We start from the raw sequence: 144179 nt of genomic DNA, 5'->3' as shown, positions 1-144179 counted from the left end.
GGCAAATGCAGTCAACTGAACGTTAGCTTAGCAAGGCTTTTTTTTTTGCACAGTTCTTTAGAGGTGGACAAGATTGTGGTGGGTTCCGCCCAGATTGTTGAGATAGTATTATCGACAGCAACTGTAAGCTAAGATCGAGGGCATCAGATCTGCAATACAGCCAGTTGCTATTTGCTATCCAATGTTGATTTGCAACCAGATGGAGTTGGAAACATTGGCTAAAGATATCAACCCCAAGTCGGGGCTGACATATTCCCTGCTCATGTCAGCTGGTCAGGTCGGCCTGCACTCTCCATTCTACCTGGGCGGGAAGCCAAGCAAGGTCAGGAATAACCAGAGCTGGTCACCCTGGAGATCTGGGAATGTGAAGCAAAGGAAAGTTTGAGAATGTATTAATTATTAATTTATTAAGTTATTTTTGATATTTATATGAAATGTTTCTGTCTAAAGAGCCTCACCTGTACAATTTAGTTTTAAAATAAAGATTATGTGTTGAGCATTTGCGGCTTCAGTTTGACTATCTTTTCTGGTTTCAAAGGCGCACACACACTATCAGAGCAACTCTCTGGGGAAAGATGGTACACAGAAGTACAATCCTATCACTGGTCCTTCCAGCTAACAGTTCAAAATTCAGACTGCAGGGAACTGAAGGATTCCTGTCATGTGCATTACAATTTAAGCATCTGATACAAATCTCAAGGGAAATGTCCCAAAGGGAGGCCATTCAGCTTATAGAAGTATATGTTGGCTCCAGCAGGGCTGTCCAATATACCTGCAAGGAATTCTTGCATCAATTCACAAGAAAATTTCACACCGTCTTCCTGGAAGTGTGCATACTCTTTATCTCAGTTGGTTATTCCATGATTGCACTTTAATATTTTTTGCACTACTTCACATTGAACATTAAAAAGTACAGCACAGGAACAGGCCCTTCGGCCCACAAAGTCTATGCTGAACATGATGCCCAGCTAAACGAATCTCATCTGCCTGAACATGATCCATGGTTTTTCTCTCTCCGTTCATACGGTTTGACCATCTGGCTTGCCAGACATCCCTCCATTTCACAACTACAGGCAGCACGTGGGCGCAGCGGTAGAGTTGCTGCCTTACAGCACAAGGGACCCGGGTTCGATCCTGACTACGGGTGCTATTTGAATGCAGTTTGTGCGTTCTCCCTGTGACCACGTGATCTTCTCTCCAGAGATGCTGCCTGTCCAGAGAGGCTGAGTTACTCCAGCATTTTCTGTCTACCTTCGATTTAAACCAGCATCTGCAGTTCTTTCCAACACTCACTGGGTACCTTTGTATATCCACACTTCCCAATCATTCACCATTTAATTAATAGTAATAGTTAAATGAACCGGCCTAAGGGCCGTTTTTGTGCCGTGTAGCGCCAGGCGATGATAACTTTTTTTTTCCTGCCAGTGTATATCTTCACATTTATCGATTTGTCATGGTTTTGCCCATTCGCACAATTTCTTTTTTTTTGTTATTATAATTTTATTGGAAGCAATTGTACAAAAAAGAATGACTTAACAGTTCTACAACTCTAGCTTCATTTTTAACATTTTACATTAACATATTAAATTGAAATAAGAAAAAAGAGAGAAGAAAGGAAAGAGAAAGATGAAAAGAAAGAAAAAGAAAAGGTGATATATCCATCGACCGACACATGCGCCCGCTGACCCAGCCTTACAATCAGTTTTGAGTTTGTGTTCAACCATTGTATTGTTTAAGAAATTCAATAAAAGGAGATAATATTTAGTCAGAGGGCGGTGAATCTGTGGAATTCTTTGCCACAGAAGGCTGTTAGTGGATATTTTTAAGGCAGAAATAGATAGATTCTTAATTAGTACAGGTGTCAGAGGTTATGGGGAGAGGGCAGGAGAATGGGGTTAGGAGGGAGTGATAGATCAGCCATGATTGAATGGCGGGGACTTAATTCCATTCCTATTCCGTATGACCTTGTGTTCTATTCCTATTCCTTATAAAACCAGAGCTCCTGGAGAAAATCTATGCAGGTCATGGGGAGATCGTACAAACTACGTACAGACAGCACCCGTAGTCAAGATTGAACCCGGGTCTCTGGTGCTGTAAGGCAGGAACTCTACCACTGTGCCACCGTGCCGCACAAAGATACTAGATACCGAATATATTGTGTTTGGATGCGCGAGTACTGGGCTTTGCAGTGCATGTAGGAGGTGGACTAGACTCATACAGTCATAGACATGGAAACAGGCCGTTCGGCCCAACTAGTCCATGCCCAACAGGATCCCCATCTAAGTTAGAAACATTTGTCTGAGTTTGACCCATATCCTTTTCATATGGGACTAGCTTAGATGTGGTAGAATAGACTATGCGAAGACAACAAGGAAATCAGTTCTGGTCACGGAGATGTACAATACAGATTGGGATGTGAGAGAAAACCCAGATGAAATCCACCCGTTCACAGGGAGAATATACAAACTCCACACAGACAGCGCCAGAGGTCGGGATTGAACCTAGCTCACTGGAGGCTGTGGTCTATCAATTAAGCCACTGTCCCATAAGTAAATAAATATTACAAATAATAAATATCAGTATCTGATATGGATAAGTTTCGATTTACTGACATTGTGAAAACCTTTAGGAATTTGCAAGAGATATTGTGAATGCCCTACAAAGCCCACACAGTGAAACAGCAGTGGGAAGTAGTGGGCAGCAAGGAACCTTTGCTTTAAAGATACAGCGCAGGAACAGGCCCATTGTCCCACCGAGTCCGCACCAACCAGCGATCACCCCATACACCACTAACCCACACACTAGGGACAATTCTTTTTTTTTTTTGCCAAAGCCAATTAACTTACAATCCTGCACGTCTTTGGCATGCGGGGGGAAACCAGGGCACCCGGAGGAAACCCACGCGTTCAAAGCGCGAACGTGCAAACTCCATGGAGGCAGCACCCATAGTCGGGATCGAACCTGAGACCCTGGCATGGTAACGCAGCAAAACTACCACTGCGCCACCGTGCCGTCTGGCCGGGTAGCAACAGAGAGACCACCAAGCATTTCTGACTCACCACCCCACTTCCACTCATGCAACAAGTTCTTAAGATTATGTTTATTTCCTTTCTTTAATCGGTTAATGTAAAAAAGAATCCAGTTACGCAGTTAAGACCACTGATCTACTTAATCTCTCACTCTGCCACAAGTGTGCTCCACCTACAGTTCTGTCGGATGGAAGTACTTCTGAATTGGTCTACTTTCTGTATGTTGCAACCTGCCTCAATCTCGCTGATGCAGCTCTCTAAATGCAGCAGCAATTTAGCCTGAGCTGCCTTCCTTTTGCGGAGGCAGGGCTCACAGCAACAGCACACAGCAATGCTTCTATAACCACTGTGAGAGGCTTGAACAGAAGAGAGGTTAAATGAGAATAATGTTGACCAACGGAACGTGTAAAGAGATTGAAGAAGGATCTCCACCCCGAATGTCACCTATCCATGTTCTCCAGAGATGCTGCCTGACCCACTGAGTTACTTCAGCACTTTGGGTCTTTTTGTGTGAAGGAACAAGGTTGGATGGTCTCTGTAAATGATAGCTGCAGAATCTGGTCCAGCACACACTATCTAATAAAATCAAGGTTATCACCTGGAATTGTTGAACTTAATGGAGAAATAAGTTGCTGTACCTCATGTTTATGCTGATTTTCATTGTGTGGGAGGCTGAGGGCAGGTGAAGAAAATGAGACGAAAATCTATAGGAGAGCATGAAGTCTTACCGTAATTCATCATCAACCAACGATGTCAATTAAAGATTAAAGCCCCCTGCCTAGTGTAACATAGTGTTCCTAGAAAAATCCCCTAAACATTCCTCCTCTGAGTGAATCTTGATACCAGGCAGGGAGCAATGGAAGGACACAAGTGGCCACCAGACTAACGTTCGGGTCTTGGGGTAATTGGCTGACCATCCTCATGTCAGGAGGCATGGGGCAAATCAAACACAACTAGTTCACAAGCAGGGGAGCAGGTCATTCTGCTTCTTACACTTGTCCTGCCAATAAAAAATTGACTGCAGGTTAGATAGCTAGAGAATACCAGGAGATGATCCATGTTCTTCTTGTAACGTCAGGAAATCTATCATGTTGGACAAATGAGAACAGAGGGTCCTCAGTTTCCAATCTCATTCAAAAGTTTGCCCCCAGTTGGTGCAACGTTGAAGGAGCTCTGCATCATTAGGAGTGTCTGACATGATTTAGTCCGAGTACTCAGAATGGGCTTTGAACTCCTGGTTCAGAGGCAGGAGTGAGAGCACTGAGCTGAGTTTGACACTGTCACCAATCCACTATTGGTAACACCCTACACAGACGTCCATTCAGTAGCTGTGTCATCAGCCTCATAATCATCATCAATCAGTTGAGTATCATGGATGGAATTCAACATTTGTCTGCAACGAACAGGATTAATTGTCTCAGCAATTCTTGGAAATCTCCCTCCCATATCTAATCTTTGTTCTGTGCACCGAACCTCAGTGGATCTCAATGTTTAACATGGTTCAATGGTGCCTTATTTGTCACATGTTCTGAGGTCCAGTGAAATTCATTTTTGTATACAGTTCAGGCAAGTATCACCTTATATCAGCAATTTTGATACATCTTAGATAAGCATCTCAGACACAGTACAAGTTTATCGCAGTAGTACACCGAGACAGTATACAATCGCCAGTTTGTTGCCATTTTCAAATCGCAGTTGTAAGTGCAGGGTTCTTGACCTGACCGTTAAGGCCCGTGGTCCTGGCGGAGTTGCAGGGTTGGTATGGTGTTCTCTGCCGCTGCTCCACCACAGTAGGCCGTGTGTGCTCCATGCCCTCGACCTTTAGGAGCAGCGCCTAGTCCAGCTAGGCCTCCAGCGGCCCACTCTACCATCGGGACCGTGCACTCTCTCCCACGGCGAACTGGGTCATGGAATAGCTAACGTATTGTAGCCACAAAAAAAAAGGTCTACAATGGTCACGGGTTGCGATGCCTGCTTTGCCAGCAGCTAGGACACCAAAGCAAAAACATGCTCTTTCATCAAGTGTTCCTTTGAGCACTGCTCATAGTGGCATGCTTTTCCTTCTGAGCCACTTGATCCTTAACAAACAGCCTAAAAATGTGACTGCAAAGTGATCAGTTGGTCAACTCTTTTAATTACAGGCAGGGTGACACAGTGGTAGAGTTGCTGCCTTACAGCACCTGAGACTTGGGTTTCATCCTGTCTATGGAGTTTGCATGTTCTCCTTGTGACCGAGTGGGTTTTCTCCAGGTATTCCGGTTTCCTCCCACATTCCAAAGACATGCGGGTTCGTAGGTAAATTGGCTTCTGTAAATTGTCCCTAGTATCAGGGATAGAATTAGCCATGCTGGACTAGCAGTCGCAACTTTTAGCTCCGCTGCTGTAAAATCGCAATTTTTCGCGTTAAAATCGGGTCTGGAGGTCGGGACTAATTCAAAAAACTCACCGGAGCCCCGGGACGTCGCGCTGATGACGTCATCAGTAAGCGCTGCGATTTAAACGGAGGATAAAGGATTTTAAATGAAAAAACCGTCTCCAGCTCAGAACCCTCAGAGAACAATCTCAAAACAACTGCTGAAAGCACAGAAAACTGAAGAACAGACCTCTGAAGTGGATTCTGGAATGGCTACAAGGGCCAAGACTGAGATGGCTACTAAGGAGAAAAATGAAATGGAGGAGAAAAAGAACTCGGTAAGAGAACTGAGAAAGGATATTGAGGCTGGAAACTCAAAAATGATGGAAAATATTAATGTTAAATTGATGGAAAATATGTCGAACATCAATGCTGGTAATCAAAAAGTTATTGACTGCATTGGCATTATACAAAAACGAATTGAGGATGTGCAAGAAGGTCTAACGGGGAGAATTAATAAAGGGGAAGAAGAATCTAAGAAGAAGTTTGAGGCTGTGCATGTAATTGTTTCTTCACATGTAACTGCAATGAACGACATGGAAACAATTGTTGATCAAATGGCTGAAGATATGCAGGGAATGAAGCTAGAACTAGACAGCCTCAAGAATCAACTGGCAAAAGTCTCAGATAAATGGCTTGATCTCGAAGCTCGCTCAAGACGCCAAAATTTACGAATACTGGGAGTAACAGAAGGGGCAGAGGGAAACAACGCCCGTGAGTTCACTGCCAACTTAATCAAACATGTACTCAATTTACCTGTGGAACTGGAAATTGAAGTGGCACATCGAATACCTAGATTTAAGCCAAGATCACAAGCAGATCCAGCCCACCCACAGATCATAGTCAAACTTCGGGACATTTCAGCACTTGAAGAGCTGATGAAAAAAATCAAATACGGAGTGAAGATGACGTTTGGAAACGACTCTATCAAACTCCTCCGGGATTATCCCTATGAGATCGTGCAAAAGAGAAGAAAGTTCGAACAGACAAGACAGATTCTCCATGGAGTTAAAGATGTCAAATGTGGCGTTTTTTATCCGGCCAGGATGCGCATTACTTTCAAGGGAAAAGAGAAAACTTTCACTAATTCGGACGCATCTTATAAATATGCCCAAGAGATTGTGGCAGAAACAGAAGATTAATCAAGGCAGCGGGACGATATGGACAAATTCTTTCCTTTTATTACTTCACAGAGAACACCTGAAGATAAGGGAAGAAACACCATTCTCTAAAAGTTTAAACTGGAAGAGCATTTCCACGTGCGCTGGTCTAGACACCTTATCTCCTTTGGACGCTTTGGAAATCAACTCAAGGATATTCTTTGTTCAAAATGAAGGAAAGACTGATAAGCAACGCAGAGACGAACAGCAGAGCCGAATGTGGAAAACATCACAAGGACAAATGGCGGTTTAAGATCTTAAAATAGCTTTACAAAATATAGAGAATTAACAATAATTAACAATACTAATATAGAAATATAAATGGAAACTAACCTGAACTATATAATAGGCTAAATGTAATAATGTGCTAAAAAGACTGCCTAGCTCGTATATAGAGATAACAAATTTTAGAATTAAAGTAGATAATACTGAAAGTTTAAGTGCTATGTAGTTCGTGTGGGGAAGGGAGGAGACTCAGGCACCAGGCATAATTCCAGGAGTCTGTTTCTGGTTAACCCTTACAGCTAACAGCTTACTATTATCAAAGGTATAACTAATTATAAATAATTAGTAGATGAAAGTGTTAGATATATAAATTTCACAGTAGCTGAACACAAGATCTGATAAGTCTGAATGAAATATATATATATATATATATGTAGTGTAATTGGGTGAAATATAACTGATTTTGAAATGGTACCGCCCTCCTAGGTTTAGAGTAATAAAGGGAGCGGAGCTATTTGTACATCAACTTCGGAAGTCGAATAGATGTCGAATCCCACAGACGCGTGGGACACGCACTACAGTGTCGAATACTCCAGACACTGTAATTTTACTTGTTCAATTTTTTTTTTATCACAATATGTCACTACTATGTGGTTTTTTTTCAAGGACAATCGCAAAAGGGATCTACCAAGGAAGTTAGTAATATAAACGCCCCCCAAATATCCAGAGTCCTGAGGTATGGATGCACTGTAATAAATAAGGGTATTAAAATCAGAGAAAATGCAAGATGATAAACAAAAGAAAATGGGAGGAATCACACTGTGTAGCTGGAATATAAGGGGTATTAATGAACCAATTAAAAGGGGCAAAATACTAGCTCAGTTGAAATCATATAACACGGACATTACTTTTCTACAAGAAACGCACCTTAAACATCAAGATCAGATGAGATTGAGGGCGAATTGGATAGGCCAAACATTTCACTCCTCATATACTTCGAAATCTAGAGGCACCGCAATTATTATTCGCAAAGGAATACCATTCAAATCAAAGAACATTATATCAGATAAGGAAGGGAGATCTTATAGTTACAGGATAGATCCACTCTGGTAATCACTTTGGTAAACATATATGCGCCCAATTTTGTTAATCCTCAATTTTTTAATAAAATCCTGAATACAATCGCAGAATTTAACTACCAAAATGTTTTAATTGGAGGAGACTTCAACTGTGTTTTAGATCCGTACTTAGATAAATCGATGCAAAAACAAAGAGGTAATATGAAATCTAAAACTAGTGAACTCTTAAATACATATATAAAAAATACAAATATAGCAGACGTCTGGAGGATCGCGAATCCGACTAGAAGGGAATACTCGTTTTATTCAATGGTACACAAAACATACTCACGTATAGACTACTTCCTAGTGGATACAAAACTAATCCCTTATACTATGAACCCTAAATATCACACCATTACGATTTCAGATCACTCCCCGCTAACTTTCGTTTTAAAATTAGAAGGAATGTCTACGAACAAATCGTTCTGGAGGTTTAACTCGCAAATTCAGAAAGACCCACAAGGGAGTATATATCTAAAAAAACAGATGGACCTATTTTTTTAGACAAACGATACACCAGATATATCGCCCACTTTACTATGGGAATCCTTCAAAGCATTTATTAGAGGAGTCATTATCTCGTATCAAGCTTTTCAAAACAAAAAGAATAAGAATGAACAAAGACAATTAGAAGAACAAATCAGACAACAAGATATAGATAATGCTAAAGATCCAACTATGGATAAACATAATAAAATGTTAATACTGAAATTTAAGCTAAATAAATTATTGTCAGAGAATGCTATAAGATTATTCCAAATTACAAAACAAGAACATTTCGAATTTGGGGATAAACCACATAAACTTTTGGCACGCCAACTGAAAAAACGGGAAAAAGATCATGCAATTTTAAAGATTAAATCAGATAGAAGGGAATTATTAACACTGCCTAATGATATCATTAAAAATTTGTTCAATTTTACAAGAATTTATACACATCGAAAACGCTAATAGACAATAATAAAGTTTCAGAATTTTTGGACAATTGTAACCTTCCAAAACTAGAACTAAAGGAACAAGAGGAACTGGGAGGACAAATTACATCTAAGGAAATAGAAGACACAATAAACACACTTAAGAATGGAAAAACACCAGGACCAGACAGATTCAGTAATGAATTTTATAAATGTTTTTACGACATAGTTACACCACGTCTACAGAAAATGTATACATACGCTTATAAAGAACAAATCTTACCTGAAACACAAGCAGAATCAACGATCACATTAATACTTAAAAAAGATAAAGATATAGAAGAACCAGGCTCATATAGAGCTATTGCTTTGTTAAATACGGATCAAAAAATATTAGCGAAAACACTAGCTAGAAGACTAAGTCAATATGTTAGTAAATTAATAAATGAGGATCAAACGGGATTTATACCTAAGAGACATTCATTTAATAACCTGAAACATCTGCTTAACATAATGCACTCTCACAAACCTCAAGAACAAGAGTTATCTATCATTTCATTGGACGCAGAAAAAGCGTTTGATCAAGTAGAATTGGGATTATATGATTAAAGTATTGCAAAAATTTCAAATGGGATGGATATCATCGCATGGATAAAATTATTATATAACAAACCCACGGCTAGAATATTAACTAATAATATACTATCTACGAAATTCCAATTATCAAGGGCCAATAGACAAGGATGTTCATTATCACCGCTGTTATTTGCTCTGGTAATTGAACCTTTAGCTGAAAAAATCAGAACACACCCGGATATTTACGGTTATAATACAAAATATTCAAATAACAAAATATCCTTATACGCAGACGATGTACTACTGTATATCACAAAACCCCAAATCAGTATACCAAACATATTAAATCTAATTGAGGACTTTGGATCTTTCTCAGGATACAGAATAAACTGGAACAAAAGTGAAATTATGTCGATAAAACCGAAAGACTCAACACATCTCTTGAAATTCCCCTTTAAAATAGCTACAGAAAAATTTAAATAATAAGGAATTGAAATCACTAGAAATTATCACGCTATGTTTAATGCCAATTATAGCCCCTTACTTAAGAAACTAAATAATCTAATCAAATTCTGGAAAACGCTCCCGATGTCTTTAATAGGTCGAATAAATGCTATAAAAATGATCTTTTTACCACAAATCCTATATTTATTTCAATCAATACCTATATATCTTCCAAAAAAGTTTTTCAAAAAACTACTCAGACATTACAAATTTTATATGGCATTATAAATCCCACAGAATACAAAGAGCACACCTTAGTAAACCAAAAGAGATGGGTGGTCTAGCGCTCCCTAACTTTATGTACTATAATTGGGCAGTAAATATTAAAAATATGATTCACCTGCTGGACAACTCTGCCCAGCAGGTGGACTGGATTGTAATGGAGAGAGAGGACTGCTCTCCGTGTAATATAGGAGCGACCCTCCTCTCACCAATAAATCTGAATATCAAAAATTATAATAAAAATCCAATTATACATAGCACAATTAGAACTTGGAAACAAATAAAACAGAATCTAAAATTAAGAAATCTATCTCTTTTAATGCCAATAGTCAATAACCCGTCGTTTAAACCTTCGATTATAGATAAATCATTTACACAATGGGAAAGAATAGGAATCAAAACGTTCGGAGACTTGTATGAATTAGGAAAATTATTATCATTTCAACAATTACAACTGAAATATAATTTGAAAAATAATCAATATTTTAAATATCTTCAAATCTGTGACTATCTGAAAAAATACACAAAAGACTATCATAACATGCCCCCAGACTTATTGGATGAAGCCATGAAGACAAAGGCTGAATCAGCAAATCTAATATCATACTTATACAACATTATTTTAAATATAGAAATACCTACAACCGATGGTATTAGAAGAGACTGGGAACAAGAACTAGCTATAAAAATTTCAAAAGAGAGCAGGGATAAACACTTACTATATGTGCATAAATGCTCGATCAACGTACGACATACTCTAATTCAATTTAAAACATTACATAGACTATATTATTCAAAAACTAAAATAAATAAACTTTTCCCCAATGTCTCACCCACTTGTGATAAATGTCAGTCACAAGAAGCTACCATAGCGCACTCTTTTGTTTTTTGTATAAAAATCCAAAAATTCTGGAACAAAATATTTGAAATCTTCACAAAATTAATTAAAATAAAACTTGTACCAAAAGCAGAATGGATCATTTTTGGAATATCGGAAGGTAACCCGAACTAAACGTGTTTCAAAAGAACTTACCTAATTACGGGTTAATAATGGGAAAAAAGCTTATACTCAAATTTTGGAAAAATGCTCCAATACCAACAATGAAAATGTGGATTTCAAACATGTTCGAAACACTACACCTGGAAGAGATGAGCTCCTAGCAGGCAAAGCAGACCACTTCCAAAAAACATGGTCTGCATTTATGGAACTATTACAAGCTTAAGGTGCAATAGTAATTTAAAATATAAATGGTACCAGGATCTGGTAACTGGGGGTTAAAAATAAAAAAATTAAAAAACACGGTTGGTATATCCTTTTTTGCGGAGTTTTGTGTTATAATAGAGCGATTGTTTTTCCTTTTTTTCTTTTCTTTCTAGGGTCTATTTCCTTTCTTTACTTCTTTCTCTAACTTCTTCCCTAAGGGGCTTTCTTTTCCCAACACTTTCCTGCACCTTCACGATTCTTGCTCACTTTCCTTACTTTTTTATTTCTACCTTTTTTTAAAGCTCGAAAAACGAAGTGGTACAACAAATGTAATAAGGTATATGTGATGTGTATTACTCTAATTTACTGTACTTCTAATTTTAAAAAAATTAAAAATTAAAATAAATAAATAAAATAAAAAAAGAATTAGCATACAGGGTGAATATTGGTCGGAGTCATTAGGTGGGCCAAATGACCTGTTTGCATGCTGTATCTCTAAACTACAACTGACTAATGCTACATACAGTGCATATTAAAGGCTTCCAGAGAGCAGACACTAAAACAAATGCCATTCTGCAGATTACCAGTCATTAATCAGCCGATAGGTTACACAGTTTCAGAGTTTTGCTTGTGGTAGATGAACCCAAGGTTTCGCGGCCTTCAACACTATAATCCCAACCAAACTTATCTCCAACCTCCAATTCAAAACAGTGAGCAACCTTCTCTGCCTCACCTATTTTTCAGTCCTGAACCATAGAAAATAATGAGAGTTCTTTGAGAACAAGAGGAATGAGACTATTAGTTCATCATAGAAATGCAAGAAATGGAGAAGCATGGGTGGGACGGAGCATCAAGCAGCACAGAGGTGGGAGTAGATTGACAGGGAAGTGAATGAAAATCTAAAAGTAACAGTATAAAAGGGGCTGAAAAAAGAACACAAAGTTTGTGGAAGCCTTTCCAGGCATGTAGGTAGATTTGAGCACAGAAATTAACTTACAATGAAATAATGACAAGACAATCTTTTCTCATGATGTTAAGGAAATGTTGATCAGCTCTTCTTCAATGTTGATCAGCTCAACGTACACCCCAACAGGCAGTGTTATGCCAAAAAGCCACCCTCCATGAAGTGAGGATGTCATCACAAAGACAGCAGAGTGCTAACGTCTAAGTTAGATCTACCACTCGGCAGGTTGCTGCTTTGATCCTAACTCCGTAAACTAGGTTAGATGTGGTTTTCATATTAATTATGCTCTAGATTGTTAGAAAGAAGAGGAAAGTCCATAAATTTGGAGGCTCTTGGGGTCTTAACCCCTGACTCAGTTATCGGTGATATCATTTTCCGTGCAAGGTGGTAGAAACCCTTCTGCTGCTGCCAGGAACAAGCAGCAAACCACGTGGATGCTGCCCTCTATAAAAGAGTACGCAGCAAGTACTCAAACAACCAGACTCAAGGCAGACTTCAGAGCAGACACTGCCTCATTCAGGGGAGACCAACCTCAAGCAACCCAAAAGAGAACAAGCAAGAGACTCCAAGATGTTTTGCAAGGTCCGACTTATGGTGAGTGATGGGAATTTGTTTAAAAAATGAGGAGGGAGTTCCACCAGATATTGAAGATATTGTAATCTGGAGCAAATGAGGAACCTAGAAGGTCAGGCAGCATTTGTGGGAGTAGATGGACAGGTGATGTTTTGTAACATCAGCATAAATATGTACAGAAGGTACAGCAAATTAGGCCAGGAACGTTGAGGTTTGTGGCCCTTGAACGGCTGGGCACGCAAGGAAGACCTTCATACTTACTTATACTAACTGTGCTATCCTGCATTTGTACACTGCAGACAGCATATGTATAGACTTTTCGCTGTTGGATAATACACAAACAGAAAAAATTTTCACGGTACCTTGGTACATGTGACAATAATAAATTCAATTCAAAAGCGAAATCATATCTTGCTTTTGCTTAGATACGCTACTGTTACATTTTCAGTGAATTATTTCAGTGTAGATTGAACTGATAGCCTGTGGACAGAGGATTACCTCAAGCAACAGAATCACTGATTCAAGGCTGCACTCCCATCTCCACTTGCAGTTTCACCCGAATGCTTAGTGATTGAGGTCTGTATTGATACAATGAAAGGATTTTAGCACAGATTTTCCTGAGTGTATCTGGGATTTGGGAAGAATGGTCACTTAAGGTCGTGATGCAGGGTCTCGATCCGAACACAGATGCTACCTGACCTGCTGCATTCCTCCATCAGACAGGTTCCAGCATCTGTAGTCTCTCGAGTCTCTAGAGCTTAAGATAGGTTATTGTGTGGAGGGAAAGAAGTTTCCATGTCCAGCAAGGTCCCAAATAATGATGTATCAAAGCCAATAAACAGTGAGTCTGTGATGTTGGATAAACAAAGGCCAGAAATCCAGATGTGCTCTTATGTCCTTTATCCAAATGATGCCATAGGATTACGCAGGTCTAACACAGGGCGGCACAGCTGGCAGAATTGCTGATTAAGAGCGCCAAACACTCGGGTTCAATCCTGGCCTCGGTTGCTGTCTGAGTGGAGTTTTGTGTGGAGCATATTGAACTCCGGGACAGTCTAGAAGGGCCGGGTGGCCTAACCTTGTTCCTATTTTCTTGTATCTAGTGAAAACTGTATTTTTGGTAGACTTATCTTGCCCAAGGTTATAGCAGTGAGTTTGTGAATCGCAGAGTAGCGTGAATATCAAACATTCTTTCTCGGTGAAGGTTTTATGCTTTTAAGGAGGATGTGGCCTTATCAATGTTTAAACCTCTCACCACTCAATTTGTTTCACATCAAAGACCACAGGAGGTTCAAATAAAAACTCATTTGCCAGTGTTGCAATAGAAGGAAGTTGTACGCTGCCCAAAGCTCCCTTTAAGACTGTCATTGCGGGCTAAGTAACCTTTCTACCATGAACTTGCAAATGTGTGGGTGGCATGTTGACGCAGCGGTAGAGTTGCTGCCTTACAGCGCTTTCAGCGCCAGAGTCACGGGTTTGATCCTGATTACGGGTGCTGTCTGTACGGAGTTTGTCTGTTCTCCCCTTGAGGGTTTTCTCCGAGATCTTCGGTTTCCTCACACACTCCAAAGACGTACAGGTTTATAGGTTAATTGGCTTGTTGTAAGTGTAAATTTGTCCCTTGTGTGTGTAGGATAGCATTAATGTGCGGGGATTGCTGGTCGGTACGGACTCGGTGGGCCGAAGGGCCTGTTTCCGCGCTGTATCTCTAAACTAAACTAAACCTGAACTGCAATAATGAAATGAGGTACTACAAGTAATTCTGCTATAATGTGATTCATAAGCAATCTTGCATGACAGAAAATTGTCTTATAGAAACAATTGTGTCAATGGGGCAAAGGGGGTTTTCAACTTAAGAGTTTAAAACTTGCAATAAGAACGTTTTTTTTAACTGCAGGATTTTCAAATGTGTAGGACTTTTTATGAGTGTACTTTGTCACTGCATGCTTAAAACACTAAAGGCTGTGTGTTATATTGTCTAATAGAGTATCACTGCACAAATATCTTGTGACAGTAATTCCTTGTCAATGTCTATGGCCACTGTGTTCTTAAATGACAATGGAATTCAATTACTGTGGGGAGGTTACATAGAAACAGTTTTTCCTTGGTTTTCTTTTTTCTCCCCAAGACACTTTGTCACATTCCAGACTACCTTTTGTGGTGTTAATGCCTGAACAACATTTCATTATAACTAATTTGCCGTGTGTATTAACAATAATGTTCCTTAGTTCATCAGTTTTGTTATATCCCATTAGTACTAATTAGTGTACACTGTGTAAATTGCCTCACACATCTACTTTAAACCTCCCCCCTCTGCTCTTATAGTATTCTACATTTCCTTCCAGGAAAAGGTTCTGACTGTTTACCCTATCTATGCCTCTCATCATTTTATATATACATTCATGTCTCCCTTCAATCTCCAACCTAACCTCCTTATAGTTGAAGGTGGACACAAAATGCTGGATTAACTCAGCGGGATAGGCAGCAACTCTGGAGAGAAGGAATGGGTGACAATTCGGGTAGAGATCCTTCTTCAGACTTCTCTCCAGAGATGCTGCCTATCCCAGCATTTTGTGTCTACCCGATTTAAACCAGCATCTGTAGTTCTTTCCTACTCCTAATAGCTGATATCATCTAATCCATATTTTGATATTGCACTTTGCACCCCCTCCAAAGCCTCCACAATCTTCCTATAATGGGAAGACTAGAACTGCATGCATTACCCCAAATGCAGCCTAACCACAGGTTTTTAAGCTGCAACATGACTTCCTGACTCACAGAGTGCCATGACCAACAAAGGCAAGAATTTCATCAACCTTCTTTACCACTCTATCTACTTGTGTTGCTGCTTCATGGAACTATGTGACTTGGAACCCAAGATTGCTCTGTACATCCATGCTGTTCAGGGTCTTTCCATTACGATAATCATGCTTAAGTTGAATAGATTCACAGCCGTGGCAGGTTGTCATCAGACGTGATGTGCTAAATGGCGCTGTGGATTTTTTTCAGGCTTCTACTGTGCTGGTCATCTTGGTGCTCGCCGCCCTAACAGAAGATGCCTCTGCGGCAAAAGGCAAGAACAACAGAAGGAAAGGGAATCACATGCGCTTAAAGAGAACCACAAAGTTTGAATATGTAACGCTGTCTGCCAATTTCCCCAAGTACAATGGCCACATCCACGAGGCTTCCTTCAGGGACCGCTCTCTGTCCCCCTGGATCTACAAGTAAGTTCAAAGTCAAAGTCCAAGTCAATTTTATTACCCAAAGGTGCAGTGAATTTACCAGCAGCGATACACTTAAAAAGAATACACAATAAGATTTAACACTTATTTGTTAAATAAACTCACCACAGCATTCTTCATTGTGGTGGAAGGCTACAAAGTTCAGCCAGTCCTCCTCATTTGTTCACCCATGGTAGGGGTCATAAACCCTCCGTAGTCGCTGCTACGGACGGCCCGATGTACAGGCCCTCTCGTCGGGATGATCAAAACTCCGACGTCGAGACGATCAAACACACTCCGCAACTTGGAGGTCCCGAATCGGCACTTTTCCGAATCGGCACTTTCAACTCACAACCCCTCCTTCCTTTACAAAACCATCATCTACAAAATACACTGAACCACCAGAGTTGCACAATCATACTCCCTCAGTCAAATATTCCATCACTCTCTTACAATCTATCTCCATTACACTGAGTTGTCCATCACTGCAGGCTCTCTGTCACTGGTGATTCTCCATCACTCCTTCCATTGCTAAGGGCACTCTTTCACACCAGCTCCCCACCACTACACTACATCCTTTGCTCTCTCCATCACTGTAGTCTGCCGGTCTCTTCTCCCCTTTGTGATCTCTGGTGATTGTACCATCACTGGCACCTCATCTCTCCTGGTTCCCCATCACTGCCTGTTCACCAACACTCTCCTCATCACTGTAATCTCTTCATTGCTCTCTCTGTAACACCCCTCATTTCACATTACTTCATCATCATTCCAGAAACTACTGGGCACCTGTATAATAGGCTCTCGATGCCCAGCATGCTTCTCATCCTCTTCCATTGCAGGGAATAAGGGCAGTCACAGTATGGCACAGTGGTGCAGCGATGTTGCTGCCTTACAGCGCCAGAGACCCGGGTTCGATTCTGACAGGGTGCTTGTCTGTACGGAGTTTGTATGTTCTCCCCATGATGGCGAGGGTTTTCCCCAGGTGCTCCTATTTCCTCCCACACCTCAAGGACACACAGGTTTGTAGGTTAATTGGCTTTGGTAAAGATTGTGTATTGTCCCTAGCATGTAGGATGGTGATCGCTGACCAGTGCAGACTCGGTGGGCTGAAGAGCCTGTTTCCACACTGTATCTCTAAACTAAACTAAACAATTCCTATAACAATGTGATGGTTTACTCATTTGCAGGAAGGACTTTGATGCCAACCGCTATCCTTCTTCCATCGACAAGGCAGAGTGTGTGAGCAAGCAATGCTTCAACATTCGTGGCTTCAAGGATCCAGATCTGAACACCCGTCTGGTCAAGCAGGAGATGCTCGTCCTCAGGAAGAAGAAGTCACGTGACGACAAGATCATTTACCACGTGGAGAAACTCTTGGTCCCTGTTGCTTGTGTCTGTGTCCGTCCGGAGGTCGTGCATGCCTGATAGAGGCAGCTGTAGGTGTGTCAAAAGATAGAGTCATGTCCAGCCATTCCCCAAGCCAAGTAGAAGCATATCCTTAAGCATTTTAAATTGGAACCAGTGGGGGAAACAGCATTTGAATTGGAAGCCAGCCAAAAGTACCGCTGCAAAGCACTCACCCCTCAAACCCCCCCCAACCCCCCCCCCCCCCCCATTCCCCTCCCCTACCCATTCCCCTTGCCCAACTTTTCCATACTGACTAAGGTACCCCAACTACGCTAGGCCCATTAACCCATGTTTGGCCTATACCCCTTGAAACCTTTGTGCCTGTCCAAATGCCTGTTAAATGTTACGTACCTGCCTCAACCACTTCTTTAGGCAGCTCATTCCACAAACATACTTTGTGAAAATGTTGCTCCTCGGGTTCCTGTTAAATCATTCCCCTGTCACCTTAACCATGACCTCTAGTTCTTGATTCCCTTACCCTGCGAAAAAGGCTTTGTGTATTCACCTATCTATTCATCTCATGATTTTATGCGCCTCCAAAAGATCACACCTCAATCTCTTGCATTACAAGGACTAAAGTCCTACCCTGCCCAACCTCTCCCTGCAGGTCAGTTCATGGCTGATCCTCAGTCTCAATACCACTTTTCTACTCTCGCTGGTCACCCCTCCACCTCCTTCAGTCTCCCAGCCTTCGCTATAATCAGCGGCCTTGTCTGTACCTTGGCTTGCAAAGGATATTATAGCTCCCAGCATATTAGAAAGGGATACCTCTCTCCCTCTCTCTGGAATGGCCCTGCCCCAGGTGCACTCACATCCAATACCAATTTCAGTCAGATAGTCACTGTATACAGACTATTGTAAGTATCTTTGGTCTTTGGAGGTTGGGTCACGTGCATTGGATCTATTCTGCAGCTGCTTCATGCCCTCGAGTACAGACTGTACACATAAACATTTCTACGCAGATTATTCAGATCATTTGCTCCCTCTGCTTCCCCCTCATTGTTCTTCCAGCCAGGAAAGGAAAAGCGATGGCTTGGAGACAATAGCAGTCCCTGGGATCTGCAACTGGGGTCACAACGCATCAGGTGCTTGCCGGCAAATGCAGTCAACTGAACATTAGCTTAGCAAGACTTTTATTTTGCACAGTTCTTTAGAGGTGGACAAGATTGTGGTGGGTTCCGCCCAGATTGTTGAGATAGTATTATCGACAGCAACTGTAAGCTAAGATCGAGGGCATCAGATCTGCAATACAGCCAGTTGCTATTTGCTATCCATTGTTGATTTGCAACCAGATGGAGTTGGAAACATTGGCTAAAGATATCAACCCCAAGTCGGGGCTGACATATTCCCTGCTCATGTCAGCTGGTCAGGTCGGCCTGCACTCTCCATTCTACCTGGGCGGGAAGCCAAGCAAGGTCAGGAATAACCAGAGCTGGTCACCCTGGAGATCTGGGAATGTGAAGCAAAGGAAAGTTTGAGAATGTATTAATTATTAATTTATTAAGTTATTTTTGATATTTATATGAAATGTTTCTGTCTAAAGAGCCTCACCTGTACAATTTAGTTTTAAAATAAAGATTATGTGTTGAGCATTTGCGGCTTCAGTTTGACTATTGTTTCTGGTTTCAAAGGCGCACACACACTATCAGAGTAACTCTCTGGGGAAAGATGTTGCACAGAAGTACAATCCTATCACTGGTCCTTCCAGCTAACAGTTCAAAATTCAGACTGCAGGGAACTGAAGGATTCCTGTCATGTACAATTTAAGCATCTGATACAAATCTCAAGGGAAATGTCCCAAAGGGAGGCCATTCAGCTTATAGAAGTATATGCTGGCTCCAGCAGGGCTGTCCAATATACCTGCAAGGGATTCTTGCATCAATTCGCAAGTAAATCACCTATTTCACACCGTCTTCCTGGAAGTTTTTTGTGCCGTGTAGCGACAGGCGATGATAACTTTTTTTTTCCTGCCAGTGAATATCTTCACATTTATCGATGTTATTATAATACATTTGTCATGGTTTTGCCCATTCGCACAATTTCTTTTTTTTTGTTATTATAATTTTATTGGAAGCAATTGTACAAAAAAGAATGACTTAACAGTTCTACAACTCTAGCACAGCTTCATTTTTAACATTTTACTGACAGAATATTAAATTGAAATAAGAAAAAAGAGAGAAAGGAAAGAGAAAGATGAAAAGAAAGAAAAAGAAAAGGAGATATATCCATCGACCCACCCATGCGCCCGCTGACCCAACCTTACAATCAGTTTTGAGTTTGTGTTCAACCATTGTATTGTTTAAGAAATTCAATAAAAGGAGATAATATTTTTAAAAATTGATCTGGTTTGTCAGTCAAGACAAACCTATTTTTTTTTATAGATGTAGTGTCTCTGTCATTTCCGTAATCCACATCTTCATTGAGGGGACTGTTGTCTTTTTCCAAAATTTAAGTATAAGATTTTTTGCAGATATTAGACCATAATCAAGAAAGCGTCTTTGAAATACCGTTAGTTTGACACATGCCTCTGATATTCCCAATATTATCAGTTTTGGGTCTGGTTCTAGTGAAATTTTCAATGTTTTAGAGGTAACATTAAAGACTTCCTTCCAAAAAAATTCTGTTTTTGTACATTGTACAAAAGTATGGGTTAAGGTGGCTTCCTGAGAATGACATTTATCACAAAGGGGAAAACTTGCTCAATTTGGTCTTTGAGTAATATAGCCTGTGCAGTACTTTAAACTGTATCAGGCAGTGTCTGGCTTTTAAAGAGCAATGATGCTTGACTAATCTTCTGGAATTTTTTGAAGATGTGACAAGTAAAATGGATGAAGGGGTGCCAGTGGATGTAGTGTATCCAGACTTTCAGAATGCCTTTGATAAGGTCCCGCACGGGAGACTGGTGACTAAAATTAGAGCGCATGGTATTGGGGGTAGGGTGTTGACATGGATAGAAAATTGGTTGGCAGACCGGAAGCAAAGAGTAGGAGTGAACGGGTACTTTTCAGAATGGCAGGCAGTGGCGAGTGGAGTGCCGCAAGGCTCGGTGTTGGGGCCGCAGCTGTTTACCATATATATTAATGATTTGGAAGAGGGAATTAGGAGCAACACTAGCAAGTTTGCGGATGACACAAAGCTGGGTGGCATTGTAAAGTAAAGTAAAGTAAAGTAAGTTTATTTATATAGCACGTTTTAATTCAATTCGCATTGACACCAAAGTATTTTACATAAATTAAATAATAAGTTCCATTACAAACCATAGAAAAAGGTTAAAAAAAATGAATAAAATGGACACAACACATTTTAGATTTCAACACAAACGTCCCCCCACAGCAGAATCAAAACTTTCCACTGTGGGGAAAGGCACCAGAAAGTTAAGTCCTCTTCCTCTGTGAAACACCCGAGGTTGGGGCCCATTTGTGGCCGTGCAGCCAGTCCGATGATTTTCAGAGCCCTCTTGCCGTAAAGATGGAACTTCGGCGTCGGGTGAAACATTCCTCAGCGGCTTGGAAAAGTTTGGAGCGGCTGCCTCCTCCCTGGGGACCGGGGCATTCGTAGTCCTCAGGCCGCGCCGGTTGGAGCTCCGACCCCGGCGAACTCGAACCCTGGCTCTGCGGCGCTCCAAATCCAGCGCCGCCCGCGGCCGGACGCCCGCAGCCCCAGCTCCGCGATGTTGGGATCGACGGCCACAGCGTTCCGGAGCTTACCGCACAGCGACCCGGTAAGGCATCGCCCACTCCCTGTTGGTATCCCAACGCTGCACCACCGCCGCCGAAGCTGTAGTCCCGGCCGGTCCCGACAGGAAACGCTGCTCCATTCTCGATGGTAGGCCGCGAGGACGGGGCGAAGCAGCAGCTTGGAGGAATGCTGCCTCTCCGACCAGGTATGTGACTAAGAAATAAAGTTTCCCCCTTCCCCACCCCCACCCCCCACATAGAAGACCTCCACTAACATTTTTTAACAGGACTTAAAATAAAATTAAATTTAAAAAAGGTGTAGAGACGGACTGCGGGCAGACTGCCATACACAGACGGCGCCCACTCCCGCATATCCGCCATCCCTGTGAACTGTGAAGAGGATGTTAGGAGGTTGCAGTGCGACCTGGACAGGTTGAGTGAATGGGCAGATGCGTGGCAGATGCAGTATAATATAGATAAATGTGAGGTTATCCAATTTTGCGGCAAAAACAAGGGGGCAGATTATTATCTCAATGGGGTTAGGCTAGGTAAGGGGGAGGTGCAACGAGACCTGGGTGTCCTTGTACACCGGTCACTGAAAGTTGGCTTACAGGTACAGCAGGCAGTGAAGAAAGCTAATGGAATGTTGGCCTTATGTTATGAAGGCCAACATTCCATTAGCTTTCTTCACATAAAGAGGTTCTTCTGCAGTTGTATAGGGCTCTGGTGAGACCACATCTGGAGTATTGTGTACAGTTTTGGTCTCCTAATTTAAGGAAGGACATCCTTGTGATTGAGGCAGTGCAGCGGAGGTTCACGAGATTGATCCCTGGGATGGCGGGACTGTCATATGAGGAAAGATTGAAAAGACTAGGCTTGTATTCACTGGAATTTAGAAGGATGAGGGGTTATCTTATAGAAACATATAAAATTATAAAAGGACTGGACAAGCTAGATGCAGGAAAAATGTTCCCAATGTTGGCGAGTCCAGAACCAGGGGCCACAGTCTTAGAATAAAGGGGAGGTCATTTAAGACTGAGGTGAGAGAAAACTTTTTCACCCAGAGAGTTGTGAATTTATGGAATTCCCTGCCACAGAGGGCAGTGGAGGCCAAATCACTGAATGGATTTAAGAGAGAGTTAGATAGAGCTCTAGGGGCTAGTGGAGTCAAGGGATATGGGAGAAGGCAGGCACGGGTTATTGATAGGGAACGATCAGCCATGATCACAATGAATGGCGGTGCTGGCTCGAAGGGCCGAATGGCCTCCTCCGGCACCTATTTTCTATGTTTCTATGTTTCTATGTATGTGTTGTGTCGGCTTTCGTCCCGTATATCCTTGGAATGTGTTGACCCATCTCATCCTCCCATGAACGCCTATAAATCTCAGATGATGGAGTATCGATATTTTAGAGGGCATTGGAAATGTGGGATATCAACTTCTCTGTATCTGCATGTTTATTCAAACATTCAACGAGTATGTCTGGAACTACAGAGGAGCTGTCGTGTATGTATGTTCTCACATAATCCTTAACTTGGAGGTATCTGAACAATATATTGGTGTTCAAATCGTATTTCTCCCGAAATTCTTGAAAGGAGGAAAGAGTCCCCTTCTGATAAAGGTCTCCCACAGTATTGATTCCCTGATTCTTCCATTGAACAAAAACCACATCTAGGGTAGAAAGTTTAAAAGAGGGATTATTTGCAATGGGGAGAAGGAGAGACATGTTTCTCAATTTGAGACTGAGTTTCAACTGTTTCCAGATACGGATAGTACTATGTATTATCGGGTTATGCTCATTCAGAGATATTGGAGACAGGACAATCGTGCCTATACAGCAAGCAATCTTCCCTTTCTAGATGTAGCCAGTTTGCCTGTTGGTATGAATGATCCAGCCAGAAAATTATAGTTTTAATGTTGGTTGCCCAATAGTAAAAGAGGAATTTAGGTAGGGCCAGTCCTCCATTCTCTTTGGATTTGCACAAATGTATTTTGTGTATTCGATGGCGTTTATAATCCAAGATGAAATTAGTGACAATGGAATCAATTTGCACAATTTCAAACTCTCAATGATTCCTCTCTGCATTCTCCTTATAACTCACAATCTCACTCCATTCAGTGTCATCGGGAAACATCTAAAAATTGCATTTTGTTCATTTGTCCAAATTAGTGACGTGTGTTGTGTGAACAGCTCAGGCCAAAGCATGATCCCTGCAGAACCTCGCTGCCATATGGGAAGCACCATGGTCCTGCTTCCTGTTTAATGCCTGGTAAACCAATCTCCAATCCATGCCAGGGTATTACCCCAATCCTATGTGTTTCATTTTTTAATTTCATTTTTTTCATTTCAGTGTTTCAGTGTTTCATTTAATTAGCATACAAATTAGCCAGAAAAAGCAGCCACCAGAGGACTGGGAGAAATTCAGAGTCCAGCAGAGGAGGACAAAGGGCTTAATTAGGAAAGGGAAAATAGATTATGAAAGAAAACTGTCAAGGAACATAAAAACTGACTGCAAAAGTTTTTATAGAAATGTGAAGAGAAAAAGATTAGTCAAAACAGATGTAGGTCCCTTGCAGTCAGAAACAGGTGAATTGATCATGGGGAACAAAGACATGACAGACCAATTGAATAACTACTTTGGTTCTGTCTTCACTAAGGAAGACATAAATAATCTGCCGGAAATAGCAGGGGACCGGGGGTCAAATGCGATGGAGGAACTGAGTGAAATCCAGGTTAGCCGGGAAGTGGTGTTAGGTAAATTGAATGGATTAAAGGCCGATAAATCCCCAGGGCCAGCTAGGCTGCATCCCAGAGTACTTAAGGAAGTAGCCGCAGAAATAGTGGATGCATTAGTGATAATTTTTAAAACTCTTTAGATTCTGGAGTAGTTCCTGAGGATTGGAGGGTAGCTAATGTAACCCCACTTTTTAAAAAGGGGGGGAGAGAGAAAACGGGGAATTACAGACCAGTTAGTCTAACATCGGTAGTGGGGAAACTGCTATAGTCAGTTATTAAAGATGGGATAGCAGCACATTTGGAAAGTGGTGAAATCATTGGGCAAAGTCAGCATGGATTTATGAAAGGTAAATCATGTCTGACGAATCTTATAGAATTTTTCGAGGATGTAACTAGTAGAGTGCATAAGGGAGAACCAGTGGATGTGTTACATCTGGACTTTCAGAAGGCTTTCGACAAGGTCCCACATAAGATATTAGTATACAAACTTAAAGCACACGGTATTGGGGGTTCAGTATTGATGTGGATAGAGAACTGGCTGGCAGACAGGAAGCAAAGAGTAGGAGCAAACGGGTCCTTCTCAGAATGGCAGGCAGTGACTAGTGGGGTACCGCAAGGCTCAGTGCTGGGACCCCAGCTATTTACAATATATATTAATGATTTGGACGAGGGAATTGAATTCAACATGTCCAAGTTTGCGGATGACACGAAGCTGGGGGGCAGTGTTAGCTGTGAGGATTCTAGGAGGCTGCAAAGTGACTTGGATAGGCTGGCTGTGTGGGCAAATGCATGGCAGATGCAGTATAATGTGGATAAATGTGAGGTTATCCGCTTTGGTGGCAAAAACAGGAAAGTAGACTATTATCTGAATGGTGGCCGATTAGGAAAAGGGGAGATGCAACGAGACCTGGGTGTCATAGTACACCAGTCATTGAAAGTAGGCATGCAGGTGCAGCAGGCAGTGAAGAAAGCAAATGGTACGTTAGCATTCATAGCAAAAGGATTTGAGTATAGGAGCAGGGAGGTTCTACTGCAGTTGTACAGGGTCTTGGTGAGACCACACCTGGAGTATTGCGTACAGTTTTGGCCTCCTAATCTGAGAAAAGACATTCTTGCCATAGAGGGAGTACAGAGAAGGTTCACCAGACTGATTCCTGGGATGTCACGACTTTCATATGAAGAAAGACTGGATAGACTTGGCTTATACTCGCTAGAATTTAGAAGATTGAGGGGGGATCTTATAGAAACTTACAAAATTCTTAAGGGGTTGGACAGGCTAGATGCAGGAAGATTGTTCCCGATGTTGGGGAAGTCCAGAACAAGGGGTCACAGTTTAAGGATAAGGGGGAAATCATTTAGGACCGAGATGAGAAAAACATTTTTCACACAGAGAGTGGTGAATCTCTGGAATTCTGGAGTTTAGAAAAATGAGGGGGGACCTCATTGAAACATACAGAATGGTGAATGGCTTGGATAGAGTGGATGTGGAGAGGATGTTTCTACAAAAGGGAGAGTCTAGGACTAGAGGTCATTGCCTCAGAATTAAATGACATTCTTTTAGGAAGGAGATGAGGAGAGATTTCTTTAGTCAGAGGGCGGTCAATCTGTGGAATTCTTTGCCACAGAAGGCTATTCGTGGATATTTTTAAGGCAGAGATAGATAGATTCGTGATTAGTACAGGTGTCAGAGGTTATGGGGAGAGGGCAGGAGAATGGGGTTAGGAGGGAGAGATAGATCAGCCATGATTGAATGACGTGGACTTGATGAGCCAAATGGCCTAATTCCATTCCTATTCCTTATGACCTTATGTTCTATTCCTATTCCTTATGAAACCAGAGCTCCTGGAGAAAATCCATGCAGGTCATGGGGTGATCGTACAAACTCCATACAGACAGCACCTGTAGTCAAGATCGAACCCGGGTCTCTGGTGCTGTAAGTAGGTATGTTGCAAAGCCTACCTGAAGCGTCGCTGAAAATCTGTCGCTGCGGGTGTGCGCGATTTTGGCGCCGTTTAGAGGGGGGCGGGTTTAAAACGCGATTTTCGCTAGGCTGTTCAAATCGAAGATGTTCAGCCTAGTTAATTATTAACGAAAAATCGCTGGAAGACCCCGTCGCAAAAGCTATTATTAGTTTTAAAGGCCTCGTATAATAGTTATAGTAGTTTAAAAATCAACCTCTAAACCCGCGAACACCAGCAACCGCAGGGTCTCATAAAGCAAATAGCAGAAGGTAGGTTGTATATTTTTACATTAAAAAGGGCTTCTAAAGATCCCTTTATACACAGTTTAATATTGCGAGGAGCACATTTTGGGCCCATTATATCCCGCAGTATTTTTCTCGGCATTTGGGGGCACAAATCTACCGCAATGTGAACGTTCTAAACCAGCGCGTTCACAGGAACCCACTGGAAAGCTGATTTAAATGGACTTTAATTTACAGCAATTGAACACTAAATTCCTTCCATTTGGTCTATAAATTAATGTAAATGAGATTTAAAAATCATGTTTTATTGTGAATTATTTGTGAATATTATTTGGACATTTAGGCTATTTAAAAATGTTAATCATTTATTAAGAAATGGATAGATGTTTAGATCTAGTAATTGAAGTCTGAAATTAGCTACAATTAGGTAACTAACTAATTATATGCTTTAATTTCAGGTTATCCAAGTAAGATAATTTTATATTTGTTTCAGAATGCTTCAATCTATGATAACTGAAAATTTCATTCAGTTCTCTTAATTTTTAAGAAAGTTATGGGCTTTTGACTGTTCACGATCACAGCTTTTTTGTTATGTCCATAGAAAATCAATAGGGAACAAGATGCTCATTTCCCAGTATGAAAATGGCCATAACTTTTTAAATACTTGAGATATGAAAGTGAATTAGGTGTCAAATTAAACTTATTTTTATGCTTTATCTGATGGGATAAATTGCAGACTTGATTTTTAAAATCTCAAAATTTTGTAACATTGCTACTGTAAGGCAGGAACTCTACCACTGTGCCACCGTGCCGCACAAAGATACTAGATATGTTATGTTTGGATGCGCGTATACTGGGCTTTACAGTGCATGTAGGAGGTGGACTAGAGTCATAGAGCATGGAAGCAGGCCGTTCGGCCCAACTAGTCCATGCCCAAATGTAGGTCCCTTGCAGTATCTGATATGGATAAGTTTCGATTTACTGACATTGTGAAAACCTTTAGGAATTTGCAAGAGATATTGTGAATGTCCTACAAAGCCCACACAGTGAAACAGCAGTGGGAAGTAGTGGGCAGCAAGGAACCTTTGCTTTAAAGATACAGCGCAGAAACAGGCCCTTTGTCCCACCGAATCCGCGCCAACCAGCGATCACCCCATACAGCACTAACCCACACACTAGGGACAATTCTTTATTTTTTTGCCAAAGCCAATTAACTTACAAACCTACACGTCTTTGGCATGTGGGGGGAAACCAGGGCACCCGGAGGAAACCCACGCGGTCACAGAGCGAACATGCAAACTCCATGGAGGCAGCACCCATAGTCGGGATCGAACCTGAGACCCTGGCACGGTAACGCAGCAAAACTACCACTGCGCCACCGTGCCGTCTGGCCGGGTAGCAACAGAGAGACCACCAAGCATTTCCGACTCACCACCCCACTTCCACTCATGCAACAAGTTCTCAAGATTATGTTTATTTCCTTTCTTTAATCGGTTAATGTAAAAAAGAATCAAGTTACGCAGTTAAGACCACTGATCTACTTAATCTCTCACTCTGCCACAAGTGTGCTCCACCTACAGTTCTGTCGGATGGAAGTACTTCTGAATTGGTCTACTTTCTGTATGTTGCAACCTGCCTCAATCTCGCTGATGCAGCTCTCTAAATGCAGCAGCAATTTAGCCTGAGCTGCCTTCCTTTTGCCGAGGCAGGGCTCACAGCAACAGCACACAGCAATGCCTCTATAACCACTGTGAGAGGCTTGAACAGAAGAGAGGTTAAATGAGAATAATGTTGACCAACGGAATGTGTAAAGAGATTGAAGAAGGATCTCCACCCCGAATGTCACCTATCCATGTTCTCCAGAGATGCTGCCTGACCCACTGAGTTACTTCAGCACTTTGGGTCTTTTTGTGTGAAGGAACAAGGTTGGATGGTCTCTGTAAATGATAGCTGCAGAATCTGGTCCAGCACACACTATCTAATAAAATCATGGTTATCACCTGGAATTGTTGAACTCAATGGAGAGATAAGTTGCTGTACCTCACGTTTATGCTGATTTTCATTGTGTGGGAGGCTGAGGGCAGGTGAAGAAAATGAGATGAAAATCTATAGGAAAGCATGAAGTCTTACCGTAATTCATCATCAACCAACGATGTCAAGTAAAGGTTAAAGCCCCCTGCCTAGTGTAACATATCCAGTTCCTAGAAAAATCCCCTAAACATTCCTCCTCTGAGTGAACCTTGATACCGGGCTGGCAGCAATGGAAGGACACAAGTTACCAGTGACCACCAGACTAACGTTCAGGTCTTGTGGTAATTGTCTGACCATCCTCATGTCTGGAGGCATGGGGCAAATCAAACACAACTAGTTCACAAGCAGGGGAGCAGGTCATTCTGCTTCTTACACTTGTCCTGCCAATAATTTGACTGAAGGTTGATGATGTGAGCTATCGAATACCAAGAGAAGATCCATGTTCTTCATGCAACGTCAGGAAATCTATCATGTTGGACAAATGGGAACAGAGGGTCCTCAGTTTCCAATCTCGTCCAAAGGTTTGCCCCCAGTTGGTGCAACGTTGAAGGAGCTCTGCATCATTAGGTGTGTCTGACATAATTTAGTCCGAGTACTCACAATGGGCTTTGAACTCTTGGTTCAGAGGCAGGAGTGAGAGCACTGAGCTGAGTTTGTGATCAATCCACTATTGGTAACACCCTACACCTACTCCACCATCAAGGCCGTGCACTCCCTCCCACGGCCAACTTGGTCATGGAATAGCTAACGTATTGTAGCCACAAAAAAAAGGTCTACAATTGTCACGGGTTGCGATGCCTGCTTTGCCAGGAGCTCGGACACCAAAGCAAGAACCTGCTCTCTCATCAAGTGTTCCTTTGAGCACTGCTCATAGTGGCATGCTTTTCTTTCTGAGCCACTTGATCCCTATCAAACAGCCTAATAATGTGATTGCAAGGTGATCAGTTGGTCAACTCTTTTAATTACAGCCAGGGTGACACAGTGGTAGAGTTGCTGCCTTACAGCACCTGAGATTTGGGTTTGATCTTGACTATGAAGTTTGCATGTTCTTCCTGTGACCGCGTGGATTTTCTCCAGGTACTCCGGTTTCCTCCCACATTCCAAAGACATGCGGGTTCGTAGGTTAATTGGCTTCTGTAAATTGTCCCGAGAATCAGGGATAGAATTAGCATACAGGGTGAATATTGGTCGGAGTGGATTAGGTGGGCCAAATGGCCTGTTTGCATGCTGTATCTCTAAACTACAACTGACTAATGCAACAAACAGTGCATGTTAAAGGCTTCCAGAGAGCAGACACTAAACCAAATGCCATTCTGCAGATTACCAGTCATTAATCCGCCAATAGGTTACACAGTTTCAGAGTTTTGCTTGTGGTAGATGAACCCAAGGTTTCGCTGCCTTCAACACTATAATCCCAACCAAACTTATCTCCAACCTCCCATTGAAAGGAGTGAACACCCTTCTCTGCCTCACCTATAGTCCTGAACCATAGAAAATAATGAGAGTTCTTTGAGAACGAGAGGAATGAGACTATTAGTTCACCATAGAAATGCAAGGAATGGTGATGCATAGGTGGGACATGGAGCAGCACAGAGGTGGGAGTAGATACGACTGTACGTTTTGACAGGGAAGTGAATGAAAATCTAAAAGTAACAGTATAAAAGGGGCTGAAAAAAGAACACAAAGTTTGTGGAAGCCTTTCCAGGCATGTAGTTATATTTGAGCATAGAAATTAACTTACAATGAAATAATGACAAGACAATCTTTTCTCATGATGTTAAGGAAATGTTGATCAGCTCTTCTTCAAAACACTTCCATGGGATCTTTTACATCATCCTGAAAGAACAGATAGGCCCAGGGCTAGCAACTCAGCTTGGAAACAGCAGTAACCACTCAGTATCTCAGAGTCACTAGAATTTAATAGTAAGATTAAACGAGAACTTACCAGTTTGAAGTTTGATCTTGATTTTATGAGGAGTTACAATGAGCGATTACGTGAAGAAGGGCCGTCCGTCTGCGTGCGCGTCAATCTTCAAAGCAGCGGTGTTAAATCACAGATAAAAAGAAGACCTGAGAATAGTAAGATTGTGAAGAAACTAGAACTTCCATATGACCTTGATAGTATGAGGGTGGTAGCGGTGGGCACGTAATCGCTCATCGTAACTCCTCATAAAATCAAGATCAAACTTCAAACTGGTAATTTCTCGTTTAATCTTACTATTTTACTTCGGAGTCACGTGAGTGACTACGCAAAGATTTCAAAGCTCTGTGATTTTACGCCGGTTACGAATCCAGGCGTCACACACTGAATGGATTGACCATGGATGCGTGTAATCATTAAAGCATTCAGACATTACGTAGTTAAGTTAAGACACTGATGCTTTAAATGAAAGAAAAATAAAAAAAAATATTTACCCCTCCCAACCTTGGGGGGAAACTAAGGGACAGAACTTAAAATGGTACGTGCAAACACCCCCAGTCCGGTTATGGGTTTGTTATAAAACCGGTGGACAGTTATTTCATTCGTCCATCCTGCAGCCACTAGGATGTCGTCAAGGGGCACGTCCATAGCTCTTGCTGCCGACGTAGAAGCAGCCCTGGTGGAGTGAGATTTAACCATATAAATGTTTACTCCTGCTACCGCCATTACCCCCTTTGACCATCTGGAGATGGTTTGAGTTGACACCTTCTGGTGTGGTTTTTTATGGTTGATGAGGACCGATTGTTCTGAACCTCTGAGGTTCTCCGTAACTCTCAGATAGTGGTGTTAGTATGATACCACACATACAACCGTTGGTCCTCTGGATATGCCAAGAACTGGATCTCCATCCCTGGCATTCCTGGCCTGCTCTGTTTTATCAGATTCCTGATTACGAATGTTATGTTGTTCATATTGGTGGTCATGTAGTCCAACCGTAGCTTTTGCAGTGTCTGGACTCTTTGTCAGCATACCACCTTCAGGGTTAGTTATAGGCGGTCCCCACTGTCAACGTAGGGTTAGTACCGCGCTCACATCCCATGTGTCCGTGTGCCTTGGCCTTGGAGGTCTTAAATTGTAAATTCCCTTCATGAATTTTGTTGTAAAGGGGTGCGTTCCTATCGACCCGTGCCCTGCCACCGCATAAGATAGGAGGAGAGTGCGCCTCTGACACGATAGATTGCACTATAACTTTGTTTATAGTTATAGTACAGAGTTGATAGGAACTCCAAGACATCCGTTATCCGAACTGTGTTGTATTTGTTCGGACAGTCCTATGCCTTGAAATGGCCTCCTCAGAATCTGCATACCAACAAGTTAATATGTTCATGTAGTGGATGATTGCTCCCTGTAACTGGGTTCACTAGGAGGTCCTTGCTCTTGGGTACAGCCATAACTGGCTAGACTATAATTCCCAAACTTTTTGGGAACCAGGCTTGAATCTGGCACTACCAATATGCCTGTGGTCAAGCATCGGTTTGTGAGACAAATTGGCGGAAAGCATACATAAACATTCCTCCCCAATTGAGGGAGAAAGCATCCACTGCCTTTGCTCCTGGATCCAGCTCGCAGGACACATATCTGGGTAACTGATGGTTTAGTCTAGATGCAAATGGATCAACATCTGGTATGCCAAATCGTGTAGTTATTTCGTTAAATACTGTCTGATTCAACATCCATTCTGTGTTGTTATTAAACATTCGTGATCCAGCATCTGTCACCGTGTTATATCTACCTCGTAGATTACCCAAATATTCCTCTCGATACACCAGTGCCAAATGAGGTTTGACAATCTGTCGTAAGATACAGATTTTACACCACCCTTGTTAATGGATATATGCCACCGCAGTGGTGTTATCAATCTGATTTTGAACAAGCACCGGTTGCATATCGCTACAGAAACCTTGAGTCCATATTGTGCCCCCAACAATTCTGGGTAATTGATTCCATGTGTTGGGGAATTACAGACTCCTGCTCATTCCATCTGCCCCCACAGCTTTAGACTGTTGGTGTCTCCCCATCCTTAGCCGCTTGCATAGGTCTGAAGAACCCCCGATGGCATTCAAGCAAAATTTCCCTTGAGCTGTCTCACATTCATTATCCACCATAGTTATTCAACAATGGCCTCTGCTGGCAATCCATAGTTTGCCAATTTGGCCTGCATGGAATCTGAGTGTTTGTTCCTTTGCTCGCTGTAAATTCTGGTAATGCAAAGGCCCGTGACGTACTGTTGGGAATGCAGCTACTATTTGATTAGATTAGATTAGATTAGATTAGATAGCCTTTATTTTCATTCAGACCGAAGTCTGAACGAAATTGAAGCAGTCATACATACAATACAATACAATAAAAAACAACAATAAACACATATTAACATCCACCACAGTGAGTCCACCCAGCATCTCCTCACTGTGATGGAGGCAAAAGTCTTAGGTCTGCAGTCTCTTCCCTCCTCTTCTCCCTCTGCGCTGAGGCGATACCCCCCGGGCGATGTTACAACTGTCCCGCGGCTCAAACACCGCAGCCCGGGGTGGTCGAAGCTGCCGCCCACCAGTCCTGCTGACGCAGCCACTGGCCCGCGGCCGAACCCCGGACTCAGGCCACCGCCGCCAGAACACTGTCCCAGCCACCAGAGCACCGTTCCAGCCCCGAGCCGGATCGCCCTCACGTGAGTACCGTTACCGTCTCAGCCTCGCGCCAGGCCGCCCCGACATGGGCGCCGCTCCTCCCTCGGGCTGGGCCACCCCGACATGGGCGCCGCTCCTCCCTCGGGCTGGGCCGCCCCGACATGGGCGCCGTACCTCCCTCGGGCTGGGAACGCCCCGGCATGGGCGCCGCTCCTCCCTCGGGCTGGGCCGCCCTGACATGGGCGACGTACCTCCCTCGGGCTGGGAACGCCCCGGCATGGGCGCCGCTCCTCCCTCGGGCTGGGCCGCCCTGACATGGGCGCCGTACCTCCCTCGGGCTGGGAACGCCCCGGCATGGGCGCCGCTCCTCCCTCGGGCTGGGCCGCCACGACATGGGCGCCGCTCCTCCCTCGGGCTGGGAACGCCGTACCTCCCCGAGCTCGGCCACTCCGACGGGAGCACCGTTCCTTCCTCGGGCCGGCCGCCCTCCCGGGAGCGTCACAGCCCCTCACGAAAGCACTGTTCCAGCCCCGAGCCGGGCCGTCCTCACGGGAGCGAGCCCAGTGCGAGTCCTGGCGGGCTCTGCCTACTGGGCCTCGAGGTCGCCAGCTCCGCCATTAGGCCTCAGCGCAGACGGAGGCAGAGAAGGGGAATACGACAAAAAAGTCGCATTCCCCCGCAGGGAGAGACAGCAAGCCCCGTTTCAACCCCCCCCCTCCCAAAACACAATCTAAAAACCAAAACTAGACTAACCAAAACGAAAATAAATAACACAAAAAACACAAAACAAACAGGACTGCCGGAGAGCCGCTGCAGCCAGAGCCGCGCCGCCACAATTACACTCGCTGTTTGCCTGATAGATGGCTAGTATTTGACTATCAGGTCATGGCAGGCTTAATTAAATATTGTTGTTTGCCCCTAAGCAAAGTCACCAACATATTTACTGTTTTTGATAGTAAATTCTAGGTAATCAATTACCCTTGTAGGTGTCAATTTTGATTTAACTGGATGGATGAGGTAACCAATTCTTTTAAACAGGGTTTTGGTTGCTTTGACTGATGCTTCTGCCAATTCTTGGTGACTCCAAAATGAAAATGTCCTCCAAATATGCCATTACTATGTGGTTTTGAGACCTTTGTGGTCCCAGAATTGGTTTCCGTAGTTTAGTCAATAGTCTAGGAGCTGATGTCAACCCATTTGGCAGAGCCATGCCATCCAGTAAAACTTCAAATATCTCCTGTTCTTAGTGAATAGACACCGAATAGTATGCATCTTTGAGGTCGATGCATGCCATGTGACCATTTTATAGGAAGCTCCTATAAAACAGTTGTTAGACCGTAACAAAAAATTGCTGTTCTGAAAGTCTGTACTGCACAAATAAGTTAAACCTGGATGAAGTGACATCCTCCATCTGTCACCTGTCCTGAAAGGCAATCCTGCCCAAAATACTGGGCCTGCCTTGAAGACAACTCCAGTCCGAGTTCCAAGTCTGCTTGGAACCTATGTATGTTGTGCAGTAAAAATAATCACATGTTGTTATCTGTTTTTTAAAACCAGATCTGAAATTCATGTTATTGTCATTTTGAACAAAAACACAAGAGTAACATGTAACTGGTCCGCAATCCCTTGTTTCAGTAAACCCAGACCCACCTACCTCCATGGCTACCGGTGTTCTTGTGGTAAGCCCAAAGGCCCCTGATGCGGGTTCCTTTTCTCTCCTTGATTGGGAGTAGGACTGGTAGGGAGTGTGGATTCCATGTTTCCCCTGACCTCTGCGTGGATCTTGGTCTGAAAACCTCATCAACGGGTTTGTTTGACTTGCGGGTGGTTTTTCCTGTACTGCAGAACCACCAACGGAGCTCCTCCTCCTGCAACAAGTCTCCTGCCGGTTCTGCTGCCGGCGCTAAATGTCGGGAAACAAGGCCGTCGCCCGCTACTGGGAATGCTGCGGTCTTTGGCAGCCGACTTCTCCGCGGACCGTCTCCTCGACATATGGGTCCTGAAACTACAAAAAGCTTCAAGCCCGAAAGAAGGCAGGTAAGTAATTCAACTTTCCTTACCTGCCCATCCCGACGGGCTGGGAGGACACAGTGCCTCTGCCAGTCCGTCGCGCTCGTTGCGTTCAGACGTAATGACGCGCACGCAGACGGACGGCCCTTCTTAACGTAGTCACTCACGTGACTCCAAAGTAATATTGTCATTTATACCGACAACAGAACAATTAATTTCTCATTTGAACCAAATACGTTTCTCACTGAGCTCTGAGACTTCACCGATTTCCAACATTTGTTTTCGCCACTGATCCTCTAGCTTAAGCAAAGCATATAGGCGGTGGGCACTGGACAGAGATTGGGATTGGAAGCCTAAGGGTCTCCTACTTCCCTGGTCAACGTACACCCCAACAGGCAGTGTTATGCCAAAAAGGCCGCCCTCCATGAAGTGAGGATCTCATCACAAAGACAGCAGAGTGTTAACGTCTAAGTTAGATCTACCACTCGGCAGGTTGCTGCTTTGATCCTAACTCCGTAAACTAGGTTAGATGTGGTTTTCAGATTAATTGTGCTCTAGATTGTTCGAAAGAAGAGGAAAGTCCATAAATTTGGAGACTCTTGAGGTCTTAACCCCTGACTCAGTCATCGGTGATATCATTTTCCGTGCAAGGTGGTAGAAACCCCTCTGCTGCTGCCAGGAACAGGCAGCAAACCATATGGATGCTGCCCTCTATAAAAGAGTACGCAGCAAGTACTCAAACAATCAGGCTCAAGGCAGACTTCAGAGCAGACACTGCCTCATTCTGGGGAGACCAACCTCAAACAACCCAAAAGAGAACAAGCAAGAGACTCCAAGATGTTTTGCAAGGTCCGACTTATGGTGAGTGATGGGAATTTGTTTAAAAAATGAGGAGGGAGATCCACCAGATATTGAAGATATTGTAATCTGGAGCAAATGAGGAACCTAGAAGGTCAGGCAGCATTTGTGGGAGTAGATGGACAGGTGATGTTTTGTAACATCAGCATAAATATGTACAGAAGGTGCAGCAAATTAAGCCAGGAACTTTGAGGTGTGTGGCCCTTGAACTGCTGGGCTCGCAAGGAAGAGCTTCTTACTTTCTTTTACTAACTGTGCTATCCTGCATTTGTACACTGCAGACAGCATATGTATAGTTTTTTTTGCTGAGTGGATAATACACAAACAGAAAAGCTTTTCACGGTACCTAAGTACATGTGACAATAATAAATTCAATTAAAAAGCTAAATCATATCATGCTTCTGATTAGATACGCTACTGTTAAATTTTCAGTGAAATGTTTCAGTGTAGATGGTTGAACTGACAGCCTGTGGACAGAAGATTGCCTCAAGCAGCAGAGTGCAGGCAGTAATATAAGACCAAATCAAGGCTGCACTCCCATCTCCACTTGCAGTTTCACCTGAATGCTTAGTGATTGAGGTCTGTATTAATGCAATGAAAGGATTTTAGCACAGATTTTCCTGAGTGCATCTGGGATTTTGGAAGAATGGTCACTTAAGGTCGTGATGCAGGGTCTCGATCCGAACACAGATGCTACCTCACCTGCTGCATTCCTCCATCAGACAGGTTCCAGCATCTGTAGTCTCTCGAGTCTCTAGAGTTTAAGATAGGTTATTGTGTGGAGGGAAAGAAATTTCCATGTCCAGCAAGGTCCCAAATCATTATGTTTCAAAGACCAAATAAACAGTGAGTTTGTGATGTTGGATAAACAATGGCCAGAAATCAAGATCTGCTCTCATGTCCTTTATCCAAATGATGTCATAGGATTACGCAGGTCTAACACAGGGCGGCACAGCTGGTTGAATTGCTGTCTAAGAGCGCCAAACACTCTGGTTCAATCCTGGCCTCGGTTGCTGTGTGTTTTGTGTGGAGCATATTGAACGTCGGGACAGGCTTGAAGGGCCGGGTGGCCTACCCCTGTTCCTATTTTCTTGTATCTAGTGAAAACTGTATTTTTGTTAGACTTATCTTGCCCGAGGTTTATAGCAGTAAGTCTGTGAATCGCAGAGGAGCGTGAATATCAAACATTCTTTCTCGGTGAAGGTTTTATGCTTTTAAGGAGGATGTGGCCTTATCAATGTTTAAACCTCTCACCACTCAATACTTTTCACTTCAAAGACCACAGGAGGTTCAAATAAAAACTAATTTGCTAGTGTTGCAATAGAAGGAAGTTGCACGCTGCCCAATGCTCCCTTGCAGACTGTCATTGCGGGCCTTTCTACCATGGCCTTTCAAACGTGTGGCGGCATGTTGGCGCAGCGGTAGAGTTGCTGCCTTACAGCGCATTCAGCGCCAGAGTCATGGGTTCGATCCTGATCACGGATGCTGTCTGTACGGAGTTTGCCCGTTCTCCCCCTGTGGGTTTTCTCCGAGATCTTCGGTTTCCTCACACACTCCAAAGACGTACAGGTTTGTAGGTTAATTGGCTAGTTGTAAATGTAAATTTGTCCCTTGTGTGTGTAGGGTAGCGTTAATGTGCGGGGATTGCTGGTCGGTACGGACTCGGTGGGCCGAAGGGACTGTTTCCGTGCTGTATCTCTAAACTAAACTAAGCCTGAACTGCAATAATAAAATGAGGTGCTACAAGTATTTGAATTTGAATTTGATTCCTTTATTGTCATTCAGACCTTTCGGTCTGAACAAAATTACGTTGCCTGCAGTCATACACAGTAACATACAATAAACACAAATTAACATCCACCACAGTGAGTTCACCAAGCACCTCCTCACTGTGATGGAGGCAAAAGTCTTAGTCTCTGTCTCTTCCCTCCTTGTTCTCCCTCTGCGCTGAGGCGATCGATCCAGGCCGAAGATGCCGCTCTCCAGTCCAGCGGACGTCCGTGGTGATATCGCCGCTGCCGAAAGCCGGGACGCCGTCTCCGCTCCGAGTCGGCCCGCCACAGCCGCAGCTTCGAGCCCCGCTGCATCAGCTCCGAGTCCCGCTGCAACAGCTCCGAGTCCCGCAGCCTCAGCTCCGGGCCGCTGCCGAAAGCTGGAATGCCGCATCAGCGAGTCGGGCCACCTCTGCCTCGGCCCCGAAGACGGCCAGCCTCGCGTTAGTAAGTCCTGGCTGGCTCTGCCTCCGGAGCCTCGAGGTCGGTCGCAGGTTGGAGACCGCCATTAGGCCTCAGCGCAGACGGAGGAAGAGAAGGGGAATACGACAAGAAAAAGTCGCATTCCCCCGAAGGGAGAGACAAAGAAACATGTTTCACCCCCCCCTCCCATAACAAAAAAGTAAAGACAGACGGACTGCAGGCGAGCCACAGCTGTTAACAGCGCCGCCACTTCCGGAACTTCTCCCCAAGTAATTCTGCTATAATGTGATTCATAAGCATGACAGAAAATTGTCTTATAGAAACAATTGTGTCAATGGGGCAAAGGGGGTTTTCAACTTAAGAGTTTAAAACTTTTTATTAGTGTATTTTGTTACTACAAGCTTAAAACACTAAAGGCTTTGTCTAATGGAGTATCACTGCACAAATGTCTGTGAAAGTAATTCCTTGTCAATGTCTATGACCACTGTGTTCTTAAATGACAGTGGAATTCAATTACTGTGGGGAGGTTACAAGGAAACAGTTTTTCCTTGGTTTTCTTTTTTCTCCCCAAGACACTTTGTCACATTCCCGACTAACTTTTGTGGTGTTAATGCCTGAACAAAATTGCATTATAACTAATTTGCCTTGTGTATTAACAATAATGTTCCTTAGTTCATCAGTTCTATTATATCCCATTAGTACTAATTAGTGTACACTGTGTAAATAATTGCCTCACACATCTACTTTAAACCTCACCCCTCTGCTCTTATAGTATTCTACATTTCCTTCCAGGAAAAGGTTCTGACTGCTTACCCTATCTATGCCTCTCATCATTTTATATATTCTATCTACCCGAATTAAACCAGCATCTGTAGTTCTTTCCTACTCCTTATAGCTGATATCATCTAATCTATATTTTGTATTGCACTTTGCACCCCCTCCAAAATCTTCCTATAATGGGATGACCAGAACTGCATGCAATACTCCAAATGCAGCCTAACCAAAGGTTTTTAAGATGCAACATGACTTCCTGACTGTGAGTGCCATGACCAACAAAGGCCAGAATTTCATCCACCTTCTTTACCACTCTATCTACTTGTGTTGCTGCTTCATGGAACTATGTGACTTGGAACCCAAGATTGCTCTGTACATCCATGCTGTTCAGGGTCTTGCCATTGCGATAATCATGCTTAAGTTGAATAGATTCACAGCCGTGGCAGGTGGTCATCAGGCGTGATGTGCTAAATGGTGCTATGGTTTTTTTCAGGCTTCTACTGTGCTGGTCATCTTGGTGCTCGCCGCCCTAACAGAAGATGCCTCTGCGGCAAAAGGCAAGAACAACAGAAGGAAAGGGGATCACATGCGCTTAAAGAGAACCACAAAGTTGGAAAATGTAACGCTGTCTGCCAATTTCCCCAAGTACAATGGCCACATCCACGAGGCTTCCTTCAGGAACCGCTCTCTGTCCCCCTGGATCTACAAGTAAGTTCAAAGTCAAAGTCAAAGTCAATTTTATTACCCAAAGGTGCAGTGAATTTACCAGCAGCGATACACTTAAAAAGAACACACAATAAGATTTAACACAAACATCCACCACAGCATTCTTCATTGTGGTGGAAGGCTACAAAGTTCAGCCAGTCCTCCTCATTTGTTCACCCATGGTCGGGGCCATAAACCCTCCGTAGTCGCTGCTACGGACGGCCCGATGTACAGGCCCTCTCGTCGGGATGATCAAAACTCCGACGTCGAGATGATCAAACACACTCCGCAACTTGGAGGTCCCGAATCGGCACTTTTCCGAATCGGCACTTTCAACTCACAACCCCTCCTTCCTTTACAAAACCATCACCTACAAAAAACACTGAACCATCAGAGTTGCACAATCATACTCCCTCAGTCAAATATTCCATCACTCTTTTACAATCTATCTCCATTACACTGAGTTACCCATCCCTGCAGGCTCTCTGTCACTGGTGATTCTCCATCACTCCTTCCATTGCTAAGGGCACTCTTTCACACCAGCTCCCCATCACTACACTACATCCTTTGCTCTCTCCATCACTGTAGGCTGCCGGTCTCTTCTCCCCTTTGTGATCTCTGGTGATTGTACCATCACTGGCACCTCATCTCTCCTGGTTCCCCATCACTGCCTGTTCACCAACACTCTCCTCATCACTGTAATCTCTTCATTGCTCTCTCTGTAACACCCCTCACTTCACATTACTTCATCATTATTCTAGAAACTACTGGGCACCTGTATAATAGGCTCTCGATGCCCAGCACGTTTCTCATCCTCTTCCATTGCAGGGTATAAGGGCAGTCACACGCAGCGGCTGTGGAAAGCATCTTGTCCGGTAATATTACCATCTGGTTTGGGAATTGCTCTGCCCAGGACAAGAAGGCTCTGCAGAGAGTAGTGCGTTCGGCCGAATGCACTATGGGAACTTCACTCGCCCCCCTGCAGGAACTATACATCAGGAGGTGCAACTCCAGAGCCAATAAAATCATGGGAGACCCCTTCCACCCCTGCAACGGACTGTTCCAGCTGCTATGGTCAGGCAAACGCCTCCGTTGCCATGCTGTGAGAACGGAGAGGTTGATAAGGAGTTTCTTCCCAGAGGCCATTCGGACTGTAAATCTCACCAGGGACTAACTTTACTGAACGTTTTTCCTTCCAATATTTAATATGTAAAAGAATATGTGTGTGTTTATGAGTGTGTTTATAGTTTGTTTGTTTGTCTTTTTGCACAAAGTCCACGAGCATTGCCACTTTTCATTTCACTGCACATCTCGTATGTGTATGTGACGAATAAACTTGACGACTTGACTTGAGTATGGTACAGTGGTGCAGCGATGTTGCGGCCTTACAGCGCCAGAGACCCAGGTTCAATTCCGACTAAGGGTGCTTGTCTGTACGGAGTTTGTATGTTCTCCCCATGATGGCGAGGGTTTTCCCCAGGTGCTCCTGTTTCCTCCCACACCTCAAAGACACACAGGTTTGTAGGTTAATTGGCTTTGGTAAAGATTGTGTATTGTCCCTAGCATGTAGGATGGTGATCGCTGACCAGTGCAGACTCGGTGGGCTGAAGAGCCTGTTTCCACACTGTATCTCTAAACTAAACTAAACAATTCCTATAACAATGTGATGGTTTACTCATTTGCAGGAAGGACTTTGATGCCAACCGCTATCCTTCTTCCATCGACAAGGCAGAGTGTGTGAGCAAGCAATGCTTCAAGGATCCAGATCTGAACACCCGTCTGGTCAAGCAGGAGATGCTCGTCCTCAGGAAGAAGAAGTCACGTGACGACAAGATCATTTACCACGTGGAGAAACTCTTGGTCCCTGTTGCTTGTGTCTGTGTCCGTCCGGAGGTCGTGCATGCCTGATAGAGCCAGCTGTAGGTGTGTCAAAGGATAGAGTCATGTCCAGCCATTCCCCAAGCCAAGTAGAAGCATATCCTTAAGCATTTTAAACTGGAACCAGTGGGGGGGGAAACAGCATTTGAATTGGAAGCCAGCCAAACGTAACGCTGCAAAGCACTCCCCCACCCCCCCCACCCATTCCCCTTCCCCAGGGTAAGAGGCACTGTCACCTTTGCATTGAAAAGACCACCAACCATCCCCTGCCTGAGTGTAATTGCAGTCAGAGGTATGAAGTTGGCTGTCCTGGAACCTGACTGATGAGGATTTGTGAAAAACATGATGAAGCCAATTATCCTCTGCTTCTCCCTCTTAAATGGTTGCGGTAGATAACAACTGTGCAGCAAAGAAACATAGAAAATTAGAGCAGGCCATTTGGCATTTCCATCCTGCTCCCCTATTCAATGTGGCCAGAGTCATTCAGCACGTAAACCGGTCCTTCAGCCGAACTTTTCCATACTGACTAAGGTACCCCAATTACGCTAGGCCCATTAACCTGTGTTTGGCCTATATCCCTTGAAACCTTTGTACCTGTCCAAATACCTGTTAAATGTTACGTACCTGCCTCAACCACTTCTTTTGGCAGCTCATTCCACAAACATACTTTGTGAAAATGTTGCTCCTCGGGTTCCTGTTAAATCTTCCCCTCTCACCTTAAACAGCGGAGTCAGGGGATATGGGGAGAAGGCAGGAATGGGGTACTGATTGGGGATGATGAGCCATGATCACATTAAATAGCGGTGCAGGCTCGAAGGTCCGAATGGCCCACTCCTGCACCTATTGTCTATTGTCTATAAACATGACCTCTAGTTCTTGATTCCCTTACCCTGCGAAAAAGGCTTTGTGTATTCACCTATCTATGCATCTCATGATTTTATAGACCTCCAAAAGATCACACCTCAGTCTCTTACATTACAAGGACTAAAGTCCTGCCCTGCCCAACCTCTCCCTGCAGGTCAGTTCAAGGCTGATCCTCAGTCTCAATACCACTTTTCTACTCTCTCCGGTCACCCCTCCACCTCCTTCAGTCTCCCAGCCTTCACTATAATCTGCAGCTGTTCTGCAGCAATATTCTGCAGCTGCTTCATGCCCTCGAGTACAGACTGTACACATAAACATTTCTACGCAGATTATTCAGATCATTTGCTCCCTCTGCCTTCCCCCTCATTGTTCTTCCAGCCAGGAAAGGAAAAGCGATGGCTTGGAGACAATAGCAGTCCCTGGGATCTGCAACTGGGGTCACAACGCATCAGGTGCTTGCCGGCAAATGCAGTCAACTGAACGCTAGCTTAGCAATGCTTACAAGGCAACTGTAAGCTAAGATCGAGGGCATCAGATCTGCAATACAGCCAGTTGCTATTTGCTATCCATTGTTGATTTGCAACCAGATGGAGTTGGATACATTGGCTAAAGATATCAACCCCAAGTCGGGGCTGACATATTCCCTGCTCATGTCAGCTGGTCAGGTCGGCCTGCACTCTCCATTCTACCTGGGCGGGAAGCCAAGCAAGGTCAGGAATAACCAGAGCTGGTCACCCTGGTGATCTGGGAATGTTAAGCAAAGGGAAGTTTGAGAATGTATTAATTATTAATTTATTAAGTTATTTTTGATATTTATATGAAATGTTTCTGTCTAAAGAGCCTCACCTGTACAATTTAGTTTTAAATAAAGATTATGTGTTGAGCATTTGCGGCTTCAGTTTGACTATTGTTTCTGCTTTCAAAGGCACACACACTGGCAAGGTAAAAGACCTGGGACCCGTCTCAAAACCTTACAGTTAACAAAAGAAAAGGGGGATGGGGTCTACCCTCTCTCAAAGACTATTCTTTGGCAGCACAGTTAAGACCTATGATATGCTCGTGCAACCTATCATGTGATGCTCAATGGAAAAATATTGAAGAGAGAACACATCGCCATTCCTGTACAAGCGATCATAGCGGACAGCAATCTACAAGACTATACACTGTAAATGCTATTAAAAATCCTTGGGTAAAATTGACTCTTAAAATATGGAAAACAGTTATAACAAAGTATAATTTAGAGGAAGACATTACAATTCTTAAATGGTGTGCATATGACACAGACTTTACTCCGAATAAATTAGACAGTAGGTTTAAACAGTGGACAGTTAGTGGAAAGAAGGAACACTGTTAAGTTTTGAAATGCTTAAAGAAAAATTCCTGTTAGAAAAACAAGACTTCTATCGATACTTACAGATGCGGAACTATGTTAATAAAAATGTTAAAAATAAAACGGAGTCGAGTATAAGTTTGATGGGATTATTTAGGAAATCTTATAACTCAAATACTGGTACAGGTGCACAACCGTTTATCCGAAAGCCTTGGGACCAGACACTTCTCGGATTTCGGAATTTTCCGGATTTCGGAATGGAAGATTTTTAGCGTAGATTAGGTAGGTAGCGCGGGCGGCTTGAAAAGTCTGGAGCGACTGCCTCCTCCCCGGAGACCGGGGAATCTTTGTAAATCATTGCTTAAATGTTAGTCAGTTAGTTTGGAGGGATTTTATGTGGTGGGGTGGTGGGGGGGGTGAAGGTGGAAACTTTAATTCTTAGTCCCCTACCTGGTCGGAGAGGCGGGGAGTGGGCAATGCCTTACCGGGTCGCCGTGCAGTAAGCTCCAGAGCGCTGTGGCCGCCGACTCCCAACATCGCGGAGCTGGGGCTGCGGGCATCCGGCCGCGGGCAGAGCCGGTTGGAGCTCCGACCCAGGCAACTCTACCCCTGGCTGCGCGGTGCTCCAAATCCAGCGCCGCCCGCCCGCAGCCCCAGCTCCGCGATGTTGGGAGTCGGCGGCCACAGCGCTCTGGAGCTTACTGCACGGCGACCCGGTAAGGCATTGCCCGCTCCCTGCCTCTCCGACCAGGTAGGGGACTAAGAATTAAAGTTTCCCCCTTCACCTCCCCCCCCCCCTTCACATAAAAGCCCTCTAAACTAACTGACTAACATTTAAGCAATGATTTACAGATGTTTAAGTGTCTCCCCGGTCTCCGGGGAGGAGGCAGCCGCTACAGTAGTACAGACCTGGGTTGACCGTGGGTCGTTTCGGGTCAAGTTTGGTGCCAAACGCGAGCTTTGGTGTGCAGACGACATCCTGGAAAAAATGTCCGGTTTTCGGAGCTTTTCGGTTTCCGGAACTCCGGATAAAAGGTTGTGCACCTGTAGTAAAATTATTTCATGCAAGTATAAAAGGTTACTGAATCTTAAATCACACTCAACCTTATATTAAAATGAAATGGGAGAAGGAAGGAGGGATAATCATATCCGAGGAAGAATGGACAGCAATATGGAGGTATCAATGGAAGTGTACCAGTTCACAAAACTGGAGGGAGTTTAGTTGGAAAAGCCTAATACGGTATTTTATTACGCCTTCTCAGAAATCCCATTACGGTGGGAACTCTCCAGTTTGTTGGAGAAAATGTGAAAAATTTAAAGGCAGATCATTACCATGTTCTCTGGGATTGCCCTGTTATTAAAGATTTTTTGAGAGAGTTACATGATGCCTTACAAGACATTTTTAGATGTCAAGTGCCCCTGGAGAATAAGACCATGTATTTTGGACATACCTGAAGACTGGCGGGAAAAAGACAAATACTTACTGAATATATTGATGGTGGCTGGTAAAAAAGCTCACACAAAGAAATGGTTATCACAGGAGAGTCCAACTCTGAATGCATGGATGGACATCACAATGGACATTTATAAAATGGAGGAAATAACAGCATATATTAACATTGGATTTATTTGTGTCACGCTGGGAAAATTGGGATAACTATGTAACGCCTCATAGGCCAGACTTTATTTTCACAAATTTTTGATTATATGGTAAAGAAAGGATCACTCCCTAAGTGTTCGTAGTTTTTACTGTGTTCTTGTTTCTATATTTGTTTGGTACAAATCTCAAAAAGAGGCAATTCAAGACAAACATAAGTGGATACATATAGTATTATACCTGAACCGTTATATGGAAATGTGTTAGCTGTGGAATGCCAATAAAAGAGTATATAAAAAAACAAAAAACAAAGGCACACACACTATCAGAGCAACACTCTTGGGAAAGATGGTACACAGAAGTACAATCCTATCGCTGGTCCTTCCAGCTAACAATTCAAAATTCAGACTGCAGGGAACTGAAGGATTCCTGTCATGTGCATTACATTTTAAGCATCTGATACAAATCTCAAGAGAAATGTCCCAAGGGGAGGCCATTCAGCCTATAGAAGTAAATGCTGGCTCCAGCAGGGCTGTCCAATATACCTGCAAGGGATTCTTGCACCAATTCAGGAGAAAATCACCTATTTCACCACCTTCCTGGAAGTGTGCATACCCTTTATCTCAGTTGGTTATTCCTTAATTGCATTTTAATATTTTTTGCACTACTTCACATTAAACATTAAAAAGTACAGCACAGGAACAGGCCCTTCGGCCCACAAAGTCTATGCCGAAAATGATGCCTCCACCGCCCTCTGAGGCATAGAATTCCACAGACTCACAAAGTGTTTCCTCGTCTCCATTCTAAATGGCTTACCCCTTATTCTTAAACTGTGGCCCCTGGTTCTGGACTCCCCCAACATCGGGAACATGTTTCCTGCCTATAGCATGTCCAAACCCTTAACAATCTTATATGTTTCAATAAGATCTCCTCTCATCCTTCTAAATTCCAGAGTATACAAGCCCAGCCGCTCCATTCTTTCAGCATATGACAGTTCCGCCATCCCGGGAATTAACCTTGTGAAACTACGCTGCACTCCCTCAATAGCAAGAATGTCCTTCCTCAAATTAGGGGATCAAAACTGCACACAATACTCCAGGTGTGGTCTCACTAGGGCCCTGTACAACTGCAGAAGGACCTCTTTGCTCCTATACTCAACTCCTCTTGTTATGAAGGCCAACATGCCATTTGCTTTCTTCACTGAGTGCCGTACCTGCATGCTTACTTTCATTGACTAATGTACAAGGACCCCCAGATTTCGTTGTACTTCCCCTTTTCCCAACTTGACACCATTTTTGCTACCAAAGTGGATAACCTCACATTTATCCACATTAAACTGCATCTGCCCTCTCAACCAACCTGTTCAAGTCACCCTGAATTCTCATAGCATCCTCCTCACAGTTCACACTGCCACCCAGCTTTGTGTCATCTGCAAATTTGCTAATGTTACTTTGAATCCCTTCATCGAAATCATTGATATATATTGTAAATAGCTGGTGTCCCAGCACCGAGCCGTGCAATGCCTCACTAGTCACTGCCTGCCATTCTGAAAGGGACCCGTTAATCCCTACTCTTTGTTTCCTGTCTGCCAACCAATTTTCTATCCATATCAGCACTCTACCCCCAATACCATGTGCCCTAATTGTGCCCACTAATCTCCTATGTGGGACATTATCAAATGTTTTGTGAAAGTCCAGGTACACTACATCCACTGGCTCTCCGGTGTCCATTTTTCTAGTTACATCCTCAAAAATTCCAGAAGATTAGTCAAGCATGATTTCCCCTTCGTAAATCCATGCTGACTCGGACCGATACTGTTACTGCTATCCAAATGTGCCGCTATTTCATCTATTATGATTGACTCCAGCATCTTCCCCACCACCGATGTCAGTTTAACTGGACTATAATTCCCTGTTTTCTCTCTCCCGCCTTTCTTAAAAAGTGGGATAACATTAACTACCCTCCAATCCACAGGAACTGATGCTGAATCTATAGAACATTGGAAAATTAACAATGTCAATCCGTCACAGTATTATACAGCACAGAAACAGTCACTGCAGCCCACCAAGTCTATACCTACCATCAATTACTATCTACGCTAATCCCATTTGGTCTTGGTGGTTTAGGTGCTCTTCCTAACATTGAGAGTCTAGAGAGTCAAAGATATTTAATTATCAAATGCACTGGAAATAGAATAATCAAATTCTTACCTGCTGCAGGCACATTGGCATAATGATACCATTAATAAATATAAAGTAGACAATAATACAACAAATTATTGGTTATTACTAGTTAATTATAAAAGTGCAAGCCAGAGTACTAGTACAACCTATACAAAGTCCCTCGGTAGTTCATTGCTGTGGTAGGATTGTGGTAAGAGTTGTGCAGGGTGGTTCAAGAGCCAATGGTTGATGGGAAGAAGCTGCTTTTGAACCCGGGGATAACATTTCTCAGACTTGTATCTACTTCCCAATGATAGCAGTGAGATAATAGCGTGGCCAGGATGGTGTGAACCATTGATGATATTGGCAGCCTTTTTGAAGCAGAGCCTGTATCGTTCTTTAAGAGCTTAACATCTGTAGTTGGAAAGTTGCTTGAGAGTATTCTGAGGGATAGGATGTACAGGCATTTAGACGAACAAGAGCTGATTAGGGACAGTCAGCATTGGTTTGTAAGTGAGAAGGCGTCTCACAAATTTGATTGAGTTTTTTTGAAGACTTGACCAAAAAGGTCGATGAGGGCAGACCTGGAGATGTATATAAGGACTTGAGCAAAGCATTCGACAAGGTTCCACATGCAAGGCTGCTCTGGAAGGTTAGATCACATGGGATCCAAGTTGAGATAGCTGAATGGATAGAAAATTGACTTCATGGAAGGAAGCAAAGGGTGATCATGAAAGGAAGCAAAGCACTCCGGAGCTCGGAGGCTCCAGCTGCAGATCGGTGGACTGGGACATCGGGAGCTCGCGGGTCCAGGTGGAGGCCGCTTTTCGGAGCTCCCGCAACGCAACTTCTCCAGCCCGTGTCACGGGGTTGGAATGACCCGGAGCGGGGCCGTGACATCGCCCGGCGCGGCTTTAATGGCCGCGGGACATTCCAGCGCCCACCGAGGGCTCCAACTGTGACTTTTGGGCCCGGCGCGGCCTTAAATGGCCATGGGACTTATCATCGCCCGTCTGGGGCTTCGACATTGGGAGAGAAAAGACTTTGCCTTCCATCACAGTGAGGAGGAGATTCACTGTGATGGATTTTGTGTAAATTGAATTGTTTGTATATCTTGTAGGAATTGTCTTTGTATGGCTGTGGAAACTGAGTTTCGTTTGAGCCTCACTGAGGTTCAAATGACAAGTAATAAATATTGTATATTGTATTGTATTGTATGGTGGAAGTTGGCTTCTCAGACTGGAGGTCTGTGACTAGTGATGTGCCTCAGAGTTCGGTGCTGGGCCCGTTACTGTTTGCCATTGATATCAATGATTTGGATGAGTACACACACAGCAAGATTAGCAAGTTTGCAGATGATACAAAAGTGGGTGGTCTTGCACATAGTGAAGGTGGTTGTGAAAAGTTGCAGCAGAGTCTTGATCGATTGGCCAGGTGGGCTGAGAAATGGTTGATGGAATTTAATACAGAGAAATGCGAGGTGTTGCATATTGGAAAGTCTAACATGGGCAGGACCTACACATAGAATGGTAGGGCTCCGGGGAGTGTTGTAGAGCAGGTGGTCTAGGAGCACAGGCTTCATGAAGGTGGCTTTGCAGGTCGATAGGGTGGTCATAAACGCATTTGGTACATCCACCTTCATCAGTCAGAATATTGAGTATAGAAATTGGGAGGTCATGTTGTACTTGTACAAGATGTTGGTGAGGCTGCATTTAGAGTAATATGTTCAGTTCTGGGCATCGTGTTGTAGGAAAGATGTTGTCAAGCTGGAAAGGGCACAGAGAAGATTTACAAGGATGTTGCCAGAACTAGAGAGTCTGAGCTATAAGGAGATGTGGGTCGGCTGGGACTCTAGTCCTTAGAGCGCAGGAGGATGAGGGTCTTATGCAGGTGTATAAAATCATGAGAGGAATAGATCAGATGGATGCACCAAGTTTCTTGCTCAGAGTAGGTGAATTGATAACCAGGGGACATAGGTTTAAGGTGAAGGGGGAAAGATTTAATAGGAATCTGAGGGGTAACAATTTCACACAAAGGTTGGTGGGTGTATGGAACAAGATGTCTGAGGTAGTTAGGGTTGGGGCTATCCCAACTTTCAAGAAACAGTTAGACATGTACATGGATAGGACAGGTTTGGAGGGATATGGACCAAACATGAGCAGGTGGGACGAGTATAGCTGGAACATGTTGCCTTGTGTGGGCAAGTTGAGCTGAATGACCTTTTTCCACACTGCATCATTCTATGACTATAACCTTCAATAATACTCAAGATGGACCAGGCAATGCCCATCACTTTTTTGCAGCTTTCTTCATTCTTAAGCCTTCGAGTTACCGAACCAGGCCATGGTGCAACCTGTCAGTATACTCCCCACTGAACACCTGTAGAAGTTATATAGTCAGCAACGTGCAACATCTCTTCAAATATCTAAAGAAGTAGAGGCATTGATGAGCTTTCTTTGTAATTGCATCATAGTGCTGGGCCCAGGATAGATCTTCAGAGATGTGCACACCCAGGAACTTAAAGCTGCTGACTCTCTCCACACAGTCCTGCTGATAAAAACAGTTTAATGTTCAACTTCCTGAGTCAGCATTTAGCTCCTTGGTTGTACTAATATTAAGAGCAATATTGTCATTCTGGCACAATTCAATCAGGTTAATGATCTCCCTCCAGTACTATGACCCATCTTTAAATATTATTTGCCCAACAACAGTGGTATTATTGGCAAATTTAAAGATAGCGTTTGAGCTGCGACTACAAACACAATTATGGGTACATAGTGTAGAATTAAAGACTGAGGATACAGCCTTGGTGTGCCCCAGAGATGGTGGTCACTGAGGAGGAAGCTTTGTTGCAAATTCGTACTGATTGGGGTCTGCTGCTGAGGAAGTTGAGAATCCGATTGCATTGCAGGGAAAAGCTGAGGTTTAATTCTTAAGAGTATAACAATGGGTTTAGCAAGGAAGATGGTGTTGAACAGAGCTGAAATTGATAGACAACTGCCTGATATGCGTGTTCCTGTTGTCTAAGGCTCATTGCATAACGGAGAGCCAGCGAGATCGCATCTGCTGTTGATCTGTTGTGGCTTTTGGCAAATTGGAGTGGAACCAGATTCTTCCTGGAAAGCAAATTCAATGCCAGCATTTATTTCAAGAGATTGTATACAAAAACAGGGATGTAATGTTGAAGCTCAAAGTCACTGGTAAAGCCACATTTGGAATATTGTGAGCAATTTTGGGCACCATGTCTAAGGAAGGATGTGCTGGCTCTGGAGAGGGTCCAGAGGAGGTTTACAAGAATGATCCCTAAATTAGTAGGTTAACCTATGATGAGCGTTAGTTGGCTATGTGGCTGTATTCACTGGAGTTACCTCATTGAAACATACAGAAAAGTGAAAGGCTTGGATAGCGTGGATGTGGAGACAATGATTCCACTAGAGGTCATAACCTCAGAATTAAAGGATGTACTTTTAGGAAGTAGATGATGAGAAATTTATTTGGTCAGAGGGTGGTGAATTTGTGGAACTCTGACATACAAGGCTGTGGAGGGCCAAGTCAGTGGATATTTTTATGACAGATGATTTTTGATTAGTACAGGTGTCAGAGGTTATGGGGAGAAGGCAGGAGAATGGGGTTAGGAGGGAGAGATAGATCAGCCATGATTGTATGACAGAGTACACTTGATGGGCCGAATGGCCCAATTCTACTCCTGTCCCTTATGACCTTCCAAAGGCAATAGTTGATTGTATGATAACCAACCTCTGAAAGCACTTTTTCACAATGGTCATGCCACTAGTTGGGGTGGGAGATTGCAACCTTCACGTGGTCTACCCTGTTTCGACAAATGTAATCAACCTGGCGTGCATAATCACATAAGATCAAATAGAACAAGTTGTCGTACAACTTTAGGCTGTGCACGCCATACGCAAGAAGAAGATGGACTTGGTTTGCCTTTAACAAATTCATGCTGGCTTTCTTTAATCAATCGACCTTATCCAGAATTAAGTAGCTCTTAATTCTCTTCCGAGTTATCATTTGCAACTTTCTTAATTAAGAGTTTTTCCACTGACATTTTTGATCGTAGGTGTTACTTTGGAAATTTTGCAGTCCTCGGGCACCACATCCAAGTTATAGATTACAAACAGGTCTCCTGTAATTTCTACTTTTCCTTCCTACAGCAGCCTGGAATGTATCCCATCTGAACCTGTTGGTATATCCACACTAAGTACCAGCTATCTCAGGCCTCCTCTTTATTACTGGCCTACCTTGACCATGCCAACAAAGCTAACACACTGGACTAATCCTGTTTGCATGTATTTAACCCATATTCCTCTAAACCCTTCATATACCTTCCCCCTCTCTGATCATAAGCTTATACGGTTCACCATCCCTTCTCCGACACCTCGCCCCCGCTTCCTCCGAGAAATCACCTTCCGTAATCTAAAATCCATCGATCCCCACCATCTCTCTGACCTGCTCTCCACCACTCTCCCCCTGGACTTAACCCCCATCTCACCTGATGATCTCACAAACCATCTCAACTACACCTTGTCTACCTCCCTTAACACTCTGCCCCCCCTCAAAACAAGAACCGTAACTTTTAACACATCTTCACCTTGGTACACACCTGCACTTCGTAAGCTGAAACAGACTGGTCGCCGACTTGAACGACTCACAAAAAAATCATCTCTCACAGTCCACCATGAAGCTTACAAACTCCACCTCACTGCCTACAAAGATGCCCTCATTGCTGCAAAATCTGCCTACCTCTCCTCCATTTTCACCGACCCCTGCCTTAACCACAGAACCCTCTTCTCCACAGTGGGCAACCTCCTCAAGCCTCGAGCCAACACTCTCCCTACCTCTACTCCGGATCTCTGCAACTCATTCCTCCACTTTTTCGCTGACAAAATCAGCACCATCTATAAATCTTTATCCCCTGTACCCGACTCCCCAGCATCTACTCCACCACCTACCAAGGCCCCTCCTTTCAACATCTCCACTGACTACCTTACCCCTCCTCCACACTGCTTCCTCACCCAGTTTGACCTGGTCACCCCTACTGAAATCTCCACAAACTCATTAGCTCTTCCAAACCCACTACCTGCTCCCTCGACCCTCTCCCCATTCCCTTGCTGAAGTCCTGCCTCCCCGTTCTCTGCCCCTACCTCATCAATCTCTTCAACTCCTCATTGTCCCAAGGAATTGTCCCCTCTGCTTTCAAAACTGCTGCTGTCACACCAATCTTAAAGAAACCTGGTCTTGATCCCTGCTCTCTCATTAACTACCGCCCAATCTCAAACCTCCCCTTTCTTTCAAAAACCCTGGAGCGTATCGCCGCGTCACAACTCATTCCCACCTCCTCGCGTATAACCTATTTGAACCCCTCCAATCTGGCTTTCGCCCCCTCCATAGCACAGAAATTGCTCTCCTCAAAGTCCTCAATGACCTCCTCACCTCTGCTGACACTGGTTCCCTCAACATCCTCATCCTCCTCGACCTGAGTGCGGCCTTCGATACCGTGAACCATAACATCCTGCTTACCAGACTTAAAGACCTTGGCATTGAAGGTTCTGCACTCAGCTGGCTCCGTTCCTGCCTTTCCAACCGATCCCACTTCATCTCACTCCATAACCACACCTCTGCTACAGCCACTGTCACTCAAGGCATTCCCCAAGGCTCTGTTCTCGGTCCCCTCCTCTTCATCATCTACATCCTCCCCCTTGGTCATATTACTCCGTCACTTCAAACTGGACTTCCATTGCTATGCTGATGACACCCAGATCTATCTCAGCACCAAGTCCCCCCCACCACCCCCCTCTCTCCCATATCAACTCCTGCCTGTCAGCCATCAAATCTTGGATGCAACTCAACTTCCTTAAATTAAACAGTAACAAAACAGAATTTCTCCTCATTGGCTCGAAATCAACTTACCAAAATTAACAACCCCACTCTCACTATTGACGGCACCACTGTCTCCCCATCTCCTCAGGCCCGCAACCTTGGCGTGATCTTTGACTCAACCATCTCCCTTGAGCCTCACATCCGCCATGTTGTCAAAACATCATTTTTTCACCTCCTGCAACATTGCCAAAATCAGACCCTCTCTCACACCCCCCGCTGCTGAAAGACTCATCCATGCCTTCATCTCCTCCCGACTGGACTACTGTAACTCTCTTCTCTTTGGCATTAATTCCAGCAACATCAACCGACTCCAACTGGTCCAGAATGCAGCCGCCCGACTCATTACCCACGCCAAATCCTGGCACCACATCACCCCAGTCCTCAAAGAACTTCACTGGCTTCCCATTTCCCACCAGATCATCTACAAAATCCTGGTCCTCACCTACAAAGCCCTCAACCACTTGGCCCCCCCTTATCTCACTGACCTCCTCTCCCCCTACCAACCCTCACGGTCCCTCAGATCCATTTCAGCCGGTCTCCTCTCCATACTGAAATCCAACCTCTGCACTTTTGGAGACAGAGCCTTCTCCAGGGCAGCTCCCAGGCTCTGGAACTCCCTCCCACAATTGATCCGAACTTCTGAGTCCCTCACCATCTTCCAGTCCCGCCTCAAGACCCATCTCTTCACCTCTGCATACCCTTAGTCCCATGTCCCCCTCCCCTTTGCATCTCTGTCTTACTGCTCTATTTTGTTTTGTTCTTGACTCACCATGTAAGGCGACTTTGAGTCCTTGAAAAGCGCTATACAAATAAAATGTATTATTATTATAACTGTCCAAATATCATAAGAAGTCATAATTGACTCCACCTTGTCTCCCCTGGCAACGCATTCCAGACAAGGACTACCTTCTTGGTGAAACAACTGCCCCTGCTCTTATGCCCTCTAGTTTTAGAATCCTTTATCCTGGGAGGGAAAAAAAAGGCTGTGAGCCTTCACTTTATCCATGCCCCTCATGGTCTTGTACACCTCAGTAAGGTCACCACTTGGCCTCCTACACTCCAAAAAATTCTGTTTATCGAACGTCTCCCTATAACTCAAACCCACATATCCAGGTAACATCCTTGTGAATCCCTTCTGCACCCTTTCCAACATCTTCCTTTGCTAAGAGCCCAGTAGTATCTTTAACATGACGATTTGAGGCAAAATACTCTATTGGTGTCCCACTCCTGCCCTCTGTCTTCTTGAGTAATTTCTTTATCTATCTCTAATCTTCTCTTACAGCACTCTTCCTGTTCGTGTGTGTATTTTTGGATTCCCTTTTATGTTCGCTGCCATCCTTCTTTCATGTTCTTTCGATGGTTTTCCTTCCTTCCTCTCAAATTATTCTGTTATATGCTTCTCAAAACCTACATTTATCATTTTTGCATTTGTGGTGCATCTATCGGGTAATAAATTTAGAATCTGAAGCACATGAAGTCAGAGCAACAGCATGGAGACGGGGCCTTTGACGCACCATACTTGCGCATTTATTTACTATGAACTTCTTGCGACTGAGGAATTTCCTTGCACTTTGGTCTGAATCATAAGCTTTCTAAATATTTTCCTACTTTTTTTGTCACACAAGCTACAGAAGCACAATCAAGCTATATACTGTACATGTACAATGGGGAGGGCAAAATAAAAATACCTGAGTGCAGCATAGTGTACAGCATTAAGAGTGTTACAGAGAAAGTGTACATGTAAAAAGTACAAGGACGACAATGAGGCAGGTTGGAAGAGCATGACTGTACTCGAGCTAATGGGTGGATTTTTCAGTTGTCTCATAATAGCAGGGATGAAGCTGTTCATGAATTTGGTGGCATATGCTTTCAAGAGAGGGGAGGAAAGTGGAATGACCAGGGTGAAATCACTATTTGATTTTGTTGGCTGCATTGCTAAGGTAACATGAAGTATAGATGCAGTCGAGTGGGCTACCTCCACAACTCATTGCAATTTATTGGACAGAACTGCTGCCAAGCCAAGCTGTGACACATCCCGATACAATGCTTTCTATGGTGTATCTTAGTTTAGAGAGACAGCACAGAAACAGGCTTTTCAGTCCAGGGTCCGCACAGACTCGCTCACTGGCGCACTAGGGAAAAATCTACAATTTTAGCTAAGCCAATTAACCTACAAACCCGTATTTCTTTTGAATGTGGGAGGAAATCGGACCTCCTGGAGTAAACCAACGTGGTCACAGGGAGAACTCCGTCCAGACAACATTCGTAGTCTGGATCGAACCAGAGTCTCTGGTGCTGTAAGGCACCACATCTGTAGAAATTTGACACCAGTGACATGCCAAACTTCCTTAGTCTTCTGAGAAAGTAGAGACATTGGTATGCTTTCTTGGTTTCAGTTTTGAATGTGGCTGGTCTAGGACAAATTGTTGGCGGCATTTATGCCTCTGAATTTGAAGCTCTCGAGCATGTGCACATTAGCACCATTGCTGCTAATTGGGCATTGCCCAAAATCTAACTTTCTAAAGGATTAGGTCCTTTACCTTGCTGACATTGAGAGTTCAATTACATCTGTGTCTGGTGAGTTTTGATCCCAGGTTACCTTGGTCCAAACATTTCTCTAACCCTCGGTAATGGTGACAACAAAGCACTCATTTGGTTCACCACATGAAAAGAGATATGTCGCGTGTACTTGGTCCGAGCTAATTACAAGGCCAGGTCCAGTGCTATACTTGAGTCTTAAATGCCAGAACTGTCAGTGATGGCCACATCCCACTAACAGAGATAGTAGGGAGACTGGACAATAATTAATGTTGTGTCATTATAAATTTTTTTAGTTTAGAGATACAGCGCGGAAATAGGCTCTTCGGCCTACTGAGTCCACACTGACCAGCGATCCCCACACATTAACAATATCCTCCACCCGGGACATTTTCTTACATTTAAACCATGCCAATTAACCTACAAACCTGTACAACTTGGGGTGTTGGGGGGGGAAACCCTCAGAGAAAACCCATGCGGGTCACGGGGAGAACGTACAAACTCCGTACAGACAAGCACCCATAACTAGGATCAAAACCCTATCTCTGGTGTATAGGCGATGTAATGTAGCAATTCTACCTCTGCACCACCGTGCCACCTGTTTAAGAACGATTGCAAGGACAAGCAAAGGGGCAAAAGGCCAAAGGTCCTAACATCAGTTGTAGACAAATTACTGGAGGGAATTCTGACACGATCTACACCTTAAACATATGCACTCTAGTTCTTGATTCCCCAACATTGTGTGCATTCACCCTGCCTATGCCCCTCGTGATTTTATACACTTTTACATGGTCATCCCTCACTCAGTCATTCTTAAGGAGTCGCTCTCTATAACTCATTCCCTTGAGTCAAGGCAACATTCTCGTCAATTTTTTATGAACTCTTCCCAGCTTAATGGCATCTTTTGTAATAGCTGGGTGAACAAAACTGAACACATTACTCCACTCTTGATGTGAAACGCTGAATATTCCCAACCAATGTCTAAAGTTCTATTACTTTATTGAGCTCAGCTCTTTGATTTAACTATCTCAGCAACATAACCCTTCAACTAACTGTCCTAGAGCAGCTACTCTCACACAAAGGCACATATTGTTGATCTGGTGCATTTATCTCTGGACGAGTGTTACATGCAGTGATAACCAGAACTGTGTGATGCATAAAGCTGCAACTCATGGATTGCTGTGTCTATTTGGTGCAATAGCCATCTTTAAACTCCAACTATATGGTTGAGGAATACTTGAATACTCTGAAGTTTGAAGGCATGGGTAGCTGTGGAGAAATGCAAAGAGGTCTGGCGTTACATATACAATTTGTCTTTCTCTACTTTTCATTTGCCTTGGGAGATTTTAAGAAGTCTACATAGATTTGGCAATTACTGCTCAATTTGGCAGGGTTTATAACACAGCTGATTCATGAAGGTTCGCTACCTCTTAGATGCAAGAATTTCAAGCAACTTACACACCCCCCTCCCCCCCTACAATCCGCAGAAAAAAAACAATGGTTAAAAAAGTGAGCTTGAATCAAAGTACAGCTATACTAATGTACCACTTCAACCTGAACATTTTCTCATTTAAACAAACTGTTGGAAAATCTCAGCCAATGGTCCTGGATATACATCAGTGGCGGCAATACAGAAACTGCAACATGAAAGCCCTGCCTCAAAACCACACAATACAGATGAATTGAGACTCGTCTATTCAAAATAAGCATAACGCAAGCAGAATGTAGAAAGTAGAACAAAAAAACAAGGTCAGATGCATGCTTGGAATTTAAAAATAAGTGCCTCTTGTTCTTTGTTCTCACACGCGGCTTCATCTGCAGTTTGAATGTTTCATATTGAAACCAAAGTCAAGGGCTTCTTTGGTGAAAAGAATGCATGCAATGAGAGAAAACAAATTCAGCTTTATTACAAAAAAAGTCTCTTCGCAAGCAGTTACACAATTGCACATGATGCAACCTCACTCAGTAATTCATCCATTTCACAGACTAAAGGTGTACTTACTCTCGTAATTAACCCCAGCAGTCGGTCAACAAGGCTGGGCCCAACAACTTCCAACAAAATGCAAGTTAGTGGCAGCAATAGAGGTCAGGACCATGGCCTGTATGTCTAACCAAAGAGAAGACAAGAAAATCCTTCCGGAAACTTGCAGCAATGTCAGAAGTGTTGCATTTGACTGCTTCCATGGGCCCAAACATCATGCCAATGCATTGGTTGATGCATTGGCCAATGCAACATTGCTTCAAGGTCTATATGCCCTGAAACATTCAGGCACGGGAGGGGAAGATCAACCATGCCCTTAGTATTCTTGGAAAAATATTAAATATCTTGGAGGTGGGTGAGGGAGGGGGGGGGGCAACAACGAATAAGGAATGTAACACAGCTCCCAAACAGGATCTTCAAAAGGAAGCCTTTGAAAGTAGTGCTAAGGTGTCACTTTACTGATCCATCCCAACCCAACCCAACTCAATACGTCAATAGCCTCTGGAACTGGCACAAAATCAATATCCAGAAGGTAACACTCCCAGTTCAAAGATAGACAAAAAAAAAGCTATCTTTTTTTGCGAAGTAACTCAGCGGGTTAGGCAGCATCACGGAAGAAAAGGAATAGAAGTCTGAAGAATGGTCTCGACCCTAAACCGCACCTATTCCTTTTCTCCAGAAATGCTGCCTGACACGCTGAGTTACCCCAGCTTTTTGTGTCAATCTTCGGTTTAAAACCAGCACCTGAAGTTCCTTCCTAGACCTTCCAGTTCAAAGATAGTTCAAAACCAACCCCCTCGAAAGAAACAGCAGTCCAGTTATTCCAGAGCTGCTGGCAGTTAGATAGGCTCAGCACCCACACACTGGTTGAATCCAAGCAGCAGCATTGCCAATGTCAACCAACATCTGAAAACCCTCGCAAACGCTGTTTTCAAGCTGGACATGACCAGTTTCCCACGCAGGTGACAGTGGGCAACTGTGTAACCTTGAAGAAATTAGCTCGGGTACATATAAAATAAACAATATATTTTTCTTCTTGAACAATGTACTGGGAGGCAATCCCCTGCCCAACCGCCTCCGCCATGTTTGTTAATTACTGGCTGCCTCCATGGAACTCAAGTTCCTGTGAAGCGGGGTTGGAAAAATCTAGTTTATGAAAAGATAATTAGCTATATTTAAGCTGTCAGCATGTTCTTTAGTCACATCGTACTATGCCTTCAATTCGGTTTGGTGCACAGCAGTCCACAGTGAAATCCACTCGTTTAGATTAGGAAGATGATGTGATCGGTCACCATGATCTGGTTGTCTTCCTGCATCTTGTCGAGAGCAGTCTGCACCTCCTCTTCAGTGAATGGAACCTTGTTTGTTTTATTGATTGAAGCCATCAGAGTTTGCATTCCAAGGGACTGAGCATGTGCAGCCTTGAAAGCATCTAAGAGGGCAGCTTTGAATGCTTTAAATCTGCGCCAGGATTAAAAACAGGATTAGAACCACATAAAATGAGCAGACAGCCACAGGAGTGTGCCCCCAGTTCAATCGGAAAGGAATTTAGTACCAGCTACAACAAATTGCAAGGGACACTGGATCGTGGTGCAACAAAATGTCTGACCACGACATCATTTTCCGGCCCAGCCAGTCTTCAGCCAAGAATTAAATTTAGTTCAGAGACATAGCACAGAAATAGGTCCACTGAGTCCACGCCGACCAGCGATCTCCGCACACTTACACTATCCTACACATACTAGGGTCAATTTATAATTATACTAAGCCAATTAACCTACAAACTTACACGTCTTTGGAGTTGGGAGGAAACCGGAGATCCCAAAGAAAAGTCACGTTGGTCACGAGGACAACGTACAAACTCTGTACAGGCAAGCACCAGTACTCAGGATCGAATCCGGGTCTCTGGTGCTGTAAGGCAGCAGCTCTACCGCTGTGCTACCATGCAACAAGTTGACTTCCAGCAAGGCTGCTGTGCTCATGTTACATGTGTTGCTGTCTGAATGCTCTCTGACAGAGAGAAATTAGATCAGATTGTTTCACCAAGTGAGTATGTATATTGACTTTCTGCATGCAAACTAAAATACCAGGGCAACTTCTGCATGAGGCTCTAATTCTGCATCTAAATATGTTGTTTCCAACCCACTGCATGATGGACTGGCAGCAAGAGTTTAGACTTACTCCAAAATTCCTTTATTAAGAAAATTTGGAAGCATTAAAAAAGCTAGCGATCACTTCCAATTTGCAATCTATTTATTATCAAGTTGCATTCTTCTCTGTCAAATCTATTTCCAGTTTTAATGGGATACCGTACCTCCTCACAAACCATTAAACACAATGTTAACCATTACACCAGGATCCTGCATCTGAACCCAGCAAACCACTTCTACACATTACCACATTTATAATAAAAGTAATTTTCCTTGATCAGAAATTAAATCTCAGATAACCTCAGCAGTGGCAGCAGATTTCTTCATTTTACTAACATAGAAAAATAGCTGCAGAAGGAGGCCATTCAGCCCTTCGAGCCAGCACCACCATTCAATATTACTGCTTTTCCCCCCATATCCCTTGATTCCTTTAACCCCAAGAGCTAAATCTAACTCACTCTTGAAAACATCCAGTGAATTGTCCTTCTGTGACAGAGAATTCCAGATTCGCAACTCTCCGGGTGAATTTTTTTCCCTCATCTCAGTCCGAAATGACCTACCCCTTATTCTTAAACTGTGACCCCTGGTTCTGGACTCCAATTTTAATAATGGTGCAATTTTAAATTGACATAATGACAGCATAAAACAGCACTAACTGAGCTAAATCAAAGAAGATGAAAATATCTGGGAGTATCTCAATTGAACACATGGTTTCTGCTCTGAACCGATCTAACTGTATCAAACAACTGGTATGACTTGTGTACAATTTGCTTGTGGATAAACCAAACCCAGTGAATCATCTTCATACTACCAAAACTGCTAAGGTTCAAAAAGGCAGCCCACGTAATTTTCATGACAAAAGAAAATCAGACCTAAAACTAAACATCCTCGATGTTTAGCATGAAACTAGAACAACATATTTTGAATTCAACGGTGGCAAGAAAACACTGACATACTGACCTTTCTTCACTCAACACAGACTTGGCAGTTCCATCAACGGTGTCCATGAGCTCTCCAGCTTCTGGCGTCTTTGGAGTGCGTGGCTGGACTGTGGAGAATCAGATCAGATTGTTTTACCAACTGGGTACACATACACATTGACTTTCTGCCTGCAAACCAAAATACCAGGGCACAATACAGAACCAATTTTTTGTGCAACTGGTAGGAGCTTCAAATCAACCCGCTTCCTTAGCAGACTAGGAAATGATTTATTGACCATCCACAAGGTTACAAACAACTATAGGCAGCCTAGTTTTAAATTCCACATGAAAATCTAAAACTTGGACCCAAAATGCTAACGATTGCTTTTTCCACAGAGGCTGCCTGAGCATTTGTTTATAGCATTCTCTGCTTTTAAATTTTAGAACCAAGTTGTAGTCAGAACTGAGAGACACTGTTAAAGACTAAATTACTTATCCTGGCACAGGTTGCAGCCTACACGGAATAGCCAAGAGAGCTCACCAACGCCTCTACTTCCTCAGAAGGCCAAGGACATTTGGCATGTCTCCAATGACTCTCACCATATCTACTCCATCATGCCTTCCCCCATTGACTTTATCTAATCTTTACTCTGCTTGGGAAAGAAGCCAACATAATCAAGGTCATCTTCATCCTCTCTTCTCCCCTCACCTAATGGGCAGAAGATACAAAAGCTTGAAAGCAGGTACAAACAAGATTCAAAAACAGCTTTTCCCCCCCGATTGATAGCAATCAGTCTCATATACTAACAATGATGGTCCAAACTTCCAAATACCTTATTGAAACCCTTGCATTTCTCTTTATCCGCACTTTTTCTGTGGTCTAACACTATATTCTGTAGTAATACACAAAATGCTGGAGTAATAATAATAATAATGGATGGGATTTATATAGCGCCTTTCTAATACTCAAGGCGCTTAGTAACTCAGCTGGACAGGCAGCATCTCTGGAGAGAAGGAATGGCTGACGTTTCGGGTCGAGAAACCTTTTCAGACCGACCCGACCTGAAACGGTAAATGCTGAGTTACTCCAACATTGTGTTTCTTTTGTTTAAGCCAGTGTCTGCAGTTCCTTCCTACACACTATATTCTCTTCTCTTGTTTATTTTTTTCTTTTGCACTACCTGTTGTACTTCTGTATGGTATAATTTACCTGGATAGCACACAATACAAAGACTTTCACAGTATCATGGCAAACATGACAATTATCTGTAGGATGCCAGAGAAGAAATCGCAGGAGTCTTGACCGAGATACATAAAACATAGTTAGACTTGGGTGAGATGCGGAAAACTGGAGGGTGACTAATGGAGGATGCCTCTATTTACGTGGGGCTGCAAGGAAAAACCGTGGGAAGTAAACCCAACATCTGTGGTAGGAAAGTACCTGGAGAGGATTCTGAGTGATCAGGTATACAAGCATTTGGATCGGCAAGGGTTAATTAAGGATTGTCAGCATAGTTTTGTTCATGGGAGTTTACATCTCATGAATTTCACTTGAGTTGTTTTAAAGTAAGAAGGTTGGCAAAAGCAAGGCCGTAGATTTTATTTTATGTTGACTATAATAAGGCCCTGATAAGGCTCCGTATTATAGAGTGCGCTGGAAGGTTAGATTGCGTGGGATCAAGGGAGAGCTAGCTAACTGGATACAGAACTGGATTCATGGTAGGAAGCAGAGGGTGGAGGAAGGGTATTTTTTTTGGACTGGAGGCCTTTGACTAGGGGTGTGCCTCAGGGATCGATGCTGGGCCCATAGCTGTTTCTCATCTAAATTGTTGATAAAGATGACAATATATAAGGTATGATTTGTAAGTTGGCAGGTAACACTAAAATAGGTGGAAACAGATCATGAAGATCAGCTGGGCAAGTGGGTCGAGGAATGTCAAATCGAGATATGTGAGAGGTGTTATATCTTGGGAAGTCAACCAAAGGGCAGGATCTTCAGTGAATGGTGGGGCCTTGTGCGGCGTTGTGGAGCAGAGGGATCTAGTGGTATTAGTGCATAATCCCTTGAAAGTGGTGTTATAGGTAGTAGATAGGGTAGTGAAAGTTGTTTAATCAGTCAGGAAATTGTGCAGAGAAAGAAGTTGGTATGTTAAGCTACAGTCGTACAAGACATTGGCGATATCGCATTTGGAGCATTGTGTTCAGTTATGGAGATAAAGATATAATGACCAAAAACACACCCTGTATAATATGGGAAGTGTTGGCCAAATCAGAGGTGTAAAGCACAGAAACAGGCCCAACAGCCCAACTCATTCATGCCAACCAAGATGTCACATCTAAGCTAGTCCCATTTATCCTTCTTTGGCTCGTATCATTAAACCTTTCCTATCAATGTATCTGTTAAAATGTATTTTAGATGTTATGCACCCACCTCAACTACTTTTACGGACAGTTCAATACACATGTCACCACCATGTATGTGAAAGAGTCACCCCTCAGGTTCCTATTAAATATTACCCCTCTCACATACCTTTGCCTTCTAGTTGGTTCCCTTAACCTTAGGGAAAAAAACAGTATATTGACCTAATCTATTCTCCTCGTGCATCGCCAGGGGTCATAAATTATTGCCAAATAAATACATTTGTCTTCATTACTGAGATGCACCATGAGCTTCACTAGGCAACAGGATGTCCTAATTCAATGCATCGGCTAACTAAACCCAAACAAACTTGCAGCTCACGAGTCTGCAGCAATACAATAACAACCAACTCACTGTCTGGAGTTAGTCTCTCACAGACATTTCTCCTATGCAGCCTTGAGGCATAGCAGTCATTGACAATAAGAACAAGAACTTACTGTCTGGTGTCTCTTCCTCAGCATCGCTGAAGTCATAGGGGTCATATTGTTCACCCTCCCCCTGCTCCCGTCTCCGCTTCTTGCGTTCACCATCTTTAGCTTGAGGTTTCCTCCTGAGGATGCAAAGAAAAATAAATAATAGATTCACCTTTTTTCTGTCCCACCAGCAGGGACAATCATTTTGAAGTTTGGATTGTGTGGGGGCGTGAGGAGGGGGGGGGGGGGGGGATAGTCTCGTTTAGAGATACAACGCAGAAATAGGCCCTTCGGTCCACGGAGTCGGGATCGAACCCGGGATTGTTATTAGCCAGGATCGAACCCGGGTCTCCTGCGCTGAGGAGCTGTAAGGCAGCAACTCTACTGCTGTGTCACCATGCCACCCTATCGTGTTTTGACCAGCAAAGGTCACAATGGCCCTCAAAAGCTGACAGTCAAAATATAAAGTGGTTACATTCAAATCATCAATATGATCATGATTTTATTTTTCATTGTTAAAACATCCAGGGACGGATATCTGTTTCTTGATTGATTAAAGAATGAACAACATCTAAACCGGTAGAGTCACTACAAGTAAATGCACAATGCAGAAAACTAAACGTTTCCACACCAAGCGATCCTTCACCTCTTCTTGGCGTCACCATCTTCCTGGCTAATGTCTTCCTCCTCGGACTCCACCTCACTGTCATCTTTGCGTGATTTCTTCCGTTTCTCCAAAACCTAAACAAAATACACCCACATTAGGTTTGCTGGGGATGGAACTTATTTAGTAACTTTGCACTGGCCACATTTGGAGTATTATGTGCAGTTCTGATCACAGGAAGGATGTGGAGGCTTTGGAGAGGGTGCAGAAGAGATCTATTGGAATGCTGCCTGGATTAGACGGCATTAGGTACAAAGAGAGATTGGACAAACTTGGATTGTTTTCTCTGGAGTGGAGGCTGAGGGGAAACCTGATTTAAGAATATAAAAACATCGGAGGCAAAGATAGGATAGACAGAATGCACTTTTTTTTAAATCTGCACTTTCTGGCTGGCTGTAACATTAACTGTTTATTTTCTCTTTTGCAGAACTGTTTGTCTGATGTACTTATGATATGACTTATCCAGAGAACATGCAAAACAAAGAGTCTGACAGCTTTCATAACAGTGGGGAAGAAGCTGTTTCTGAATCCAATGATACATGCTTTTAGCTTTTGTATCTCTGCCCAACAGGAAAAGGAAAAGAGAATGACCAGTGTGTAAATAGTCAGTGGTTCAATGGTTCTTTATTGTCACATATGCACTGCACAGTGAAATTATTGTACCCATCGCCATAATTTGGCATCAGTTACAAGAGAAAAAGTCCAAAGCCCCCCAACTTCCCTCCCTTCACCTTAAAATAATCAAAATCATCCAGGTTACATTATTTTAAGGTGAAGGGAGGGAAGTTGAAACAATTTTTGTAAAATACAAAAGTGAAGTATGTGCTTGGAAAAAATTACTAGGGGAAGTGGTGGAAGCAAATATGACAGTAATTTAAGAAGCATTTAGACAGATACTTGAACAGCCAGTGGAATCAAGGAATATAGATCACAAGCAGGCAGATGGGCAGTTTACATTAGTATCATGGTCAGCATAGACATGTGGATTGAATGACCTGTTCTGTTCTATCTAAGATTGGAATACCATAGGAGTATTTAGATCTCTTCCAAGAACTAGTTATAAAACACCAACAGGGCTCAATCATGGGAAGAGATTTACGACACTGGGATTTTTGTCAACAGCAACATCAGATGCCCACACTGCACAGCACATGTTAATTTAAGCACTGGCTTCTTGAGTGATAGTTTAAACACAGCAGAAAGCACCTGCATGTTATGGTTGGAGGGAGGCAGGGAGTCATTGCCAACATTGGCTTTCAGTTTTTTAAATATTATATCAGGGAGTTTATGCTATTGAATGCTTAAATTCTGCTTGTCAGAGACCACGTGCCTCCAGCCAACCAATGTCACAAATGTGTAGCTAATCTCAGAAGCACTGTTATCTGTTACAATGGTAAATAGACCATAGAACAGTACAGCACAAGAGCAGGCCCTTTAGCCCACAATATCTGTGCTGAACATGATGCCGACCATCTCTAATCTGCCTGCACATAGTCCATATCCTCCATATCCAAATGCCTATCCAAAAGTCTCTTAAATGCCACTATCGTATCTGGGTCAAATACCACCCCCGGAAATGTGTTCTGGGCACTCATCACCCTCTGTGTGTAAAAAAAAAAACCTTGCCCTGCACATCTCTTTAAAATTCTCCTCTCACCTTAAAGCTATGCCCTCTAGTAGTTGAGCATTCCAGGTTGGGGGGGGGAGGAAGGTTCTAACTGTCTTCCCTATCTATAGTTCTCATAATTGTAATATTCTTCTTTCAGGCCTCACCACAACCTCTGGCGTTCCAGAGAAAACAATCTGAGTCTGTCCGACTTCTCCCTGTGACTAATAAACACTAATCCAGGCATCAATTTGGTAAATGCGACATTTCATTTATTATCAAGTTGGTGTACATGTATGTTGCATGAGCTATTTCAACTGATTGTAGCCACATGACTGTTTGAGAATTGAGATTCACTCCTAATTAATAAAAAAAAAAGACCAAATTCACACAACAATAAAATGTGAATCTTATTGAGTTTTTACAGTAGAGGTTTGCTCCCCTGGTGAGCACCGGCAATCGTTTAGTTTGTTTAGAGATAGAGCGCGGAACCAGGCACTTCAGCCCACCGAGTCCGCACTGACCAGTGATCCCCGCACACTTACACTATCCTACACACACTAGGGATAATGTTACAATTATACCAAGCCAATTAACCTGCAAACCTCTAAGTCTCTGTCCTTTGGCAAGCACCAAGAGCGTGGGAAGGTATTGTGTGCAGCAACATATTTTCTACCAACATGAGTGAATGGCCGTAACACCAGATGAGATGTTAAGCCCAGAGGACATCAGAAGGATACACTTTGGCGAAGAGATAGATGCTCACAAGCACTTACCTTCTTAAAGTAAGCAAACTGAACCAGTTCGACTGCTGCATCAGAATCTTGTAGGTCAATGGTCTTGCTCATGCGGGCTTTTGCGTGAGCTGTTGACAGCCTGATCAAAGTCTCCAGAGTTCGTGCAGTGACAGGTGAGGTCTAAGTGGAAGGCGTTAGGAAAGGGAAGAGAAGGTTAGTAACAAAACCCTCAGGGTCCGTGAGAAATCCACACCAAGTCAACATCAGCACACCGTTTTTGACCAAGACAACAAGCGCAAAATGAGCTGGCACTCTGTCTGTAATAAAGGGCACTCACAGTGGGAGGGAACTAAGCCATAGTTAGCTTTCCTCTCACAAATGTGTCAGAGGTTATGGGGAGAAGGCAGGAGAATGGGACCGAGAGGGAAAGATAGATCAGCCTTGATTGGATGGCGGTGTAACTTGATGGGCCGAATGTCCTAATTCTGCTCCCAGAACTTGTGAACATTCCTGTGGGACCATTTCATCTCCATTTACACAGGAGGCTAAGGCTGAAAATCAGACTGCTGCCACCCATCTGTTACTGACACCAGAAATAAAAGAGCACAAACAGAAGATGCTGAGAAGTTACACCTCCATGAAAAACTAGTTTCTTAGAGAGGAAGTGACTCATTAATACATGTCGTAAAGTCTTCAACAAACTTAGAACATGTATCCAATTCAACCAATGACCCTCCTTCCAGCTTGACCATCCTCTAAAGCCATTCCGTAACAGTGTAGTTCCTCATAATACAAGCAAGGGTAGAGCACATGCATAAAATCAGTCAATGAGAATGAAAGATATTGAACCTACAGAGAACATTGCCTGTGCTTAAAGATTATTCAATCCAAGTCCAATTGCCTGTAATCTTACGACCATTTTATCGATTTGGGTTAGTCCAGGCATTGGAAAATTTCAAACATTATGCTCTTCATAAAAAAAAGGTACAAGGATAAACCCTATAACTACAAAGAAGCAGTTAGGGCTTCCGCCAGTGTCTTGGACCACGGTTTAATTCTAACCTTGGATGCAGTCTGTGTGGGATTGTTTATTCTCCCTGTAACCACATGGGCTTCCTCTGTGTACTCATGTTTCCTCCCGCATCCAAAAGACATGGTGGTAAGTTAATGGACCACCATAAATTACCTTTGATGCAAACAGTTGGCAAAAAGAATCAAAGGGACACTGATGGGGACGTATGGGACGGGAGCCACACTGATGGGGTTGCTTTTCTGAGAAACAGCATGGACTGAGTCCCAACGTACATGTGGAATTAACATGATGAATTTTCATGAGGGCAAAGGCTGAAAGGACCCTTCCTTTCTTGGGAGCATTCCCAAATAAGGGGTTAATTCACTGAAGACTGACATGAAGAAAATAAATTCTCTATAAGGGGCGAGAGTCTTTCATACACCTAGCCATACAGAGAGCTGGGAGGTGGAAGTCCTACATATGAGACTGTGATAGCTAGAATAAGGAAAGGATTGGAAAGCAGTAAAAAAACAAAACACTGGATCAGCGATGATCCTACTGAATGCCAGATCCACGCTGAGGGACTTAGTGGCGTTTTCCTGTTCCTCTTATTTATGATATTAACACAAGACAGCTCAATCTCCAGGAGAAAACAAACAAGCTGCATAGTGACCAGAAACTACATAGAATGGAAAGGAGAAATCCTGGTGATGAAACACATTTCTACAAAGGCCACACACCCGAGCAACATCGGAACTCATCTGGTCCTGACTGCGTAGACTGGAGTACTCCTCTGCAATGTGGTTCGCGGCCTCAGATGTGAGCATGGGTTTGACGATCTTGGCAACGTGGATGTACTTGCGCATAAATTCCATACTGACAATCTTCTCTCTGAAACACACAATGAGTAGATGGCCGTTTGAACAATCATCAGCTCATAGCCTTTATTTGTATTTGGTTTGAACCACACTGGCAAAGCTGCGTTTATATCCGAACGGTGCTGCCAAGGATATCGGGAGTAAAGTATCAATTTGGGGCTGGAGTCACATACAAACAGTACCAGGTTGAGGAGTTAGATTTCTGCTCACGTGCTGGTCAAAGATATCCACATATTTCTTGAGGCAACCCAGTGATTACCAGTTTGGAATGGTTAATGCACAGTGAGAACATTAGCAAGCAAGCACTAAGGTGTGCAACACGTCAGCACAGTGCAGCAGTAGTTAGTGCTGCTGGTTCACAGTTCCAGCAACTCGGCTCAACCTTAATCTCCAGCCAACATAGAATGTACGTTTCCCTTGGGTTACCTCTCGTGGCACATACCCCTACCGAAGAGTTAATTTCCTTTGATCCTCCCTCTTCCTCTTCATCACAAATTCCCCGCACCAACAACCCCTCTCACCCTTTCCATTCCCTTCCAATCACTATTCTAGCTTCTGGTTTTACTTTCCTATAATGAGCAGGATCTTGAATCAACCTGCACAACCCTAATCTTATCTCAGCAATGCAACACTACCATGTAGCACCTTCACCACTATCTACCCATGGTGCTACTTTCAGCGACAACAGACCTGTAGTCTAATTGTGCTTTACACTATTGTCTTGTTTAGGAATACTTTTATTTTCACTGTCTTGCATGCCTTTTGGCTTTGCGTGTTATCTATGTGCCCGAGATGTTCCTGCAAGAAAGATTTTTGTTGCACCTGTACGTCACTATACTTGCACATATATGATAATAAATGTGACGACCCGAGCAAATGATAAGAGGGAACTGTATCACTGAGGGTTATGTCAACCACAAACATCAGCATTGATCAGCTGGGTCAAATGGCATGTTTCTATGCTGTAGATAATTCAGTGAAGAACCATGTTGGTCTTGTCAGCACATTTGAAAAGGATAGTAAATATTCTAGATTGAGCTTCTCTCTGAACTTGGAGCATATGGAATGCAGAACACAAAGTACAGCACAAGATCAGGCCCTTCTCCCCACAATGTTTGTGCTGAACATGATGCCAAATTAAACTAAGTCCTTCTGCCTGTGATACAAAAAGCTGGAGTAACTCAGCAGGTCGGACAGCAACTCCGGAGAAAAATAGGTAACGTTTTGTGTCTCCTCGTTCTCCTTCCTTTCATATTCATGTATCTATCTAAAAGCCCCGTAAACACCAAAACCAGATCTGCTACCTATAGCAGCACATTCCAGTCCTAGCATTTTTCTATGCAAGAAACAGACCCTTTGGGCATCATTTAAACTTTCCTCTTGTTACCTTAAACATGCCCTAAAGAGATTTGGCAATTCCACCCTCAGAAAAAGGTTCTGACTGTCGACCCTTTCTATACCCCTCATAATGTTATAAACTTCTCTTCTGGGCCTCCGGAGAAGGCAACTAAAGTTTGCCCAACCTCTCCTTAAAGCTAATGCCCTTCAATCCATGCAGCATCCTGGTTAACCTTTCTGGACATGCTTTAAAGACTCCATGTCCTTCCTGAAGTGGGTCAACCAAATACGTCCCAACCAAAGTTTTCAAAAGTTGCAACATAAGATCGTTAAATTGGGTCGTTCCTTCTATTGTCAAGCTAAACCTTATGTTATAATTACTCTCTCCCAACAGAAACCTAATGCTGGTGACCTACCTCTCTACTCAAGACCAGATTCAGCAATACTCTATTTATCATTGAACAAATAAAACTCGTGATCTGGCTAAAAACACCCAACATTGAGTCATGTTCCCTCTATTGTTCCAGAACTCTAACGGATCACCTTTGACTCTTCTGCACCATCCTCGCACTCTAGCCCTGCCACACTCACTTGAAACAATGCTGCTTCCTCTCTTCCTCACCTTACTTCCCTGGTCTTCCTGAACATTTATATCAAGGGATATTTTAATGCCCAATCCTGACCCAACATGCATATGTTCACTGACCCCAATAAAATTCTAAGTCTGACATAATGCATCTTCTCATTTTTTAAAATTTTATTTTCCTTTAATTTTAATCCAATTTCTCCTCCTGTGTCTCTTTGCTGGTTGCACTCTTAGGCTTGTGCACTTAGTGTCCATCATAGAGCACGGAAACATCCCTTTGTCCCCATTCGTCTATGAGCAAGATGGCCAACTGCGCAAGTCCGATTCACCCTGCATTTGACCCAAATGCCTCCCAAATATACATGCCACAATCTGGTCAACTTTTGACTCAGAAAAAATGAAATAATTTTGTTTGAACGTTGAAAGAGAGTTTCCAATACCTAGACAGAGGGCAGAAAATAAAACAAAAGAAAAGGTACACTACAAACATTTAGTATTTGGAAATATCTGTTCAATAGGGCAGTGAACATTGATTTAACAGATTACTTCCAAAAGGAACTGGAGAAAAAAAATTGAAGGATGTAGGGAAAGAGTTGTGGAGCATGGTTTGAACAAAAGTGGGGGTCCAATAGCCTCCTGTCCTCTTCTAATCCCGTACTCAACTTCCCCTTGCTGATAATCATTTGATAGTGTCCTCCATCTCCTCACTTCAGTGAATGTCAGATGTTGCATCTATTTTGAATCATTCCTTTTGAACGTTGGGAGATGTTCCCCATGTGCATTCAATGCTTTGAATCTCTGAAGGTGATTCAGCCCAAGAACTCAGTAATAACTGTCAAAGCTCATTGAGGCGCCGCCTAACCTGCTGCCCGGAGCAATGTGAAGTGATTCACTCTGCTGCTGGTCCAGAGGATGTATGGTTATCTGCTCAGCAATTTACAATCTGATAAAGAGCGCATGTGGATGCAGACTATGCTGACATCTAACCACATTTGATCAGTGGCTCAGATTCCACTGCTGATACCATTTATTTTGAGTCAATAGCACTAAAAGTAGTCAGACCTCATTCCACCTTTGGCAATCAATTCAACATGCACATCTCAAAACCATCGAGATCAGTCCTCAAATAGGCTCGACCTACAGCTGAGCAGTGAGGCTAATCTAAATGGCTGTTTTTTTTGTCAGCATGGACATGGACCAATTAATCTACTGACTGGCCAAATTAAACACATGTACAGAGCTACAGGCTAAACTATGGCAGAGTATCTATTACATTACAAGTTGAATCTCAAAGTAAACATCTTGATTATCAGTAATTATAGTGAAACTCTTAGTGTTGGAGTGAAAAAACTTGTTGGTTCAGAAGTTGGCAAATTTCAACTTGGCATTTTAATTTTTAGTTTAGAGATACAGCACAGAAACAGGCCCTTCGACTCACTGAGTCTGCGCCGACCAGTGATCCCGGTACACCAGCATTAGCCTACACACCAGGGACAATTTACAATTTTTACTGAAGCCAATTAGTGCGACTTTGGAATGTGGGAAGAATCCAGAGCTCCTGGAGAAAACCCACGTGGGCAGGGGGAGAATGTCCAAACTCCGTACAGGCAGCACCTGCAGTAAGGATCGAAAATGGGTCTCTGGCGCTGTAAGCACTTTAAGGTGTTAATTCTACCACTTCGCCATACTGCCGTCCTGTCTGCTAGTTCATTCAGATTGCAAGCACACACTATCTCTATCATATTGTAATCAACCAATAATCTAAGCTTTTAATTGAAGGCAAGCTGCCTAGCCAAAGCAAATCGAACAAAATAAAGAACACAGATATAGTAGGTATGGATTTTCAAAATGTGTCCTATAAACAGGTAGCAGCTATTAAAGGTAGACACAAAATGCTGGAGTAACTCAGCGGGACTGGCAGCATCTCTGGAGAGAAGGAATAGGTGACGTTTCAGGTCGAGACCTTTCTTCAGACTGAAATGTCACAATTCCTTCTCTCCAGAGATACTGCCTGTCTCACTGAGTTACTCCAGCATTTTGTGTCCATTTTCGATTTAACCCAACATCTGCAGTACTTTCCTAGCAGCTATTAAAGTCAAGTTGAGCTCATTGTCAACTGCATAGGTACTCTGAGACACAAGTCAAATGAAAATCTTGTTTGCAGCAGCATCAGAGGCACATTGAATCAGATAACACACAAAGCAAAGTAAATAAGTTATGCATTATGTGCCATCAAAGTCAAGAAAACTGGACGAGTGAGATTGGGGGCAGGGACTATGAAAGTTTTACAGAACATACAACAGGAGGACAGGAACAGACATTTCGACCACAATGCCTGTGTCCAGTATGATGCCAAGTAAACGAGTCTCCTCTGTGTAGAGACATACCCCTCCATTCCCTGCATATTCACGTGTCTACCTAAAAGCCTCTTAAACGGCACTACCAGAGCTGCCTCCACCATTACGCCAAAACGGTACACTATAGCACTACAATTTTTGGGCCACCTTACTCACAATTGTCTCGTGGTGTGTTTTTATCAAATTTCGTTCAGATTGACGTCATATTTTACAAGTTATTCACGTTTTCAATTTTACAAATCCAGTTTGAGAAAGAATCACTTGAACACTGCTGGAGGACACTTAAAAAAAACTTGCTGTCATAAAAGCACGCTGGACACAGGCACGGACAGACATGGACTGGGCCCGGAGCCGCGCTCATTCCTCACCCTCTTCAGCACCCTCCGCAGCTTCAAAAAGTCACTGACTGACTTTGTTATTTTAAAATGCCACACCTGTGGTGCCCGCCCGGAGCAGCAGCCCCTGGACCCCGCACCAGCTCGAACCACAGCCCAGGGCCCTGAGCGCGGCTGGACACAGACACGGACACAGACTGGGCCCGGAGCCGCGCTCCTCCCTCCCCCCTCCCGCGAGGGCTACGGGATAGGGAGGGAATAGGGGTTATGGACAACATTAACAAAGACAGGGCTCCCTGTCCAATGAGCACGTTGTAACATTGTTGTAAGGAGAGGGAGTGGGGGAGGAGTGGAGGAAAGGATTATTATTTAATGTTATATAAACAGATAGAATGAGAGATGGGGGGTAGGGAGGGGAGAGAGGCTATGGAAGGAGGGAGAGAGTGACTGAGGGTAGGGGAAAGGAGAGGGAAGGAGTGCGGGATGAGAGGAGGAGAGGGGAAAGAAGAGGTAGGGTGAAGAGGCGGAGGGAGTGCTGGAGATGATGGGAAATGAGCCGCGCCTGCGCAGTTGGGAGCCATCGGTGATTGGTGGAATATTGCGTTGGGGGAAAGGTTTACGTTGGGAGAACGGGTGATTGGTGGAATTTTGCGTTGGGGGAACAAGGCCCACCTTGTCAACCACAAACATCAGCATTGATCAGCTGGGTCAAATGGCATGTTTCTATGCTGTAGATAATTCAGTGAAGAACCATGTTGGTCTTGTCAGCACATTTGAAAAGGATAGTAAATATTCTAGATTGAGCTTCTCTCTGAACTTGGAGCATATGGAATGCAGAACACAAAGTACAGCACAAGATCAGGCCCTTCTCCCCACAATGTTTGTGCTGAACATGATGCCAAATTAAACTAAGTCCTTCTGCCTGTGTCCAATATTCCTCTATATTCAGAAGATACAAAAAGTTGGAGTAACTCAGCAGGTCGGACAGCAACTCTGGAGAAAAATAGGTAACGTTTTGTGTCTCCTCGTTCTCCTTCCTTTCATATTCATGTATCTATCTAAAAGCCCCGTAAACACCAAAACCAGATCTGCTACCTATAGCAGCACATTCCAGTCCTAGCATTTTTCTATGCAAGAAACAGACCCTTTGGGCATCCTTTAAACTTTCCTCTTGTTACCTTAAACATGCCCTAAAGAGATTTGGCAATTCCACCCTCAGAAAAAGGTTCTGACTGTCTACCCTTTCTATACCCCTCATAATGTTATAAACTTCTCTTCTGGGCCTCCGGAGAAGGCAACTATAAACAGGTAGCAGCTATTAAAGGTAGACACAAAATGCTGGAGTAACTCAGCGGGACTGGCAGCATCTCTGGAGAGAAGGAATAGGTGACGTTTCAGGTCGAGACCTTTCTTCAGACTGAAATGTCACAATTCCTTCTCTCCAGAGATGCTGCCTGTCTCACTGAGTTACTCCAGCATATTGTGTCCATTTTTGATTTAACCCAACATCTGCACTACTTTCCTAGCAGCTATTAAAGTCAAGTTGAGCTCATTGTCAACTGCATAGGTACTCTGAGACACAAGTCAAATGAAAATCTTGTTTGCAGCAGCATCAGAGGCACATTGACTCAGATAACACACAAAGCAAAGTAAATAAGTTATGCATTATGTGCCATCAAAGTCAAGAAAATTGGACGAGTGAGATTGGGGGCAGGGACTATGAAAGTTTTACAGAACATACAACAGGAGGACAGGAACAGACATTTCGACCACAATGTCTGTGTCCAGTATGATAGAATAGAAATAATTTTATTGCCACACAACCAAGGTCGGTGGTATTTGGGTTGCCAGCAGCGGTACAATAATAAAGAACACAACCACATTAAAATTTTACACAAACATCCACCACAGCATTCATCACTGTGGTGGAAGGCACAGAGCTTGGCAAGTCCTCCTTCATTTCCCCCGTGGTCGGGACCACCACCCTCCACAGCCGCTGCTGCGGGCGTCCAGATGGTAAGGGACAAAGTCAAAGTCAAGGTGAGTCCAGGATCGGCTCTTCCCAACCAGAGACCGCGGCTTCAGGCTGGTGTAGGCCGCAGGCCGGCGGTCAAAGTTTTAAAGTACCTGCCGTGCCGCAGCCGGAAGCACCGCAGTCTGCAGGGCCGGCGGTCGAAGCTCCCCTCCAGGGGAGATGTTAAGTCCATGCCGCACCCGCGGTAGAAGACGGCCGCGGGCCGGCGGTGGAAGCTTCTTCTTCCACCCGGGTCCCCAACGTGAGATCCCGGGCTGTAGACGCCGCACCAGCTGGAGTTCTGCAGACCGCTGCTTCAGGCTGCCGGCTGCGGGCCAGCGTAACGGAGCGCTCCCCTCCAGCGAGGTCTCACCCGCTCCGCGCCGAGAGTCCACGCTGCGTCCGCCGCTGAAGCTCCGGGCGCGTCTCCGGGAAAGTCCGCGCCGATCCATGCTGTTAGGCCACGGGGGAGGCGGCCTGAAAAAGTCGCCTCTCCATGGAAGAGGCGGCCGAAACGGTTTCCCCCTTACCCCCCCACACCACCCCCCACACATAACACACAAAGAAACAAAGATGCCAAGTAAACGAGTCTCCTCTGTGTAGAGACATACCCCTCCATTCCCTGCATATTCACGTGTCTACCTAAAAGCCTCTTAAACGCCACTACCAGAGCTGCCTCCACCATTACGCCAAAACGGTACACTATAGCACTACAATTTTTGGGCCACCTTACTCACAATTGTCTCGTGGTGTGTTTTTATCAAGTTTCGTTCAGATTGACGTCATATTTTACAAGTTATTCACGTTTTCAATTTTACAAATCCAGTTTGAGAAAGAATCACTTGAACACTCCTGGAGGACACTTAAAAAAAACTTGCTGTCATAAAAGCACGCTGGACACAGACACGGACATACATGGACTGGGCCCGGAGCCAGCGCTCATTCCTCACCCTCTTCAGCACCCTCCGCAGCTTCAAAAAGTCACTGACTGACTTTGTTATTTTAAAATGCCACACCTGTGGTGCCCGCCCGGAGCAGCAGCCCCTGGACCCCGCACCAGCTCGAACCACAGCCCAGGGCCCTGAGCGCGGCTGGACACAGACACGGACACAGACTGGGCCCGGAGCCGCGCTCCTCCCTCCCCCCTCCCGCGAGGGCTACGGGATAGGGAGGGAATAGGGGTTATGGACAACATTAACAAAGACAGGGCTCCCTGTCCAATGAGCACGTCGTAACATTGTTGTATGGAGAGGGAGTGGGGGAGGAGACGAGGAAAGGATTATTGTTTAATGTTATTTAAACAGATAGAATGAGAGATGGGGGGTAGGGAGGGGAGAGAGGCTATGGAAGGAGGGAGAGAGTGACTGAGGGTAGGGGAAAGGAGAGGGAAGGAGTGCGGGATGAGAGGAGGAGAGGGGAAAGAAGAGGTAGGGTGAAGAGGCGGAGGGAGTGCTGGAGATGATGGGAAATGAGCCGCGCCTGCGCAGTTGGGAGCCATCGGTGATTGGTGGAATATTGCGTTGGGGGAAAGGTTTACGTTGGGAGAACGGGTGATTGGTAGAATTTTGCGTTGGGGGAACAAGGCCCAACGGGTCCCACTTGGTCTCCTTTAGGCATTTTGTTTCTGACCCTAAAGCTATACCCTCTGGACTTTGACATCTCAACCCTAGATTCTGACTGTCCACCTTTTCTACGCCTCATATTTTTATATATGTACATCTGATACAAGCTGGGCCCAGTCAATGATGCACTTGGTTTGTGCTAAAGATTTTTATGGTATACTGTAGTGGCCTGGTCAAGGTCAGGAAAAGGCCAGACGCCAGGCGGATTCAAGAGAAGCTTTTTATTCCAACTGTCAGAGTACACACAACACCCTCGAGAGAACCCTTGACAGCGTCGTCGGGAAACCCCGTGGCAGAAGAGAGAACCCTTGACAGCGTCGTCGGGAAACCCCGTGGCAGACCAATGCCCCTGTCCCTCAATCGGCGAGGGGGATGATCCAAGGAGTGGCCTACCCCCCAGGGACCGCCACAATACGATGATTTCTTAGTACTTGGAATGTGTTACCAAAAACGGCAATGTTGATTGATAGCCACTTCTCCAGGCATGGTCCAGAAGGTGAGCAGACACAATACTTCCCCAGCCAACTCTACGAGCCCTCACTGGTACCCTTGGCATAATGTTCCAGTGCCAACACAATCTCCACGCCAAACCAGAGGGGCGAGATCACTGTTTTATTGCCTGAAGAATGCCAGTGAAGGGAAGCTTCCTAGCACCAGTATCATGAGCAACTACTTTTTTTTTTTAAACCTATAGGGTGCATATAAATGTGAGTGTTCAGAGAAACCTATAGAACCTGATACAATTATGACTTTCAAAAGACATTTGGAAAGGTTCAGAGGGATATGGGTCACATGTGGGCAAATGGGACTAGCCCAGAACGCCAAGTTGGCTAGCATAGACAAGGTGAGCCGAAGAGCATGTTTCCATGTTGTATAGTTCAATGCCTCAAAGCGCTTAGCACCATCCCTAAGGGAGACATAATCGTCCTCCATGGAGACTTCACTGCAAGAGTTGGCAAGGAAACATTAGGACTAACAACAGTCATTCCTCATTTATCAGTATGTGATTTTCCAATGAAGTATCCCAGGAGTATTCAGATGGTCGGACAGCTTGACTAACAGGCTGAACCAGAGGGAAAAGAGGGACAGAAGCACCCAGTACAGAAAGTCACTGACTTTCCTTCGTGAGATGTCTCTAACAAACTCAATTACATTATCCAGTTCCAGCAAGTGATTCATTGGTGCCTATCTCCCACATAGTCATTACTTGGCAGTTTCCCACTGTCACCTTTGAGTCCAGTGCGTTTTACAGACATCAGGGGAAACCCACACAGTCACAGGGAGAATGCGCAACTCTATATAGACAACAAGCGGGGTCAGGATTAAACCTGTGTGTCTGGAGCAGTGAGGCAGCAGCTGTGCCACTGCACCAATCAACTGATCATAGAAACATAGAAAATAGGTGCAGGAGTAGGCCATTTGGCCCTTCGAGCCTGCACCGCCATTCAATATGATCATGGCTGATCATCCAACTCAGTATCCTGTACTCCTCTCCATACCCCCTGATCCCTTTAGCCACAAGGGCCACATCTAACTCCCTCTTAAATATAGCCAATGAACTGGCCTCAACTACCTTCTGTGGCAGTGAGTTCCAGAGATTCACCACTCTCTGTGTGAAATTTTTATTTCTCATCTTGGTCGTAAAGGATTTCCCCTTTATCCTTAAATCCTTAAACCATTGGCTATATTTAAGAGGGAGTTAGATGTGGCCCTTGTGGCTAAGGGGATCAGAGGGTATGGAGAGAAGGCAGGTACGGGATACTGAGTTGGATGATCAGCCATGATCATATTGAATGGCGGTGCAGGCTCGAAGGGCCGAATGGCCTACTCCTGCACCTAATTTCTATGTTTCTATGTTTCTATGTGACCCCTTGTCCTGGACTTCCCCAACATCGGGAACAATCTTCCTGCATCTAGCCTGTCCAACCCCATCTCACACAAGACAATGTTCTTTCCCACTCTTTACCCTTTGAGGTCTGTGATATCTAGAAATTGCCAGGGCACCCAGCAATCAATAGTCAAGTATTGGGTTAATGTCTTGCGTGATAGATAGCAAACGTTGCATTGTCATTGCATTCAGTGCCACACTGGAAGTGACAACCTAGATTGTAGGTCAGCTACTGCTCAAATGCATCAATTCAACAATGTACTTAGTCATCTGGGCGATGGCAAAGATTATCAAGAATTGCAAGGCAAAACCCACCGCTTCCTCTGGCAGGCAAGACAAAAGTACAATGCAAAGATCAGATACACTGCCAGGTGACTGAATTACCAACGCAATTGGTAATGTCTTGCCCGAACTATGTAGGGACCCGACGAAGCCACACAGAGATTTTATAGAGTTACGCAGCATAGAAAGACAGCTTTAGGTATAACTCGTCCATGCCGGGCAAGATGCCATCCCACTTGCCCACATTTAGCCTGCATCTCTGACCCGTTACTAGCTAGGAACCAAAATGTCTTTAATGTAATTGTATCTGCCACTGCCACTTTGGTCTATATAATAGTAAGATTAAACGAGAACTTTGAAGTTTGATCTTTATTTTATGAGGAGTTACGATGAGCGATTACGTGAAGAAGGCCGTCAGCCCGCATGCGCGTCAACCTTCAAAGCAGCGGTGGGAAATCACAGAATAACAGTTGTTGAACTGAATATAGTAAGATACGAGAGACTTGTAATACCAGCTGATCTTTTATGAGGGTTGGGAGCGGTGGGCACCTAATCGCTCATCGTGACTCCTCATAAAATAAAGATCAAACTTCAAACTGGTAAGTTCTCGTTTAATCTTACTATTTTACTTCGGAGTCACGTCAGTGACTACGTGAAGACTTCAAAGCTTGTGATTTCATGCCGTGGACGCAAGTCCAAGCCACACACTGTATAGGTTGACCATGGATGAGAGTTAATCCATTCAGACATGACAAATTTTTAAAACATGCTGATGCTTTTAATGGACAAATCATAATTATAGTAGATCCTCTCATCCATGGAACGTAACAGAACTTAAAACGGTGTCGGCAAAAGCCCTTGGTCTGGTGACAGGATTGTTATAGAACGCCTGGAATGTACGTTCTCCTGACCATCCTGCGGTCACTGGGATTTGGTCTAGCGGGACTTCCATTGTCCGCGCTGCTGACGTAGATGCAGCCCTGGTGGAGTGAGATTTAAAATAGTCAGTACCTACTCCTGCATATGTCAGAACCTGTTTCAGCCACCTGGAAATGGTCTGAACTTTTATAAGGTTTCTTAAAACTAACAAATAATGCTAGTTCCGAGCCCGAGGCTCTTAGTGACAACATAAAGTTGCAGGTGTGTTACTACACATAGCCGGAGGTCCAAGGGGTAAGCCGCAAAATGTAGCTTGAGGCCGGTAGTGCCTGGTCTGCTCTGCTTTACTAGGTCATACACGTAAAACGTGATGCTATTGGCAGACATGATCATTCTGTCCAGTCAAAGTTTGTGTAACGCATGGGCCCCGTTGCGCTGACACCAGCGCCATTAGCATCACTACTTTGTATGTGAGCTGGGCCAGGGACAGGAATATTGCCGGCGCCCACCGGCGGAGCAGAGTAAATACTGTGCCAACATTCCAAATTTCCGTATATCTGGGCCTGGGAGGTTTTCGTGTTGAAGATGCACTTCATAAACCTGGACACTAGAGGGTGTGACCCAACAGGGTGGTGTCCCGATCCCGGCCCCAAATATGCCGACAGTGCACTTATGGCACAGTTTATAACACTATAACTCAACTTCTCTTCAAAGAATAGCTTTGAGAGAAACTCTAACACATCGGTTATATGTGCTGAGTCATATGATATATTGGATTGCGTACAGTACTCTTCCCACTTCCTAATATAGGAAATGTATTGTTTCTTCGTACTGTCTCTCCAGGCTGCAGCGAGTACATCCACCGTGCTTTCGGACAATCCGAGCCCCAGGAAAGGTCTTCTCAGACTGTGAACCAACAATTTGATTTGGTCATGGTGAGGATGTTACCCCCCCTGTTACAGGGTGGACTGCAGATTACTGCCTTGGGAACGGCCATAAAAGGCTGATCATTCCATAGCGTTCCATGGCTATGTCGGTCGGTCTGGTGCTACCAGGCGGCCTGAGGCAGGGTCTTGCTTGATCTAGCAAGCATCGACTGATGAGGCAGAGTGGGGGAAATGCATAAAAGCACATCCTTCCCCAATGTAGCAGGAGTACCTCCACCGCCACTGCCTATGGCCTTGTACTCGTGCAACATGCTTAGGTAACTGGTGATTTGTCTGCATGCAGATAAATCGATATCCGGTGTCAGTACCAGTCGACGATGTCATAAAACATGTTATGATTCCATCCATCCTGTGTCATCATTGAATTTCCGTATCCCGGTGTCCAACACCATGTTGAGCCTACCTGGCAGGTAGGTAGCTGAATTCAAATATTCCTTGCAATTCACCAGTGCCAAATGAGATAGGATATGGACTTGATTCCACCCATGTGATTAACGTATGCAACTGTGGTGTTGTTAATTAACATTTTTGAACATGCAGATGAGGCATATTCCCGCAAGTCTTTAACCCATAGAGTGCACCCATCAACTCTAAGTGGTTAGTACTTGTACCATAAAGTACTGGTGACTCATGCGTATTTCATCTGTTACCACAACAGTAGTGATACCCCTGTGGTATTGTAGACTATGATATCACTGGTGTAATGCCAAATTAGGACGTCCAGCATTGTAACTCAAGTGGCTACAGCTGGTAAATGCATAGGTCTATTGAAGGACCTGCATTGGTTTTTGGTGTCTGCTCCTGCATGCAGAAATATTTTAAAATAATGCAAAGGCTCAAACTTTGCAGCTGGTAAGTAGCCTTAAATTTGCCAATGCGTGGGCTACTGTAGGATAGAAGGTTGCTGTTTATAATGAGATAAATACAAACTTCTATTGATTCGCATCTCTAGCCCGAGGGTAGAGTGCCCAACATGAGTAAATGGTAAGTCCCAACTCATCATAAACTTCTGGATGAATAAGGAACCCCAATCTTTACAAGAGTCTGGTGGCTAAAAAATAGCTAATTTAGCTATTTTCCCAGATTTTACCTATATTGAAAGTCTGTACTGCACAAAAGTTGAGTAGAGCCAAGAATGATTCAATTATTATTACTGAACTTGGCTTGAATTACCAAACCCTCGTGATGCATAACGGACCGGTTTGGTGTATGCTGTGAGGGTGGAACTGACCAGACAAGAATGTCAATTTGGAATCGATGTATATGTGCAATATAAACGATCTGAATAAGCTCTAGAACTTACCTGCGGGTCTTTTAACTTACCGCTGGAGGAGCGACGCGCCCACCAGCCAGTCGTGGCGCCATGCAGTAGACGTAATGAAGCGCATGCGAGCTGACGGCTTTCTTCACGTAGTCACTCACGTGACTCCGAAGTAAAATCACCATCTGAAAATTGCGAAGATGCTGGTCAATCTGAGGAAGTAGATATTTGTGTTAGAACAATGACGGATTTACTATGAGTTAGGCCGACAAAATCTATACTCTCGGGAGTTTAGAACAATGGGAGATTAGTTGATTGCATTATACAGAAGCCTTGAGGGGAATGGCAAGGGAAATACAGTGTTTCTGGCCGAGGTACATGGTACGAGGAGTTATAGAGACTAAAAAATATAGAATTTTGACATTCAACATACATTAGCAGAAACAGGTCCTTCGGCCCACGCTGAACAGCGATCATCCTGCATGCAAACGCTATCCTACATCAGGGACAATTTACAATTTTACCAAAGCCAATTAACCTACAAACCCATGTCTTTTGAGTGTGGGAGGAAACCGGAGCACCTGGAGAAAACTCCCATGGTCACAGGGAGAACATATGAACTCCATACAGACAGCGCCATCCGGATCAAACCCATGTCTCTGGCGCTGTAAGGCAGCAACTCTACCACTGCGCTACCTGTTGGACATCCACTTGAATTATTATTTATATTCTCTTAGTGGACAAGGCCAGACAGGTTGGGTCAGTATTTATTGCCCATTACATTAAGATGGTGGGTGGTGAACTTAAATCAACAGTAATTTGGCAAAAATGTGTAGGAAAGAATCGCAGATGCTGGTTTAAATCGAAGGTAGCTACAAAATGCTGGAGTAGCTCAGTGGGACAGGCAGCATCTCTGAAGAGAAAGAATGGGTGACGATTTGAGTTGAGACCCTTCTTCAGACTGATGTCAGGGGAGTGGGCGGGACAGAGAAAGAATGTAGTTGGATGTAGTTGACAGTAAGACTGGTGGAAGAACTGGGAAGGGGGAGGGGATAGAGAGAGGGGGAAAGCAAGTGCTATTTGAAGTTAGAGAAGTCAATGTTCATTCCACTAGGGTATCAGCTACCCAAGCAAAATATGAGGTGCTATTCCTCCAATTTATGCTGGGCCTCACTCGGACAATGGGGGAGGCCCAGGTCAGAAAGGTCAGATTGGGAATGGGAGAGGGAGTTAAAGTGCTGAGCAACTGGGAGATCAGGTAGGTTAAGGCGGACTGAGCTGAGGTGTTAAGCGAAACGATCCTGACTCGACATCAAAATGCTGTGAACCCCTGCCAATGTGCACCTCACCAGGAGAGCAATGCTTTAAAAATAAAATATTGGAGGAACCCAGCTGGTCAGGCAAAATCTGTGGAAGGAAATGGACAGACAACATGTCAGGTAAGGACCCGATATGTCAGCTGCCTATTGCCCACCACAGATGCTGCCTGACCCGCTGTGTTTCGCCAGCAATTTGTTTTTTTTTTGCTTGAGATACCAGCATCAACGATCTCCTGTGTCTGCAGTGATTTAGGATACGATAGAACTTTATTTATCCCAGGAGGGTAATTGGTCTGCCCAGTCATAAAACACAACAAGATACAAGAGTCAGTCTACCCCACGACAGAAGGGGGCATTGTACAGTTTGATAGCCACAGGGAAAAAGGATCTCCTGTGGCGTTCTGTGCTGCAACTTAAGGTAGCAGTTCACCACCCACCATCCTAATGACAACGAGCAATATTGCTGCCCCAACCTGCACAGCCTTACGCAGAGAGAGAGAATATAAATCAATTCTATATGCGCACAGATTCAGGGAGCTTTATACCAGCTGTTATCAGGCAACTGAACCATTCTAACACCAACTAGATAAAGGTCTTGACCTACCACCAACTCATTGGAGACCCTCGGACTATCTATAATCAGACTTTACTGGGCTTTATCTTGCACTAAACATTATTCTCTTCATCCTTTATATGTACACTGTAGACAGTTTGATTGTAATCATGTATAGTCTTTCCACTGACTGGACAACACATAACAAAAAAGCTTTTCAATGTGCCTCGATACACGTGACAATAAACTAAACTATTCAGTAAACTTTGCAAATCGTGGCAAACTGGTAAAATCATTGATTTTTAGAAAGTGCCTAGAGTTGTGGTATATCAGTACAATGCCCTTTCTTGTGGTTTGTTCACTAGAAAGCATAATTTCATTAGAAACCACAGTGTAGAAGAAGGCCCTATCCTTGGTAAAAGGCGGAAAACAAGTGACTCCCACGAAGAAACTGACAGGAGTCGTGAAAGACTATATCAAGATTTTGAGCACTTGAACATATCTTTTGCCTTTTACTAAGGATTTGTATGATTTTAATTGATAGACAAATGCCAATTAATCAAACATCTAGTAAACAGAATATCTGGTACCAAGAAAAAGGTATCAGCCGGAGGATATAACAGGTAGAAAATGATTCTTATTGAAGGAAACAAAATATAACTTGATCTCTAGGATAGTATTAACTGATAGAAATCCAAGGTGGTGAGAAATAATTCTGAATGATAATATTATGTTCCATGTATGAGTAACAAATAATTATTCATTTCGAAAGACCTTCTGAACATCTGCCTTGTTAAAATCAACAAAATTAAATAGCAGACTAGTCATTTGATAAATCCAAATACGAGAAACTCAAGACCTTGATATCAGGACATTCATAAATCTTCCGGAAACAGGCAATAATGCATCCATTGTATTCTCACAACAAACAGCAAAAGATATGCTCTCCTCTTGATGAACGCTAGAACTGGTACATGTGACGATAAGTGAGCTCAGACTTTCAATCCATTTTATTAAAATACTTACAGCTTCAAAGGAGTTTCATATGAAACTAGTAGGGAGGTCATCACCAAAAAATCCTTTCTCCCCATCTGTCCACTTTCTCAAAGCTAATACACCCCAACCAGCTAGTATCCTAATTAACCCCCAAAATAAATGGGAGGAAAGAGGTACTGTCGAGAATGAAGGGGGACCCGGCAGGTGGTCGCCTGCTGCCACATGCAGTGGCAGTCTGAAGATAGGACTGTTCGGGGAACTTTAGTAACTTTGTTGGCGCCAGAACCTTGGCGACACTCGTGTACTGCGTAGGTGAGGTCTGCTATATGATTTTACTGGTTTGTGTGCAACAGAGTTCACTGTACATGTGACGATAAAATATAATTAAAACATTGAATCAAAGACATTTATGTTCAACACCTCATCCTGTAACCCCCACCACTCTAGTCCCAATTCCATTCCCAACTCAACAAGGCTTTCCCTCTCTCCGTCCCCTCCCCTTCCCAGTTCTCCCACCAATCTTACTGTCTCCGACTACATTCTCTGTCCCGTCCACTCCCCTGACATCAGTCTGAAGAAGGATCTTCCCACTCAAGTGTGCTCACACATGCTTATTGTTCATTCTGCCCGAGTTCAACCAAACATTCATTACCAACCCCATCTCCCCACCAAAACAAAACTTCCCTTTTTGTTTCAAAGACACATTTCCCAATTCATTAGCTCCCCCATCATTAAGCTCATCTCAAACATTCCAAGCTCTGTCCTTGCCAAGCATGTGTCCAAGATCAGATCCATCATGATGAATAGTGAAATGCTTTTCATGCATGCCAAGAATCATTTTTAATAGCAAGCAGCTTCATAAAGACCAGATGTTTGGTATCAACATCCAGCCCAAACCTTCATTCAGAGTAGAATGGCTAATGGCGGGCTCCTGATATCTCACCCTTCTTCATTCTCACCAATATTACATAACATTCCTTAAAACAAACCTTTCCCCAAAATCATATCCTATTCCAGTTTAAAATCCTCTTCTATTTTCTCTGTTGCTTGAATCGTAGAATTCTTTACCTCAGAGGGCTGTGATGGGCACATTGAAAATTGAGAGAAAGGACATGCTGTAAACCAAGGAGGAGCAGGAAACAGGAGAAGGTAAATTTGTGAGGAAGGAAGAGCAGGCAGAAGGAACCACATGGACTACGCATGCTTTTGTGTTATAGACCAGGCCCAAATACAAGACGTCAATGTTTAACCGAGTGAGCCGACTCAATACCAAATTAACCATCCAGCGGCAGATCATAATACACCATACTACAGGGAGTCTGCATGAAAGGCCTACATTTTCCATAGCTCACACTTCAATATTATCAGCAGGTATATTGAACATCAACACGACAGTGCAGGTGGTATCAGAGAATAGGAGGCATTTCCTCTACACTCGCTCGTGCAAATGGCCTGACTTACTTTCGTCTCCTGGCTCCATGAAGAAGGTTGTCGTGCTTTTCATAAATCTGGAGCTCCTGTTCCTCATCCTGCAAGACGTCGGGATCCTCCGTTGCCAGGACGTCAACAGCACTGCCCAGGGGCAAGGCTAAAAGCAGATATCACATTTGCTGATCAGCGGTGCTAAGAACAGAACTTTTAGGTCCTAAAACTACCAATACCAAACAATTCCACATAGCCCACAAAAAAATGTCCACACACCCTCTCCAGCTGACACAGTGACTGATAGGCAGAAAACTAAATACTGTAGACACTAGGAAGTCTGGAGAAAAAAAATTCTAGATATACCCAGTACGTCAGGCAGCATCTGCACAGAAAGAAACAAGAGTTATTTTACTGATTGATGACTTTTCATCAGGACCAGCCACTACAGATTTTTAAAAAAAACACAGAAATGCTAGAGACCAATACAGATCATCAATGTTGACATCTGAGAACTGTAATGTGTTCAGTGTAAATGCTGTAATGCTGTTGCTGTTGACACATCAGTGCAAGAAGCCAAAAAAAAGTTAAAAACGGGAGAGGGATTCAGGAGCGACAGGTAGTTATCAAACTACTGAATGGTCCTCCCATAAAACAAGTGTGTAGTCCCGATATTCCAATCAATCTCATTGCGGCTCTTGATCTTTCTTTCAATCTGCACTCACTGTAGCTATAATACTATTTTCTACACTCTTGTTGTGTTACCTATTGTACTTGAGTAAAGTTTGATTGTGTTTTTCCATAGAACAGTAATCCACAGGAATAGGAGCTTTGGCTCTCAACTATGTTAATCTCCTCTTCCTGCACTTGATCCATATCCCCTCCCCCCCCCCCCCTCCCACATATCCATTGTATATCTAAAAGCCTCTTAAACACCACGGGCAGCGTGTTCCAGACACCCACCAATCTCTGTGTAAAGAACTTGCCCTGCACATCTCCTTTAACCTTTCGCCCTCTGATCTCTATACCCTCTAACCTTTGACATTCCCATCCTGGGAAAGCGATTCTGAGTGCGTACCCTATCCATGCCTCGCTTAATTTAAACAAAACTTCTAATAGTTCCCCCCTTCAGTCACCGATGCACCAGATAAAACAATCCTAGTTTATCCAACCTTTCCTAATAGCCAAAACCCTCTAATCCAGGCTGTATTCTGATGAACCTCTTCTGCACCCTCTCCAATGCCGCCATATCCTTTCTGAAATGGGTTGAACAGAACTGCAAATAATACTCCAAATGCGGCCTAACCAAAGTTTTATAAAGCTGTATAATATGACTTCCTATGCAATGCCTTGATCTATTAAGGCAATAGATTATTTACTCCCTATCCATTCATGTTGTTACTTTCAGGGAGCTGCCGACTTGGATCCCTCCGTCTATTAATGCTGTTATTAACTACTTACTTTCCCTCGACATTCAACACCCCAAAATGTTGTGTTGCGGCTGTCCAAAGAACTGAAGCCTAACACCATAATAAAGGTCCAAAGACTTATTAACGACATAGCACAGGTAACTTCACGCTAGTACGTTTTTCTAATAATGCGGGAACAAGGCAGGGAGGGTTACTGTAAAGCTAGTGGGTGTAACTGCAAAAGCACGACTCCTAACATGAGTGGCACTGATCTACACAAAGTGCAACACCTCACCCTTGTGTGGAGTAAATTCCGGCTGACATTTGTCCTCCCACATCTGTATCTCAGCCAAATCATGTGTCTATTGATAGCCTTCCTCATTGCTGGCAGCTCCACTGATGTCATCTGCATACTTGCAAACCAACCCATCTATATTATATATATTTATGTCCAAGTTGTGTGCCAATTTTGAATCCAGACTATCAAGTCACCCTGGATCGCTTACTTTTTCATCCTCTGTATTAAGTCTACCATGGGAGATTTTACCAAATGCCTTACTAAAAGCCATGTAACCATATAACAATTACAGCACGGAAACAGGCCATCTCGGCCCTACAAGTCCGTGCCGAACAACTTTTTTCCCTTAGTCCCACCTGCCTGCACTCATACCATAACCCTCCATTCCCTTCTCATCCATATGCCTATCCAATTTATTTTTAAATGATTCCAACGAACCTGCCGCTACCACTTCCACTGGAAGCTCATTCCACACCGCTACCACTCTGAGTAAAGAAGTTCCCCCTCATGTTACCCCTAAACTTCTGTCCATTAATTCTGAAGTCATGTCCTCTTGTTTGAATCTTCCCTATTCTCAGTAGACAACAGAGTAGACAACATGTGCTGGCCTACTTTTGCTGATCACATCCATCACTAACTCAAAAATTCAATCATGTTCATCTTTCCCTCTCAACCCCATTCTCCTGTCTTTTCCAGATAGTCCCTGACACCCTTTCAAAGATAGACACAAAATGTTGGAATAACTCGGCGGGACAGGCAGCATATCTGGAGAGAAGGAATGGAGAGAATCTCTAGAGATGCTGCCTGTCCCGCTGAGTTACTCCAGCATTTTGTGCCTATCTTCGTTTTAAACCAGCACCTGCAGTTCACTACCGACACAAGAATTTGTCAATCTCCACCTAAAAAATTATCCATTGACTCGGCCACCACAGCCATCTGTGGCAATGAATTCTACAGATTCACCACCTGAAAGGTTACTAGAATGGGCAGCGGGCAAAGATGGCTACAATAAAACCAGTTATGATTTTATTAAAAGGCAGCGCAGGGTTGAGGGGATGAAGGCCATGCTCATGTATGTATTATTGACAGACGGAATGGGTAATATAGAGCTGTGAACGCTTCATCCCTAATCATGGACACACAATTCTACCCTTCAGGTTTGAGAACTTACCATCGCCATCCTGCTCGCCTGCACTTCTGTATCTGTGCATTCGCAGCACGTGTTCAGAAACTGCTCGGTCTTGCTCTGGGTCCATCTGGTCCAGCATGATGAAAAGCAGGTCAAAACGGGACAACAGCGAATCCTGCAGGCCAATATTCTCCATTGGGGTTTTATATTGGTTGTACTGGGAGAGAGAAAAGGAGGAAGAATTCAACTGAAAGAGAATGAGTCTCCCCACTAGGACAAGCAAACACTAACGCAAGTCTACCATAATAGAGGTAAAAAAGCGGGCAAAACGCAATAGTGCTGGAGGAACTCAGCAGGTCAGGCAGCATCTGTTCAGGGTCTGAACAAGGGTCCTGAACCGAAATGTCATCTGTCTGTTCCCTTAACAGATGCTGCCTGACCCATTGAGTTCCTCCAACACTTTATCTATTTAAGTTAAATAAAGTTGAAATATATCACCAATGCAATCTTTAATCGAACAAAAAGGGGAATATCTTTTTGAAACAAGATTATTAAGGGTTTGGACACTCTAGAGGCAGGAAATATGTTCCCGATGTTGGGGGAGTCCAGAACCAGGAACCACAGTTTAAGAAGAAGGGGTAAACCATTTAGAACAGAGATGAGGAAAAAACATTTTCACACAAGAGGGTTGTGAATCTGTGGAATTCTCTGTCTCAGAAGGCAGTAGAGGTCAATTCTCTGGATGCTTTCATGAGAGAGTTAGATAGAGCTCTTAAAGATAGTGGAGTCAGGGGATATAGGGAGAAGGTAGGAACGGGGTACTGATTGTGGATCACGGTGCTGGCTCGAAGGGCCGAATTGGCCTACTCCTGCATCTATAGTCTATTTAGCGTTTTTCCTCAAGATTCCAGCATTTTTGGGTTCCAGTTTCTTGTATCTCCAGGAAAAAGAGAAACTGGCTCACTGACAGAATAGCAGCAGCCTCACTACTTCTGTAGAGAAATACTTCCCTGCCATGCTCTCTACCGGAACCCAAAGCTACTGGGCAGAGGCCACAGCAGACTATTTCAGCAAGCTTCCTACTCACTATCAACATGATGAGTGATTAATCTAGTTCTGCAACATTTGTGTTGTGGAAATATATCAACAATGCAATCTTTAATCGAACAAAAAAGGGGAAAAACTACCCGCAATAGTTATGCAAATATAATTATCTAAAGCTACGTAAATTAACAATTTCAGCTTATTCTCTATGTTTTGCCCACAGGCCTCAAATACCACAACATAAGGTACACTTGAACATTGCAATTGGCATCACAGTAATCACACATGAAGCAGAAGGTAAAATTACAGCATCCTCCAGTCACTCCATGCAACACCCAACCAGTGACAAGGCAGACATCTTAACACACTCTTTGCAGAAAGATGTTGTATCTGTAGTGAGAGTATCTGGGCTGCAATAGTGAGAGTATCTGGGCTGCAATAATTTGGGAGGCAAGGTGGCGTAGCAGTAGAGTTGCTACTTTCCAACTACGGGTGCTGTATGTGTAGAGTTTGTGCATTCTCCCTGTGACTTGGAGCACCCATTTCTTTGGGTGCTCCAATTTCCTCCCAAGCTCCAACCTACAGGTTTAGATTAATTGGCTTTGGTAACATTTGTAAATTGTCCCTAGTGTGTAGGATAGGGCTGGCTTATGGGGTTGATCGCCTGTTGGCACGGACTCTGTGGGCCAAAGGGATTGATTCCACGCTGAATCTCTACATTAAGTATTACAATGAAAAACGGACAAAACAATTAGATATTCTAATTGATGAACAAATGAACTTGAACAGCAACATAAGTGGCTCCTGTCTGCATGGAGTTTGTACGTTCTCCCCTTGACTGCGTGGTTTTTCTCCGGGTGCTCCAGTTTCCTCTCACACTGCAAACACGTACAGGTTTGAAGGTTGATTGGCTTTGATAAAGATTGCAAATTGTCCCTGGTGTGTAGGACAGTGTTAGTGTAAGAGGCGATCACTGGTTGGCATGGGCTCAATGGGCGGAAGGGAATTTCTACACTGTATTTCTGAACTAAAGTAAAAGTGGGATTGATCCGCTGCAACCCGCTGGTCACACCACTCGCCCTCACCTTTCCATAGACAGGGTTAGCTGCAGCCAGCACACTGCACCTGGCATTGAGTCTGGCATGAATGCCAGCTTTAGCGATGGTCACACGCCCCTGCTCCATCACTTCATGGATGGCGGTACGATCCAGGTCAGACATCTTGTCAAATTCGTCTATGCAGACGACACCTCGGTCAGCTAAAACCATGGCGCCTGCCTCGAGACGTCGCTCACCTGGGAGAAGGCAGAGTAGTTACCAGAAATTCACGGCCCAACAACACACGGACCAGAGAGGATGGTGAGCAAATCACCGAGCAAGAAAAAGTAGAACTCAACCACCCACGGACACGTTATAAATCACAATTAATAATACACTCCAACACTCTTTAATTGGGGCAAATAATGCCAGTCTTTCCACATCCTACAAAGGGATTAGACAAAATAAGTAGTGTGTAGGAAGGAACAGCAGATGTTGGTTTAAACCTTAATATAGATACAAAAAGCTGGAGTAACTCAGCGGGTCAGACAGCATCTCTGGAGAAAAGGAATAGGTGACGCTTCGGTTCGAAGTCGGTCTGAAAAAGGGTCTCAACCCGAAATGTCACCTCTTCCTTTTCTCCAGAGATGCTATCTGACCTGCTGACTTACAGGTTTCTGCTGTTCTGCTGTTCTGCCGGGACTGTCATATGATGAAAGAATAGAGCTACAGGCCTCGTATTCACTAGAATTTAGAAGGATGAGAGGATATGTTATAGAACCATATTAAATTATTAAGGGATTGGACACGTAAGATGCAGGAAACATGTTCCCGATGTTGGGAGAGTCCAGAACCAGGGGCCACAGTTTAAGAATAAGGGGTAGGCCATTTAGAACTGAGATGAGGAAAAACTTTTTCACCCAGAGAGTTGTGAATTTGTGGAATTCTCTGCCTCAGAAGGCAGTGGTGGTCAATACACTTGATGCATTCAAAAGAGAGTTAGATAGAGCTCTTAGAACTAGCGGAATCAAGGGATATGGGAAGAAGGCAGGAACGGGGTACTGATTGTGGATGATTAGCCATGATCACATTGATCAAGGGGCAGCACGGTGGCACAGCGGGTCGAGTTGCTGCCTCACAGCGCCAGAGTCCCGGGTTCGATCCTGACTACGGATGCTGTCTGTACGGAGCTTGCATGTTCTCCCCGTGACCTCATGGGTTTTCTCCGGGTGCTCCGGTTTCCTCCAATGCGGTTAATTTGGCTTCGGTAAAAATCGCAGGCTGAGTTTATTTAAAATATTTTTATGGAGAGAAGGCAGGTACGGGATACTGAGTTGGATGATCAGCCATGATCATATTGAATGGCTGTGCAGACTCGAAGGGCCGAATGCCCTACTCCTGCAGTTCTTTCCTGTAAATGTGGCCAAAGTGTCAACGAAATGGAGAGTCAGAATATATTTAAAAAATAATAACTACCTTATAAATAATAACTAGAGCCAGGATGTTTAGGTGCTAAAAATCTCTGAAATAGACAGGCAAAAAGACATCATAATATTACAAAAAAGGCAGGAAAAAGGAATTTATTGACAAAAAAAAAGGCATAAAGGCATCTATTTCCACCACCAAAATATGGTTAAAAATGATCATTATAAAGGTATACTACATTAAATGATCAAAGTTGCCTGGTTGCACATAACTACCTGCATTTTTTCAAATTATCTGGTGTTAAACTATGCCGTCTGTCAGACAGAATGTGCTACAGTTGTGAAAAACTTTTTTCTACCCCAGCTGAGGTCACTGGTGCATACCTGAAACAAGCTACAAACTCTACATTCATGTCGATATCTGTGCACTATAACTACCTTTGAGAACTTTAGCTATGTTTTGTAATCAGTCTTTCTGCTAACTGGATAGCACGCAACAAAAGCTTTTAATTGTACTTCAATACACGTGACACGCAAACCAAATCGGATTGATTTGATTGAAAAGGCAGCGGTGAGCTGCCTTCTCGAACCACTGCAGTGCTTCCTGGATGTACTTGACCTGATCCATGGGGGTTTGGAGTCAATGTTGTAGACTCCCAGGGTTACTCCCTTCTACCTGCACAAAGCTGCACTGTCACCTTAGTGCCACTGGGGGGACAGAACATACTCAGAGATGTGATGCAGGAGTCTGTCATGTTGCGATTCAGACTTGATTGCCCAGATGGTGGGACTACTCTCCTAATACAGCACAGGAACAAACCCTTCGGCCCACAATGCCTGTGCCAAGCATGATACCACATTAAACCAATCTCCTCTGCCTGAACGCGATTCACAGCCCCCCCATTCCCTGCACCCATCTAAAACTTCCTTAAACGCCCCTATTGTACCTGCCTCCACCACCTCTGACAGAGCATTCCAGGCACCACCACTGGCTGTGTAAAACTTGTTACCCACGTCTCCTTTAAACTTTGTCCCTCTCACACTCTCGTCCATGACATTTCCACCCGGGGAAAAAAGTTTCTGACTGCATACCGTTCTGACTGTCGGTTATACCAGCAAAGCCACCGTTCACCACTGTTTTTTTTTACAAATTGTAACTTTCAGTTTGAATAATCCTCCCTCAGAAGTGTAGCTGGCCTTTAAAATCCTGCAACGTTGCTTTCACTGCAATCCCAGTGTGCTGGATACAGAAGTTCCATACAGTTACAGACTGAATCAACATACAAAGCAATGCAGTTCAATTTAGTGCTACTAAATAACTGGGCACAATGCGCCCTTGTGTGGCAGAAATAAACACCGCAGGCTAAGACCCAAATAAATAAACGCAGGTTCTGGGTCATTTCTCAGTGTAATCTGAAGTGAAAATCCTCCAATAGAACACATGGACAATATCTACACTGAACTTAGCATTAATACAGCTGAATAAATTTCAATCAAGACTCAGACGTGCACATGGAAGACCGATGTCCAAATTTAAAGCTCAGGAGATGGTCTTGCTACAAAACTGGTTGATCTGGAGAAGACATCGGGAATAGTGGACAGTTACCCAGCAGGATGAGATGGGGTACAGGTTATGGGACAGACAGCCACACCTTTGACTCTACTAATAACAAAGATTTTAGTAATGTGGTTAACCACATAAAATCACAAAGGGATTGTCAAAATTGTGACAGACATTTCAAAACAGGCAAATAAAAGTCACCATCCACTTTGGACAAATAGGTCAATCACCAATTTTCTGTCACTCTTGGTTTCAGAGCCTTCTGGAGTCCAGAGCCAGGGGTCACAGTTTAAGAATAAGGAGTGAGATGAGGAAAAATATTTTCACCCAGAGAGTTGTGAATCTGTGGAATTTTCTGCCACAGAAGGCAGTGGAGGCCAATTAACTAGATGTTTTCAAGAGAGTTAGATAATAGCTCTTTGGGCGAACAGAATCAGAATATCAGGAGAAAGCAGGAATGGAGTATTGATTTTGGATGATCAGCCATGATCATATTGAATGGCGGTGCTGGCTTGAAGGGCCGAACGGCCTACTCCTGCACCCACTTTCTCTGTTTCTATCCGTATTATCCGTTTTACCAGGCCAACGAAGGTCGATGGGTGCTCACCATCAACCTTAGCATGGATAAGAGTGAGCATTTTCAGGGGGTCTTCCGGGGCAGGGAATTCAAGTGCGGTCTCGTAATTTTGTCAGTTGATGGAAAATTGGTGGTGGACCTGTATACCATATTCTAAATAGTAAAAGCAGTGGATATTCAAAAAACACGGGAGTACGCGTGCTATGATTAAGATATAACAGTTTGGTGCAACAAAAAAAAAACCCTGAATTTTAGATCCAGTGTTACCACAGCACTTTGTGGAGGAATGTTGATGTATGATAAAGGCAAGATTACTTGGCCAGGAATGGCAGAACAGTCTATTGAGCCTAGATGGCCTGTTCTGTTCCAAAGCTCCCTCGACTTGGATGTCCTTTAGCCTCCATGCAGGCCCCAACCATTCTTCAATCCACTCTGTCCAACAGATAGACACGCATGGACACAAAGTGCTGGAGTAACTCAGCGGGTCAGGCAGTGTCTCCGGAGAAAAAGGACGGGTGACCTTTCCTGTTACCAATCTTTTTTCTCCGGAGATGCCGCCTGACCCACTGAGTTACTCCAGCACTTTGTGACCATCTTCAGAATAAACCAACACCTGCAGTTCCTTCCTACACGCTGTCCAACCTTGCACTTCTGCCCATTTAACACTTGCACCCTCACCATCGCCTCAGAGTACATCAGTGCGCGGATCAAAGAGCAACTTACCAGTTTCTTGGTCGGTGGTGACTGCTGCAGTCAAGCCCACCCCGGTGGAGCCTCGGCCAGTGGTGGGGATAGCTCGCGGAGCACTGAAGAGCACATAGCGCAGGAGCTGTGACTTTGCCACCGACGGGTCACCTAACAGAAGGAAAGCACGGGATAGCAAAATGTACCAACTGAAAGACGCAGCACTACCTATTGAGTGCCTCCGACATCTTCCAAGCTAATATACCGCTTATGTAACATTTAGGCGCCTGAAGACAAACAGAGAGACGCTCACAAAAACCATTTGCTTTCAGGGCACAGACATGCAGTTATCCACCATGTCTGGAATCACAATGGAGATATTGAAACCAGTCATCCATTCCATTTACATGCAACAAAGGCTACATTTCAAGGATCGCTGATTTTAATTAAGTCTTTACCTCCTGTGGGCATCTTGCCTGACCTGTTTTACTTCAGGCTTCTAGCATTGGTGGCATAGAGTGGCTGCAGGAGTCAGAAGGTACAAAGTCCCTGGCAAGTGACTCCTTTATCTTACAGCATCGGATGCCATGTTTAGCATTATTCACCCCCCTCCAACAGCCCTATTGTCCAAGGAACTGGTGTGCGACAATGCGCTACAACACCAAGAATTATATTCCGCACTCTGTATCTTTCTCTTTGCTCTACCTATTGTACTTGAGTTTTGGACTGATTGTATCCATGTCTGGTATATCTGGTCTTTCTGTAAAACATACAAAATAAAGGTTTTCACTGATCATGCGATAATAATAAACTTGAACTTATTGGGAAACTCTCATCTAAAAAAGTGCTTCCAATGACCCTACTGGAAGCGGGGTAAGAAATAAGAGAAATGAACCACAGGAGCCAATTTCAGATTGGTCAAGATTAAACTGAAGGATGTCCAAAAATACAAATACACCTTGCACGCCGTACCTATTAATAGGACATTGATATCACCGCGAATTCGGCTTCCATTCTCTAAGTGCTTTTCTGAGCCACCCAGCAGCAGGCAGAGAATAGCCTTCTTGATGTACTCATGTCCATGAATACTAGGGGCCAGGGACCTGGCTAGTTGATCAAAGATGTCCTGGAACAGAGCAGAGAGCTTGGTGACTGATGCAGGAACAAAATCCACAACAGGAGAAAGATGACAGCAATAAGTACAAGATAACAATCTAAAATCCAAAAGTTCACAAGAAGCTTTACCCCAATGTCAACTTTTATTGAGGCTTCGGCACTGATAATCCTCCCACTGGTACGAAGGTTGCCATCAAAAGCCAATGGCAGCATACACCGACACAAACTGCGTACAGTATCGTTCAATGCCCATCCCCAGAATGATATTTCCACCCCAAGATGTTAGACCAAGTCCATCGAGGGATAGTTAGGCGGTGTTCAAGGTGGATCAGTTGCATCTCATCATAGCTTGGCAAGAAGCTGAAAAGCTACTGGAAAAGTCAGATGTAGAGAAACAAAGCAGGAAATTGAAGATAGAAATGGAAAAACAAGTTGAATCATCGTGTAGCTGTACAGATGCCAGAGATCCGGGTTCGATCCTGATCTCAGGTGCTGGCTGTACAGTGTGTACGTTCACCCTGTAACTTTTTATACGCACTCTGGTGTCCTCCCACCCTCCAAAGATGTACAGGTTTATAAGTTAATTGGCATTGGTAAATCTGTCCCTAGTGTGTGGGATAGTGTTAGTGCACAGGGCGATTACTGGTCGGCTCAGACTCAGTGGGCCAAAGGGCCTGTTTCCATGCTGTATCTCTGAAGTCTAAAGTGCTGAACCAAACACAACAGAGGGCAGAATATTTAACATTATGAAAAGCTAAATTTAAAGAAACTATATTTAAAGGCAGCCGAATTAACAGCACAAGCAATCATAAACGGTTACAATCCAATAGTAATTACTGGAACATTGCAGCAGTCTTAACGCTGGGAACTAAATATTCGAGGGTATTCAACAAGGTCTGGCAAACAGAAAAAAAGCAGGGCAGCTGTATTAATGAGGATGACATCAGTACGTAGCTGGGAAGCATCTTGACGTATCCCTTTGTTTCCTTTCTCCCTCTCCAAACGGTCTCATTAATCTCTCGATCAGACAGCTTCGTAAACAGAATATTAACATGCCAATCCGTGTCTCAAGCCATCAGACCTTTCCTATTTTCTATCCATTCCCTTCCCCCCGTGCAACTCACCACCTGTTTCCTCACTTCCCCAGTTGTCATGATGGGTCTTCAAATGTTAACTCTATTACTATTTCCACAGATGCTGCTTGACCTGCAAAGTAATTCAGCAGAGATATGGATACACAAAGCTGGAATAACTCAGCGGGTCAGGCAGCATATCTGGAGAAAATGGATAGGTGACGTTTTGGATCAGACTATTCCTTCAGACTGATTGCAGTAGGGAAATGGGGTAATTGAGAGTTGGGGATAACATCTTTGCAAGAGGCAGGGTGTGAGGAAATGCAGAAAAAATTCAGCTTTTTGTTTTTTACTTAAGTTTTCTGGTAACCCCATTTAGAGCCATCCCTCATTATAAAGCACAGAAACAGGCCCTTCAACCCAAGTTGTTTAAATGAGCCAGTTCCAAATGCCTACATCTAACCCATATTCCTCCAACAGAAAACCCACGCAGGTCACAGGGCGAATGCACAATCTCCCTACGGACAGCACCCGTAGTCAGGATCGAAGCCTGGTCACTGGCGCTGTAGGGCAGCAACTGTACCGCTGCACCTCCGTGCCACCCTCAAGTTTAGAGTGATTGATGTAGTGCCCATTAAGTGGGCTGCTTGTATAATATTAGTACTGAAAGGATCCCGGTCTCAATGTTCATAAATTACTATAAAATACCATTACTACAAATTACTATAAGATAGAAGGTAATTCGAAGGGTAAATGATTTGTTCACTTTTATTACAAGAATATTACAGTACTCCAGTTATTTTCTGTTTCTTTATTTAAGGAACATCAATTGGATGTCTGAAGGGTTCTGACCCAAAATATTGCCTCTTCCTTTTCTAGAGATGCTGCCTGACCCGTTGAGTTACTCCAGCATTTTGTGTCTATCTTCAGTATAAGCCAGCGTCTGCAGTTCCTTCATACACATTAATTTCACTGTTTTGTTTAAAGCATTTGCTCTGTGGTATTATTGTGCCATTATCAAGTATACATGCTAGCCGTCACCCACTTCACCATCACATTCAGTTCTTCCTACCTTTGAATGCGATTTGCTGAACTTCTTGATTTTGGCCACGTCATCTGCAGAAAACATGGGAGACACCTCCTTGCTCATCAATTTGACATGGCAGGCAATCAGGATCGTTCTGAAGAAATCAAACCATTCACAGTTACACAGGCTCCGCCACCACTATACCATTCTCCTTCGCTAATCAAAGGATTTTCTTGACAGAACAGTGAGAAACACAGCAAGGTTCATCTCACGGACAGCCACCTTAGCGAGGAATTCCCTCCCAATAATCAGGGGATCCTTGTCATGAACTTACCATACATTGTTCTAGTAAGACACCAGAAGAAGCTTCCTATCTGGTACATTTGTATCAGCAGATGGAGAAGCTACAGTCATACAGCATAGAAACTGGCACTTCAGACAACTAGTCCATGTCGATCAAGTTGCCGATCCAAGCTAATCACACTTGGCTGCGCCTGCCTCATATCCCTCCAAACCTTTCCTATACACATATCTGCCCAAAATGTCTTTTCAATGCTGTAATTGTACCTGCCTCTACTACCTTCTCCAGCAGCTCATTCCATACATGCAACACTGAAGCAGTTGCCCCTCAGGTCCATTTTACATCCTTTTCTCCTTCGACCCTCCCTACCCATGGAGAAAAGACTGGCTCTTCATCTTAGATTCAGATTCAGATTCAGATTCAATTTTAATTGTCACTATATTATTAATATTATTAATGTCCCTCATGATTTTATGCACCTCTAAAAGGTCACCCTTCAACCCCATGCTCGAGTGAAAAAGCCTTGAGCCTATCCAGCCTCTCCTTATAACTCAAACCTTTCAGACCCTGTAACATCCTCAAATCCTTCTTAGACCAGAAGACATAGAAGCAGAATTAGGCCTTTCGGCTCATTGAGTCTATTGCGCCATTAAATCATGGCTGATCTATTTTTCCCTGTCAACCCCATTCTCCTGCCTCCTCCCCATAACCTCTGACACCCTTGCTCTCTTAACCTTTGCACGCCTTCCAGTTTAATGACATCTTTCCTATAGCTGGGCGACCAGAACAATACACACATTACACCAAATACAGCCTTATTAATGAATTGTACAGTTGCAATATGGTGGCCAAACTTTAGTATTCAATATCCTGAACAATGAAGGCAAGCATACAGAAGAGCTTCTTCCCCACCCTCTCGATCTGCATTGCTACTTTCAGAGCTACATACATTAAAAGGCATCTGCCATTCCTCAACCCAATGGCCCAGTTGAGCAAGGCCGTGTTGCAATATTTGATTACCTTCTTCCCTGTCCACTCTACCACTAATCCCCCCCCCCCCCCCAGCATATTGGTTAAAAAACAGGTTTAGACACAAACTAATTGGTGAAATACTCGGAGGATGGGAAGGTTTTCATCCAATAATCAGTAATGGTCTGGAAAACTGCCTATAAAGACGACAGAAGCAAAAAAACCTCATCAGATTTAAACAACATTTGGATGTATGGCTGACAAAAATGATACAAAGGACTACAGACCTGGACAGTACAATTTCAGTTAGCACATCAAAGTCAAAGTCAAATTTATTTGTCATAAATTGTACATGTTGTACTGAATGACCTCTGAATCATTTATGCAGCACAGAAACAGGTCTTGAAGCTACGAACTTTTAAAAATCTAACTGCAGCTACCCTCATTTGGAACATATCATTTTATGCTATGCCTGTTTAAGTGTGTTCTGTTTAAATGCTTCTCAATTTACATGCATCTTAAATGTAATGATTGTATTTTTTTTTCCACCATCTCCTCTGGTGGCCTGTTCCAGATATCAACTTCAAAAAAAAAGGTATCCCGCAGATCGCTTTTATAACTGCTTCCGCTCACCATGAACATATGCCTTCTTGTATTTGATACCACTACCATGGGAAATGCGCATATCTGTGTTGTGAATTTTAAATGGCCAGAACCAGATACCTCAACAAGGGTAAACTGCACGAGGTTACAATACAATACAATACAATTTTATTTGTCATTTGAACCTCATTGAGGTTCAAATGAAATGTTGTTTCTGCAGTCATACACACAAGAAAGAACCAAGACACAACACAATTTACACAAACATCCATCACAGCGCATCTCTTCCTCGCTGTGATGGAAGGCAAAAACTTAACCCAAGGTTGCAATGTCTGCAATGCTACTGTACCTGAATGTCCCAGAGGTGTATCCGTTTTTCTTGCCAGGCAGGCAGCGGTAAGTGCCAATGACCTGCACTCGGTCACCAGGCTTGACCACGTCCACAAGGTCATTGTCCAGGATAATGTCCACTGAGCGAGGTAGCTGGCCCGCGGGAGCTTTCTCTGGCATCTCCTGTATGGTGATGGTCTGGTGGTCTTTGTACAAAGACAGCCCAAATTCTGTCTCGAGGGGGTTATTCTCCTCATCCTGGAGGGAAGAAGGATGACATTATTACCTGTCAGAAGTTATTCTGGTTGTTTAACCTGCATCCAACACGTTTCATAATTCATTGCTCCAGATTCAGGCACAGCTTCTTCCCCGCTGTTTAGTTTAGTTTTGATATACAATGCAGAAACACGCCCTTCGGCCCATCGATTCCACGTCATCCAGGGATCCCTACACACCAACACTAACCTACACACCAGGGAGAATCTATAATTTTATCAAAGTCAATTAGCTTACAAACCTGTACGCATTTAGAGTATGGGAGGAAACAGGTGCTCCTGGAGAAATCCCACGCAGTTGATGGGGAGAACGTGCAAACCCCGTACAGACAGCACCGGTAGTCAGGATCAAACCCGGGTCACTGACATTGCAAGGCAGAAACTACCGCTGCGCTATAGTGCCGTCCGTACTACTTTATTAGTAGTTACCAGACTAGTCCTCTCATAAGCCAAGAGGTGCAGTCCCAAACTCTCAACCTACCTCTTGCAGCCCTTTTTTAACCTGCATTTCCTCCATAACCAGAATGCTATAATGCCGTTAGAGTGTATTCTGCAATCTGGTATTTTTCTCTTTGCATAACCTGTTATACACACAGCTCCCCTTTTCCTTCTTTCTCCCCCCCCCCCCCACCCCCCATCAGTCTGAAGAAGGGTTTCGGCCCGAAACGTCGCCTATTTCCTTCGCTCCATAGATGCTGCTGCACCCGCTGAGTTTCTCCAGCATTTTTGTGTACCTTCGATATTCCAGCATCTGCAGTTCCCTTTTGAACATACTTGTGTATGGTTTGATTGTACCATAGCATAGTATGATTTGACTGGAAAGCATGCAAACAAAGCTCTTCCACTACATTTCAGTAAACTTAACAATAATAATAAAGTGAACCAAAACATCCAACAAACAGCCTTACAACAATCAGGCTTTTATAGTAATCTGACAAACAGCAAACTCTCCATGTGATTCTGCTCTATGTCTGATAAAAACAAGGAAACCTCTGTACCACAACAAACATAAGCAAAATACCCAGCTCCGCCCCGGGTCAAGGAGAGGCTGACACCATATTGGCTCAGTCATTCCACAGGCTCTCGTTTTACTGGTTGTTGGAAGGTCATGAGAGTAGGGAGAGAAAAAAAATACTTCTATGTAGGCTTGTGACCAAAATTTCCTATGCAAACAAACTGGCCCAAAGCCAGCAAACAGAAACAAATCCCTCTTTAAGAGTACAGAAGGTGGCACTTTGGTGGTTGGAATATTGTTTACTGAATTCGGAGATCTAGAAAGGAAACACTAGCGCAGTGGCAAGTTCCTGCTTTACGGTGCCAGAGAGCTGGGTTTGATCCAGAGTATGGGTGCTGTCTGTATGGAGTTTGTATGTTCTCCCCCGGTACATGCGTCAGTTTTCTCCGGGTGACACCATACTGGTTGACACCATATTTGGCTCCACTTTCTACCCACTCCAAAGATATACAGGTTTGTAGGTTCATTGGCCCGGTAAAGTTGTAAAATGTGTGTAGGATAGTGTTAGTGTGCAGGGAACGCTAGTCGGCGGGGGCTCGGTGGGCCGAAGGGATTGTTTCCACACTGTATCTCTAAACTAAACTAAATCAGGAGGAATTTAAGCACAGAAGAACACTCGCAAAATCCCAGTTGAAATGGTAAGACCTTTAACAACTACAAATTATAGTCAGCTCTGACTCAGGATGAGGCATTCTCACTTGAGTTAGCAAGTGTCAGTTCATGTCCTCGAGAGGGAGCACAAAAAGCCAGGGTGATACCACAGTGGTGAGCACTGTCCTGTTTGACGTGAATTGCTCAAATTAAACTTTAAAGGCAAAACCCCATTCGTCGAGATGAATGTAAAAAATCCAAGCACATATTTGGACAGCATTTATGTCAAATATCTTACTTAACCTTCAATCAACATCCATAAAACAGCATACGACTGTAATAGGAGACTCATTAGCAATTTCTCTGGAATGCCAGAGTACAGGGAGACTGAATAGAAGTATATACAATTATGAGAGGCATGGATAGGATAGACAGGCAGAGCCTTCCCCCCCCCCCCCCCCCCCAAATACTAGAGGGCATAGCTTTATGGTGAGAAGGGTAAAGTTAAGATGTGATGGGGAAGGTTTTTTTTTTTTTTTTTTTACACAGAGGATTGCGAGTGCCTGGAACGTGCTGCTGGGTGGGGGGCATTTATGATAGTGACATTTAACAGACTTTTGGAATGGCATCTAGATGTGCAGAGAATGGAGGGATATGGATTATGTGCAGGCAGATAAGGGTTGGTCTCAAGTCAAGTCAAGTTTATTTGTCACATACAATGGTCTCGGCATATCCTCTGGGCCTGTTTTTATGCTGTACTGTTCTGTGGTCTGAGTTAGGGGGGGCAGAGAGAAAATTCTGTGGTTGCAAATGGGATTCCTGGGTAGTGTGCTGCCTCCCTGATACTAGGGCTCAGGATGTCTCCCCAGAGTGGCTGCAGAACATTTCCAAGGGGGAGGGTGGGAGCCAGAAGTTGTTGTACACATTGGCACAAATTACGTAGATAGGAAAACCTATGGGGATCTGTAAAATAAATACTGGGAGTAAGGCAAAGTTAAAGAGCAGAACATCATGGGTAGTAATTACTCCCCAGTGCTATGTGGCAGTGAGGGCAGGAGTAGGAAGATGGGACAGATGAATACCTGGATGGGGAGCTAGTTGGAGGAAGGGGTTCATGTTTTTAGATCATAGCGAGCACCTGGGCCAGAGCTAAACTGCACAAAAGGGATGGATTAGTTCTGAACAGAGGGACCAAGTTTGCAACTGCTACTAGGAAGGGTTTAAATTAGATTATGGCAGAGAGCAAGGAAAACGCTGGCTTAAAATGCATTTATTTCAATGCAAGACACCCGATAGGCAAGGCAGATGAAATCATGGTGTGGAAAGGTACATGGGACAGGGACGTTATAGCTATTCCAGAAGCCTGGCCAAGGGAAGGGAAAGGCTGGCAGCTTAATGTTCAAGGGTACAGGTGCTAACGGCAAGTTAGAGATGGGGCTAAGAGGAGAGGGGAATTTGCTTTATTAAGGAGAACATCATGGAAGTAGTCCCCGATTACATTACTGGGGGATTCTCCAGTGAGGCTTTACGGATGGAGATATGGAATAAAAATGGAATGATCACTTTGTTGGGATTGTAGTACAGGCCAAAGAATCAACAGGAATCAGGGGAACAAATATGCTAGGAGATTGCCGACAGCTGCCAGAAATAATAGGACTATTATCATAGCTTCCTAATATAGATTGAAAATACCATATTGCCTGAAGAGAAGGGTTGGAATTTATTAAGTGCAAATAGGAAATTTCCTCATGCAATAAAAAGAGGACATATAAAGGAGAGAGCACAGCTTGATCTACTGTCGCGAAATAGGATATGGCAAATGACTGAAGCATCAAGGGTAAGCACTTTGGGCCCAATGATCACTGTTCCATTAGGCTTTAAAATAGTCATGGAAAAGAATAGGGCTTGTCCACAAGTTAAAAGTTCTAAATTGGGGCAAGGTCACATTTGATAATATTCAATAATATTTGATAATATTGCAGACAAAGGGACATCCATAAAGTGGGAGGCTTTTATAAGTGCACCAAATGAGAGTTCAATGTATTCAAAAGGGAACTGCAGATGCTGGAATATCGAAGGTACACAAAATTGCTGGGGAAACTCAGCGGGTGCAGCAGCATCTATGGAGCGAAGGAAATAGGCGACGTTTCGGGCCGAAACCCTTCTTCAGACTGATGGGGGATGGAAAGAAAGAAGGAAAAGGGAAGGAGGAGGAGGAGCCCGAGGGCGGGCGGATGGGAGGGTGGGAGGAGACAGCTAGAGGGTTAAGGAAGGGGAAGAGACAGCAAGGGCTAGCCAAATTGGGAGAATTCAATGTTAATGCCATAAGGACGCAAGGTCCCCAGACGGAATATGAGGTGCTGTTCCTCCAATTTCCGCTGTTGCTCACTCTGGCAATGGAGGAGACCCAGGACAGAGAGGTCGGATTGGGAATGGGAGGGGGGGTTGAAGTGCTGAGCCACCGGGAGGTCAGGTAGGTTATTGCGGACTGAGCGGAGGTGTTCGGCAAAACGATCGCCCAACCTACGCTTGGTCTCACCGATGTAAATCAGCTGACATCTAGAGCAGCGGATGCAGTAGATGAGGTTGGGGGAGATACAGGTGAACCTTTGTCGCACCTGGAACGATTGCTTGGGACCTTGAATGGAGTCGAGGGGGGAGGTGAAGGGACAGGTGTTGCATTTCTTGCGGTGAGTTCAATGTATGCATGTTTCCATTAGAGCTAAGGGCAAGACAGGGAGGAGCAAGACACCCTGGATGAAGAAGCAAACCGAAGCTCTTGCCAGGAAAATGACATGGGCCTGGTATATGCAGCGAGGATCAAGTATGTCCCTGGAGGAGTCTAGGTAATTGAGAATACTTAAGAATGAAATCAAGAGAGCAAAAAGCAGGCATGAGATCGCTCTGGCAGTTAAGATTAAGGAGAATTCAAAGAGAATTTTACAGGTGTGTTAAGGGAAAAAGAGCAACTCCGCGGGTCAGACAGCATCTCTGGAGAAAAGGAGCAGGTGACTTTTGGGGTCGAGACCCTTCTTCAGACTGTGCATCAGAGGAAATCGAAATTCCTTATGTTGTTAGTATGCCGTCAACTGAGTATTATACCAGTGAATATTTCTGCACCTTTTCCAGTTTAATAGCAACCATCCTATAGCTAGAACTATCCAGAACTGCGCTCAATGCCCCCAAGTGTGGTCTCACCAAAACCTTGTACCGTTGCTACATAATGTCCTGACTCAAGTACTCAATGCCCTGAACAAAGAAGACGAGCATGACGAACACCATCTTCACCAATGATTGACTCAAAAAGCTGGAGTAACTCAGCCGGCCAGGAATAGATGACATTTCGGGTCGAGATACTTCTTTAGACTGAGAGTCGGGGGAAGTGAAAAACAATGTTGATCACGTAAATTTGGAGCCCACAATGGTCCATTGTTGGCTGCGTGGTAGGTTATAACGAGTTATACAGACAGTGGAACTCAACAGTCCAACAGCAAACACAGGGTGGCGCCACCAGCAGTGGCTGCCTCGCCGACAGTCTGTCTGTCCTTTCTTTTTTGTTATTTTTAGTATGTGTTAAAAAGTATGTTTTGGTGTTCCTTGGTCTGTTTTATGTGGCGGGTTGGGGGGGGTTTGAAGGATTTTTGTACCTCGACAGAGATGCAATTTTTTCCCGTATCGTATATCAGTCCACACCGCAGCTGAACATCGTGGAGTTGGCGGCCTTTCCTGGAGACCGGCCGGCGCTCCAAGCCGCGGGAGTCTGTGGAACTTTAACATCGCGGAGCTTGCGATCCCTTTACCAGGGATCTAGGCTCCAACCGCCGGGCCTGTGGACTTCAACATCGTGAAGCCCGTGGTCTCTGGTAGGAAGCCGATTCGGGAGCTCCATGCCGCGGAGAGATTTTCTACCGCCCAGACGCGGGAGTATCGATCACCCTGACGGGGGGTTCGATCGTCGGCTACAGGGTCTTTGATCGCCCCGACTGCAGATGGTTTGACTGCCCCAACCACAGGGGAACAAAGATGAAGAGGATTGAACTTTATTGCCTTCCATCACAGTGAGGAATGTGGAATCCACTGTGGTGGATGTTTATGGTAACTTATGTGGTTGTGTGTCTTGTTGCTTTCCACTTAGTATGGCTGTACGGCAACTCAAATTTCACTGTACCTTAATTGGTACATGTGACAATAAACTGACCTTGAAACCTTGAAACTAGTACCACCACCTTCTTCACCACCCTGTCTACCCATGTCACCATTCTCAGGGAACTATGCACTTAGTTAAGAAAACAGGACAACCCACTCAGGAACCTCACCTTCGTTGGATAGATGGCGCTGGAAGGGAAAGCATCGAAGGAAGTCATATCTGTGTACTTGCGTTCAATAGTCTTCTTTGTGGCAGGACAATAGTGGACACTTCGAACAATCTTTGGACGTACCAATGAACCTACAAGTCCCAAGAGAAATAACAGTAAATACAAAAAATACCAACAGGAATTTACACTGGCGCAATTGAACCAAGGCATTCAAATATTCAAATTGCTTTAGTACAATAACTCAGAGGCAGGCAGTGACAAGTTAGGCCGAAGGGCCCATTTCCACACCGACATCCCGAAGGACTCATTGCAAGCTGAAGAAACGTCTATCCACCAACATAACTAGGTTCATATTTATTTGTTGTGTTGTTGTGTTTAATACGCCTGTAAAGCTTTAGCAAATAAGAATTGCATTATTCCAGTCCCAGAGCATTTGACAATTAAACACATTTGACATTAACGACAAATAGCAACCATGTGTCTGTCAACGTGCGCATAGAGAACAATCCAACTCGTCAGTAGAATGAAGTGCAGTGACAACAGAGTGAAAGACCAGGATAAAATAGAAGAGGAGAAATAGCTGTGCCTAATTAAAAGAAATTAGAATTATATATGTGTAGCCATGAGACTGACTTTTCATGAAAAATGGCTAATATTCAACGAGACAGCGCTAGCCTTGGTAATCAAAGGCAAGACAGAGATTAACAGAATATGAGCTAAATCTTTCTCAGTTGATCCATGCAGCTCCCATGCAGCCTTGACTCAAGCACCATCACCATCTAAAAGAAACCCTTCATGGCAGAGACCCAAGAAATGAATTCAGGGAAGATTGCGAATCAAGGAACAGCTTCACTGTGTAGGAAGGAATTTGAGATGTTGGTTTACACCGAAGGACACTAAATGCCAGAGTAACTCAGTGGGACAGGCAGCATCTCTGGAGAAAAGGAATGGGTGATGTTTCGGGTCGAGACCCTTCATTCTTTCCAGAGATGATACCTGTCCCTCTGAGTTACTCCAGCATTTTTTGAACCCTTTCTCTGTAGTGGCTGTAAAGTCAGCGGACAGACACATAACATCTTCTAGATGAGGCAGCCAGACGCCACTCCACACGGTCCCATCAAGACAAACAAAGACTCACATTTGATTACGATTCCCTCCACGCAGACAATATTGCTGAGGAAACGCGAGGTCAAGGTTCGTGGGCTGACATGCTTGGAGCCAAAGCTGCCTTCCAGGCCAATGTAGAAGTCCTCAAATTGCTTGGCATATGTGGCATCAATGGAGGCAACAAAGTCCTTCAGAGCTCTCTGGAAGGCCAAGAGCTCCTCAAAAGAGTTGTTCAGTAGCCTGTGAGGGAAGGATAAGACAGAGCTAGCCAGCTATTTTGAGGATCAACCTTTTAAAATTTGAAAAGGAACACCAGTTTTTGCATTAAAGTAAAGATGGCAGTAGCGGTGGGAGTGGATGCAGGGAAAAAAAGGAATGAGTGTCCTGAGATCGACTGCAGGAAGATGGGGGGGGGGGGTTGATGGGAATGCGAAAATTGTAAAGTGTGATTTATTATCATATGCCCCAAAACACATTTGTAGCAACACAACAGATAAGTCAATATAATATTCAGTGGGCAGCATACTAACAACATAAGGAAGTTCTGAGTAATGACTAGCCTGATGGTTACAAGTGGAAAAGGAGTTGGATAAAAGTATTATTTTGTGAACCGGCACAGGACTCAATAGGTTGAAGTGGCCTCTCTCTACATGAGATAAGGAAATGTGGAATCCCCTATTCACATTATAACTACTCCTGCCTTTGTTGTAAAGGACGTCTTCACTGTTCTTTTCCTTATCTTTCCCTTGGGTATAGAAGTTGGGAGGTCATGTTGCAGTTGTACAAGACGTTGGCATTTAGAGTATTGTGCTCAGTTCTGGGCACCGTGTTATAGGAAGTATGTTGACAAGCTGGAACAGGTAGAGAGAAGATTAATGAGAATGTTGCCAGGACAAGAGGATGTGAGTGAAAGGGAAAGGTTGAGTAGGCTGGGACTCTACTCCTTGGAGCGCAGGAGGATGAGGGGTGATCGTATAGAGGTGTATAAGATTATGAGGGAAATCTATTGGGTAGATGCAGAGACTCTTGCCCTGAAGAGGTGAATCGAAGACCAGAGGACATAGGTTCAAGGTGAAGGGGAAATGATTTAATAGGAATCTGAAGGGTAACTTTTTCATATAAAGGGTGGTGGGTGTATGGAACAAGCTGCCAGAGCAGGGACTATCCCAACATTTACGAATCAGTTTGACAGGTACGTGGATAGGACAGATTTGGAGTGATATGGACCAAATGCGGCCAGGTGGGACTAGTGTAGCTGGGACATGTTGCCTGGCGGGTAAGTTGGACCGATGGGCCCGTTTCCACACTGTATCACCCTGTGACTCTTTATATCGTGGGAATCCTTTATTGTTTTATTGTCTTTACCTTTTAATCAAATTCCTGCTTGTACATTTCTGAATTTGAAAACACCTAAAGTTCACTTTTAGACAGTTGAGCTTGTTACAAGTCTAGTGATTGAAGAGCATACCTTTCATGCAATTTCCCAATTTATTCAGCCAACTTGCCATATAGTCTAGCCTTATATCTGAGGTGATTGCAAAGGCCAATTTCTTAGGTTAAGAATGATGCCTTTGAGAGGGTAAGATTCCAACAAACATATGTACTGTTGCGAGATACTTACTGGTGTGCTCTTTTCTCATTCTTTCTTCGAAGGTCATTAATGTTGACAATTAGCCGGTACACGTTTTCACTGATCATGTCCCTCACTTTGCTTTGGTAGATCCCCTGATCTTGCTGCAAAAACATTTTAAAGATAAATTATTCGTGCAACCAATAGTTAATTCGCAATCTCAGCAGTAGTTTAGAGAACCAGAATAACCATTTTTATCCTCATTAAACAACATCCATCTTCTGCTCCAAGTCTGTGACAGGATCACTACACATGCCCAAAGCACACCTTGTCACATTACTGATCAAGAGATGGTAATGGACTCTTTCAACTACATCTACTAACTGACTGGTGTGATGCGTGTGGCAGAACCCGAGATGTTGATCCAAGGGTAGTTCCAAAATTGTTCATCGCCAAGCAAGAATAGGCGAAATGGAAACCAAGCAGAAAATGCAGGGCCAAGATCAGATCAGCCAGGATACTGAATGGCAGAACAACACGAGCAGCTGTGGCCACCATATTCCTTAGGTTGTGGTCTGACCAACAGGCATGATAATTGAATAGACAAAGGGTCTGAATGGCCTTCATTTATCACCAGAGACTAATGACAAGGATATGCATGTGATTATATTAGAGAGGCTTCAGAAAACATTCACAAGGAAGTAGCTGGGATGGTGGGCTTCAGTTACAAGGAGAGATTGGACAGTCTGTTTTAGAGTCAGAGGCATACAGCATGGAAACAGGCCCTTCGGGCAATTTGCCCACACCGACCAACATGCCCCCATCAACACTGGACCCAACTGACTGTGCTTGGCCCAGACCCTCTAAACCTATCCTTTCGGGAAGAAGGTACAGGAGCCTGAAAACTGTAACATCCAGGTTCAATAAATAGCTTCTTCCCTACAGCCATCAAGCTATTAAACACAATGACAAATAAGCTCTGAACCACAAGACTATTATTATTATTGCACTATATTTGTTTATTTATTATGTGTGCATGTGTATATATACACACTGAACTTGTTTTCTCCTGTTATGTACTATGTTTACATATTCTGTTGTGCTGCAGCAAGTAAGAATTTCATTGTCCCAGCTGGGACATATGACAATAAAACCCTCTTGACTTGATCCATGTACCTGTCCAAATATCTCTTAAACATTATGGGAGTAATGGTTTCCCTTAAGGGTTTGTATTTGCATAGATACTTTGAATGGTCACAGCTTCTTCTAACATGAGTGGAGTGTCTAATGGGCCTGTCCCACTTAGGTGACTTTTTAGGCGACTGCAGGAGACTCTGCGGTCGCCACATGTTCGCAGGTGGTTGCCAGGTAGTCGCCTTCATGGTCATGACGAGTTCCCACATTCTGTGAACTAGTCGCGGACTCATTATGGTCGCCATTTGAAATTTTCAACATGTGTGAAAAAACAGTAAGCAGTAGCTTTCAGAATCATGGATAACTGACCGGTAATGTTAATGTGCATCGAGCTTCACAGCCGTGTATCTCTGGCTTCTTTAAAGTTGTCTCCACTCCTTCTTCCCCCCTCTTTTAAAGGAGTTACTGTACACTGTGCTTTAGCTGTCTTAAAATTACAGCGCCAACCTACCTGTTCATCGCGATATCACCTTGGCTTTGCACAGTGTGAATTTCACTCAGACAGCGCTCCCCCAGCTTAAGGAATTGTGTGTCCGCCTGCCTGTGTGTGTCCGCCTGCCTGTGTGTGTGTGTCTGGCTGCGTGTGTGTGATTTCCACTTTGACAGTCGCCGGTATTTCAGGCGTGTGCCGGCAACTTGAGTCGCCTGAAAAATCACCGAAGTGGGACAGGCCCATTAGATTAAAGGATATAGTTTAATAGTGAGAGGGGCAAGTTTAAAGGGGATCCGGGAGGCAATTGATGGGTATGTGGAATGAGCTGCCAGAGGAAGTAGTAGCTGGGTAAAATTATAATGCTTAGAAGATACTTGGTCAGGTTCATGTATGGGAAAGGTTTAGAAGGATATGGGTCAAATGGGACCAGCTTAGTTTGGCAACTTGTTGTTAGACACCAGTCTGAAGAAAGGTCTTGACCGGAAACGTCACCTATTCCTTGTTTAGAGAGATGCTGCCTGACTCGCTGACTTACTTCACCATTTTTTGTCTACTCTGTTGGGAGGAGTTGGCTAAAGGAGACTAAACCAGGAACTGCAGGTAGACACAAAAAGTTGGAGTAACACAGCAGGACAGGCAGCATCTCTGGAGAGAAGGAATGGGTGACGTTTCAGGTCGAGGACCTTCTTCAGATCCGAACCCGAGTCTCCACCTGAAACGTCTCCCATTCCTTCTCTCCTGATATGCGGCCTGTCCCACTGAGTTACTCCAGTTTTTTGTGTCTGTCTTCGGTTTAAACCAGCATTTGCAGTTCCTTCTTATACAAGGAACTGCAGATGCTGGTTTACGAGGCCTGTATCTGTGCTGTGTACATTGCATACAGTGTGACAACCGTAAGGACACTGACCATGTTCCCTTGGCTTATAAAGATCCCCAGCACCACCCTCAAACTGATCACAGAATTCATCAATTCAGATCCCTCTCCCCCCTCACTTCCTTCTCTACCCACCCCCTCATCCCCTTCTCTTCCTCCACCATCCTCCTCTCCCCTCCCCAGCCCCCTCTCCCTCCCCATACCCCTCCCCCCTCCTTCTCTTCCCTCCCCCTCCTCCTCTTCCCAGCCCCCCCCCCTCTCCCCTCCCCATTCCCCTCTCCCCATCCCCCTCTCCCCTCCCCACCCCCTCTCTCTCCTCCCCATACCCCTCGCCCCATCCCCCCCCCCCTGTTCCCCTCTCCCAGATCCCCTCCCCCATCGGACATCCGCACCTTGTGCGAGGGGGTCCACTCCACCAGTCAACCAATTACGGCTGTTTCTGCTTCCACCCCGCTCCCTTCACCACAGGGCAATCCAGGTCCCTCTGCCCGCCCTTTGCCCCATAGCCCACCTCATCGTCCAGGAAGTCCAGGTACTCTCGCTGCGCCTCCCTCAGAGCCGGCTCGTCCGCCATGGCTGTTCTCTCCCGGCTTCACTCTTTCGCGCCAAACGTCGGGTCACGTGTCGCCGCTGATTAACATATCTGGCGGGTAAAATCCGCTCCACCAGCCAGAGGCGGGCTCGCGGAAACGTCACCACGTATGTTAATATTTGTACGCCGGCGGACCTCTACGTCATTCCGCCCATCGTTGTCAAGCAAAGGTGCTCGCTCCTCTAGTATCTTTGGTGTCAAGCAAACAAGCCTATGTTATTTTAAACGAGGGAGGCGGTTTGCGCGGGGCAGGGGCTATGTGCTGAGGAGGAGGGCCACTGACTGAGGAGGAGGGCCACTGACTGAGGAGGAGGGCCACTGACTGAGGAGGAGGGCCACTGACTGAGGAGGAGGGCCACTGACTGAGGAGGAGGGCCACTGACTGAGGAGGAGGGCCACTGACTGAGGAGGAGGGCCACTGACTGAGGAGGAGGGCCACTGACTGAGGAGGAGGGCCACTGACTGAGGAGGAAGGCCACTGACTGAGGAGGAAGGCCGACCCTTGTCTACTAAAGAGAGGGGGCGCCATGTTGATAGAGGAGGAGAGGGGCCACCACCAAAGATTATAGAGGAGCTTTGGCCACCACTGTTGACTGAGAAGAAGGAGGAGGAGGAGGGGGCTGCCGTCTACTGAGGAGGGGAGTCGTCCACTAAGGAGGGAGTTCGCCGCTGTTGGCTGAGGAGGAGAGGGGCCGCCGTCGACTGAGATGGGAGAGGTGCCACCAAGGAGGAGGGGAGGGGACCGCCGCCGTCGTCGACTGAGGGTGGGATGATGTCGACTGAGGAGGGGGAAGGTGGCCCAGTGACCAGTCTGCGAGCTTTCTCCTTGCCCATTTCCCCAATCAGCCAAAGCACATGCTGATGCTTTGAAGCAATGTGAGCATTTTAGCTGCACGGTGGCCTGACTGGGCCACTTGAATGGATAGGAGTGAAGGAAATTGTGAAAAGTGGTGAACATTGTCTTGTCCATCGACACTGATTTCCCTGCTGTTGAAGGGATCTATAGGAAGCACTGCCTTAAAAGGTTCCATGCCAACTCGGTGATACTCTCAGTTCACTCCTGCTGTTGGTAAGTTACATGCATCTGAACAACAGACAGCCAACCATGTAATCTCTGGGTGCCTGCTCTACCTCCACCAAATGGAGCTCAGCACCTGGCAGACATTGACGCAGAATCAACAACCTGGCTGCTCAACACCCAGCTTGAGATCTAACTATTCCTTTGGTTTATGTTTCATTCGCAAGAAGAAGCTGCATCTGAAAATCGTAACCTCCAGGTTCCCAACAGTCATCAGACTCCGTGTGTAGCAAGGAACTGCAGGTGCTGGTTTATAGTGAAGATAGACACAAATGCTTGAGTAACTCAGCAGGACATGCAGCATCTCTGGAGAGAAGGGTCTCATCCTGAAACGTCACCCATTCCTTCTCTCCAGAGATGCTTCCTGGCCTGCTGAGTTACTCCAGCATTTTGTGTCAGTCATCAGACTCCTGAACACGAGAAATACCAACTAAACTATAAACTGTCTTGGTTGTGCTAAGGATGTTGTGTGTTTGACAATAACTTTTTATTTATTGATTTTGTTTAAAATGTTATCTATCAGTACTCTGTTTACAAGTCAGAATTTCATTGTTCCTTGGTGCATTTGACAATTAAACACTCTTGACGAAACTTGATTTTCATCCTTTATGGTGACCTATATTAAGAGAAGCTATTAGGGCAATATGAAGTTGTTAAAAATCTCCTCCAATGCCCTATGACACTTACTGTCTCCACTGGTGTTAATCCAGCGCCCTCACACTGCCTCATTAAAACCTTTCTCCTGCAGTGCAATGTCTGACTCTGCTGATGTCAATCCAACTCCCTCGCATTCTCTCATTGCTTTTCATTGTTGGCTCCATGGTGGAGAAGCAGTTTTAAATTGCTGAATGTTAACATTTTGAACGACGTCCTAGGGCCAGCACATTACGATGTAATTGTAAGGCAGGTGTGCCTGCACCTCCTTTATTTGAATTTTACAGAGATTTGGCATATCACTCTACATATGCACTATAGAATGTATCCTGACTAGTTGCATCATGGCCTGGTACAGCAATTCCAATATGCAGGAACGCAGGAGGCATTTGGGGAATGATGTACTTGGCCCAGACCTTTATAGACACATACCACCCCACCATCAAAAGCAGCTACACGAGGTGTTACCTCAAGAAAGCAGCACATATCATCAAGGATCCCCACCATCCATACCATGCCCTCTTCTTACTGCTACTGTAAGGTAGGAGGTACTGCCACCAAGTCTAGAGTATTTTATTGTCATATGTCCTAAATTGGAACATAAATTCTTACTTGCACCAGCACAATAGATATGTAAACAGTATTTTGTAAATGCCATAAATAAATAAAAAATATATTTATATATAATATATAAACGTCTATGTAGTTCGGAGCTTAATTGGAGGCTGTACTGTTGGTTGTAGGGAAGAAGCTGCTCCTGAACACGGATGTTACTGTTTTCAGGCTCCTATACCTTCCTGTTCAATGAGTGTGGCCAGGGAGGTGTGGGTCTCTGATCATGTTGGCTCCCTTTTTGAGGCAGCGACTCTGGTTGATCCCTTCGATGGTGGGGAGGTCAGTACTCGTGATGGACTGGACAGTGTTCACTTTTTGCAATTTTCTTTGTTCCTGGGCGTTTGAGTTGCTGAACTAGGCTTTGATGCAACCAATCAAAGCTCTACCCCTGTAGAACTTCAAGAAAGTATTCATTGATGTACCAAATCTCCTAAGGAAGTAGAAGCGTTGATGGGCTTCCAAATCAAATCAAATCAAATCAACCTTTATTGTCATCTTGCAAGCAACAGTTGTACAGTGCAAAATGAAAAGACGTTTCCCAGGGAATAGCGGAGCATCGCACATGAAATTTAAAACGTTTCACACATAATAACACTAAAAACAATCCAGTCCCTGATGGAACAGTATAAATAAATAGTTAAAAGCAGGTAAAACACAACGTTAAAATACAATAAACCAATCATAAAAATGTCCGGGGCAGCTGATTTGAGTGGCCAGTGCCAGTTATTAAAGTGGCCAGTGCCAGTTATTAAAGTGGCCAGTGCCAGCCACAGAATCAAGTGACTGTGAGTACAGAGTGACTGTTTAGCAGCCTCACAGCCAGTGGTAGGAAGCTGTTTAGCAGTCTTGTAGTCCGGGCTTTGATGCTTTGATATCTCTTGCCTGATGGCAGGAGATCCAGGTGTATGTGGAGGGGGTGCAGTTTGTCCTTAGCAATTCTCTGAGCTTTTTTCAGACAGCGGCTCTGGAACAGTTCTTGTACCGAGGGTAGAGAGACGCCAATGATCCTCTCTGCTCCCCTCACTACCCTCTGCAGAGCCTTCCTGTCCGAGCAGTTGCAGGTGGAGTACCACGTATTTATGCAGTACGTGAGTACAGACTCCACCGTACCCCTGTAGAAAGTCCTGAGGATGTTGGTGGGGAGTGAGGCCTGTTTTAGTTTCCTCAGGAAGTGCAGTCGCTGATGGGCCCGTTTGACGGTCCAAGTGGTGTTCCTGGACCAGGTGAGGCTGTCTGTAATTTGCACACCGAGGAACTTTATGCTCTCCACTCTCTCCACTGCAGTGCCACTGATGTTGAGGGGTGTATGCTTTGGCTGCGCCCTCCTGAAGTCGACAACCATCTCCTTCGTTTTGTCGACATTTAATTCTAGTATCAATTTGTTGGATCCAGGATAGATATTAAGCGATTTGGAAGTTGAAGTTTATGGCTCTCTCCACTACTGTCCTGTGATGAAGGCAGGTTTGTGCATCCTCCACCTTCCTCTTCCAAAGTCCAATCAGTTCCTTGCTTTTACTGACATTGAGAGCAAGGTTGTTGTTTGGACACCATTTGTCCGTCGATTGATCTCCCTCCTATACTCTGACTCATCGTCTGTGATTTGTTCAATAACAGTGGTGTCGTCAGCAAATTAGAAAATTGAATTGGACCCGTGTCGGGCTGCACAGTCTGGAGTATAGAGCAAGGGGAAGACAGCGCAACCATGAGGTGCTATGCTGATGGTTATTGAGGACGAAGTGTTGCTGCCAACTTGTACAGATTGTGGTCTATTGATGAGGAAATCGTGGATCCAGTTGTAGAGGGATGCACAGAGACCCACTTCCGTGAGCTTGATAACCAGTTTGGAGGGGCTGATGGCATTGAATGCCAAGCTGTGGTCTATAAACAACAGCCTGATGATGTAATTTTATTGTCTAAATGTTGCAGTGGAGAGCCAGTGAGAATGCATCCTCCATTGACCTGTTGTGGCGGTTCGTAAATTGTAGTGGGTCCAGTTTCTTGAGGTAGGAGCTGATATGCACCATAATCAACCTCTCAAAGCACCTCATTACGTTAGTGCCACTAATAGGTAGTTATTGAGGCACATCACCGTGCACTTCTTGGGCTCTGGCATTATTGGTGCCGTTTTAATGCAGGTGGGAGCCTCAAACCTCAGTAATGAGAAGTTGAAGATGACGCCAAAAACTTCAGCCAGTTGGGTTGCACAGGTTTTAAGAACATGACCAGGTACACCAACAGATCCAAACAGTTTCCGAAGGTTCACCCTCCTGAAGAATCTTCTGACATTGGCTTCTGTGACTGAGATTATAACACTATTAGGGGCTGTGGGGGTAAGCGGAAGGCACATCAGCGTTCTCCTTATCAAAGCATGTGTGGAACGCATTGAGCTTGTCTGAGAGTGATGCTTCACTGTCTCTGGAGCTGCCCCAAGGTTTTGCCTTGTAAGAAGTGTAGAGCAAAACTCCCTTTTAACCTTTTTGATGGCCTTATCAAGGTCATAACTGGGCTTCATGTATTGCTCTGTGTCGCCAAACTTGAATGCCCAAGATCTGATCCTCAGAAGAACACTGACCTCTTGGTTCATCCGAAGCTTCTGGTTAGGGAACACTTGGGTGGTTTTCATGGGAATATACTCCTCCACACATTTCCTTATGGTTGATAATGAGCATACACACTAGGGACAATTTACACGTACTAAGCCAATTAACCCACAAATTTGTACGTCTGGTTTTCTCTGGGTGCTCGGTGTCCTCCTACACTCAAGACCTGTAGGTTTGTTGATTAATTGGCTTCTGTAACCACTGACACCCATGCTAATCACTGGGTGGCGCCAGCAGTCAACAGTCTGTCCCTTCCTACTTTGTTTTTATAGTATGCTTTAAATGTATGTTTTGGTGTGCTTTAGCTTGTTTTATGTGATGGGGGGGGGGGGGGGGGCTTAACCTCTTACCTCGACGGAGATGCGATTTTATTCCGTATCATATCTCCGTCCGCTCTGTAGCCTAACATCGCGCAGCTGGCGGCCTTTGCTGGGGACCGACTTCGGGAGCTCCAACCGCGGGGGCCTGCGGACTTTAACATCGTGGAGCTGATGGCTCCTGGTTAGAGACCGACTTCGGGAGCTCCAAGCCGGGGAGCTTCGATTGCCGGCTGCAGGAGCTTCGATCGCCCCGACTGCGATTGGTTCGACTGCCCCGACCGTGGGATAATAAAGAGGAAGAAGGTTGGATTTTATTGCCTTGGTCACTGTGAAGAATGTGGGGAAACCACTGTGGTGGATGTTTATGTCAACTTTTATGTAGTTGTGTGTCTTGTTAATTTATTTTAGTATGTCTGTATGGTAATGGTAATTCGAGTTTCACTGTATCTTAATTTATACGTGACAATAAACTGACCTTTGAATCAAGAACCTATTAATTTGTGCCTTAAAAATATCCATTGACTTGGCCTCCACAGCCTTCTGTGGTAATGAATTCCACAGATTCACCACCCTCTGACTAAAGAAATTCCTCCTCATCTTCCTAAAGGAACATCCTTTTATTCTGAGGCTATGACCTCTAGTCCTAGACTATCCCACTAGTAGAAACATCCTTTCTATCCGGGCCTTTCACTATTTGGTAAGTTTCAATGAGGTTCCCCTTCATCCTACTAAACTCCAACAAGTACAGGCTCAGTGATGTCAACGGCTCGTATGTTAACCCAATCATTCCTGCGATAATTCTCGTAAATCTCCTCTGGACCCCTCCAACGCCAGCACACCCTACCTCCAATATGGTCTGACCAGTGCCTTAAAAACACTCAACATTACATCCACGTTTTTATATTCTACTAGACGAAGTGTTAACACGGGAGGGCTGGTCCCCCCGACGCAATATTCCACCTCTCCACCAATTCCAATATTGGTGGCCAGTGGGGGGGCTTTCTGGAATGCTGGTGTGGGTTCCTGGGGTGGCAGCTCAGTCTCTCAAGCTTGATCTGCTGGCAGCTCGCTCACGGTAGTTGACTCATGGCTATTCCTTGAAATTCCATTTCAAGCAGGGTGCAAGGCCACCAAATTCAAGTGCAGTTTCATACCACTTCAAGCTGGATCCAAGGCCACCAAATTCAGCGCAGTTTCATACCACTTCAAGCAGCATGCAAGGTCGCCAAATTCAAGTGTAGTTTCATACCACTTCAAGCGGGATGCAAGGCCGCCAAATTCAAGTGCAGTTTCATTCCACTTCAAGCAGGGTGCAAGGCCACCAAATTCAAGTGCAGTTGCATTCCATTTCAAGCAGGGTGCAAGGCCACCAAATTCAAATGCAGCTTCATACCATTTCATGCAGGATGAAACCACCGTAAAACCACACAAAACACCAAACTCACAGTTCAGTAGACATTCAGTGTGTTCAGTTGATTCACAGCTCAGTCAGAGTTGTGACCTCCCCCTCCCCCATCATGCAGAGACTGAGCCACACCCACACATCTGGGTTTATAACCCCTCCCCCCGGAAAAGTTGTGGCCTTCATGGCGTGATTGACAGGAGAGAGATTCTCAACATTTTTTAAACACTAATAACACTTTTTTCATTGATGGGAAGAATTCTCTGCACCTGCTGAGCAGAGGGGGACTGAGTAAGATGGCCAAAAATCACAGCCATAAGTGGTAGCGTTTTATCTAAAATCAATATACAGTGCAAACAGGAAGTAAGTGCATTTGCAGTAGTGCTTTTTAACTTCAAGCCAAAGCACCCAAACCACCATTTGCAGTAAGTAGTGCCTTTCAACTTCAAGCCAAAGCACCCGCCGCCATTTGCAGTAAGAAGTGCCTTTCAACTTCAAGCCAAAGCACCCAAGCCACCATTTGCAGTAAGTAGTGCCTTTCAACTTCAAGCCAAAGCACCCAAGCCACCATTTGCAGTAAGTAGTGCCTTTCAACTTCAAGCCAAAGCACGCAAGCCACCATTTGCAGTACGTAGTGCCTTTCAACTTCAAGCCAAAGCACCCAAGCCATCATCTGCAGTAAGTAGTGCCTTAGGACTTGGAAAATCTGGTAGCTGAAAGTAGTTGGGAGTGATCGACTACATGAGCCATCAAATAGTTCTAGTCCAGGAGCAAAGATATAACCACCTAACAAGCTTTTCCTTGAATATCGCTCAGTCTTCTGACTCCAAGCAGTCCTGGAGTTGTTCCTCTGCCTTCCCTGACCATCTCTGCAGTCTTCACTGCTGGGGGGGTGGTGCTCTTTCATTTCTGCCAATATGCAGGAAGAGGCAGCACAGCCAAATGGTCGGATTTCTCAACATGAAGGGTTTCGGCCCGAAACGTCGCCTATTTCCTTCGCTCCATAGATGCTGCTGCACCCGCTGAGTTTCTCCAGCAATTTTGTGTACCTATGAGAAATAAGCATCCTTGATGGTGGTTTAGCAGTGGTTAAGGTTGTTTGATCCTCTGGTGCTGCAGGACATACGGTAGTTAAGGGTACACAAAAATGCTGGAGAAACTCAGCGGGTGCAGCAGCATCTATGGAGCGAAGGAAATAGGCAACGTTTCGGGCGGAAACCCTTCTTCAGACGGTAGTTAAGCAATGATTTCTTCAGGCTGCCTTAAAGTCCCCGGCAGTGATGGGAAAGGCATCGCTGTATGCCGACTGGTATTTGTTAACCACCGCATGCAGCTTCTCCAGTGCTAGATAAATGTCTGCCTAGGGTTGAATTTGGACCATCACCAGGCTCAAGAATGGCTACTTTCCTACAACCATCAGATTCTCGAACAAACCCACACAACCTTAGGGAGGTACCAGGAGCAGGATGGTTTGAAAATGGAGTATGTGTTGGGAATCAATGACAATAGCTTGTTCCTCCCAATATTTAGTCTTCGAGGCACACAGTACAGAATCACATACCCATCTTCTTTAATACCGCAACAGCTCTTGGTATGGTTGGCCCCAAGTGCTTGGCCAGATGCTTGTTAAATCTATAATTTAACTAGAGAAATCCTGTGTTATCAATTGCTGGATGTCAGCGGAACTAACAACTTGGAGACCGTTTTGCCAAATTCTTGCGCTCAGTCCTTCAAGGCATGTTGGATCTCCCGGTTTCTTCCCTCTTCCCTGTGCCTCACATGAACTTGCATCCATTTCTCCCCTTCCACCCATAATCCTTACTCTGCTTTTACAATTTGTACTTCTGTCCTAACCTCACATCTTTTGTTTTTTCATCTCTGGCTTTTGACCAACCATCTGCCTTTCAAAATTCCTCACTTGTCTCCACCTATCACTCACCAGGCTTTGGCCTGCCCCTCATCTCTTCCAGCTTTCTCCCAACCCCACCACAATCAGTTCTAAGAAGGGTGCCAACACGAAATGTCACCTACCCATGTTCTCCAGAGGTGCTGTCTGACTCACTGAGTTATTCAAGCACTTTTCCTTTTTTTGTAAACCAGCATCTACAGTTCCTGTGTCTACAGCTTCGAGATTGGGTTTCTTAGCTGAAACTGGTGTCACTGGCATGCACATGAAAAGTGACTGTGTTCTTCAGGGACATCCCTAGATGAGGAATGGTGAATGCCAAGGATAGATCTTCAGGTGCCATCGGGAGGAACACTGAATGAAAAATGTGGACTGATTGAAAGATACCACATGGAAACAGCCCTTCAGCCAACCATTGATCACCCATTCACACTAGTTCTGTATTATCCCTCTTGCGCATTCACTCCCTACATACTAGGTGTGTAGGAAGTAACTGCAGATGCTGGTTTACACTGAAGATAGACACAAAATGCTGGAGCATCTCTGCGGGGCAGAGAGAAAGAATGGGTGATGTTTTGGGTCGGGTCTGCAGAAGGGACGACCAGAAATGCCACCCATTCCCCTCCAGAGATGCTGCCTGTCCTGCTAAGTTTACTCTTGCAATTTGTCCCCTACACACTAAAGTCGTCACTCTACAGAGGTCAGTTTGCAGAAGTTACAAACCCGCTTGTCTTTGGGATATGGGAGGAAACCCACCTGGTCACAGGGAGAACGTGCAAACTACACACAAACTGGCTCTGAGGCAGCAGCTGTACCAGGATGTGGGCAGCCTTGTAATCCGCAGCAAGTTTGGGAAGAGTGAGAGGATGGTTGATCCTCGCCACTGTCACACAGGATGTCATTACAGGCTTTAATCAGTCATTTTGATATTGTGTGTGGCGTAGAAATCTAAGGATTGGAACTTAAGAACCAGGAATCACGGGAAAGAGCGACATGAATTTAAGAGTTTGCAACCTGTTCGAGGACCAAAATTGCTTCCGGGTTGAAAGGTGATGTCCATGGATTAGATCTGATGCCTTGCTAATTTGTGCATGGCTCCATTGTGCCCTGAGCTCCAGAACAAGAGATCTAATGAGTTTGGGGGCCCACCTCACTGCAGGGCAGGTTAGGAGAAATCTCCCAGATATGCTCTATAGATTTCATTTAAAATATATCAGTGTAAAGAGTTTATAAGGTTAGTTTTTATACTCAGAGATAACCGCTGTAGCAGCTTTGTGAAGTCAGCTTGTGACTGTGATGTCAGTTATCTGGAAAAGTGTGTCTTTTAAAGCTGCTCTGTGCCTTGCATGGTCTTTATTTTTCCACGATAGCTTGTTATCAATGTGCACCTGGCCACTTGCTCCTGCAAGCCACAGCTTAACTCCACCTGGATTGGCGCAGTTTATCAGTGGTGGGAGCGTGGCCCTCCCATTGAACAAGCGAGTTTAATTGTCCTCGTGCTGGCACTCCGGTCAGTACTCAGCAAATACGGGGTTGGATAAGAGTTGGGAAATCATATTGCAGCTTTATAAAACTGGTTAGGCTGCGTGATGTTCTGGTCACCCCATTACCACAAGGATATGGTGGCTTTGGAGAAGGTGCAGAAGAGGTTTACCAGGATGCTGCCTGGATTAGAGGGTATTGGCCACAAGGAGAGGTTGGACAAACTTGGATTGATTTCACTGGAATGTTGGAGGTGAATGAATGACAGGTCACAGTGAAATTCTTTGCTTGCATACCCAAGGCATGCAATAGTCACCACTTAAATGGCGCTGACAAAGGTACAAAGTATCCAGGTTGAGGAGGGACCTGAGAATCTTATACAATTATGAGGCACAGATTGAGTAGACAGTCAGAAACTTTTTAGAGGGCATAGCTTTATGGTCAGTTTAAAGGAGATGTGCAGGGCAATGTTTTTACATAGAGAATGGTGGTGCCTGGAGCACGCTGCAAAGAATGGTTGTAGAAGCAGTTTTGATAGTGACATTTAGAGGCTTTTAGATAAAACATAATAGCACAAAATAGAGGGATAGGGTTGAGTGGAAAAAATGCAGGCTGTGGAAATTAGTTTAACCTAGCAATGTGTTCAGCATTGTGGGTTGAAGGACCAGGTCCAGTGTTGTATTGTTCAGTGTTATATGTTCTCTAACGACTTCAGCTTTATAATGGGCATAAACATGGGATTGGGATTGTGATCAGGAATGTTTCTGTGTGAGGGAACATTGACGTTTTAAGAGTCAGCTTCATTGTTGAATCTGGAGTCAGATATATTTTAGGCCAGGCAAGGGCAGCAAGATAGCTCCATCTTTCATTTATTTCACGATGGCAAGCCCTAATCAATTGGAAAACAGACTAAGTCTCTGAAGATCTGTGACAAACAATGCTGTAATTTACCTGATGCCATTTCCTCACAATGTCCATCTCTCCAATGAATTCCCCAATGGAGCCGAGCTAATCATCAGGACTAATGGGTGGCTGCTGAACCTACACTCCAAAACCAAACCTCAGTGGTTGAGCGGCAGTGCGCAGATGTTGTTTGTTCATATTCATGTCCATGTCCAGCGGATGAGTTCCACACTTTCCTCACTTTGTTCCCTAAAACACAGGAGAAAATGGGTCTTTCACTCAACATCCATGAATCAAAGATCCTCTTCCAATCTGTCCGCACGCAGGCCCCTCACCCCCAGCAAAGTTCTCTACGAGACCTTTGGAAACATGGTTCACTTCATGTGTATTGGAAGACATTTCTGTGAAGGTGGCCATCCATGAGTGTTTGAAGATAAATACCTCAAACCCAGCACAAAACACATAGTGATACAGTATGGAAACCATCCCTTTGGCACAACTCACAAGTAGCATCCTTGCCCTCCTATATTCCTTGGAGACTTGGACTATTGGAAGTCACCTAGGCAATAGACAATAGGTGCAGGAGTAGGCCATTCGGCCCTTTGAGCCAGCGATCAATGCGATCATGGCTGATCATCCCCAATCAGTACCCCGTTCCTGCCTTCTCCCCATATCCCCTGACTCCGCTATCTTTAAGAGCCCTATCTGGCTCTCTCTTGAAAGTATTCAGAGAACCAGCCTCCACCGCCCTCTGAGGCAGAGAATTCCACAGACTCACAACTCGCTGTGAGAAAAAGTGTTTCCTCGTCTCCGTTCTAAATGGCTTACCCTCTTTTTTTAAACTGTGGCCCCTGGTTCTGGAGAGATATCACTAACACTGAATCCATATTCACTAGAAGAATAAGTGAAACATCACCTTTCTCTCCAACGATAACTCTCAACACCGATCTTTCACTATACTCCTTGTACACTCATGAATGTGCAGCCAAATACCGCTCCAAATCAATTTACAAGTTTGTAGAGGGCTGAATTTCGAACAATGACAAGATGGATTACAGGAAAGGTATAGAGCTTAATAACGTGTGTCTTAATAACAACTTCTCAATGCCAGCAAAAACAAAGGAGCTAGTTATTAGCAGGGTGGAGTATCAATGGTGCTGAAGTGCCCGAAGGTCAAGAGCTTCAAATTCCTTGGTGTAAATATCACCTACATTTTGTCCTGATACAACTGCATTGACACTGCAACCAAAAAAGGACACTTCTACTTTCTCTGAAGACTCAGGAAATTTAACATTTTTCTAATGGCACCACAGAAAGTATCCTATCGAATGCGCCACAGCTTGATTTGGCAACTGCTCTGGCCAAGGCAGAAGAGAGTTAAGGTTACAGCCCAGCCAGTCTTGTAAACAGCCTCCCCACCCCATCTACATAGTATGCTGCCTCGGGAAGGCTGCCAGCATAATCAAGAACCACTTACACCCTGGTCATTCCCTTTTTTCCCCCTCGCCCATCAGGCAAAATATATAAAAGCTTAAAAGGACACACCACCAAATTCAGGGACGGCTTTCCCATGGTTGAATGGACCTCTCACAAGCTTGGGATGAATTCTCGATCTTCCAATCTACCTCGTCCTTGCACTTTTTTTAACCTGCACTTTCTCTATTCTGTAACACTATATTCTGCACTCTGTTTTCTTTCTCTTTGCGATACCTGCTGTTGTACTTGTGTATGATTTAATTGTACTTGTGGTATGATTGACCTAGATATCACGCAAACATTTTTTTTACTGTTTCTTGATATATATGACAATAATAAAACAATGCCAATACCAACACCAATACCAGCATTACTGAGACAAATGCCCAGTGTGAAGCCTGATCAGCCTCAAAGGGCAGGGTACATCATTCACATGATCAACATCAGCTTCCAGAAGCACTCTATTTTAAGTTATGAGAAAGGAACAAATTAACAGGTGGACAGCGAAAATGATGCATGAATGTGCTAAAATCCTTAAATGACCAACATCCCACTGACTGCAAGAAGTCCCTGGCTCCTGAGAGTTCAAAGTGGGAAAGGAGCATTTGGGAAGGCATTGAGAACCTTGATCTATATCTCAGGAGCACACAAGCCTGGTGAAGCCCAAAGTCCCTGTTCACTCTCGTCTGGGTCAGCAGATTTCATTCACTTGTTTCAAAAAAGTTTTGTAACAAAGTACGACTGGTCTACATGTACAGGTCCTAAACTGGGGCATGGCTGAAGAAAAGGCCTGACCCAATATGCCCCCTATCCATTTCCTCCAGAAATTCTGCCTGCTCCTCTGAGTTACTCCATCACTTTGTATTTCACCAAAGATTCCAGCATCTGCAGTTTATTTTGTCTCCGAGGGTAATTTTGATGGTATACAGAATTTTGCAAAGGTCAATGGGGTTATTAGCAGGTGAAGAAGGGTGAGTTCAGAGCCAGCATCTTCCTGTAAATAAGGGGAAGGTTTGCAGGATTAAAGAACACTGGCTAGTGAGGACTATTAAAGTTCTGATCAGGGGAAAGAAGGATTGGTTTATCTAGTTCAACTGGGCAAGTGGGTCAAGGAGTTGAAGATCGAATTTAACTGAAAGACATGGATTTTGGAAAGTTAAACCATGGCAGGACTTGCACAGTGAATGGTAGGAGCCTGGAGAGTGACGTGGAACAGAGGGATCTGTGAGTACAAGTATATAATTCTCTGATACTGGTAATGCAGGTAAACAAAGTGGTGAAGAAGGTATATGTTATGCATACCTGCATTAGAAGGGGAATTGTGTACAAAAGTTGGGACATAATGTTACAGCTGTTCAAGGCATTGGTGAGACCGCACCTGGAATATTGTGTGCAGATCCAATTGCCATGCCATAGGAAGGATGTCATTAAACATGTTACTGAGACTGGTGGGGTTGAGTTGTAAGGAGAGACTGGATCAGCTGAGACGGTTTACTTTAGAAGGAAGAAAGCTGAAGAGCAACCTTATAGAGGCATATAAAATTATGAAGGACATAGTGTAGCTGTCACAGTCTTTTTTCCAGGGCAAGTGAAATATAAAATGAGAAGGCCTCAAGGTGAGGGGGAAGATTTAATGGGAATCTGAGGAGCAAGTGTTTTCCCATAGTGTGTTGGGTGTATAGAACAAATTGCAGAGGAAGTCATCGAGGCAGGTACAGTAACAATATTTCAAAGATATTTGGTCTAGTACATGGATCGGAAAGGTTGCGGGAACATGGCCAAAAGCAGATTAGATCTGCGAAGCTATGAATCTAGTTTTTATTGGAACATAGGAGGTAGATGAGGCAAGTAACTTACAGCATTCAAAAGACATTTGGACAGCTGCATGGCTAAGAATAGTTTGGAGATATATGGGCCAAATGTGGGCTAATGGAACTATGCTAGGTGAGGCATCTTGTTCGGCATGGCTGAAGGCTTGCTTCCATGCTGGATGACTATGAGTCTATAACTTGTTGTAGAGCCCACATTTAGGAACCTGTTCACTGCAAAGTTTCTTTACTTGTCCGTCCCCCAATTGCACCACACCCCACCCTGGTTCGTGCTTGGGTTTACTGGGTAATAGGAACGGAGAGGCCTGGTCTCAACTCGATAGTTTCTGCTGTCAGGCACAGATATGTCTAGAGGTGGAGTTCAGCACTGAGACACTTTTAAAATGGGATCAGCACCAAGGAAGAGAGAGAGGGGGGGGGGGGGGGGGGCGGGAGAGGGGAAGGAGGGGGAAATAGGAGCAGGATGGGGAACCATCCCCTGGTTCTGGACTCCCCCAACATCAGGAACATTTTATCATGCATCTACCCTGTCCAAAGCTCTAAGAATTTTATATGTTTCTATAAGATCCGCTCTCATCCTAAATTCCAGCGAATACAAGCCTAGTCGACTTGTTCTTTCATCATATGTCAGTCCTGCCATCCCGGGACTTAACCTGGTGAACATACGCTGCACTACCTCAATAGCAATAATGTCCTTCCTCAAATTAGGAAAAATTCCCTAAATTGCACACTATACTCCGGGTGCGGTCTCACCAGGGCCCTGTACAACTGCAGTAGGGAGAGAGAGGGGAAGGGAGAGGGGAGAGATGAGAGGAAGGAATAAAGATTCAGGGAGCCTGTTGCTTTAAGAGGCAATGGGAGGGGAGTGCAGTGTCTATATGGGCACTGGCCCTAACACACTCGCACAGCAACCGCTTTGTCACTATGGGTTTCCATGGCAACAGTCAGACATCAGAATTGGGATTTGCGCAGCCTCAGTCTGCCAGGCCAACACCACGGATTACTGATTAGGAGATTTCTCGCATTCCCCAAGAATGAAATCCTCTCGTTCCAGAAAACACCAGCATCCCCATAATCTGCCAGCTTCACTGTGGTTTAGTAGTGTGGAGTTTGATTCAGAAACTCCTCATGACTTCTTGTCACTGGGATATTGGCCAATATCCTGACTCGTTTCAGTGCCTCTGTGAGTAAGCTGTGGCTTGGGGAGTTTCTGTAAAGTTTTCTCTTCATTGTTAATTCTCACCCAGACGACCTCTGAATTTGGAGAATGCCCTCTCCCCTTTAGCCGTGGTGGTGTTGGAAGCAGAGACGTACGGGTTGAAGAGACAGAGTGCAGCCCGCACTCGACGGCAGGGAAGGCGCTCCACCAGGTCAGTAACACTGGAGTGCAGCTCCTCGAGAGCAGTGAGGGCAGCTGAGGGGAGGGGGGGTGAGTGGCTTGGCATGTCTGAGAGGGGGACCGGAGGGGGTCTCAGTGTTTGAGAGGGGCCGGTGTGAGGGCTCAGTGTCTGAAAGGGGTCCTAGTGGGGGCTCAGTGGTTGTGAGGGGCCGAGGGGTTCGGACTGTCTGAATGGAGCTGGAGCGAGGGTTTGGATTGCCAGAGAGGGGCTGGAGTGGGGGTTCGTGAGAGGGGCTAGAGATGGGGGCCCGGAGTGCCTGAAAGGGACATGAGGGGGGGGGGGGGGGGGGTAGTGTCAGAGTGCCTGACAGTAGCGCCGGGGGAGGTGAGAGGGCTCAGTGTCTGAGGGTCGGGTTCATTCAGACTGAGAGGGACTGGGGGGGATTAGTGCAGAGGGATCATGGCAGAGGACTCGGAATGACATAGGGAGGGGGGGGGATGTCGTGCGTTTAATGTGAATTAATCTGTAGTCAGTATTGTTGGGGTCAGAGACAATGTGGGAGAGGGAGCCAGAGATTAGTTTAATTTGGCATCATGTTGGATGAATAGCCTGTTCCTGCGCATCCTTGTTCTACGTCCCAGGGTCTCTGAGGGATAGCCTGGTTGCTCACTGGGTGGTGTTCAGTGTGTCCACTTCGGGCTTCAGAGTATCAGGGAGGTCTGGTGTGGACAGTATCACAGGGCTCAGAGGTCAGTGCACATGGAGTGAAGTTTCTGATGAGTCATAGTATAAGGTGTAGGGATAGTGTGGGGTCAGAGCCTCAGTATGGAAGGATCTGGAAGGTAACTCTGGGTCGGGTTCACGAAGAGGTGCTCAATTACTGGACTGTTCCAGAGTTCTGGAGGCAAGAGGCTGGACTAGTTGCCACTCTGTACCTAACCTCGCCCTGTGCATGGAAGGAGAATCCTTTAGTAATGTTGCTCACAAGCAGAAACCCAACTCCCCCCCATTTTCCCTCCCTCGGTCTGTCCGGTTCAGGAGAGCTCAACTGCCTCTCCCACGGAAATTCCCAGAGCATTCTTTTCCTGATGTCATTGTCAGCTTGGCTCGGGGTTAGAGGCTCCTGGAGGTGAGATTGACCTCTTCCCACCCTCGGAAGAAGATGCAAGAAGATTAGGAAGATGTTTCCATTCCTGTACGCGAGTGTTTCCAAACAGCTTTGTCCATTACTCTTTTACTGGTGTTTCCTTTGGCATCTACTTGAGTCACCCTGAGAATTGAAATTCTCATATCCACGCACTGGAGTTACTCTGTGAGCCGGCATCTGCTGAAGTTAATCCGAGAGCCAGTGTTCCTATTACCGTAGGCTGCATTTTCCCTGGAACCTGGTGTTCCCACTGCCATCTGATGGGATTGCTCTGCAGAGGCAGAGTGTGCTGGGATTCAGAGGATGGGACAGGTAGAGGTGAGGAAGGAGAGAGTGGGAGAGAAGTACATTTGAACAGGAACATGGAAAGGATAGGTTTAGAGGGATATGTGCCAAATGCAGGCAGATAGGACTAGTATAGATTGGACATGTTGGTCAGTGTGGGCAAGTTGGGCCAAAGGGCCTGTTTTCCTGCTGTATGATTCTATAACTGTGTGTGAGAGAGAGAGAGAGAAAGACGTTGAAAGGGAGACCACCAGAGTAAGGAGGGGAGAAGAAAGGAAGTGAATACTGCTGGGGTATCTGGTTTTGCGGCGTTCTTGGTGTACAAGGAGAATCTAACAGATCCCTTGGCCAAGAAACCCATGGCACGCCACAGGTCTTCAACTTTCCCCGGAGCCATTAATACTGTTTTCCATGGACCAAGTTGTCACCAGTGTACTGCTTCTAAATTGCATGTTTGATATCTCGGTGACTCCTGTGCCAGTAATAGCTGGAACTGGAAATGGTATGTTATGCATGGCACTTGAGGAGGGAGTTACACAGACAGGCAAGGGGGAGGTCACAGGGAGAATGTAAAAACTCCACACGGACATTGCCAGCGGATGGGATCGAACCCAGGTCTCTGGAACTGCGAGGCTCAGCGGCATCTGCTGCAACAGTGGCCTCCCAGGGAGGACAGGCTGGAGGACAGTGAGTTAAATCATAGTTTTATCATCATAGTCATAGAGCTGTTTAGCACATAAACAGACCCTTCAGCCCAACTTGTCCATGACCACAAAGTCGGCATTCTGGACTAGTCTTGTTTCCCTGCATTTGGCCCATATCGACTAAACCCTTCCTATCCATGCATCTGTCCAAATGTCTTATAAAAGTCATAACCATATGCATTTCGATAACTTCCTCTGGCAGCTCATTCCAGATACGGACTAGGTGAAAATATTGCCTCTAAAGTAACCTCTTAAATCTCTCCCCTCTCCCCTCTCCCCTTCTAGTTACACTCCCCTATCCTGGAAATAAGACCGTGGTATTCACTTTATCCATACTCCTTGTGATTTTGTATACTTCATTAAAGTCACCCCTCAGCCAAGGAAAATGTCCATCCTATCCAGCCTCGAGCTGGAATGTCCCAGTAACATTCTGGTGGATGTTGCCTTAGTCCTTTCTAAATGACATCCATCCTATAGATGGAACTGCACACAGTCATGGATGGAAAGCAGGCAATGAAAGGCCTGAATGGCCTCAGTCTGCGTCTTGGCCCGTGATTCTGCAAGGGATTGGGTGGTGGAGCTGGGTCTTGTATCCCTGTCACCATTTAAATCCTTTGTTCCTCCTCAGGCAATTGAACCATCCTACCAACAACCAGAGAGCTACTACCTACCTCATTGGAGACCGTCAGACTATCTTTGATCGAACTTTACTGGACTTTATCTTGCACTAAACGGTTATTCACGTTATCCCCTTTATCATGTAACGGTATACTGTGGATGGCTCAATTCTAATCATGTATTGTCTTTCCGCTGACTGGTTAGCACGTAACAAAAAAAACCCACTGTACCTCAGTACACGTGACAATAAACTCAGCTCCTCTCCACTCCTCCCTCTACAGGTGTCCAGATGGTTTGTGAAATGAAACTGAAGAACTCTCTTGGGGCCAACACGGACGGCAGCATCTTGGAGAGGATCAGCGCCATCGCCATCAACCCTCAGCAGGTCCTGGAGGATGTCCTGCCCAAAGTGCCCAGAACAGTGAGGGTGTCCGACGTGCCCAAGCTCTTCCGTGAGCCGTACATCCACAGTGGCTACCGTCCAGTGGAGCAGGACTGGAAGTACTACCTGTTCAGCCTCTTCCAGCGGCACAACGAGGCTCTCAACGTGTGGACCCACCTGCTGGCGGTCCTGCTGCTCCTTGTCCGCTTCTTCATCTTCCTGGGGACGGCGTCGCCTTTCCCCACCGTCTACAGCCTGCCTCTCTGCTTCTTTATCGTGGCCTGTGTCGTTTACTTGTCCTGCAGCGTGCTGGCCCACCTCTTCCAGTCCAAGTCCGAACTGGCTCACTATTCTTTCTACTTCCTGGACTACGTGGGGGTGGGCACCTACCAGTATGGCAGCGCCCTGGCACACTACTACTACTGCGCCGAGACGGAGTGGTTCCAGATGAATCGCCCCTACTTCCTGCCCCTGTCTGCCCTCTTCGGCTGGCTCTCCTGCATCGGCTGCTGTTACTCCAAGATGCACTTCCAGCGCCCGTACCCCATCACCCGCAAGGTATGTCAGGTGGTGCCCGCCTTCCTGGCCTACGTCCTGGACATTAGCCCCATCGTGCACCGGATCGGCACCTGCTGGGCTGCCGGGTGCGCCGACGAAGCCATCTGGTACCACAGTCTGCAGATCATCATGTTCGTGGTGGCCTCTTGCTTCTTCTCCTACCCCGTGCCGGAGAAGTACTTCCCGGGGAGCTGCGACATCGTGGGGCAAGCCCACCAGATCTTCCACGTCTTCCTGGCCCTGTGCACGCTGGCCCAGCTGGAGGCAGTGCTGCTCGACTACCGGGGCCGGCGTGAGCTGCTGTCGGCGCGGGGTGACCAGGACACCATCTACACCGCCTGCAGCCTCTTCGTGCTGCTGCTGTTCTGCAGCGGCCTCTCGGCGCTCTACCTGCGTGGAGTCATCAAGCGGCGGCTGCGGAAGAGAGGCGACTGAACGCCCGGCCGGGTGCCTGGCGCAGTCCCGTCTTTATCTGAGGATCTGTCTATGCTCTAACAAATTAATGTTGTGTGTGAATACATGCAGATCTCCAAGGGTTCAGCCGACTCCTGGCTTTGGTTTATTGGTTGCCCGGAGGAAAGGGGGTTGGGGGAATCCTGGATCTGCCATTGACTGGGGTTGTGGTAGATCACCCTGCGGTGATGGCAGCACACAGCTCTAATAGAGTGGCTGATATAGGAGCTGTTGGAGCCAGCCCGCTATTCCTCAGTACATGGGCACTCAGGCCGGTGGTCTCCTCCGGGGGATGCCTGAACAGCTGTACTGCAAAGAGTTCAGGCTGGGGGCCTCCAGGTCCTGCAGGAGAAGGAGCATGAAAGCTGGGCTGTCCTTGCCCCAGTTATGTGTGTGGGACAGTGAGGAAGTCACTCTGTTTCTAACCTAGAAGTGTGTGAAGGGACAATGTTAGAGGAAACTTCGCTTTGTTTGTAACCCTGGATGTGTATGATGGGACAGTGTAAAGAGAGCTTCATTCCGTATCTAACCCTAGGAATGTGTGTCGGGAGATCGTGGAGGGAGCTTCAAACACTGGGGCTGTCTGATTGAACAGTGTAGAGGGAGTTTCACTCTATCTAATGTGCCCTTTGAGTGTGTGATGGGGTGGTGTTAGTGGAGCTATACTCTGTACCTAATCCATGCTGTATCATAGAAAATTTCCAGCTAAAAAAAAACCTGGTCCTGATGAAATAGAGCACCCTGGCCTAATCCTATCTAGCATCTGTCGGTCCATATCTCTACAGATTACACGTCCAAGCTCCAAAAAAGCAGTGAGTTCTAGACTCGTACCACGCTCTGGATGAAAAAAATTACGTCATCTCCCCTCTCAACCTTCCAGCGATTAGGTTTTAATCCATATCCCTTGGCTTTATCAACCCTCAGTTTGTGTTATATAGTGACTTGAATGTGAATGTAAAAGGAATCATCTGTAGATTACATGAAAATTAGTGGTGGCTTGGATAGTGTGAAGAAGGTTGTCGAAGACAACACTAGGCTATAGATCAAATGGAAAGCTGAGTAGGGTTTAGGCAGATGAAATTTAGTCTTGACCAGTGCAAGGTGATTCATTTTGAGAGGTCAAGGAAAGGTAGGATGTGACCAATAAATGGTAGGGTGCTAAGGATTGCTGATCAACAATGATACCCTGGGTAGGAAGGAACTGCAGATGCTGCTTTACACCAAAGATAGGCACAAAATGCTGGAGTAACTCAGTAGGTCAGGCAGCATCTCTGGAGAAAAGGAATAGGTGGCTGCCTTGGACGTGAAACGTGACCTATTCCTTTTCTCCAGAGATGCTACATGACCTGCTGAGTTACTCAGCATTTTGTATGCATCTTCAATGAGACTCTGGCGTTCAAGTCCCCTGTTCCTTGCAAGTGGCAACATACGTAGTGGCATAGAATACAAGATTGGTTGAATTTATTATATTGCAAATTTCTAAAAAGAAACATCTTGGCCAACACTTGGAGTACTGTATGCAGTTTTGGTCACCACACTAGGAAGGATGTGACTGCACAGGAGAGAACGCAGAAAAGATTCACCAAGATATTGTAGACTCGAGGGACTGCAGATGCTGGCTAACAAAAAACAAGACACAGTGCTGGTTTAACTCAGCGGGTCTGGCAGCATCTCTGGAGAACATGTTGTGGGTGGGGACTCTTCATCAGACATTGTAGTAAGGGTGAGAGGAGAGATGGGGGTGGGACAGAGCCTAGAATGTGATAATAGGATACAGGTGAGGGAGATCACGTATTCATTTTCTCCAGAGGTGCTCCCTGACCCACTGAGTTACTCCAGCATTTTGTGTATCTTGGGTCCTCAGCACCATGTGGGACTCCACAGAATTTGCCCACTCATTACACTTCTCAAATTCCCGGGTACTAATGTGGTGGCAACGTTGAAGTAGGTCACATCGCGCACTAGCACAGCCATGAGTTGAAGAGCAAGAAGTTGTGATCGGACAACTTCAGAAGCTCCTTTCTTACTTGCAGCTGGCACTTCGGTACAGCCCTTGGCGTGTTCTCTGCTGCTGACCATCGACCATCCCTTTACACTTAGCCTATGTTAATCTTATCTTTTAGTCTTCCAGAAGTCACGCCAACGTCCTCAACCCCAAATTTTACCACTCAGCCACACACGAGGGGTAATTTACAGCCGTCGTTGAAGTTAAACACTAACGGAATTTAGAGAGCAGAAAATGGGTCTTTTGCCCCAATTTGTCCAAATGTCTTCCAGAATTCATCCCATGTGACTGGATTAGGCCCATATTCCTCCAAACCTTTCCTCAAAATGAACTTGTCCAAATGTTTTTTAAACGTAAGTGTACAAGTGTGATAGAGGTACAAGTAAGTGAGGAGGAAGGGTTTGGATTTTTGATGAGGGAGAATCTAACAACAGTGCTGAGAGAAGATATTTTGGGGTAATCGTCCAGTGAAGGCTATAGGGGAAGAACTTGGAAACGAACAGGGGATCCTTGTTTGATGGCACTGTATTATAAACTTTATTAAATGTGTCCAAGACGGCTTCCTTATTTAATATCGAGAGACTCCTACTAGACAGGATGTATCATTGGTCCTCCTCTTCGGAACATGGTAGGTCAAGTGACTGAAGTGTTGCTGGGGGAGCACTATAGGATCAGTGACCATAATTCTACAGGGAAAGGTAGAACTAGTCCACAATTTAGCGTCCTAAATTGGGACACAGCTGATTTTGTAGGTGTTCGGATGGAACTTTCAGAGGTCAATTGAGTGAGACTGTTTTCGATCAGAAGACACGTAAGTACGAGGCTTGTGTGTGATGTCAGGCTTTCAAGGTCAGCATGTTCCTGTTGGAATGAAATGTAAGGCTGGCATGTTCTGGGAATGCTAGTTAACAAGGAAATATTGAGGCACTGAACAGGAAAAATTGAGGCATATGTCAGGTTTAGGCATCCCTCGAGCTAATCCCTCAAGAAGTATAAGAAGCACAGGAGAACATTAAGGGGAATTTTAGGAGGGCAAAAATAGAGCATGATATGGATCTGGCAGGCAAGGTAAAGAAGAGTTACAGGTTATCCATTGGCTTGTACTCGCTAGAATTTAGAAGATTGAGGGGGGATCTCATAGAAACTTACAAAATTCTTAAGGGGTTGGACAGGTTAGCTGCAGGAAGATTGTTCCCGATGTTGGGGAAGTCCAGGACAAGGGGTCACAGTTTAAGGATAAAGGGGAAATCCTTTAGGACCGAGATGAGAAAAACATTTTTCACACAGAGAGTGGTGAATCTCTGGAACTCTCTGCCACAGAAGGTAGTTGAGGCCAGTTAATTGGCTATATTTAAGAGGGAGTTAGATGTGGCCCTTGTGGCTAAAGGGATCAGGGGGTATGGAGAGAAGGCAGGTACATGATACTGAGTTGGATGATCAGCCATGATCATATTGAATGGTGGTGCAGGCTCGAAGGGCCGAATGGCCTACTCCTGCACCTATTTTCTATGTTTCTATGAGTATTGTGTTCAGTTTTGGTCATCCTTTCAGCTAGAAAGAGTTCAGAGAAGATTTACGAGGATGTTGTGAGGACACGAGGGCCTGATATAGCGACGTTGGGCAGGGTAGGACTTTATTCCTTGGAGTGGAGGAGGCTGAGGGATGAACTTGTAGATGTGTATAAAATTTATGAGTTAAATAGGTTGGGTAATATACAGTGTGTAGGAAAGAACTGCAGATGCTGGTTTAATCGAAGATAGACACAAAATACTTGAGTAACTCAGCAGGACAGGCAGCATCTCTGGAGAGAAGGAATGGGTGACGTTTCAGGTCGAGACCCTTCTTCAGACATCGGGTAATATACAGAGTCTTTTCCCCGGGGTAGGGGAATCAAGAAGTAGGGGGCATGGGTTTAAGATGAGACGAGATTGATTTAATAGGATTCTGAGAGACAACATTTTCACACTGAGTGGTGGATATATGGAAGTAGACCAGATGAAGTGGTTGAGGCAGATACAATAACAACATTTAAAAGACATTTGGACTGATGCTTGGATAGGAAATGTTTAGGGCCAAATGGTACCAGCTTGGATGGGGAATCTTAGTATTAATGAGCTGGGCAGAAGGAGCTGTATGACACTATGACTGAGGTGCATTAATGGTGTGCTGTAGGGATTGGTGCTGGGCTCATTATTGTTCATCATTTATTCAAACGATTTGCATAAGAATGTACAAAGCATTCTTTACAGCAGCAAAGCAGTAACTTTACAGATGATACACTAAAATAAATTATAGATAGTGAAGAATGTTATTCTAATTTAGAGTGGGATCGTGATCAGCTTAGTAAGTGGGCTGAGGCAATTGCATTTGATTCTGGTAAATGTGACGTGTTGTATTTTGCAAGTCAAACCCATGTAGTGAATGGTGGGGCCCTGGAGTGCATTGTAGAACAGAGGGACCTATAATTACAAGTATATAGGTCCTTGAAAGTGGTCTCACAAGTAGACAGGGTGGTGAAGAAAGTATCTGGCATGCTGGCCCTCATAAGTCAGAGTACTGAGTACAGGTATTGGGACATTATGTTGCAGTTGTACATGACATTAGTGAGACCCGCACCTGGAGTATCATGTACATTTATGTTTACCTTGCTATAAGAAATGCATCATTAAGCTGGAAAGAGCGCCAAGTGAACTTACAAGAATTTTGCCAGCACCTGAGGTGTCAGCTCCAGGGAGAGCTTGACGAGGCTAGGACTTTATTCCTTGAAGCATAGGAGACTGAGGGGTGACTGTATGGAGATGTTTGAAATGATGAGGGACATAGATCAGGTGAACACACACTCCTTTTTTCCTAAGGAATGGAATAAAGACCAGAGGGCACAGATTTAAGGTGACTGGGGAATGTATAAAAATGACCTGAGGGGCAACTACTTCACACAGAGGCAATGCATAAATGGAACAAGCTGTCAGAGAAAGTGTTTGAGGTAGGTATAATGGCTTTTAAAAGACAATTAACCAGTTACATGGATATGAAAAATTTAGATATGGATCAAACCCAAACAAATGAGAGTAACTTACATGGACATCTTGATCAGCATGGGCTGAATGGCCTGTTTCCACAACTAAGAAATTGATTCCACCAGCCAGCCTAATTTGTATCCAATTGGATAGCATCCAATATAATCTAACCATCAGTGTGGGTCCTTGTCAAAGGCCTTACTGAAGTCCTTGTAGACAATGCCTCCTAGGATTCTCCTAACGTATCTGCCAAAATGTTCTCGTGTCCTCGTTTTGTCCTCCCTATTTATCTCAAGTGCCCTATCCCCAAGGAACTTCATTGATCCTAACTGCACATCACATTTACCTCCTGTTTGTAGAAATTGACCAAGACGCTCTTAATCAGAAGTGGAAGGCACTGGTGTTGGTTCACAGTTGGAAGGTTTCAATGATTCTCCTGGTTTCTTTGTTTTGTTTATCACATGTGGGGACACAATTGCTTCATTCTTTCTTGCAGCTGTGAATTCAATCCAGCATTTGAAAGTGCTCACTGCTGCTGACTTTTCTTTTACTTGATTATTGTCCAACTTATTTTGAATTTTCAGATTGGATATGACAGGATTCACCTTTGTAGTAACTACCAATCTAGGCACACTGGCTGGCTGAGTGACAAAGTTCAAAGTTCAAATTTATTTTGGTCACATACACCTTTCGGTGTAGTGAAATTCTTTTTGCCATGCAGCACATAAAAAAAGAATACAACATAACAATAAAAGATAGTTTCAACATCAAAACATCCCCCCACAATGGTTCCCATTGTGGGGAAAGGCACAAAGTCCAGTCCCATCCCCGAGTCCACCCATAGTCGGGCCTCCTTACTCGAGACCGTGGCTTCCGGAGCCGACAGGGCCGCGCCGAATGGAAAGTTCAGCGCCGCCGCCCGCAGCCGCTCCACAGACCCGCAGCTTCGCAACGGACCCATCTCCAGTTCAAGTGCTTCCTTACAATCATTGACCAAGATGCTGTTCGTCAGAAGTAGAAGGTGCTGATGTCTGAGAAGTATTCAAAGACTATCCCTTGTTTTTTCGTTTTTTTGTTTTGCTTGTCCCGTCTTGGAGACTCCATTAAGTCACTAATGCAGAACCTATCTAGAACGAGTCGCAGGACTCTTGACTCACACTTTGTTCTCTGCACTGATTAGACTGGTGAAGCTGGATATCTGGAGTCTACTTGCCCCCGAGTGGGGCCAGCAGCTCAAAGCCACGGCTGCGTGTCCGAGCGGTGTCAGAGACGCCATATTCACGGCACCTCCATGCTCGGCCTCGCCATCTTGTAGAACTGCACAAAGCAGTCAAACTCAAACTCTAGGGCAGACTTGCAGAGCGACGAGTAACACTATAGAATGGTATTTGCCAAAGAGAAGGACATGGAGAGTAGAAGCGAGGTGACACTTTCAATACTGATCCAAGGAAAGGCTCTTCTCTCATCCATTCCAATCACTCCACTCTTTTAAATCTCTATTCTAAGTTGTGTATGGTTTGATTGTAATCATGAAATGGATCATTTACCTAGAAGCACACAAACAATGTTTTTTACTGTATCTTGGTCTACATGTCATTAATAAACCGATACCAACAGTTCCAATATTCTTGGGCATGATGATATCAAGAATGATGAGGTGTTGGGACTCTCGAAGAACATTAAGGCAGATAACACCCAGGACTTGCGAGCTGTTGCATTTTGGTAGGCAAAACAAGGGCAGCAATTACATCGTAAATGATATGGGCTGTCGGGAGTGTTTTTGAAACAAGGAGACCTGGGGTTCAGGTATATTGTACCATGAAAGTGGCGACACAGGTGGATAGGGAGGTAAAGAAGGCAGTTGGCACAGTTCACCTTCATCGGTCAGGGTATTAAGATTTATGAGATTGTTACTGGGTCTGGAGGGTTTGCGCTATAAGGAGAGGCTAGATAGACTGGGTATTTTTTTACTTAATAGCGTTAGAGGCTGAGGGGTAACTTTGTGAGAGGTTTATAAAATCATGACAGGCAGAGATAAGGTGAATAGCCACAATCTTTCCAAGGATAGGGGATTAAAAATTAGAGGGGGTTATGGTTTAAGATGAATCATAGGGAAGGTTGTCAAATGATACAGAAGGATATAGACCTCTTGGCAATTTGGGTGTAGACATGGCCGGGTGTGTTTAATCCGGACAAGTCTGAGATGTTACTTTTTGGGAGGACAAATGTAAGAGGAAAGTATTGGTAAATTGGCAGGATCATTGGGACCATTGATCTCCAGAGTGATGAAGACAGAAGCATCTGCACTTGCTGAATCTTGAGTAAAAATACTGGAGTAACAACAGGCCAGGTGGCATCTCTGGAGGACATGGAGAGGTGACGTTTCGGGTCTGAGGAAAGGATCTTGACCCCAAATGTCCGTATCCATGTCTTCCAGTAATGCTGGCTGACCGTTGAGTTACTCCAGCACTTTGTGATCTGCAGAATGATCTCAGGATATTAAGATCGTATTTTCCTGAAAGTGTCACCGCAAGTGGATAAGGTGGTAAAGAAGATATGCTTGCCTTCATTGGTCACAAATTGAGTATAGAATTTGGCTAGACATATTGCAGCTGTATACGATTTTGGTTACTGGAGTACTATGTGCAGTTCTGGTAACAATGTTACTGGAAGAATCTGGAGGCTTTAAAGAGAAAGCACAAGAAGTTTAGATGACTATCGAACCAGATCTTCGATTGTCCATTTCCCTCCAAAGATACTGCCTGACCCATTGAATTGCTCCATCCATTCCCCCTTGTCTGCTGCAAATTCAGCATCTGCAGTCTCTCGTGCCCCACCATGATGTTGCCTGGTTAGAAGACTATTATGAGGAAAGGCTGGACAAACTGGGATTGTTTTCGCCAGAGCACTGGAGACTGAGGAGTGCCATGGAAGTACATATAATTAAAAGAGGTGCGGATAAGAGAGAAAAATGTTTTTTTCCAGGGTGGAAATATCCAATATTAAAGGGATGCGGTGAGAGGGAGAAGGTTTAAAAGAGATTGACGAGGTGATTTAAGCCCTTTGCTCCTCTAGGGAGCATAGGCCATTGACAAATGTCCTCCACCTCACTCGGTTGTTGGCCGTTCTTTCGAGATCTCTTCAGTTGAGAGCCCACTCTCAAACATTTCAGTCTGGACACCTCTTCTCCAGCTGTTCCTGGGGGACCTTTTTTCCTTTTTCATTGGGAGTTCCATTTCAGGGCTTGCCGGGTGATGTTTGTGGCAGGTTTCCTGAGGGTGTGTCACATCCAACTCCATTTTCTCCTTCGAATTTGTACGTCAATGGGCTCCTGGCTTGTTCTTTTCCATCGGTCTACATTGCTTAATTTGTCTCTCCACCAGATGTTACGTATTCTCCTAAGGCAGGTGTTAATGAATGTTTGCAGTCTGTGGTGTGTTTTGTTTTCCATGTCTCTGATCCATACAGCATTACCTGTCTCACATTTGAGTTAAAGATGCGTATTTTGGTGTTGATTGAGATGTGTTTTGAGCTCCAGGTTTTCCTGAGCATGTTAAACACCACGCTAGCCTTATTGATTCTACTTTTTATGTCTGCCTCTCTGGGGATGTCCACAACACTGCCTTGGTATGTGAATGTTTCCACCTCCTCTAGAGCAGTGCTGTGCATGATAGGTTTTGGAGTGGGTCCTCATCACCTGTGTCTTTGCTGCATTGTGTGTAAGACCAAGTTTTGTTGCAGCTTGTCTTGTCTGGAATATGTTGCCAGGGGAAGTCATAAAACATTGAATAGTGAACATAGGAACTACGCCTATGATGTTAAATTAAAGTAATCCCTTCTATCTGTACATGATCAATATCCCTCCATTCCCTGCATATTCATGTGCCTATCTAAAAGCCTCTCCTTTAAAATTTCCCCCTCTGACTTTGAAACTCCTAATTGCTGTTTCCAGCCGAGGAAAAAGACTCTCTCTACCCTGTCTATGCCACTCATAATTTTATACACTGCTATCAGGTCTCCACTCAGCCTCTGATACTTCAGAGAAAACAGTCCAAGTTTATCCAATCTCTAATTACAGCTAATAGTCCAATCTGGGCGTTGAGTATACATATAAAATTATATGGATTTTCCTTAATCCTATTTGCCAAGGACATTTTATGGCCTCTTTTAGACTGCTAGTCTGATGTTTATGTTCTTTTCTGCGACCTTTATATTCCTCAAAGACATTGTCTGATTTCAGTTTCCTAAACCTAACATATGTTTTATTTTCGTTTTTGACTAAACTTACAATGTCTCTTGTCATCCAAAGTTCTAGAAACTTGCCATCCTTTATCTCTCATCCTCACAGGAACATGCTGGTCCTGAACTTTCATCAATTGCCGTTAAAAGACTCCCACATGTCAGACGTGGATTCACTCTCAAACAGCCATTCTCAATCTACTTTCTCATGTTCCTGCCTAACACTTGTAATTAAACACTATAGGCTGGAGTAATTCAGCGGGTCAGGCAGCATCTTTGGAGAAAAGCAATAGGTGACGTTTTGGATCGAGACCCTTCATCAGTCTGATGATGGATCTCTCACCTATTCCTTTTTCTCCAGAGGTACTGCCTGACCCACTGAGTTACTCCAACATTTTGTGTCTCTCTTTGGTGTAAACCAGCATCTGCAGGTCCTTCTTACACTGTTGTAAGTAACCTTATTCCAATTTAACACTTTAATCTGAGGATCAGTCTTATTCTTGTCCATAAGTCTCTGAGCACTTGCAGAATTATGAGCAAAAAAGGAGAGATGCTGGAGGAACTCAACAGGTCAGGCAGCATATGTGGAGGGAAGTGGTCAGTCAATGTTTTGGGTTGAGATTCTTCATGTAGATTAAATAAGCAGAGGGGAAGTAGACAGTATCAGGAAGGGGGGAGAGGAGGTTGGAAATGTTGGCAAAGACTGGTAGGTGGATGACAAAAGAATGCTGATTCTGGAATGATGCAAAATGCTGGAGTAATTGAATGGTCAGACAACATCCCTGGAGAACATAGATAGGAAAAGTCATCTCTCCAAGTTTCCAGGGATACTGCCCGGCCATCTGAGATTACAGCATTTTGTGTCTGTCCTTGGTAAACCAGCATCTGCCTTTCCTTGTTTCTGCAGATTCTGTAATCTGATAAGGAAAGGAAGGTGAAGAGTGCAACTGAATGAGGGGTGTGGGTAGTCGTGAACAGCAGAGGGAGGGGAAGGGTGAGCAGTGGGGTGGAGGTGAGGGGTAAGCAGTGGGGGTGGGGGGGAAGGGGACAGTGGAAGGAGTGAGTGAACGACACGTACTTAGGGGTGGGAGGGTGGGAACAGAAACATGGTGATAGGGGTCTTGGGGTTTTGTGGGAGGAAGGTGGTGTGTGAGAGGACCCCGAGCAGATAGGGAGAAAGGGACAGGGGACTTACTGATTAACCTCAAAATGGATAATTCAACGATTATGCCTTCGGGTTATCTACTATTGGCGCGGCACAGTGGTGCGGCGGTAGAGTAGCTGCCTTATAGGGTTCGAGGTCTATAGGCCTATGGGTGCTATCTGTACGGAGTTTGCACATTCTCCATGTAACCGCGTGGGTTTTTTTTCTGGTTTTCTCCCACACTCCAAAGACATACAGGTTACTTGGGTATTGTAAATTGTCCTTGGTGTGTAGGACAGTGCTAGTGTATAGGTGATTGCTGGTCCATGTGGACTCGGTGGGCCGAAGGGCCTGTTTCCATGCTGTATCTCTAAACTAAACTAAACTACACAGACAGAATATGTGGTGCTGTTCCTGCAGTCTGCGTTTGAGCTCACTCTGGAAGATGGCCAAGGACAGACAGGTTGGTGTGAAAGTGGGAAGTCAAATTAAAATGGCTGGCAACCAGGAGATTCAGCTGGCCCTGGCGTTGAGAGCGTGTCGAAGAGGCCTCATCAAGAGCACAGAATGCAAGAGATGAGATTGGAACTAGTGTAGATGAATCTCTACTGCATCTAGAAGGGCCGTTTAGGTCTCTGTTTGATGTTGAGAGAGGAGGTGTAGGAACAGGTGTCGCGCCTGCAATTGTAAGGGACATTGTCTGGGGAGGGTGTTGGATGGATGGGGAGAGATAAGAAAACTAGGGATCAACAGGGAGAATGGTCCCTGTAAAAAGCAGAAAGGGGTAGAGAGTGCTAGATTTGACTGCTAACTGCTGGTCTCTTACATAGAAACATAGAAAATAGGTGCAGGAGGAGGCTACTCGGCCCTTCGAGCCAGCACCGCCATTCATTGTGATCATGGCTGATCGTCCCCAATCAATAACCCATGCCTGCCTTCTCCCCATATCCCTTGACTCCACTAGCCCCTAGAGCTCTATCTAACTCTCTCTTAAATCCATCCAGTGACTTGGCCTCCACTGCCCCCTGTGACAGGGAATTCCATAAATTCACAATTCTCTGGGTGAAAAAGTGTTTTCTCACCTCAGTCTTAAATGACCTCCCCTTTATTCTAAAACACTCTTGTGTTTTCATTTTATGTAGTTATGATCGCTGTTCCCAAATGATTCCCCATTGGAAGTCAAATCACATTTGGAAAAGGCCTGGCTCATTTCCTAATATCAGGTCTAATCAGCCCCATTCCAACATGGACTATCAACATGCTGTCCCTAGAAGACGTCCCGGTTGGCTCCACTAGT

The 144179-nt window shown here is 44.5% G+C and overlaps 4 protein-coding genes and 1 long non-coding RNA gene across 5 annotated transcripts; 4 read left to right on the top strand and 1 right to left on the bottom strand.

Moving 5' to 3' along the window:
* The first annotated feature begins 16007 nt into the window (after positions 1 to 16007).
* Positions 16008 to 17551, top strand: LOC116976521 (interleukin-17F-like). The gene is made up of 2 exons (XM_033026412.1): positions 16008 to 16129; positions 17314 to 17551. The coding sequence occupies exons 1-2, from the start codon at positions 16008 to 16010 to the stop codon at positions 17549 to 17551; spliced, it is 360 nt and encodes a 119-aa protein (XP_032882303.1).
* Positions 17552 to 35588: 18037 nt separating this feature from the next.
* On the top strand, positions 35589 to 41235 carry LOC116976520 (interleukin-17F-like). Its single transcript, XM_033026411.1, has 3 exons — positions 35589 to 35656; positions 39116 to 39330; positions 41013 to 41235. The coding sequence occupies exons 1-3, from the start codon at positions 35633 to 35635 to the stop codon at positions 41233 to 41235; spliced, it is 462 nt and encodes a 153-aa protein (XP_032882302.1). The 5' UTR covers positions 35589 to 35632.
* Positions 41236 to 57522: 16287 nt separating this feature from the next.
* Positions 57523 to 112779, bottom strand: mcm3 (minichromosome maintenance complex component 3). The gene is made up of 17 exons (XM_033026097.1): positions 112645 to 112779; positions 109684 to 109796; positions 108094 to 108302; positions 106956 to 107086; positions 100778 to 101016; positions 98601 to 98709; positions 96312 to 96465; positions 95379 to 95510; positions 91142 to 91350; positions 89055 to 89229; positions 86216 to 86342; positions 68240 to 68390; positions 66527 to 66667; positions 64127 to 64221; positions 63505 to 63617; positions 60689 to 60776; positions 57523 to 59039 (listed from the first exon to the last, which is right to left on the bottom strand). Exons 1-17 carry the CDS (start codon positions 112705 to 112707, stop codon positions 58841 to 58843), a joined length of 2448 nt encoding a protein of 815 aa, XP_032881988.1. The 5' UTR covers positions 112708 to 112779; the 3' UTR covers positions 57523 to 58840.
* On the top strand, positions 106413 to 118242 carry LOC116976318. The gene is made up of 3 exons (XR_004412927.1): positions 106413 to 106492; positions 111448 to 111449; positions 118229 to 118242. It is a non-coding gene; the product is annotated as an uncharacterized LOC116976318 (long non-coding RNA).
* Positions 118243 to 127940: 9698 nt separating this feature from the next.
* Positions 127941 to 133705, top strand: paqr8 (progestin and adipoQ receptor family member 8). Its single transcript, XM_033026096.1, has 2 exons — positions 127941 to 128360; positions 131366 to 133705. Exon 2 carries the CDS (start codon positions 131374 to 131376, stop codon positions 132457 to 132459), a length of 1086 nt encoding a protein of 361 aa, XP_032881987.1. The 5' UTR covers positions 127941 to 128360; positions 131366 to 131373; the 3' UTR covers positions 132460 to 133705.
* The last annotated feature ends 10474 nt before the right edge of the window (positions 133706 to 144179 follow it).

Source organism: Amblyraja radiata, chromosome 8, assembly GCF_010909765.2.
Source record: "Amblyraja radiata isolate CabotCenter1 chromosome 8, sAmbRad1.1.pri, whole genome shotgun sequence".
NCBI lineage: Eukaryota > Metazoa > Chordata > Chondrichthyes > Rajiformes > Rajidae > Amblyraja > Amblyraja radiata.
Note: the sequence above shows the minus strand (reverse complement) of the source record. Positions and strands in the feature narration are given on the sequence as shown.

Bases quoted from the DNA above. Each gene is read 5' to 3' on its own strand.
- LOC116976521 (XM_033026412.1), top strand. From the start codon at position 16,008: ATGCGCTTAAAGAGAACCACAAAGTTTGAATATGTAACGCTGTCTGCC. The intron at 16,130-17,313 runs GTAAGTTCAAAG...ACTCATTTGCAG, and splicing joins CTGTCCCCCTGGATCTACAA to GAAGGACTTTGATGCCAACC.
- LOC116976520 (XM_033026411.1), top strand. From the start codon at position 35,633: ATGTTTTGCAAGGTCCGACTTATG. The intron at 35,657-39,115 runs GTGAGTGATGGG...GGTTTTTTTCAG, and splicing joins TTTGCAAGGTCCGACTTATG to GCTTCTACTGTGCTGGTCAT. The intron at 39,331-41,012 runs GTAAGTTCAAAG...ACTCATTTGCAG, and splicing joins CTGTCCCCCTGGATCTACAA to GAAGGACTTTGATGCCAACC.
- mcm3 (XM_033026097.1), bottom strand. From the start codon at position 112,707: ATGGCGGACGAGCCGGCTCTGAGGGAGGCGCAGCGAGAGTACCTGGAC. The intron at 86,343-89,054 runs GTAAGTTCTCAA...ATCTGCTTTTAG, and splicing joins AGGCGAGCAGGATGGCGATG to CCTTGCCCCTGGGCAGTGCT. The intron at 59,040-60,688 runs GTCAGTATGTCA...ATCCTGGCGCAG, and splicing joins TCTGTGTTGAGTGAAGAAAG to ATTTAAAGCATTCAAAGCTG.
- paqr8 (XM_033026096.1), top strand. From the start codon at position 131,374: ATGGTTTGTGAAATGAAACTGAAGAACTCTCTTGGGGCCAACACGGAC.